Here is a 118,748-nt window from a genome sequence, read left to right as displayed (position 1 = left end):
CAGAGATCTCATTTCCCTTCACCCAGTCGTACCCATTACTTCCAACACCACTATGCCTCTACATATACCACTCTCCCCAAGACGCTGCCAGCTCTCCCTGGGCAATGATTTTATGGGCTTGGCCAATAATTGTTGATGAATCAATAAAAATATTTCCTCCTTGATCATCAGACAATCCTCTGAGGATGGCTGGACAATTATTATTAAGCTAAGAAGGGTGAAGACACCGAGGTTCCCAGAGAAGTCCAGTGCCTTGCACCAGGTCACCAGGAAGTCTCAGACCTCTGGGAATGGACCTGAACTCCCTGACTCCCAGGACAGATGTCTGCTGCCCCATATTTCCACTCTCCCTGTATTTCCCTCTTCTGACCTACATTACCAGGAAGTTAAAAACATCCTTCCCAAAGAACTCCCCCACATATGCATCTTCAAAAGGGGCTCTGTGTTACCGCCAGATGGGCCAGATTTAGACATTCACAGGAGGCCACCACAGAAAAGCCTGGGAAACTCTAGGTACCAGATACAACAGCCCCCTGGATGCAAGGAAAGGAAATATCATCAGGCAAGAGCCTTCAACTAGTGAAGCCTATCCAAGCCCCTCACAAGGAGCCCAAATCCAGGCAGAGGCCCCTGGAAAGCCAGGCTGTGGAGACCCATCACCCTCCCTGGTCAGGCACCAGCCGGTCCCTGGAGTCTGTGGTATTGTGATTCCACTGGTCAAGACAGCCCTTCCTTTCCCATTATTGTCTTCAGAATGAAGCTAAGGGGACTTCCCTGGTGGTCCAGTGGTTGAGATTTTGCCTTCCAATGCACGGAGTGTGGGTTCGATCCCTGTTCGGGAAGCTAAGAGCCTATAAGCCTCACAGCCCAAAAACCAAAACATAAAATAGAAGCGATATTGCAATAAATTCAATAAAAATGTTAAAAAGCGTGCACATCACAAAATTTTTTTAAAAAGAAAGAAGCTAAGACATTTACCCAGCTCCACACGCAACCAGAGAAAAGCAGCACACCTGCCTGAAATATTCAGATATTTAGGAAAACATGGGAGGGACATTTCCCTCGAATTGGTTAAAAGAGGGTTGAGGGAAGACAAGAGTGAGATCTTGTGGACAATGAATCAATGCTCCATTTTGTTTTGCATTATGCCAAAGCACCATGCCACCCTTTGGGCACCTACCAAAGGCACCCAGATGAGGTGATTAATGGGCTCTGACTCCCTGTGGGTTAAACTAGTGCTTGGGCACAGAGCTCCATCCGTCAGGAGGCATTTTGTGAAAATTCTCCCCAAGGCACTCTGCAGGCTAGCACAGCCTGCCCAGAGCTCATGATACAGTCGTACTCAAGAAATGTTTGGCTCGGTTCCCTAGCATCAGATCCTGAGACAGGAATTTCTTAGGAAAGTGTTTCATTAGCAAGTATTCCTAGGAAAAATACTGGTAGGGGAGTGAAGACGTGAGGCCAGAAAGAGAAGCAAGAGCAACAGTGATGCCTGGAGGTCAAAGCGATGCCACTCTACAGTGGATTTCTACAGATTCCAGAAGCCCCAGCAAAGAGGGTCTTCCTCCAACAAAGAGGAGGAGTAGGCAACTGGAAATGAAAACACCTGGGACCCCAGTGTGCAGAAAGGGCTCTGAGGTCGCACTGAGTGACAGTGGAGAGTCCTTGACAGTCCAGGGTTCAGTATCCCTTTCTCCAAGGTTCGCCCAAAGCATGGCCATGATACCGCTGATTCAGTTATTCTGCAGCCTCACGGGGTTCTCATATTTCTTTTGGCTCACCCAAAAAGGACCTGGCTCAAAGACCTTTCAAACCTTCATGGAATGAGCTACAGAGCCTCTTTCAGAATTGTTTCCTGACTCTCTTCTTTCTCCCATGAAGCATTTTCTATCATTACCCAAGGCAATCCAAATATTAAGCTGAAATGTTTTCCTGAAACCCAACAGCCTTTTTTTTTTTTTTTTTGGTTTTTTGATTGCTAGTGCCCCTGCTTCTTGCCACCTTGCCCCTTAAGGATAAGCACAATGCTTGGCTACTATTCTAAATGCCTCATTCGTTGTGTTAGTGACTGTTAGCTCAACACTAGCTTGCAGATCACCACATAAGCAGTAAATGGACTAAGTTCACGGCTCCTAACCCAACCATCAAGGCACAGGATCACCTAATGCCAAGACGATCGACAAGGAAGGACCCAGCTTCAACTTGACAGCTGTCATCTTGGACAAGACAGAAAGTAAAGGAGATGGAGTCCACAGTGGGGGGCAGTGGTGGGGGATGGAAAGATGACTAACTGTTGACAATGAATAACAACTGAGTTCTCGCCACAACTTCTCCTCACCCTCCCCTCTCCCAGCAGGCAGATACCCCGAAAAGGTGTCTCCAGACACCTCTGTCCAGCCCTGTACAGCCTTCTCCCATCTCACAACACCTTGCCCCCAGAGTCAGACAAGGGAAGGCTGTGGAAACGCGGTCCTACATTTGAAATTATTGGTGGTATATTTCACGAATTCATTTTCTTCCCCTTTTTTTTTCTGTTCATGCCCCCAAACGCTTTGCCTGGAGCCTTTTCTCCTATGGTCTTTACTTCTAAGGAAAGTGTGTTTCTTTCCTTCTAAGGAAAACTGCCTTTCCTTTAACCAGGTCACAGAGCTGCAGGAAACCTGGGTTCAAATACCAGCTTGGCTGCTATCAAGCCATATGACCTTGGGAACCTCCGTTTGCTCGTCCGACAAATGGGAATAAATCCACCTTCCTTATAGGTCTGTGGAGACGATGAAATGAGGTCAACTCTAGGTAAAGCACCTGCTACGTCGAGATGCTCAATACAGGCCTGGTTGCTCCCTCGCGGCTCCCCTCTCCTGCAGCCCCACCGCACCTCGCAGGATGTCCCGGCGTTTCCCAGGCCGGCCCCTCTGCACAGCGAGGGACAGGAACCCAGCTCGGGACAGCGTTAACCCCGAGGAGGTGAGTTTCAGCTGGTGTGGACACACACAAGCACACACGCGCGCGCGCATATACACGCGCGTACAAGCACTGCGCGCTTGCTCCGGGCACCCCCGCGGGACCCGCACTGAGGCCCCGCCGCGCGCGGAGCGGGGTCTCCAGTCCCGGAGACAGAAGCGCTCCCCCTATCCCGGCGGCGGCCCCGACCCGGTGGGCGCCCGAGCGCACGGCACTTACCCGGGGCGGGCCGAGTGGGGCAGCCGGGGGCGGGCCGGGCGGGGGGCGGCGGCGGGCGCGGGGCGGGCGCGGCGGCGGGCATGGCTCGGAGGCCCGGACACGGGGCCGCGGCTCGACGGCAGGGCGGGCGCGGCGCGAGCGGCGAGGAGCCTGCGCCGCCTCCTCTGCCCGTTCCCTCCCGCCGCCCGCCTTGTGCTGCGCCGGGCGACAGCCACGGGGAACGTCTCCGGGGGCGCCGGCTTAGCAACCGCGCGCCCGCCCCGCCTCCCTCCCCGCGCCCGCCCCGCCCCGCCCCGCTCCTCGCCCGGCCCTGCAGGCAGGCGGGGCCGCTTTGAACTTGCTCGAGCACCCCTTTCTTCTCCAGAGAGCGCCCGAGGTGGCCCTCGGGGACCCCTCTGGAGCCCCGCCTCTCCCCGCTCGCCGGGCGCGCCCTGAGCTAGGAGCGGTCGGGCTTTGAACCTGAGCCTCGCCCACGTCCTCTGTGGGTGGCGGACCAAAGGCGTTCCCAGGACCCCGGCAGTCCCCGCTCCTCCTGGAGGTTCAGAGACCAGGCTTCCCTCGCCGATCCCTTCCCCCTACCCTCTCCCCACTATGCTCACAGACGGACCCCGCAGTCGCCCTCTGCGTGTCCCCCAGACTCAGAGGCCTGCTTCCGCTCTGTTCACCCCAGTGACCTCAAAGATACAGCTTGCAAACTGCCCTCCAGCCCCATGTCTTCCTGGTACCATCCAACGGCTGCTCAGTGCCCCCTGCATTGTTCTACCCCTTGCAAGCCCACCTGACACATAATTCCCCCCGCCCCCCACTTGCAGAGATTTCCCCATGTCTGCAGTCAAATCCCATCCCCTCAAAGACGGCTCCCAGGCCCCTCCCGGGAGAGATGATTAACGCAGGGAAGACCATGCCGGTGTTGGGGAACAGGATTTGCCACTCCAAATGGTCTCTCTTTGGAATATTATTTTAAGCTGGTTATTTTTTGAGAAACAGCAGACAGGGGAAAAACTCTGAAAACCAAGTAGGAGTTATCCTTGTGTAAGAAACACTTATATTTGTATAGGAAATCTCCGTTTATTAGATGTCTCTTTTACCTGGGAGAGAAGGACCAAATCTCTAAAAATTGCCTTTTCCCCTCCTTTCATTTCTAATTCTTTACTGAGTCTTGTCACATCATTTCTGAGTTTTTCTTTTTTTATTATTATATGAAACATATATCGTTATTCCCCACATTTTTAAAAGGAACTAACTGAAGAAGGCTGAGCGCTGAAGAATTGATGCGTTTGAACTGTGGTGTTGGAGAAGACTCTTGAGAGTCCCTTGGACTGCAAGGAGATCCAACTAGTCCATTCTGAAGGAGATCAACCCTGGGATTTCTTTGGAAGGAATGATGCTAAAGCTGAAACTCCAGTACTTTGGCCACCTCATGCGAAGAGTTGACTCATTGGAAAAGACTCTGATGCTGGGAGGGACTGGGGGCAGGAGGAGAAGGGGACAACAGAGGATGAGATGGCTGGATGGCATCACTGACTCAATAGACATGAATCTGAGTGAACTCCGGGAGTTGGTGATGGACAGGGAAGCCTGGCATGCTGAGATTCATGGGGTCGCAAAGAGTCAGACACGATTGAGCAACTGAACTGAACTGAACATAGAGCAAGCATTATTTTCCAAACGTATTTGAGCACATAGTTATATTAGTATATCACGAACAAATGGTTCTATACAAAGAATAAATGACAGCTCATGTGCAAGACCTAGAGAAAGATATTTAAAGAGAGATGATTTTCGCTTTTTTTGGCTATTTTGTGAGGTTTGTGGGATTTTAGCTAAACCTAGGAACTTGACGTGAATGTACAGAGTCCTAACCACTAGGTCACCAGGGAATTCCCTAAAAATTCTAATCATTGGAGAAAGCAATGACAAATCTGCATCACAACCTTCCCCCTTTATACTGTGCTTTTCCTGGTAACCTCTACACCCTCAAGATCCTCTTTTGTCTTCAGTTGAGGATGGTATTTAAGGCGAGGGCTTTAGCCATGTAGCCCCAGTTTTTCTTGGGCTTTCCCATGTATGTGTGTGTTTTCTCAGTCACATCCAACTCTTTGTGACCCCATGGACTGTAGCCTGTTAGGCTCCTCTGTCCGTGGAATTTTCCAGGCAAGAATACTGGAGTGGGTTGACATTTCCAACTCCAGAGGACGTTCCGGACCCAGGGATCAAATCACCATCTCCTGCGGCTAATGCATTGGCAGGCAGATTCTCTACCACTGCGCCACCTGGGAAGCCCTCTCATGTATACCTGTTGTTAAACTTGATTTTTCTCCTATTAGTCTGTCTCATGTCAATTCTGAGACCAGCCAGAGGACCCTAGAAGGTAAAGGAAAATTTCTTCCTTACCATCACCTACTTCTCCACATGGCCACTGACATGATTAGAGCAATGGTCTTGATTTTCCTTGATGCATCAGGTCACCGAATAGCCTTGTCTGGTGTTGGTGTTCTGTGAGCTTGTTCATGTTGACAACACCAAGGCTGAGGACCAAGCCTGTTCCCAGATGTCAGGGTCTGTCTTTCTCTTCCTCACACATAATAAAAACTCTAGGAGAAGGCTCTAGTACATTGGTTCGGCAGCTCAGAGGTGATCTCAGGACTAAATCTCTTTCCGTGGCATCCTTTAACATATTGCCTTCTCTCCTTAGACTCAGACTGTTGCCTCAGGGTCGTAGAACGGCTGCAACAGCCTCTGGAAGCCACTGTGTGCAAAAGAGCTTTGGCTTCCAGCTCGTTTGATGGCCACAAAATGGTCATCAGGGACCACTTGCTGCAATAGTGAAGAAAATGACAAATGACCTGCCTCCCAGTCACTCCTGTCTTAGTAAGGAGAGGCAGATAATGAAATAGCAAGTATGGTGATAAATGGCAAGGAGTAAACAAACAAGGAGAAGGGAATGGGGGTTGGGGACTGTTGTTATTTTAGGCTGGGCAGACAGGAAGGGCCTCACTGGCAAGATGATGACATTTGAGCAAAAGCCTGAAGGAAGAAGCTATCTTGAAATTTCTCTTGGCGGTAGGTAGCCCCTTGGCTACTTAAATATTTCCTTTTTAGAAGCCACTGCAGCCACTGTTCTTGACTCTATGATTTAGGAGGAAACAAAAGTTTCAAAACCAAAGTTTTAGGGAATTCCCTGGAGGTCCAGTGGTTAGGATTCATGGTCTCATTGCCAAGGTCCCAGGTTCAATCTCTGTTCGGGGAAATAAAATCCCATAAGCCTTGGGCAAAAAAACCCACAAAAACTGAGTTTAGAAAAAGGTTTAACTTTTGTGAAAGAGGATTCAGATGACTTGTGTTTTCTTTCTTGTAAAAGCAACAGCCCAGCAAGGTTTAATTACTGTCTATATAATCATTTATAAATTAATTAGATAAACTCATTAAACACATACAAAGAACAGCTTAGCTCAAGTTATCAGATTACCTCCCAACAGTGAGGGATAAACATGATACATCTCATTGAATACTGGGAGAAACTGTTACCTGCTTGCTAAACATCTATTCTCTTTCTGACTTAGTAACAGATCCCAAGTTTTAGCTGAACACACTGCAGCCTGGAATAAAAACTAGATTTCCTAGCCTCCCTTCGTTACTGTATCAAACTGTGATCGGCTTGCCCACTATGCAGCTAAGTCAGTCTACTGATACCAGGTTGTGATAAAGGAAAGTACAATGTTTATTGTAGGATGCGATGCAAGGAGAACGGGCCTCTCATTATCCAGTGGCTGAACTTGCTAATGTCTTTCAGACAAGTGTTTTTAAAGGCAACATCTGGGGTGAGGGTTGCAGCTCATGGGCTTTCTTCTGATTGGTTGGTGGTGAGGTAACAGGATATTTCAGGGATCTTAATCATCAACATTCTGGTTTTAGCCAATCTGAGATCTGTGTACTTGTGGTCAACATATAGTCACCACCTTCCATTTGGGTGGGGAGGGGGGCCTTAGTTTCTGCAGAACAATGCAAAGATATGCATCAGATTGTTATGTGTGTTCCTTGGGGAGGAATGAGGACTGCTTTGTCACTGAACTACTGCTTAACATATCCTTACTGTTGTTGCTTGACTGCCTTTGCGTCTGCAATGCCTCACTTCCCTAATTAGTAACTGCAAGAGTCTGCTCTTTGGAACTCAGGAAACTCCTAGGAGACTAATGCCTTTTTCAAGGAACAGGGGGCACAGAGGGGCTTTTGTACCCCCACAAGGCCCTGCAAGGGCCTGCTCAGTGTTACCTTCCCCTACCTTTTTGGGCTTTCCTTATAGCTCAATTGGTAAAGAATCTGCCTACCAATGCAGGAGACCTGGGTTCGATTCCTGGGTGGGGAAGATCCCCTGGAGAAGGAAATGGCAACCGACTCCTGTATTCTTACCTGGAGAATCCCATGGACAGAGGAGCCTGGCGGGCTACAGTCCATGGGGTCACAAGAATCGGACATGACTTAGTGACTAAACCACCACCACCACTTTTTCTTTCAGACTCCTCCAGCCTGAGAGGTCTAGGGGAAGGATAAGAAAGGGAATAAAACTTTGGAAAGGGACTTGGCAGGTGAACTCCATCTTAGTGGGGAGTTCAGACAGCTTCACTGTCTACCTCTCAACCCTCACCTCCTGCCAGTTCCCCAGGGAGGCCATAGGCTCCCGCTAGTGCAAATCCCTTGCTTTGTCTTGGCCACCGTCTCTTTCCATCCACTGTTCCATCTGCCCCATGCAGCCCTTACTCAAGCATCATCTCCTAACCCTAAGTAAATTGCAATGCACCTAACAAGTCCTAACTATTCTGTCCTCCCTGTCAGCAGAAGATAGGAAAGTAGGGTGTTGAAATGGCTGCACTGTGATCAATCAGGCTCCCCTTCAGTTATGACAACTGGCGCAGTTAGTGACACCTTCCATCCAGCTGGTGATTCCTATCAACCTTGAAGTCAGCCAGAATGCTTTGGTCGGCTTGGGCAGACTCATCACATGTGACTCAAGCCCACTCTGGTAGACCTCTTTCAACAAGAAAGAAGTCAGGGAATTCCCAGGCAGTCTAGAGGTTGGGGGCTTCCCAGGTGGCACTAGTGGTAAAGAATCCTCCTGCCAATGCAGGAGACTTAAGAGGAGTGGGTTCAATCCCTGGGTTAGGAAGGTCCTCTAGAGGAGGGCACGGCAACCCACTCCAGTGTTCTTGCCTGGAGAGTCCCATGGACAGAGGAGCCTGGCGGGCTACAGTCCATAAGGTTGCAAGAGTCGGACAAAATGAAAGCAGCACGCACAGACACACAGACACACAGACACACAGACAGACAGACAGACAGACACACACACACACACACACACACACACACACACACACACGTGGTTAAGACTCATTGCTTTCACTGCTTTCAGCTGCTGGGGCCCAGGGTTCAATCCCTGGTTGCGGAACTAAGATCCCACAAGCCATGTAGCATGGTAAAAAAAAGTCCAGAAAACAAAAACAACGAAGAATTCAAAACTCTTGCCTAAGATAAAGTGCAGGATTTCCCGTGGAAGATGTTAATGCATATAACCTCTCCACTCTGTTTTAGCTAACTGTGTCAGCTGTGTATAGACGTGATTTCAGGAATACATCTAAAATGCAATACCCCTTTTCCTGGATAGAAGCTCCTGCTTTTTTAAACAAACCCGTTTATTTCCAATGTCTGCTAAACTTGCCATCTGGACCTTCCCGATGCCCAAGAATATGGCACTTGGTGCAGTAAAAACAAGATGCAGATAATTGTTTCTCTATTGTAGCAATAAAAACAAACTCATTTGCAAAACTACTAAATGATTTTCAAATGTGGAATGGTAATAAAAGGCAAGTCCGAAACATTCCCCTGCCCATACGGTATAGTAGCAGATTCAGGGCAAGATTTCAAGCATCACAGGACATGACATTCTCGAAACACTGCCTATAATTAGGTATAAAAGCTAGAAAACAGAACTGGGCTTAAGTCTGAGAGAGACAGACTGAAACACAAAAATACGTGTAATCTCTCTTGAATTACCAAACTTGTCTTCAACAACAACAAAAAAAAGAGAGATAATAAGTAAATAGTAGCCAGTCCTAAGATTCCAGGATAAAACACATTGGGTCACAGGGGACTTCCCTGGCAGTCTAGTTCCAGTACAGAGGGTATAGGTTCGATCCCTGGTGGGAGAGATAAGGTCAGGCATCCAAAAACCAAAACATAAAACAGAAGCAATATTGTAACAAATTCAATAAAAACTTTAAAAAAACCCCACGGAGGCACACAAAATTAAAGCCGTACATATGTACAAGCATATTTGCAAAATGGGATGCATGGTTCATGCCTATATATGGACCCCGCCAAAACTGAGAATGTGATAAGGAAATTCTGAAGTTAGGGGCTCAGATTCTCTTACATAAAACTTAAAAATAAACTTATCAGTGATTCAGTTGGCCTCAAATAAATTCTTCCTGTTCATCTTAATATAAAGGATAGAAGGTGATGAACCCTGGATATGAACGCTGTCCTCAAAGATAAGCAGAGAGAAAGTGGACAGACCTTGCCTGACTCTTGCATTTAACTGAAAGTTGCTGCTCTAAGGCAAGATCTGCAAACTCCATGAATGGCACAGTCAAATCTGGCTCACTGTCAATCTGTATAAATAAAGGTTTATCAGCATACAACCATGCCTATTAATTTACATATTGCCTATGCTATTTTTGAATAGTTGTAACAGAGACCATAGGGCTTCCCAGGTGGCCCAGTGGTAAAGAATCTGCCTGCCAATGCAGGAGGCGTGAGTTTGATTCCTGAATTGGGAGAAGAAAATGGCAACCCACTCCAGTATTCTTGCCTGAAGAATCCCATGAACAGAGGAGCCTGGCGGACTACAGTCCATGGGGTTGCAAAGAATTGGACATGTCTTAGCGACTAAACAACAGACCCACAAAGCCAAAAATATTTATTACCTGGTTCCTTACAAAAAGGGTTTACAGACCCCTGCTATAGTGTCAGCAGCTTTCTGTGTTCTGTCTTTGGAGGAAATGGAGAAGGGCAAGGCACCCAATTTTACTTCTTCACATGTTAAATAATATATAAAGAACTTTTCTAGAAAAAAATTCAAATTTCTCATTCTCAGGTTTGAAATAGACATTTTACTTTAATCTAACCCTTTGGGCTTCCCTACTGGCTCAGACAGTAAAGAATCTGCCTACAATGCAGGAGACCCAGGTTCAGTCTCTGGCTCAGGAAGATGCCCTGGAGAAGGGAATAGCTACCCACTCCAGTATTCTTGCCTGGAGAATCCCATAGACAGAGGAGCCCGGCAGGCGGCAGTCCATGGGGTCACAAAGACTCAGACATGACTGAGCGACCATCACTTTTTTGGTGTTCAACCCACTTGGGAGATTTAGCTCCTTCTCTGAATATTCTCAAAGATCTCTACCAAAGAGGAGAAGCCCAATGCAAGAGGAGAGACAAACATTTTTGAACCATCAATCAGGAGCTTCTGTACAGGGACACCTCTTTTAAGCTCAGAACTCTGTGAAGTAGGGTCATTCTTGCCATTTTTCTGAGGATGTCTCCTGTTCTTAGACACTTGAGAAAGCTGAGAGTCGGAGAGCTTAAAAAACTCACCCGAGGTCACACAATAGCCTAATAAATTGCAGAGGCAGAATTGGAATCTGGGTCTGTCTGATTGCAACACACATCCACCATACCTTGCTGCCTGCTCGATCCAGTGAATAACCACTGAGCACTTCGTGGGTATTTGCTATGTTCAGTCTCTACACCAGAGCCTGAGGACACAGAGACCATGAAAAACAACGAAGAGGGGCTGCCACCAGGGTAAAATACGTTTCCGATAGGATTGATGTGACCTCCTCCAGGTCAGAGTCCCCTGAATTCATAATCTAAGTTTAAAAATTAAGAGTAACCATGTCCTTCTGAAAGACAGTCCCATGATTATATCTTCCTAAAAGATGTAGCACTGACTAATTAGATTGTAACCCTGAAGTGTAAGCGTACGTGGACTGTTGACATCATGTCAGAGAAGTCATCTGACTCATGGATTAAAGCAATTTCTCAAACCAGTTTGGTTCTTTAAAAATCTAGATTACCTTTGAATTTCTATTAACCACCATACCAGACCTAATTCTAGAGTTCTGTTGGTGCAGAACTCACCAGACTGTGATGACATATAAAGTCACTATTTCCTAGTCTCTAACTTGGGTGTCATTATTTTTTCAATGTAGTCTTGAGCTTTTTTTTTTTTAATGCTTAAAAGTTGAAAGTTCATTCTATAATCTTGATAGAGCATCTTTAGTTTCCAACAGCAGCTCTAGTTACTTAAGGGATAATTATATTATTTCTTTCCCTTGAATCTTCATGGCTATATGAAGCCTTTTATAGAATCCTAAAAGTAGTAAAGAAAGTAGTATTATATACATTGCAACTCTAAATGTTTTAAATGTAAATAGTGAAGATTCTAGTAAAAGCAGTAAATGTGAATCTGTCTGTGCTGGAACAAGTGACTAGGATGTCATTTCACACAGTCAGAAAAGTCGTTTGCTTATTTGTTTTAAAAAAGCAAGTAGGAGGGGAATTCTCCAGACGTCCAATGGTTAGTACTCAGCACTTTCACTGCGGAGTGACCAGGTTCAATCCCTAGCTGGGGAACTAAGTTCCTGCAAGCTGCACACGTGGCTCCCCCCACCCCACCACCACCAGAAAACAAAAACAAACACAGAATGAATAAGCAAAATAAATTAAAAAAAAAAAAACAAGTAGGAGGTTTGACAGTGAAGATGTGAAATCTGATCATCATTGCATAAGCAATCTACGGACCCCTAATGCTCAAGAATTGTCTGTTTTGAAACTTTCAAACAGATGGCAGGAAGTCATCTATAACTTTATGATTGTCAAACTAAGCACAGTGACAGAACCACAGTTACAGGTAAACCAAATTCTCCCCACTTGCCCCAGAATAAGTCATATGTTCCAGTGTGAAAATGACCAATTAATTAATGGTTGAAGAAAAGGACTAGGGCTCTAGGGCTTCCCTGGTGGCTCAGACTGTAAAGAATCTGCCTGTAGTGCAGGAGACTCGGGTTCAATCTCTGCGTTGGGAAAATCCCCTGGGGGAGGAAATGGCAACCCACTCCAGTATTCTGGATACAGTATTCCAGTATCCTCTTGCCTGGGAAATCCCATGGACAGAGGAGCCTGGTGGGCTATAGCCCATGGGTCGCAAAGAGTCGGACACAACTGAAGCAACTAACAATTTATCTTCATTTTACACTGGTGCGTGACTCAATTTTGAACTCCTTACACCAGGGACAGAAGTGGTATGGACCTAACAGAAGCAGAAGATATTAAGAAGAGCTGGCAAGAATACACAGAACTATACAAAATGATCTTCATGACCAGATAACCACGATGGTGTGATCACTCACCTAGAGCCAGACATTCTGGAATGTGAAGTCAAGAGGGCCTTAGGAAGCATTACTACAAACAGAGCTAGTGGAGGTGATTGAATTCCAGTGGAGCTATTTCAAATCCTGGAAGATGATGCTGTGAAAGTGCTGCACTCAATATGCCAGCTGCCGGGGTCCAGCCCCAGTGGATCCAGGGTGATTCGAAGTTGGGGACGGTGTCGGCGTCCTTGGAAAAAATACATATTTAATCACAGATATATAGAGAGATTAGAAACGGATAGTGTAGTAGGAAAATTAGTGGAGAAAAAGAGGCTGAATAACTTGGTAATTCAGCCAGAAAAACGGGGAGCAGGAAAGAAACGACATGGGGGAATCAGTCTTTCCAGAAACTGATCCCATTTCTTTATTTTTGCGTTTGCTTATATACCTTTTGTTACACATAGGGATGAATACAGAGTCACTCGGGGGTCAGCAGTCCTGACCTTTATCAAAATCAGGTGCTTCACATAAATGTATAAAAAAAAGGTCTTAGGGATATTACATCATCTTCTGGCCACGAGACTTGCTGACATTTTATGATCCTTTCTTTCTGATAACCAAAAAACTTATTTCTTCCAAGGGTGTTTTTTCTTAAACCAGGCACTACCCTCCAAATAAAGTTGCATTCCTATAGGGTGAGGGTATAGTGAGTTACAATCAAGAAAGGAACTTATTTAACCCAAGGTTAACATGATTAATCTTAAACGTTAATACTTATTTCTCCTATATGCTAATTATATTCATTTTAAGGGCAGGGAACATGGAGATTTAGCAGCAAACATCAACCCAACAAATGAAAATCCTTTCACCAATGTTCCCCTTAATATCTATTTAGTCTTAAGATAATGATAAAGTTACATTTTTACATAGCAAGGACACAGTGATTTATAACAAAGTACAGTGATCTATTACAAAAGAGAAAATTCATTAACTCAAAAGGTCTAGTATTGCTAACCTTAAAAACTACTGTATCTCCTTTTCTATATTCCAAATACATTGATTAATATATTCCGAGGTGCCTAAGGATATGGAGGCCTGGCGGCAATCATTGACTCAACAATGAGAAAAGCCCTATGCTAATCAAGACTCTCAAAATACTCCAAAACTCTCTGTGCTGTTTATGGTTAAGAGGTAGTAAACAATCATGTGCATAGTGGCAGGAGTATGGATAATCCTGTCACACAAGCTAGTCTGTCAGCAGAGAGGTTTGACCTAAGACATCCTTGTCACACCCAGGGCAGGGAATTAGCAGCAATTATTGGCACAACAAATGAAAAACCCTTCACCAATATAATTCCTAACCAACCCACTATACTAATAATTTCCAACTCCCCAAAAGAGTTTGCCTTTAGTAAGTCTAGAACATCTCGTGCCTCTCAGATTGGGAGGCTGTAAACAATCACATGTGGCCGGACGAACCTATACAGATGGGCTAGATAACCTTCAGAGGAGTCCGTAAGCTGAAACACTCTTGTCATACCCAGGAATTTTTATTGACTTGGAGCTGCAAGTTAACTCCTTCTCCGAGAGAAACGGTTATGGGGGAGAGCATAAAACAAACTCTGGTTTTGGGGTAGATGCTCAGGAACAGGGGGTTTCCTGAGGCTTGATCACGCCTTTGCGTATGCCAAGCCTCCTTCCTCATGACCTTGGCCATGGGCGGAGTTCCTCACGCTGGCCCCCAGCAGCCAGCAAATTTGGAAAGCTTAGCAGTGGCCGCAGGACTGGAAAAGGTCAGTTTCCATTCCAATCCCTAAGAAAGGCAATGCCAAAGAATGCTCAAACTACCGCAAAGTTGCACTCATCTCACATGCTAGTAAAGTCATGCTCAAAATTCTCCAAGCCAGGCTTCAACAATATGTGAAAAATGAACTTCCAGATGTTCAAGCTGGATTTAGAAAAGCCAGAGGAACCAGAGATCAAGTTGCCAACATCCATTGGATCATTGAAAAAGCAAGAGAGTTCCAGAAAAACATCTACTTCTGCTTTATTGACTATGCCAAAGCCTTTGACTGTGTGGATCACAACAGACTGTAGAAAATTCTTAAAGTGATGGGAATACCAGGCCACCTGACCTGCCTCTTGAGAAATCTGTATGCAAGTCAGGAAGCAACAGTTAGAACTGGACATGGAACAATAGACTAGTTCCAAATTGGGAAAGGAGTACGCCAAGGCTATATATTGTCACCCTACTTATTTAACTTATATGCAGAGTACATTATGAGAAATGCTGGGCTGGATGAAGCACAAGATGGAATCAAGATTGCCAGGAAAAATATCAATAACCTCAAATATGCAGATGACACCACCCTTATGGCAGAAAGTGAAGAAGAACTAAAGAGCCTCTTGATGAAAGTGAAAGAGGAGAGTGAAAAAGTTGGCTTAAACCTCAACATTCAGAAAACTAAGATCATGGCATCTGGACCCATCACTTCATGGCAAATAGACGGGGAAACAGTGGACGCAGTGTCAGACCCAAAGCATGGCACATTCACAAGGGAGAAGCTCTCAATGACTTTCATGTACCGGGATGAGAGATTGTTTGGGCAGCTCTGTTGTAAACTGGAAAACAAGTGTTGAACCAGGGTTGATGGAACATCAGCCACACATGAAGCAAAAAAGAGCGTATCTGTATAGTTCAGGGCATGTTCCTGCAGGCCAATCCATACACAACTTTATTGGCAGAAGACAGGCAGTGACTGACCATCAGCGTGCCCTCTGGTCGTTGTATCCGGTGGAGGGAGCCAGTGAAAATGGCAAACATGATCAATTCACGGTGACTTAACCTCCACTCTCTCAGCATGCAGTGAGAAGAAAGGGGCAACAAGACTCTGTTTAGCATGGTTTGTATGAATCACATTCAAGTAAGATCACAGTCAAGAAGTGTGCTTCCATTAAATTATGGAAAGGAGGATGAGGTTATAAAAATGTTTTTTTTTCTTGTAACTGATACGTAAAGAAAGACTTCTTTTATCATTCCAAGTGGGCTTCCCAAGTAGCGTTAGTGGTAAAGAAACTGACTGTCAATGTAGGAGGCATAAGAGACTTGGATTCTATCCCTGTATCAGGAAAATTCCCTGGAGAAGGGCATGGCAACCCACTCCAGTATTGTTGCCCAGAGAATCCCATGGACAGTGGACCCTGGCGGGTTACAGTCCATAGGGTTGCACAGAATAAGACACAACTGAAGCAACTTAGCACGTGATTGCAAGTGGCAAATGGCAGTGACATTTTCAATATTTTAGAGATGGTTGAGCTTCTAGCCTCAAAGCTAATGATGTATCACAATCATAAATATCCAAAATAAGATATCAGAGTAATTCCCTGGAGGTCCAGGTGGTTAGCACTCTTCACTTCCACTGCAGGGAGCACAGGTTTTATCCTTGGTTGGAGAACTAAGATCCCACATGCCACATGGTGTGGCAAAAAAAAAAAAAAAAAAAGATATCAGAATTTCACAGGGAGGTTGAACTCTGGTATAAAAGACTTTAATCACCAAGTACGAATTTTTTTCTCAATGTTTATTTTCTTCACTCATCAGAGAAAGAAGTCATTATCATATTATCAATTAGGTTGACAAGTCACATTCAAACACTGCACCAGACCATGAAGAAATTGTCTCAGAGGCCAAGTTAGTCAAGGGCAGGACACGGCTATAGGCAGTGCTCCACTCCAGGTTCAAACATTCACCCTCCTGGGCTCCCCGGGCAGTAAAACCGTTGACCTAGCAGCCTCGAAGGATCCTCTGTTCCTAAAATTATGATTTAGTAGAAGCAAAGAGTTAGAGAAGAAAACAACGAGGGAGTTATGATGGCCTATTATTGAAGCTGACAGTTAGATACGCTGGTGGTGGAAAAAAACCCTCTTCTCCTAGGTGATCTGAAACTATTGTTATTAATCTTGACTTTTTAATGTCATGCTTCGTAACATTTGAAAGTTGTGATGATTTTTTTTTGAACTAAAGTTGGTAAATGGTGTGATCTAAATTCCCATGGGTTGTTGAAATTTAAAAACAGAATAAATTATCAAATAAGCATATTAAAAACAAACAAAAAGAGACGGAAACATAGCTATTTTTGCAGTACGAAAGCAGGGCAGGGCAGTCACGGCCGAGTCTGAAGAGCCATTGTTCTGTGTGGAGTTCTGGTCTTTGTTTTCCACACTTGCACAGAACCTTCTCAGTTTGAAATCTCAAGAATTTTGCAAGCGTTCCATGAATCTTTAGACCATCCCACTTACACTGCGAGTGGGTGGAGAGCAGGAGACCCAGGGAAGTGAAAAAGCCTCTTCTGTGTCAGAGAGGAGAATAAGGATGAAAAAAAAATGTCCTTAACTTTGTTCTGGTTCATTTTTAATCATGTCATTTGTGAAGCATTTCAGCAACAATAAAATCAGAAAGAAAGAAAAAAAAAACAACCCTCCAATCATCCCTAAGTTTCAGAGAAGGTAGAAAATGTAGATTTTGGTAAAGCTATTTTTAGGAAAGCATTTAAAAAGCACAATTATCTAACAAAGCAAAACTGATAATTATATAATTCCACAGTATTTGGCAGCAGGATGACTTTTGTTTCAAGGAACGGGTGGGATTCATTGGATGCCTTCGTGTCTGCAGAGCTTGGTGCCTCAGACTGCTAGAGATCTCTGGTGCAAAACAAGGTTAACATCAATCAAAGGTCTTGCAGGAACAGACACTATTTATCTTCGTCTTTGGGAAAACAAAAGTTGAAAAGTACAAATGGAAATTACTAGTAATGAAAAAGTCAAGATACGGTTGAAAGAATGCTGTCTCTGAAAAACGAAAGCAAATGACATAATCAGCAACAGAAGACTTGACTCCCAGAAAGATGGCACCTCCTACACCTTGAACTTTAAGAAGGGATCAGCAGGTCTTTGGAAGAGGTGTTGAGACAGGAGGATGTGATGGAGAAATGATGAGCACACCAGAGAAACTGAGGCCGCAGGCGTGAAGGAGATGTTCTGTGGGAAACATCAGGAAAGACAAAAGAGACGCAGAAGGCAGAGCTCAGAGGACAGCATTTATTATCCACCCCTGCCCCCGCCAGCCAGCTGTCCAAGCTCCTTCTGCACCAGCAGCATCCTAGTTGACCAGATGACTAAAGACTTCGGTCCCCTTTGCTCAGTCAAAACTTTTATCCCAGGCTCTGCTCTCTGTGGCTTGACAACTGAGGCTAATGGTCCAACCAAATTTCTTCCTTAAGATATTGATGCCTTTGTGCTCTGTGCTCAGCTGCATCTGACTCTTTGCAACCCTTTTGACTGTATCCCACCTGGCTCTTCCATCCATGGGATTCTCCAGGCAAGAATACTGGGGTGGATTGTCATTTCCTCCTCCAGGGGATCTTCCCAGCCCAGGAATCAAACCCATGTTACTTGAACTGGCAGGTGGATTCTTTACCACTAGCGCCACCTGGGTTACCTCTTCTTCAAGAGTTGCTCACAAAGCTATGCCTTAATCCAGTCCTGTGGGCTAAACTGCATCACCCCACCCCTAAATTCATAGGTTAAAATCCTAATTCCTAGTACCTCAAAATGTGACTGTGTTTGGAGATAAGGTCTTTAAAGTGGTGATCAGGTAAAATGAGGTCGTTAGGTTGGACCCTAATCCAGTAGAATCAGTTTCCTTTTAGGAAGTGGAAATTTGGACAGAGTTCCACAGAGGGAAGATCGTGTGTAGACACTGGGAAAAGACAGCCAGGAAGCGAGGCCTCAGGAAAGACCAAACTGCCAACAGCTTCATCTCAGCTGTGGAGCCCCCAGAACCAAGAAAATACACTTTTGTTGTGTAAGCACCCCCAAGCAGACCTGATTATCATTAGTGGGCAGACAGCCCTAGTCACGAAGCCCTCTAGTTCTCCCCTCCTTAAGCCAAACATACTGTCCCCTCCCCGCTACGCAGAACTCTCTCTGCCCCTCCCTGACGACCCCACCCCACTCACCTACTCCCGTCACTGCAGGGTGGAAAAGAAGGAGGTGTAGACCCTTCAGATTGCAGGCTCTCACTTGACTTTTTCAAATATCTCCTATAAAAAGGGCAGACAAAACAATGTTTCTCCCTTGGCAAAGACTGCTTCTCAGATATATTTGCGGAGTGCAGTTCACTTGAACTAAACTGCGGTGGCTTCGTTCCACCTGGACACCTCCAAGCAGCCTGTGCATTTTTTTTCCTTTGAGTTAAACACAAAGAAGGGAGAGAAGGAATGAGAAATTCAGCCACATGCACCTTCTTTCATGTCCTGACTCCTCTACACACACACACACACACATGCACACACACATATGCACACATACACACGTGTATCCTGCCTACTCACAGCTGGGCCTGGGGACAGGCCATGTTTCCGCCTCCAGCAGTCAGCCTGACAGACTAACATTTCCAGAGTCTACTTTTGTTCTAAATAGGATTTCCGCTTCTTTAAAAAATTTATTTGAAAATCCTTGATAGGAGGAAGATTAGAGTTCTTCTGGAAAGTGTTTCTATTACAAACCCAGATCTCCTTGAAAACTCTAACCTGACTTTTGATGAGCTGAGAGGATAAAGTCAGCCATCTCTCAGTTAGTTCTGAGGACTCCGATGTTTGGCATCCGGAACAGAATCTCCAGGAAGACAGACGGCATCTTCTCACTTTGGTCCAGCTGTTCAGCCATCTCACAGCCTCAATGGGGAGTGGGGGGGGGGGGTAGATAAAGTGTTTCCTCCTTACTCTGACCCAGAAGCTCTGCGTAAAAGAGAAAAACGCACCAACCTGGTCTGTTCTGATTCCTCCTCTGTGAAGTCAGGAACATTCCAGGTGAGAGGCTCTTTCCCTCCCTCGGTTGTGACTGACCCTGTATTGTCCCCAGGGGCTCCGCTCCTGGGCCAACGTGACCAGAGCCTTGGTGGGAAAGAAGCCCTGAAGCTATCAGCCAGGAAAAGGGACTTTGTGAGCAGTGATTTAAAACAAAAAACATTTGGGAACGCATGTACACCCGTGGTGGATTCATGTCAATGTATGGCAAAACCAATACAGTATTGTAAATTAAAGTAAAAAAAAAAACCCAACAACAACAAAAAATAAAACAAAAAACAGGTTCTCCCCAACTCCCCACTGCCAAATAACCACCTGCAAAGTGAGCAGTCAAAATAGTCAAAACGATTCCAGAAAACTGGGGACATGCTGACATCTATGTGAAGGAAAACTGAAAGAGGGAGGAAATTGGTGGAATAGAAAATGGAAGAAAAGTGTTTTTTATCCCAAGAGAACTACCACCCTGTCTGTCTTTGTACAACTGAAGCAAACTTACCCGCGATCCCCACAGGCTAGTGCTGGAGAGGTGAGTCCTGAGGGGCGGGGCTACATGGAGCTCTCGCAGCCTCAGTTCTTATCTGCATAATGGGTGTGATCCCGACACCTGCCTCATGGGGTCGCTGTGGGCACTCACTCGCCAGTGTGAGCCGGCAGGGAGGTACTCCATTGGAGCGTCCCTTGTGGCTCAGTTAGTAATCCACTGCAATGTGGGAGACCTGGGTTCGATCCCCGGGTTGGGAAGATCCCCTGGAGAAGGGAAAGGCTATCCACTCCAGTATTCTGGCCTGGAAAATTCCATGAACTGTATAGTCCCTGGGGTCGCAAAGAGTCTGACACGACTAAGCTACTTTCACTTTCACTTTTCAAGCTTCAGAGCTGGATGAGCGTGTCTTCGAAGCTCAGGAAAGAAGGCAGGGAAGGTAGCAGGAAGACGTCATCGGTTGGGAGACTCAAGGGCAAGGATACTCTCCGGAAGTATACCTGCGCGAAGATTACTAAGAGGCCATAGCAGGGTCAGGTAATAAAGTTCAAGGTGTAACTGATGGATACCCTTGGAAGCTGAGGTGCCCTCTTATTACCACTGCCTGTGGATGCACACCAGTTGGACGGGGGTCAGCTGGATAAACAGCACAGGACAGAGCTAGACCTATGGGACCTCAAGGGGTGTCTCCAAGAGGATCCTTTCCTACTGGATTATCATAGCCTCTTTTTTTAAAAGATTTTTTGACATGACATGAACCATTTAAAAAAACTCTTCGTTGAATTTCTTACAGTGTTGCTTCCGTTTTATGTTTTGGTTCTTTGGCCCCAAGACATGTGGGATCTTAGCTCCTCCACCAGGGATGTAACCCACACTCCCTGCACTGGAAGGTGAGGTCTTAACCCCTGGAACGCCAGGGAGATCCCTATCATCACCTCTTAATATCACTTTGTAAGCACATGAGTGGACTGAGCATGCTCCTCTCTGACCACCTCTTTGAGCAACAGATGTGTGCCCTCCTGTTCCTCTCTGTTTTCATCTCCAAAAATATCTTTATTGTTCTTTGTGACCACACATAGACTCCAAACTATTTTTAAAATCCCAGGTCTTACAGAGTACTCAAGATCACCACCAGCAGCAATTTGGAATTCACTTTTATTTTTGTTTGTTTTTACTAAAGTGGATTGAACCATAGAGCCTCCTCTTCAGCATGAGTTTTTGACCCATATTCAAGGTATCCATTTGAAATTTGAGTTGTCTCCAACTCTGCACTTTCCTGGAGGCTCTGGAAGTGGACATTTATCTGGGTACTTCTAGGAATGTTTCTCTAATGGAAAGTCCTAAAAGTAGAAACGCTGATAATATACATACAATGAAATATTCTTTGGCCTTAAAAGGGAGGGAAGGTCTGCAGTATGCTACATGGGTGAACCTCGAGAACCTTATGCTGCGTGAAATAAGCCAGTCACAGAGGGAGAAAAGCTGCAGGAGTCCACTTAATTGAGGTCCCTAGAGTGGTCAAAATCAAAGATGCAGAGTGGAATGGGGGGTGCCAAGGGCTCGGTGGAGGGGAAGTGGGGAGTTGTGCGGTAGGTGCAGTTTCAGTTTTTGCAAGGTAAGAGAATTCTGGAGATGGTTGCACAATAGTGTGGATGTGTTTAACACTGAAAAATAATAAAGATGGTGAATTGCATGTTGTGTGTATTTTACAATTAAAAATGATAGCAAGAAACAAAAAGTAGAAATGCCGAGTCCTTTTTTAAATTTAATACTGTCAGCGTGCCCTCCAGGAAGGCTGTCCTGGTTTTGTTCCTGTGGCTGTGGGTAAGCCCACTTCCCACAGCCTCCTTGGCAGGAGTGTCACCAAACTTTTCTCCACCGTGATTTGGTTTTGGTAAGCAGAATGGCAAAAAAAAAAAAAAAAAAAAGTTGGAAGAGGACAAACACTCTCAACTTGAAGTGTAGCAAGTGTTCCTCTGGAGACTTCACTGACGGTCCAGTGGTTAGGGTTCCACACTTCCACTGCAGGGGGCGCAGGTTCCATCCCTGGTCCAGGAACTAAGATCTCCCATGCCAAGTGGCAAGGCCTCCCCTACCCTGCAGAAAAGGATGTTTATCAGCTTGGTCCCTCCAGAAGCTCCAGAGTAGCCACAAAGAAAATGGGGGCTGCGGCATTCTGCAGGGTAGGGGTAAATCTCCCAACGATGCATCTAGAAACTCAGGAGTTATTCTCGTTGTCTTCCCCCAACCCACTCCCTAACCTTAAAATGATGACTCCAAATATCACAGAGTGGCCTACATACTTGCCTGAAACAGCTGTCCTGCAGAATCATAAAAACGTGGGCTAAAAATAGCTTCAGTCTCTAAAAAGGTTGGGCCCCAGGGAACAAAGCCCTCATAGAAAAATATCTCCACTTGCATCCAGGCCACACAAAGCTGACCCAGCTCTGTCCCCGGCGCTCGTCATCCTTCGTGACCACCTCTCCCTGCCCTGGAAATAGATGCCTGGCATCTTTTTGCCTTCTTGGTTCCTCGAGGGAAGGGAGGCAGGGTAGGAGGGAAGATAATGCAGTTACACCCAAGCTCCAAGCTTGTGTCATTATTTCCATGTTATAAATGCCTGCACGGGCTCAGATTTTAAATAACGTGTCTGAATGCCCACGGCCAGAGTAAGTAGCCAAATTTCAAACTTAGGGCTCCCTTCCAAGATCCTGTGGTGACAGTTCTCCTTTCGGTGCAGCCCATCACCCCAAAGGGTTCTATCAGACACTCAGGTCACATCCCCACTGAGGAGGGTGAGATGCTGTGTCTTAAGCAGAGAACACAGGCTCTGAGTAGGGTAGGATCCTGCAGAACTGGGAGGCAGGTTTCTCAACAACAACCCACCTAAAGAACGCCTGGTACCTTGCTGATGGCTTTTCCTCCCTCTTAGTGAGTGAGGAGACACATTTTTCTGGGTGGCAGGTGGGAGTGTGGCTCAGCTCCGTAGTCATTGGCAGGCCTGCTGTCTCTGCCATTGTAAGGTATGTGGGTCTGTCAAGTTCAACTCAACCTCTATGCTGTTGTGGGGGCTGCTTGATGGGGGGATGCTGCTGGATGGCTCCTGGTGGCCCCCACCTGCCTGCCTTGCACTCTACAGGCACAATCTCTAAAGCACGTTTAGAGGGACAGGCTCGATTGGGTAAAGACAGTCTCAGTGCCGAGGAAAGAGACTTAAGGGGTGAGGGAGAGGGGTTACCTGTCCTTTGAGTCAGGAACTTAAGGACCATCCAGGAGTGCAGATTTCTGACAATCACATAGTATCAATCTGGGGACATGTTGAAGGGATCTCAGACTCTTAGTCAGCTGGAGATAGTCAGGGCGTGTGTATGTGTGTGTGCGAGAGAGAGAAGGAGGTTAGGCACTGAGAAGAAGCTGGTGTTGTGCCTGGAGAACCCATGAATGCCAGATTCCCGTCCTGCAAAGACCCCAAAGAGGCAGATGCATGACAAGAAATGACCAGCACACGTGGCACAAGGCAACGTGCATGTTCAGTCGCGTCGGACTCTGCAACCCCATGGACTGTAGCCCACCAGGCTCCTCTGTCTACGGGATTTCCCAAGCAGGAATACTGGTGTGGGTTACCATTTCCTCCTCCAGGGGGTCTTCTCAACCCAGGGACTGAACTGCATCGGCAGGTGGCTTCTTTACCATGGTGCCACCTGGGAAGCTACTGACACAAGGTTACCTTGTTATTAAATCCTGGGCCCAAAACCTGCCATACCAGATCCCTAGTCTCTAGGGGTTGGTGCCGCATTCCAGCCCTAAGGGCGTGTGGACCGTGTCTGACTAGTCCCAGACTAAATGGCTCCTTGGACAGGACCAGGATTCAAGGCTGGCTCTCCTGTCTCCCAGGGTAATGTTCTTGTCACCTGTTCAGAACCCTGTCTGTGTGGAAATACCCAAAGGGAAAGAATTTACACAGGCAGGCCCTCAAGAGATGGTGCTACCTGCTGTGGGTCTTTGGGCCCCTGGATTTCTCAGTTTCAGAAAACACAGCAAGCTTCTGTCTGGGTCAGTAGCCACCAGCTGACCCAACCCTCCCCCACCTAAGATTTACCAAGTTCTAAGATTTACCCCTTGAGTCTCTAAGTAAAGAGATGAGGAATAAACAAGTGGACAGAAGTATATAAGAGAAATGATTTAATTTTATAAAAATGTGATCATACAGCAAGATTTTTTTTTTCCTTTTTCTTCTGGCGAATGAAGTTTATAAAAACACCTGGAATAAAAAGTAGAACCATAACCTAATAAAAATTAAAACCCTTACATTTCAAGGAAACAGAGTTGTTTCAGAAAGACAATGAAGAGAAAACAAGGAGCAGCCGAAGTGGCAGCGGCACGGGGAGAGGGGAGAAGGCAGGTTCTTGGGTGATAAGGAAGCAGCGACCGACCAACGTGAGCCTGACCTCTGGCACCAGGGTGGGCTCAGGACTGGGGGCAGGGAGGGCAGTGATCGTGAGAGAGGCTGGTGGGCTTCCGGAAAGGGACAGACCAATGGCTCAGTGGGCAGCAGTGGCCTCCTGCAAATAGGCCCACGGTCCCCTCCTCTTCCCGGACCTACAAGCCACGGGGCAGTGACTCACAGCCAAATCCCTATGAATTTGCCCTGGTGGGGAGCTCAGTGCGGGGAAACTCATCGGAATGTCCAGGTCAGCTAGGGCAACTTGCCACAGAGACCCAAGGAAACTAGACAGACAGGGCTACACACAAAACTGTTTGGAATGTCTGCACCAGAGCCAAGAGAGGGTGGAGACAACCCTGGAGAGACAGGCCGGGAACCCACCGCAGCAACATCCCCCAGCCTCTCCTTCCAGGGAGCTGGTCCTGAGGCTGGCTGCTCCCCAAGGAGATGGGGAATTCTTGACTACATCCTGAGGTAGTCTAATCGCCACTTGCACAGGTGGCGGAGAATGACCTCAACAAACGGGGGCAAGGCAGGCTGAAAAGTTTCCACGGAGAGAAAAGGCTAAAGTATGTAACAGAAGGAACTGTGTCACAGGTGGGCTCGGAGAGGACCAGAGTGCAGCCCGGGGTCGGGGGTGGCTGGCAGTGTGAATGGAGATAAGCAGATCTGGGGAGCGCATGGTTCTTATGCCAGGGAAGCGTAACACTGAGGTGAGGGGTGTACCTGCCCCTGCCTGGGGTCATGCTGATGATGAGCCAGAGAACCTGGGGGCCTCAGGGGGTGGAGGGTGGGTCCCAAGGTTTCCTGCAGCTATGACTCTGGTCATTTGAGCTTGTTTTAGGGAGAACCAGTCCTGCTGGACTTGAACTTGGAAAAGCACTTAAGAGGAAGTGCTTCCTTCTCTGAGGAAGCAGTGTACCCTAAGCCACGAAACGATAAGGATGAAAAGCAAAGGTGATGTTAGACCCCTCATCCCACTTTCGATGCTAATATATATTCTTTTCCTCTTCTGCCCCAGCACGTGGGATTCTAAGTCAGGATGGAACGTTCTGAAGGTTTAAGAAGCAGCAGCCATGTGGATGTTAGTGCTTCTTCCGCTTTGCACATTTCCGAGGACGCCTTCTGGGTCGGAGCTCACCGAAGTCTTCCACTTCATTTTCATAAACATCTTCCTGAACGACACCTATTTAAAAAGCAGAAAACAAAAAGCAGAATGGTGATTTTTTTCATTCTACTGTAATATATAATATCCCAGTAACACCAATGTTGAAAAAAAAGAAAAAAAAAAAACAGCCAGAGCTAGAGTAAACATCCTTCTCCAGAACGTTCTTTTACAGACTAGCTCCTCTGCCCTTCTTTTAGAGGCCCTTTAAATGAAAAATAAGTCCAACAAAAACTAAATTCAACCGTACCTTGAGGTGGTATCCCAGTTATGTTCTTCTGTTTGAAGCAATCACAAAGAATTACAGTGTCACCAGAGACTAAAATCTAAAGATTACTGGCAGAGACATCTATGTCAAGTCCTGCCCAGTCTTCCCCAGCTCCAGGGTTTGGATTTTCCAGTAGCATCTGGGTCACGAGAACTCACAGAAGGGCAATGTGGGGCAAGCGAAATACTAGGAGGACAAAGAAGAAAGATCCTGCCAAGCGGGGGAGGTGTTCCGGATCATACGGAATTCAGCAAGAAGATTCTGTTAGGAAAGAAACCCCGGCTCACTCTATACCAGCTTTCAATTCTCTGAAGGAAGACGTATGCCAAGTTTCCCCAAAGATTTTGTTTGTTTCGTTCACAAAGTTGTTTTATATCCCCAAGCCCACAACAGTGCTAATACATTTCAGACGCTCAATATATAAATACTCTCATGGAATTACATGAAGGGCTTGCACAGGCAAATATTTATCAAACGATACACTCCACCCATCCTGGGAGTACAGAGTATGAGTAGTAATAGAGCATCAGTGGTAGCAGCTCATGAGTGGCAAAGATTTTTGGAAAAACAATAAGCTGAGTAACAGCCCTCACAGTCAGATAGGGGAGCACAGTCACTCTGTTGTTACTGATCAGAGTCGCTGGGGGTGGTGCTCCTAGACAGTGAGTGACCACTGCTCACAACATAGGCAGCCCCACAGCAGACTGACCGGGGAGTCAGCAGAACCAAGGACCACAAGACCCAGAGCATCACCCTGGGATGAAGCACTCCTCACCTTCCTCTTGGTGCAGCTCTGTTTTCCTCAGCCACTCCTGTGCATCCCTGACGGATGGGATCAGAATGTTCACCAGCCGAGCCATGACCTCCTCCGCTAGAGAACCAAAGAACAAGGGCTTTGAGTGAAGGGGTGGCTGTAGGGATTAGGACGCTCAGTACTAGCATCAAAGCGCCCACCTCCCAGGCCCTTGTCTCCGCTTCCTCTGAGACAGGCAGTGAAAGGCTGCTGTCTGCCCCCAGGAGCAGAAACTACATGTCCCTGTCTAGAGGTGCTGCCAATAGCAAGCCTTCTGAGGAAGCTTTGCAAACTGTTCTTACTGTCAACTGGACGTCTGAATTCTAGAATGATTTAAAAACATACAATTTCACTAATTTTATACATAACTTCCCTCTTCCCTAGTGGCTCAGTGGTAAAGAATCCACCTTTCAATGCAGGAGATGTGGTTTGAGCCCTGGGTCAGGAAGATCCCCTGGAGAAGAAAATGATGACCCACTCCAGCATCCTTGCCTGGGAAACTCCATGGACAGAGGAGCCTGGCAGGCTCCCATGGGGTTGTAAAAGAGTTAGACATAACTTAGTGACTAAACAACAACATACCTAACTTCTACTCAGCGTTGCTAAGATGTAGCTAATAAGGATGTCAGAGGAAGTCTGATTCACAGATCATGTAAGAATTCTGTTTAGAGGCTCACACTGGTTATGGTGTGAGGACCCTCTTAAAAGGGAAGGACCAGGTTTGGAGGCTAGATCTTAGTCAAGTCAAAGTGTTAGTTGCTCAGTCATTTCCGACTCTTTTAGACACTGTGGACTGCAGCCCACCAGACTCCTCTGTCCATGGAATTCTCCAGGCAACAATACTGGCGTGGGTAGCTATTCCCTTCTCTAGGGGATCTTCCCGACACAGGGATCAAACCCAGGTCTCCTGCATTGCAGGCAGATTCTTTACCGTGTGAGTCACTAGATCGGGTTCAGCCCATAGCAGGTGCTCAAGAAATCCCTGAATGAATGAACCAAGGAAGGTTTAAAGAATTTTCTCAAGACTGGAAGCATTCTCCCTCTATCTTCTCCATAGAATTGGTTAGCAAACCCTTTTCTTATCTGTCATGCCAGGGGAAACCATCCTGCCCTAAGATTATGACACATTGTTTAACTGGGGGAGGGAGGATCCAAAGAAGGGGCTTTGCTGGGACTGGAGAACACGTGGTCCTCACTTGTGTTTCTGCTACTGCCAAGATTTTAGCATCCCCAGGTCAGACCTCACTACAAAGGGGCTCGACTTGGACACAAGTCCTCAAAGCCCAGGTTCCGCCACCATCTGGGCCCACCTTTCGAGGACCCTTACCATCAGCCCAGGCCTTCCGCCTGTAGAGGTCCTCTACCGAGTCGGAGACCTTCTTGATGTTCTCCTGGACCTTCCTCTGTAGTACGCGGCTGTGCTCTTTGGAGCCCAGGTGTCTGTGACCCCACACGCTCTGCTCCATGTCCTGCACCACCAGCTTGCCTTCCTCCACAGCCGGGTCCACCTTCTCACGGAAAAACTCCAAGTACCTCTGGTAGGCCACTTGCTGACTCTGGTGGCTTTCCAGGCGGATGTGCTGCTCGTAGGACTCACTGCTCCTCTCCCAACCTTGCTCATCGTCCAGCTCTGCCCCAGAAAGGGCTACAGCCTCGGGAGCTGCACCCTCAAATGCCTGATCTGGGGTGAAATAGTTCTCAGGCCCGCGGGCGAACTTGACCCCACACAGGTCACACTGGGTCCGGTCCACGTCAGCCTTTTTGAAGTTCCCAGCCGCGGGCTCCCTGCCCTCCTCCCTGAAGTGCTCGGCCTGGCCTCCCGCCCTTCCTCTCCTCCATCTGATGCACAAAGACACCACCAGGCATACCCTCCGCATCTTCCGGAGGATGGAAGCCCTCCGCTGCTTCTGCGAGAGGATGGCGTCTAGGAGGTGGTCCCCCTCCAAGGCCAGCTCCTCTGGCTCGTCCTGGCTGACCTCGTATTCGGGTTCGGCCAAGTAGCCCATGGGATCCACGGAGAACAGGCGGTTCAGCCTGACCTCCTCGTGGTAGAGGCCCCGCACAGCGTTCCCTTTGGCATGCCCGCTGTCCCACTGCCAGTGGCAGTCCATCAGGAACTCTTCATCCCGCTCAAAGAGCAGGTCCTGCAGCGCCTCGGCCACGGACTTCACGTTGACTGCCAGCCGCACTCGCTTCACCACTCTGAGCAGGCGCTCGGGGACCTGGCCCGCCCACTCCGTGTTCAGCAGCTGCAGCTTGGCTTCGAGCTCCTGGAACTGGCTGGACAGGAGAGGCTTGCAGGATGGCTGCAGCACGCCCTCGGTGTTCACCAGCATCACCAAGCACAGCACTAGGGTCCGCTCGGCCTCCCCGGAAACCACGTAGTCGATGTCGCTGAAAGCGTCCAGCAGGACGTTGAAGTTGGCATTCTCGCAGCCGCAGAGCACCTTGACGAGGTAGGACAGGTGGAACCGGAACTCCTGAATGGCCCTGGTCAGGTCCTTGGGTCTGTACTCCTGAATGATGGCGAACACGTCCCCGGGCTCCCGGTCCTTCTTGCTAAACAGGAACTCCCAGTAATGCAAGAGCGCGATGTAGCTCTTCGGGAGGCACAAGACGGCATTCTTGGAGAGGCGGGCCAGGACCGCCCCGCAGTGGACGAACTGAGACTCCAGCAAGGCCACCGTGTTCCCGATGCTGGGGATCAGCGGCTCTTTGCACCTCTTGACCAGGACATTCATGAAGCGGAAAAAGCGCCTCTTGTAGTCTTCTGGGCTCCTGCACACATAGAACTGGTGGATGGAGTCCTGCAGCAGTCGGATGAAGCACAGGTGGGGCTTCTCCGCGCTCCCGTCATTCTTGTTGGGCGCCAGCATGCCAAATTTCCCTTCTATCCCTTTCATCCTGCTGCCTCTGTCCCTCCCCCTCTTCTCTTGCTCAGACTGCAGGGCTTTGAGTTCCCGGTTGTACTGGTCCTCCTCCTGGTGCAGCAGCTTGTCGAGCTCATCGGGGTAGCTGGAAGAGAGAAGAAAAGCCTGCATGGCACTCAGCCACAGGTCCGTGGACTCCCGGCGGCTTCGGGCCCGTTCATTTTGAAACAGGACGTGGATGTATTCTTTCAGGGCAGACCTGTAGGATCGGAAGGATTTGTAATGTGGCTTGAAGACTTCTTTGCACGCCATGGGGTTTTCTGACAACACTCGCTGGTGGAAATGCTTAGGGAAGACGACATTCAGCAAAGATTTGCAAAGGCCGTGCTTGTCCAGAGACAAAATGTAATCGATCTCTTCAAGTCCTTCAGCTAAGACTTTAGGGAATACTCTTTTGGCTTCCAACAGTAACCCCTTGATGGCCACCAGGTGTATTTTTGATTGGACCAAACACTTGGCCTCGTGACGCCGCAAAGGCCTGTGGAAGTCTTCACAGCGTCCATCCTCGCATTTTAAGCCTACGAGAAATTTCATGCAGACACCCGGGTAGGTCTTTGCAAGCAGGCTCTCTGTGATCTGACATAGTCTTCTGAGAAGGTGTTTGTTTAGGGCTAATTTCACCTGATCCATCATTATCAAGAAATGGTCTTTTGTTTTCTTCTCTTTCAAGTTCAAATCCAGGTCAGAAATGATGCGTAATATGGGTCCAGGGTCGTTCTGAGCTATCTGACAGTACTTGGCATCCACCTGCGAGATCCCAAAAAACTCGAAGCAAGACTTGACCATCTCCTTCTCAGCGTTGGTAGTCACCTTTCTGAGGGCCCTGACCAGATCGAGGAGGACCCCGAGGCCCCCCGGAGCCAGAGCTAGGACTTCCTCGGGCTGGACCTCGCAGAGGCTGGTGGCTTCGTAGAGCGCCTCCACTGCCCCTGCCGAGTGGTTGAGGGTGTCAAACCTCAGAAAAGCGTCCTTGAGCTTCAGGAAATCTCTCATGATCACCCCCTGCAGGAAATGGGCCTCGGCGATGCCAGACACCTGGTTGGTCTGATGGCAGAGGTCCAGGGCTTCTCTGAGGATGGCCTTGGTAAGGTCAACGTCAGAATCCCTGGCTACGTTGAGACGGGCGGCCGCTAGCAGACACGAGGCCTGGAAGTCCTTGTCAGCAGTGAGCCTGGCAGCCTCCAAGAGGCAGCCGTGCTGCTTCATCAGCAGCGCAGCCTCTTCCCTCCGACCTTCCCTGTTGAGCAGGTCAGCGGCCTCCGCCAGCCGCTTCCGAGATGTCAGGAACACCAGCTGGTCTTCAGTGTCGAGCTTTGAGAGCACAGCCATCATCTCCTTCGTTTTATTCATGCTCAGGTACTTGGCTGCAGCTTCCAAGTAAAACTGACTGGCAGAATAGGAGAGCTTGGAGACAGGAAGGGCCTTGGCCCTTAGCATTTCTTCATACCTGCAAAGACAGACAATACCGATGTCAACTTGGCATCACACATATAAAATTTATAAAGTGCAGAACAGAGCAACTTATATAAAATGCCACTTGTAGATAGGACCTGCCAAACTGGACCTGAAGTTAGCCAGCAAGTTTATCAAGACTGCATTTTATACTATAAAATTAATTCTTTATTCCCCAAAGGAACCCAGCATCAGTATGTTTAATTAATGAAATACAGTGGTATTGCACAAAAAGAAAAAAATAGTTAAAAAAGGAAAAAGAAACAAACCCAAACAAAACTGAAAAAGAATAAATTTTTTTTTTTAATTTGCAAAAAACAATATAATGGAGTTGCATCCTAGGCAAGTGACAGTTACATTAGAAGTCAACCTGAAGGGCATAAAGTATGCATAGTCAAAATTATTCTTGAGGGGGGAAAAAAATCCCTTAAATTTGTATAAGAGCTTGCTAATCATTTTGGGTATACAGTCTATGGAGGCTGATAGCTGATAAAGGAAAAAGTGTGGAGATGGGGGCTGCAGACATACCAGCCATTACGTCAGTCTTCCTCTTATTATCCAACTTGTCACTTTTCTCTTTTTACCAAGAATGCATGTGATTGATTTAGTGTGAGATGAATGAAGCCTTGAAGTCAAGTTCCCTTTGACACTGTGGATCCAAGTGAGTATATCCCACATACCAATTTTCAAGGCACCAGGCCAATCCAGTGAAACATGGCTACTTTTGAACTCTTGCAGGGGACAAAACATATTTTCTCACAGCCAGAGATCCCCAGGAACCTCCTGCTGCCCTGGGGTCATCTTACAAACATCAGATCCCCTCTTATAACAGGACCTCTCTGAATGGGTGTGACTGAGGATGAGCTCCTCTCATAAGCTTTGGCTGATAGAATAGAGGGTATTTATAGCACATTTAAGGAACTAGCCAGGTATTTGGTTTTCAGATCTAAAATCTTCTCATTACATGTTAAGTCAGGCCAGCTAGCAGTTGAATTCTATATCCAGTAGGTAGAGCATTCAAAAGACTCAGATAAATCAAGTGCTAGGCTCCAATTAGTACTGATGACACTTAGATCCCAACTCAACATATCAATAAAGAGTAGGTTGAATATCTCAGGAAAGCTGATAAAGATAAACAAAATAATGAGAGACTCCAAAAAATGTTTCTGGGGAAAAGGCAATGATTATTCAATGCTATCATGGCAAAGTGACAACAGAAGATTAAAATAATTGAAAGTACAAAAAAAAACCCCAAAACCCTCTCAATTGCTTTCATCATATGGCTTCACAAGGAAACTGTCCTGGTCAATTACTCAGAGTACATAGCACCCTGACAATTGGGTACACAATCAATGCCAGAGCCGGCATCCTGTTATGGACTGATGGTTTGTGACCCCTACAATTCCTATGTTGAAATCCTCACCCCTAGTGTGACTGTATTTGGAGATTAGGCCTCTAAGGGAGTAATTAGGGTTAATTGAGGTTATAAGGGTGGAGTCCTGATCTAATAGGATTAGTGTCCTTGTAAGAACTGACACCAGATAGGGAAGAAAGAGAGCTCCACCAGTAGCCCAATTGACTGGATCGTGAACTTCTAGCCTCCAAAACTATGAGAAAATAAATTTGTGTTCTTTAAGCCACCCAATCTATGGCATTTCATTATGGCAGCCTGAGCTGACTAATATATACATGCTGTGTGTATCTTATGCATAATAGCACCAAGTGAAAGTGAAGTCGCTCAGTCATGTCCGACTCTTTGTGACCCCATGGACTGTAGCCAGCTAGGCTCCTCTGTCCATGGGATTCTCCAGGCAAGAATACTGGAGTGGGTTGCCATTTCCTTCTCCAATAGCACCAAAGACCTGGATAAAGAAATATGTTCGTTTACTAACTGTGACACTAGACACTTACTGTTCCATTTCTAAACATAAAACTCAATTTCTTTATCTAAGTGCTGGTTATACAAGTGTGGACTTCGCTGGTGGCTCAGACTGTAAAGCGTCTGCCTACAACACAGGAGACCCGGGTTCGATCCCTGGGTCGGGAAGATCCCCTGGCGAAGGAAACAGCAACCCACTCCAGTGCTCTTGCCTGGAAAATCTCATAGATGGAGGAGGGTGGTAGGCTACAGTCCATGGGGTTGCAAAGAGTCGGACACGACTAAGTGACTTCACTTTCTTTCTTTCTTTATACAAGTGTAATTATCATGTGCTTTTTAAAAATATATGATATACTTTAATAAATGCTAACTTAAAAATATAAAGTTTGAACACCTGGTCAATCCCGTTCATTTTGTCACATGTATAATTTGGTAGAAAGCAAAGAAAATATGGAACCAAGCTACAGCTTAATTTTCCAGGAGCTGCTGAGCAGAAATGCAGAACAGCAGCCTCTGCAATTCTAGCTGTCTCCTTCCACCTGGAAGACCTCCTACCACCTGGAAGACCTCCTACCAGGAGGCATCAGGAGGTCTGATGTTTTCTAGAGTCCTTATCAGCTGTTAACCCCATCTGTCTCCACTTCATCTTTGGACCATCAGTTAGGCTGAAGGCTCAAGGAGGCTCCTCTAGGTCATGTATGAAACTTGTGTGTCCTACAGCTACGGGCATGTGGACATACATGTGATATACACAAGTATCAGTGCCTGGCTGGGTGTCTGCCGGTAGATCACAATGAACCACCACCCTGACTGCCCACTAGTGCTCTGACCTCTATCCGTCCACATCAGTGAAACTGTCAACTCAGCTGGTAAAGGTGGAGAGGTCAGAACCATCAACAGGCAACTGCTGGGCATGTGATATACATACTTGCAATACATCCTTCAATCCTTCATCTTCTTCTGCCCCTTCTCCTCATGACACTGTGTTCAAGGAACTCTTGACTCAGCACCAAGGCCACCACTCAAGTGTAAGGAGGGTGACTGGTCAAGCCACTTCAGAAGAGATAGGGACTTCCCTGGTGGACCAGTGGTTACGACTTGGTGCTTCCACCACAGGGAGCACGGGTTTGATCCCTGGTCAGGGAAGTAAGATCCTACAAGCCTCATGGTCAGGGATAAAAACAAAAAAAAGAGCAAGATAACACCTCCCCAAGGAGCAATGGAAAGGTAGGGCTTGGGGATGGGGAAAAGGAAGGAAGAGAATAAAACCACCTACTTTTCCACTGCCAGAGCAGCTTCTTCAAACAGCTCCTCTTGGCAGTACATTTTGAGGGCTAGATCAAATTCCTGAATCTGCTCAAAGCATCGGGAAGCATCTTTGTAACACTGACTTCGCTTATAGAAATAGGCGGCATCTCTTACCTAGGACAGAGTAAAATTTTGTTCAGAATATTTATAACAATTTTTCATCTTAAAAGGAAACCAAAACCATAAATAATAAAGAGGATGTTAGTATGTCTGGAACCTGTTAGAATCCAGTGGAAAACACTCAAACCTAGGTAATTTAGGAAAACTAATTCTTTTCATGAAGAAAAATAAAGTGAAATTCCAACCTCACACCATACACAAATAGAAGCTCCGGGTGGTTACAGGTCTAAGTGAGAAAGCTATTGGAGGAGTGTGTGTGTGCGTGTGTGTGTGTTAGTCGCCAAGTCTTATCTAACTCTTTAGTATCCCATGGACTTCCAGGCTCTCTGTCCATGGAATTTTCTAGGCAAGAATCCTGGAGTGGGTTGCTGTTTCCTCCTCCAGGGGATCTTCCTGACCCAGGGATCGAACCCAAGTCTCCTGCATTGCAGTCAAAATCTTAACTGTCTCAGCCACCAGGAAAGCTACATTGGAGGAGAATGTATGAGAATATCGCTGACTTTGAGGTCAAGAGAGTCTTCAACAAAACTCAAAACACACAAACTTTGGGGGAGATATTGATGGATTTGATTACAGTTGACAACACAGATTTGACCTTCATGGGTTCACTTAGACACAGATTCTCTTTTTCAGTATTAAGTACTACAGTGCTACATGGTCTTCAGTTGGTTGAATTCCTGCTGTGGAAGTGAGGACACAGGCACCTCAGATACGGAGGGACAAGTGTAAATTACACATGGACTTTCAGCTGTGTGGAGGGTCAGAGCAACACCAACACTGTTTAAGGGTCAACAGCACATCTAAACTGTTCAACTAAGGGTGTATGAAACGAAGTTAACAGAGAGAATGGAAACATTATATCTAGACCAGCACTGTCAGAGGGAGTCTTTTGTGAAGATGGAAATGTTCTACATCTGTTTATCCATCTATCTGTCCAATTCTGTATCCACTAGACACATGTGGAGGCTTCCCTGGTGGCTCAGATGGGGCACCTGCAATGGGGGAGACCTGGGTTCGATTCCTGGGTTGGGAAGATCCCCTGCAGAAGATCACTCACTCCAGTATTCTTGCCTGGAGAATTCCACGGACAGAGGAGGCTACAGTCCATGGGGTCGCAAAGAGTCAGACACGACTGAGCAACTAGGCACACATGTGAACAGTGGGCACGGGGAATGTGTGAACAGTGCAAACAAGGGACTGAATTTTTAAGTTTCATTTAGTTAATTTTAATATAAATTGCCACATGTGGCCACTGGTTACTATGCAAGAGTAGGCAGGTCTAGAACATAAGATAGATTCCTGCAAACATAAGAAAAAGACATTCGAGAAAACTAGACAAAGGGCATGAACTGGCAATTTGCAGTGGGGGAATCTTGAATCCCATTGACTTGGCTCTCCCAACATTTCTTGGACTGGACAGGACTTCTCAGCACCTGCACCACCGGGAGGCAATCCAAGCTAAAACATCAGCCTAAGCCACTACTCGACCCTCCTAACTAGTCTTTCTGCTTCTGCTCTCACTGCCTACTGAGCTCTCTTATTCCAATAAGTTGTTTCACATCATTCCTCCAATCAGTACTTTCACTGGCTCCCCCTCAGGCCCGAACAAATCCAGTCCCTATCATGGACCTGCAATCTACCCTAGTATTCTTGCCTGGAGGATCCCATGGACAGAGGAGCCCGGTGGGCTACAGTCCTTAGGGTCGCATGGAGTCAGACAAGACTGACACGACTGAAGTCACCTAGCAAGCATTCATACCATGGACTGGGGATTCCCATGTGGCGCCAACGCAGGACACGGAAGAGACGCAGCTTGATCCCTGGGTCGGAGAGGTCCCCCTGGTGGAGGAAGCGGCAACCCTCTCCAGCATCCTTGCCTGGGAAATTCCATGCAGAGAAGCCTCAAGGGCTCCCCAGACCCTGGATGCAACTGAGCACACCATGAACCACGAGATCCTATCTGATTTGTTCTAGCCATCCTCTCTGGCTCATTTTGCCATCTTGACCCCACTCCCTCTGCTCTGGTCAAACTGGCTTCCTTGCTGTTTTTCAAACTCGACCACACTCTCCCACCTCGGGGGCTTTTGTCCACAACGCCCCCCAGCTATCGTGATCTCTGTGCAAAAGTCAGCTCCCTGACGCTGCCTCCATCTCAAACAGCAACACCATGAGACTTCTCTGGGGGTCCAATGGTTAAGACTTCGTCTTCCAATGCAAGCGGGGGGTGGGGGCGGGTTCTATCCCTGGTTGGGGAGCTAAGACCTCACATGCTTCAAAGCCAAAAAAACCCAAACATAAAACAGAAACGATGTTGTAACAAATTCAATATAGATTTTAAAAGCGGTCCACATTTTTAAAAAGATTCTTTAAAAAAACACCAACGAACACTTGACATCCTCTGTCCCCTCTGCCAGCCCTCACCCCTGCAGACATCTTCTGTACTACACTGCTGGCTCTGGCATCTCCCTCCCACACTAGAAAGGGAGACTACAAAGGCAGAGGCCCCTGCTCTGCTGCCTGCTGGTCGCCAAGCACCCACAGTACCGGGCACACCCCCGGGAGGGAGCGGGGGGTCTACTTATTTGTTGAATATTTCATTTCCTAACTTGACTGGCTGCATCTGTGTTCCAAAGAGAAAACAGAAGCAACCTGGGACCAAAAAATGCAATATGCGAGACCCTCTAATAAACCTCAGCTGGGTTTTATTTAATAAGAGAAGCGACACAGAATGCCAAAATATGAACAAGATTCAGGTGTGCATTTTTGCTACATCCAGAGACCTCACAGACCAGGGAACTCCCAGACCCATCTTCATAATCTCCATGATCATAACCTCTAGCCACCTTTTCCTCTCCTCAACAAGGCTGACTACTCAGAAGGAAACCCCTGGGGTGAACACAGGCGCCGTTAGGTGCAAGCGTGCACCCAAGTGGACCGAGAGAGAGGAGGGCTGACTGTTTTAAGCAGGCCCCCAAGTGGGTCTCTGGGCTCCAGCACCCAGAGCAAGGGCCCTGAGCAGTTTCCAGGGAAACCGTGTTGCTCTTTAGAGAGGCAGCAAGCAGGCAAGGCAGAGGAATCCCTAAAAGGAAACCTGCCCCCATGGCCCTCCGCACACACCCTCTCCCCAGGATCAGCACGTGTTTGGGGGCAGGGAACAGACAGGCCGTTTGGCCTAGGGATTTTGCAAAAGATGGTCAATTTGTATCACGCTGGCTAGCTTGCTGGATGACCACAAGAGGTCTCATGCTGGCTGAGGGCTGAACAAACATCCTTCCAGGGAGGGGCTTGAGCAAAGAAAGGGACCAGACTCTTCCCCGGATGGGGCTCCGAGATGCTGGAATGTGCTAGAGAGAGAAGGCAGAAGGAGGTGGCCCCAGTGGTCAACCATGGGGACACGAGGAAGGTGGGCATGCGTGTCTCCAGGAACAGGGTGGCCTCCACATCTTGAAGGGACTGAGGTCGTAGAATGGGACACGGGCTGGACATCTGCCCTCCTGGACCCCATCTCATTTTCAGAGGCGGAGCTTGGCAGCCTTGGGGAGGCAAGATGAGCAGACAAGGATGGGGTCTCTGGCTCAGCCTGCACAGGTGCTGCCAGGCAAACAGGGAAAAGTGACAGGTTCAGGCCTGTCCCTTGCAGCTGTCACCACTTAGGGCCCAAGGGGGTGCTGTGGAGATTGGAGGCTGGGAGACAAAGGAAGATGGAGAGTTTGGAAACCATCTGGCTCCTGGAATCTTACTATTCAAACTTCCTACCCACACTGAAGTCCCCGTTCCACCCCCTTCTCCCACATCCTAATGAGTCACATACCATAGTACACATGGGGCGAGCCGTGGAAGGGGGGAGCATCTTACCTTTTCTGACACTGACTGGGGGCCACACTTCAAACTTCCCAGTAGGTACCATCCCCACCCCGCCCAAAGCCTTGGTTCAGGAGTTCCTCCAATTCACATACAGACACGGACACTCTGTTCCCTACTAGAGGGTATAATGCTCAATGCAGGCAGAAATACATCTGGTAAGGACCAGATGGCTGCACATCCAACCCACCACAACAGGTACAGTAAAACGAACTGCTTCGTATTATTTACAGTAGCCAAGATATGGGAACCACCTAAGTGTCCATCCACAGATGACTGAATAAAGATATGGTACATACACACAGTGGAATACTATTCAACCATAAAAAAAAACAGAGAAATTCTGCCACTGGCAGAAACATGGATGGACTTGGGGACACTATGTTAAGTGAAACAAAAGTCAGAAAAATACTGTATGATATCACTTACACGTGGAATCTAAAAAAGTATAACACACCGGGGAAAAAACATAAAAGGAGACTCACAGATATGGTGAACAAAGGAGTGGTTACCAGTGTGGGGGGAGGGGCAAGAGAGAAGTAGAGTGTTAAGAGGTATAAAATAAGCCACAGGATATTTTGTACAATATGGGGGATAGAGCTAGTACTTTATAATGACTATAAATAGAGTATAACCTTTAAAAATCGTGAATCACTACACTGAGCACTGTCAACATTAATATCACTGTACTTCAGCTATACGTCAATAAAACGTTCTTAATTTGAAACGAACTGCTCCATGTACAGGATTTGATTAGTTAATAATATTGCATTGTATATTTGAAAGTTGATGACAGGGTAGATCTTAAAGAAATTTTTTAATTGTAATATAGTTTATTTACAATATTATATTAGCTTCAGGTGTAAATACCTGAATTTGATATTTGTACAGATTACACTCCATACATAGCTACTATTAAGTATTGGCTATACTCCCTGGGTTGTACATTGTATCTTGTAACTTACTGATTTTATACCTGGTAGTTTGTGCCTCTTAATCCTCTTCAACTATTTTCCCACTCCTCTCTGGCAACCACTGGTTTGTTCTCCATATCTGCGATTCTGTTCCTGTTTCGTCATATTTGTTCATTTGTTTTTCAGCTCCCACATACAAACGAAGGTGATCTTAGATTTTTCTCGTCATAAGAAAAACAGACTGTCACTGTGCGTGGTGACGGACATTAACTAAACTTACTGCCATGATCATTGTGTAATGTATCTTTGAGTCGAATCATTACTGCTGTACAATTAAAACCAATATAATGATACACATCAATTATATCTCAATAAAAAAGGAGGACAGATGAATCTCTAAGAAAATCATCACCACTCGGATGTCAGAGCAATGCCAAATGGCCACAAAACTCTCTCGCCCTGGGAGTTCATCTCATTACAGACAACAGCAGTCTGTGCTGTGCATGGCTGACCAGGCTTTCAGTCCTGTGTCCTGGACACCAGATCTCTCCACTGGTGCTTCTAGAATGACGGACATGTTCCATCACAGCATGCAATGAATGTGGCTTGGGAGACTTCGGAACTGAATTTTTGAGTTTATTACACTTTAATTAACTTAAATGTTTCATTAGGTAGCCACTTGTGGCTAGCAGCTGCCAGACTGGTCCCTGCAGACCTAGAGTAAGTGCTGGGACACAGAGAAACCACCATGTATGAGCCAGACCGTCCACCCAGGCTGACTCCAGACTGAACACAGAAAAAGAGAAGGCAGGACTCTTTGAAAACCCGTTTTCCCTTATGTGAACATGTGGCCTTCCTGTGGTTAACAACGGGTCACAAATGTTCGCAGAGACATGGACACACGAACACACACGCACACAGTCCTTGGAACCATCTAAATCTTTGAGCAAATGGAGAGAGAAGGGCCAGCCACAGAGTCAACACGGCCAACCTCTCTCTCTTGGGAGGACAGGAGCCCTCCCTGATAGAGGAGGAGGGAGGCTGGGGTCCCCCCTCCACTTGCCCAGTGGAGCCCAGTTCTCCCAGGAGAAGCTGTGGGCCGGGCGTACCTTTCCCAGCCGCTCGCAGAGCTGGGCACACAGCTGGAACTCCTTGGCGTAGCTCAGACACTTAAGGCACAGCTTTGGCTCCTTGCACTCCAAATAGGTCTTAGCCAGCTCCAAATACTCCACCTGCTTTTCTCTGGGAAGGGGAAACAGAACAGGGTTTCATGGCACCACCATGGAACAGGGTTTCATTGGCACGACACCAATAAACTGAACTGGCGGCTTCCATCAGAGCAAGCCTGAAATGACCCCTGAGACTCTTTGTTTTAAAATTTTATTTATTTTTAATTGAAGGATAATTGCTTTACAATATTGGTAAATTCATCAACATGAATTAGCCATAGATGAGCATATGTCTCCTCCCTCTCACGCTTGCCTCCCACATCCCAACTTTCCCCGTCACTTTGGGTTACAGACCCCCCGTTTGAGCTCCCTGAGTCATACAGCAAATTTCCATTGGCTGTTTTACATATGGTGGTGTATGTTTCCATGCTGCTCTCTCCATCTCACCCCTCTTTCTTCCCCTGCCCTTGTCCGTAAGCCTGTTCTCTATGTCTGCGTGTCTACTCCTGCCCTGCAAATAGGTTCATCAGTACCATCTTTCTAGCTTCTGTATATAGGTGTTGACATGTGGTATTTGCTTTTCTCTTTCTGACTTACTTCACTCTGTCTAACAGGTTCTAGGTTCACCCACCTCACTAGGGCTTCCCTCATAGCTCAGTTGGTAAAAAATCTGCCTGCAGTGCAGGAGACCCCTGTTTGATTCCTGGGTCAGGAAGATTCCTTGGAGAAGAGAAAGGCTACCCACTCCAGTATTCTTGGGCTTCCCTTATGGCTCAGCCAACAAAGAATCTGCCTGTAAGGCGGGAGACCTGGGTTCGATCTCTGGGTTGGGAAGATTCCCTGGAGAAGGGAAAGGCTACCCATTCCAGTATTCTGGCCTAAAGAATTCCATGGACTGTATATCCATGGGCTTGCAATGAGTCGCACACAACTAAGCAACTTTCACTTTTCATCCACCTCATTAGAACTAACTCAAAGGCGTTCCTTTTTATGGCTGAGTAGTATCCAGTGTATATGGACAACAGCTTCTTTAGCCATTCAGCTGTTAATGAACATCTAGGGACCATTGTTAAAGGCTTTATTGAATCTGTTACAGTATTCGCTTCTGTTTTATGTTTTGGCTTTTGGCCTCAAGGCATGTGGGATCAGACCTGTACAACCTGCATTGGAAGGCAGAGTCTTAACCACTGGACCACCAGGGAAGTACCCCCTTCCCTCCAGGACTCTTACTTGAGGCTGACTTTCTTGGATTTCATGTTCAGGGCAGTGTTGTGGGCCAGAGCCAGCTTCTCCTTCTCAAGTGCCCCTCCCTTCTGGTAACATTTGGCAGCAACCTGGAATAGACCAAAGGTTTCTATTCCCAGCAAGGTCATGGAGAGGACACAGGAATAAGAGTTAGAGCGTGCATTGTTCCATGTTGGCACAAAGCCCTGGGCCTCACTGCAGCCGAATTCAAGAGGAGGGGCAAGGTGCTGAGATGTTGACGAAAACAGCCAGAGAGGATAAAGCCCAACAGAGTTCACGGTTAACACTTCAGACTCAAAGCTTCTTTTTGGTAACACCCAGAAGCCATGGAAAAGGCACTTCAGACATGTTTTTACAGGTCACCGTAACAACACTCTCATCTCATCTTCAACAGCCATGCAGGAGACGTTTCATCCTTCTCACTGTATTTGATAGCATCCTCAGGTCACGGACATGAACAAACTGGCCCAAGGTCACCCAGCGGCTTTTCTGGGTGCAACACAGGTCCCCTCTAGTCGGTAACAACCAAGGCTAGTGGGCAGGATTGGTGGGGCAGGGGTAGAAATGGGGACAGAGCTGCTGTGCCAACACACATCCCAGATGACTGACCAGAATTTTGCCACATGCAGACCTGAGTGGAGCAAACAGAAAGTGGCAGATCTCTGTCCCAGGGGAGTCGGCCTGTGTCCCGCTGGCAGAAAGCTGCTGACATCATGTCTCCAAGGCAGAAGTTCACGTTCTGCCCAGCATGTAGAGATTAGGTCTCAGGGTGGGGAAGGGAAGGATTAAGTGGAACTTACTGATGTCCTGGAGAGGACATCATCTCTCCCCCTACCCCCACCCCAGACTCTCTGTCCCAGACTCCCCAGTCCTGTGGGCCTCCTCTCATTGCTGACCCGTGCCATGCTCCTTTCTGCTGCAGGGCCTTTGCACACATTCTTCCCTCTGATTGAAATGCTCTTCCATCCCTCCTCTGCCTGGTTAACTTCATGTGTCCTACAGGTCCCAGCCCAAGGCTCCCCTCAAAGCAGCCTTCCCTGGCTTCTCCATGCACGACAGGTGGCTCTGAAGGCAGCTGGTCATTCATCTATGACACAGGGGACAGCCAGCACCGTGCCCTCTTCTGTACATCTGTCATGCCTACCGTCACAGCCCCCCGACCTAAACACAATGCAGGGCTCACTGCTCAACAGGAATATGCTCAGTGAACGAATCTGAAGGGGTTTCCATTTGTACGGTGGTTCTGGGACACTCACTGACATGCAGCCAAAATCAGTACGCCTCCTGAGTCCCAAAGCCTTTGTGCAGAGCCAAAATAAACTCAGGTGAGCAGGAGGCTTTTTATAACAGTCTCATCCGTGCTGCTCCCCTCGAAATATTTTAGAGGTAAACATTCAAAAGGTATTTTCAAAGGGATAAAGCATTGGAAATCCATGGCAACATGTATAACACCAGCTGTGTTCTGCAGGGAGTAAGGGAAAGAGTGAATATGGTTTTCCTATTTCATACCCAATACCCACTGCTCACACAGTCCCTCCATATCCCCTCTCTGAAAAAAAAAAAAGAAAAAAGTCTTGGTTTTATAACAACAGCCAGGTGCTTAATGTTCCTTGCCGATTACAAGAAGGATGGGCAGTGAACACAGCTAGGGGCTCAGTCAACTTTTGCAGCTGCAGGTTTATGGAAATCCTATCCTGACACAGCCAGACACACAACAGTGCAACCTGCCTTCTCCTCCCTCACGCCTGACGGCAGGGGTGGCCACAGGCTTTCACGCTTCCCATTCCCCTTAGGGAGCAGCTCTACAGCTTCCCCCCTGGGGAGTGCAGCCTGTTCCCCGTCCCTCCTGATAGAAGGACTCCTCAGCAGGCAGAGGCCGGGACCCTCCCTCCTCCTGTAATCATCTGCTGGCACTTGGTCAAAATGAAAGGCTGTCCTGACTGTACAGGGGGAGGAGGAGGACAGGGAGCTTTCTGCACGGCGGGTGACCTGATGTTACAGAAGCAAGAGCAGCACCAGCAACATGACCCATGACCCCCTCGTTCCAGTGACAAATGTAGGGATGAGAGACTGGCTGGTGAGGCCCAATGAGGCCCCAGGACACGCAGACGCACCACTTACCTTCCAGCACTGGTGTTTAGCGTAGTAATCTCCTTGTGCGATCCACTCCTCAGGGGTCGAGGTCTTAACAAACATGCTATCATCAAGGTCTAAAAGGAAAGAGAAACGTGGGTTTGCCTCTCTGCAGATTCCTTCACTGAAACCTGTTGTTAATGGCTCGATTTTGTTGTGACAAATTTCAAGCGTTGAAGCCCTCAACTTTGTCACTTGGAGTTTGACTATATTTGGAGACAGAGTCTTTAAAGAGGTGGTTAAGGTCTTTTCCAGTGAGTCAGTTCTTCACATCAGGTGGCTGAAGGATTGGAGTTTCAGCATCAGTCCTTCCAATGGATATTCAGGAGTGATTTCCTTTAGTATTGCCTGGTTTGATCTCCTTGCAGTCCAAGGGACTCTCAAGAGTCTTCTCCAACACCACAGTTCAAAAGCATCAATTCTTCAGTTCTCAGTTTTCTTTATGGTCCAAATCTCACATCCATACATGACTACTGGAAAAACCATAGCTTTGACTAGATGGACCTTTGTCAACAAAGTAATGTCTCTGCTTTTGAATATGCTGTCTAAGTTGGTCATGGTTTTTCTTCCAAGGAGCAAGCATCTTTTAATTTCATGGCTGCAGTCAAGCTACAGCCCAAGAAAATAAAGGCTACGGTCCAAAGGGTCGCAAACTGAAGTGTGACATGGAAACCAAACCAGTGACTAAGCATAAGAAGGGAATCCTTATAGAGACTTCCCTGCCAATCTAGTGGTAAAGACTCTGAGCTTCCACTGCAGTGGGCACGGGTCTGGTCCCTGGCCGGGGAACTAAGATCCTGCATGCCGTGTGGTGTGGCCAAAAAATAGGAAAGAAAAGAGAGATTAACACATACAAAGAGACACCAGGAGCTGACACAGAGGAAGGACAGTATGCAAGCAAGAAGAGAGGCCTCAGAAGAAACCAAACCACTAACAGCTTGATTGATCTTAGACTTCTAGCCTCCAGAACTGAGATAATAATTTCTGCTGTGTAAGCCACCCAGTCTGTGGTACTTTGTTGGGACAGCTGGAACAGATGAACACCTGTGCTGTCTGTCTAGCAGTCATGTAACACAGAGTTTAGCTTACCAAGCCAGGTCATGGAGGGTTTGGGGAGAAGAAGGTGGGGGTGAGAAAGGACACTCTTTGTTTTTCGAACTGTGTTACCTTCCTTTCCTGTGGCCATGAATTAGAAGACAGACAGTAATTTCTAATTCCTTCTTGAAAACCCAAAGCCACATTGCTCTTGGCAAACTCCCATGCTGGGCTTTAGCAAGGGACAAGGTGACGGGATGTGACAGTATTTCCAAATGTGCACTTTGCCCTCGTCACAGGAAGCAACCCGACACATTCTTTTTTTCTTTTTCCTGGCCACACACCTTATGGGATCTTAATTCCCTGACCAGGGATGGAACCTGGACCCTCAGCAGTGAAAGCGCAGAGTCCTAACCGCCGGACCACCCAGGGATTCCCACAGTCTGACACATTCTTGTTGGTGGATACAGACTACTGCATCCACCTCATGTGGGTCCCGTCTATGAGCCTCAGCAGCTGGTGGTGACTGTACTGGGCCTTCCCTTTTGACGACCCCCGAGCATCGTCAGCCGGGGGTCGACACTCCCTGGGGGTTCCGAGCCACAGCTTCACGAAACACAAGAAAGGCTGACTCTCTGGCAAATGCCACAGCCAAATCTGAGCCTGAACGATCTGAGACCCCCGGGGCAATGGCTGTCAACCAAAGGAGCCAGGCAGACAGGCCAGCTCTCTAGAAGGCACACGAGCACATGCTAACCCTTGCAGCCTGATCCTCCGTGGTGCCATGCACTGTGTGCAAAGCTGACTGTGCAGCATCTGGCTGTGACACCGTGTGCACTGAGTGCCCGGGTGACATCTTATTCCCACAGCAAAGCCCTGTGGGATCTCTGCATCTGGCCAGTGACCTCTGCCGGTGTGCAGTGAAGAAGCCCCCCAACTGCAAGGTCACCACACTCATCCCCAGTTCCCCGCATGGTAGAAACAGCTGTCCTCAAAGACTACCACGTGCAGCTCACAACTCACAACGAACGCTGGATTTCTTGTATGCTTCACGCAGCCAAGAGATAAATAGCAATCTTGGATTTCATTTTGAATTTTTTAAATTAAAAAAAAATTGCTATTTTTGAAATAACCAATAAGGACCTGTTGTAAGTCACAGGGAACTGTATTATTACTCAACGACCTAAATGGAAAAAAGGAGTTGAAAAAGAATAGAGACGTGTACATGTAAAATGGAATCACTTTGCTCTACATCTGAAACTAACATAACACAGTTTATCACATATACTCCAATATAAAATAAAAATAATTTTAAAGATGTCCTATCTTGATGATCTCCTATGATGGGTGCCAAATTGTGAGCATAAAAGTGACTATGAGCTGCCGGAAAGAATAAAAACCACCATGGTAGGCCAACCCACTCATTTTGCTTTTATTAATAGTTGAGGAAGTGGAGGCCAAGGAGAGAAAGTAGGAGCTAAATTAAACCCTGCGGCTATACAGGTGGAGAGTTCTAACGAGAAGGCAGCTTACCCTCAAATCTTCGACTTTTCCCTTTACAGCACCATGCTCAGGTCCCAAAAACAGAGCGTCTAACCCCAGTCCCCGACTGATCCTTTGGCTGGAACGGGAAACAGTCTCCATAAAACTGGCTTACTGGTTTGTTGTGGAGCCTGGGACTTTCCTCCCATCTTTAGAGGAATTCACCCTGGCTTGGAGGAGCCAGCCTCCCCCCAAGAAAGAGAACAGTTTTCTTCTTCATGAGAGTTGATTATTTCTCTCCTAGTTATCCCATCAGGAGAACTTGATTTCATTTTTTAATTAGTTAGCTTTTGTAAATTATGAAAACAATACATGATAATGTTGGTCTTAAAAAAAAAAACCAAAATACTTCAAAAAGCACAGAAGGGTATGATGGTGAAAAGTTTAAGAGGTTCGTATCTAATTAACAACCTCACACCCACCAGTCCAACACCAGAGGAACCACTGGGAACAGTTTCACGTTCAAGGACACTTAAGTCGTATCTAGTTTCTTATAATTACCAGTGGGGCTGTAATGGTGCACGTATTGTTATCTTGGAGATTTTATACAAGAGTATCTCTGGATGGATCCCTAGAAGTGGAATCACTGGGTTAAAAGGTACATGCTTTCTTTATCTTAATAGATATTGCCAATCAGCTGCCCAAAAGCCCACAGAAATTTTTCTTCCAATAAAGCCTATTTTCTCTAACTTTTGCCCGTAACTCTCACCTTTAAAGGACAAATAAAAGTTCTTCCTGAAGGAGTCAACGCTCCCAATCTCATTACAACCCCACTCTCCCATGAACTTCAGCAATAAAGAGGAACACTCATTTCTCAGAAGAATACGGAAAAAAAGTGCTTTCCAAAAACTATACCCTTTACATCTGGCCATAGAGCAGCTGAAGAGTAACATGCTTTCTCGCCAACAGCCAGAATATTTTGAGTGCTCACCTTTGTTTTCATCCGTTTTCACAACTTCGACAAATTTCCTCTTCATGAAATATTTGAATGCAGGAGCCCGCTTCTCTGGGTTTTCATCAAAGATCCAGAGGTTGACCCGAGCCCGGGTGATGGCCGTGTACAGCTGCTTCAGCTCCCCGTTGAGGAGCTAAAGACAAGATCGATGCAAAGACTTGAGTCTTCAGGCTACAGTACAGGGTGTCTCCCTTCAACGGGCTTACTCCCATTTTGGAGAAATATTCAAATAGTAAGTTTCACAAAGTACAGCTCAGACTTGAGCACATGTGGGGAACTCCCCAAGGTCACAGTACAGGGAAGCTCTAGCAAGGGGTACCCATAGTACCGACTCACCCTTGCACCTGCTGTGCTTGTCCATTTTGAAATAATTACAGATTCATAAGAAGTTACAAAGATACTACAGAGAGGTCCCATGCATTTTTCACTCAGTTTACCCCAATGCTTACATCCTACACAATGACTGTAACTTACTTTTCAAAATGTCTTTTCTTATTTGACTGCACTTGGTGTTTGTAGTAGCACGTGGTACCTTTAGTTGCAGCTTGTGAGATCTAGTTCCTGACCAGGGATCAAACCCGCGCCCCCTGCATTGGGAGCAGAATCTTAGCCACTGAACCACCCGGGAAGTTCCTATTGTAACTTACTTTAAAAATCGGAGCAGTGAGAATTCCCTGGTAGTCTAGTGGTTAGGAGGCTTCTCTCGTGGTTCAGGGGTAAAGAACCTGCCTGCCAACGCAGGAGACTTGGGTTTGATCACTTGGTCAGGAAGATCCCGTGGAGAAGGAAATGGCAGCCTACTCCAGTATCCTTGCCTGGGACATCCCATGGACAGAGGAGCCTGGCAGGCTATAGAGTCGGACACAACTGAGCGATGAACTCTGAACTCTCAGTCCCAAGGGTATGTGTTCAATCCCTCGCTGCAGAACTAAGATCCTGCTAAAACAACAGTGGATTTGTGCCCACCCAGAGGCTTGTAAAGCTTGGCAGTAACTTAACAACTATGCGCAGAGCCTTCCAGGTATTTACAGGAACAGCTGGATAACTGCTCCTGTGTTTGTTTTCTAGTTTGTAGGAGACATAAAACTAAGCTAGTATCAATAGTTTCTCCCAAAGCTTTCAGTCTGGCAGGTTCGGTTTTCTGTAGTGTTGCCTTCACCCTTGACGCCTCTCAAGATCTCTGCAGAGCTTCTCATCTCTGGCCTCCTTCCGAGTGATGGAACTGGGATGCTCAGGGAAGCAGGGTCCCTTCACAACAAGGCTGGAAGACAGCAGCCTCCACTGACTACAGTCGTGGACTTCACTTCTGAGTTCCCCATTTCTGAACAGAGACGAGTTCCAGAGGTGAACAGAAGGTACTACCCTCTGTGGTCCCTCCCATCAAGCCTGGCTGGCTGTTGAGAAGCGGGGCTCACCAGCGCTGAGACGGCCTCCATTCCTTTTCTGTCCTCCATGCCCTGCAGCTGACAGTCAGGAAGACCTGCAGCACAGGCTCCACCTCTAACCCCATCTTCTCAGCCGAGCCCTGCTCACTGCTGCTGCTGCTGCTAAGTCGCTTCAGTCGTGTCCGACCCCGTGTGACCCCATAGATGGCAGCCCACCAGGCTCTGCCGTCCTTGGGATTCTCCAGGCAAGAACACTGGGGTGGGTTGCCATTTCCTTCTCCAATACATGAAAGTGAAAAGTGAAAGTGAAGTTGCTCAGTCGTGTCCAACTCTTTGCAACCCCATGGACTGCAGCCTACCAGGCTCCCCCACCCATGGGATTTTCCAGGCAAGAGTGCTGGAGTGGGGTGCCCCATTGCCTTCTCTGGCCCTGCTTCCTGGCTCCCCATCAAACCAGAGTGTGGACCCCTGGCTGATACTCACCTTGTACATTTCCGGATTCATGGTGGCAGCCCGGCCCTGGGAGGAGCTGCAATTTTCCAAGGGCACCTCAATCATCGGCCGGCTTTCCTCTCTGCACCCGGAGGGTGAAGGAGCAAATGAAGAAATGATCTTCCATTCCTTGTAAGCCTGAACAACGAAGACAAATGCAAGACCAGCAGAAAACGCTTCCGTAGCATACACCCATCCTCCCTGGGGCTCACGGAGAACTCAGCCCCTTTGCCTGGCATAGGGGCCAGGCCTTCAGCACCATCTGGGAGGACAGGGCTTTTGTACAGCCCCAGTGGGGGTCCTAGCCCAGGTGGCCCAGCCAGGGACCAGGGAAGTTACCGCAAAGACCCCAAGATGCTTGGCCCGGACAGCCAAGAAGCAAATACAACTGCTCACTTCCAGGAGAAATGTTAGGGCCTGGAGCTTCCTGTTGTTGAAAGCGTGCCACACACAATGGAGAGAGGAAACCTGCGTCCTCACCTCTATTCACAATGTGTTTAAGAAATTCCACTTAGGTTCGGTTGTTAAGACACATGTGACGCTTAGGGTGGTACCCTCAGGGTCCATCCATGTTGTCACAAATGGCAAGCTATCAACTGTATAGTGACAAGTGGAAACTAAGTTTTTTAAGGTTCATTTTATTTTTTATTTTTCAGCCATGCCCTCAGGGCATGTGGGCTCTTAGTTCCCCTACCAGGAATTGAACCCACACCCCCTGCATCGGAGGCACAGAGTCTTAATCACTACTTGTGCCAAGAAAGTCCCAGAAACTAAATTTTTGGTGGTCAGTATGCTGTACAGTATGTATTAATAGAAGTAGACATACGACTTTGTACATAAGCAACTTATAAGCCAATGTTGCCTCAATAAAAAATGTCTAAAAATATAAACACAAACAACTTTGTGTTAAGCTCTGGGTTTCATATGGCTAAGAATCACAAATAACAAAGATTAATCACAAATAACAAATTAATAAAAATTTAATTACTGCTGTTACATGTGAATAGTTACCAATATTCAGATGAATAACAGAATACAAATTTATTAATTCATAAATTATTTTTACATCTATTTTATAAAATATATAGTCTTGCCTTTACGTCAGCAAAATTACTAGTTGTGTTTTAACTGGGGCGGGAGCGGGGATGGCTTCCCAGGTGGCAATAGTGGTAAAGAACCCACCTGCCAATGCAGGAGACATAGGGAAACAGGTTTGGTCCCTGAGTTGGGAAGATCCCCTGGAAGAGGGCATGGCAACCCACTCCAGTATTCTTGCCTGGAGAAGCCCATGAACCGAGGAGCCTGAGAGGCTACAGTCTATAGGGTTGCAAAGAGTCACAACTAAAGTGACTTAGCATGCTGTTATAATGGACTTTTCACATAATTGTGCTTCAATAAATGACCAGGATTAAGAGATGTAATTGCATCCAAAGTGTAAATAATTTGAAATATTTTCACTGTAAGTATGAATGATAGGAAATGTAGGAATAAAAAATTAAAATTATTTTCTTATGATTTAGAAAAAAAAAAAAGACACATGCGACAAGATTCCCTAACCAAGTGATTCAATCAAGGAAGGAACAAAGGAATTCCCTGGCAGTCCAGCGGTTAAGACTCAGTTGGACACGACTGAAGCGACTTAGCAGCAGCAGCAATACCATAAAATGGTATCTTTTGACACTAAAATTGAACTTAACACAATTTTCACGTGCCACGGAATATTTCATTTTTTTCCTAACCATTTAAAAATGTAAAAATCTTTTTTAGCTGGGTTTGGCCCCCAGGCCATGGTTTGCGGACCTGGGAGAGGCAAACCTGACTGGATTACTCGCAGTATTTACAGCTGGGAATTCCCATGCAACTTCAGATTTCCTACTTTACTGTGTCTGTAGGGAGTCGGTACTCAACTCTCCCATCCTTCAGTTTTTTATAAAATGGTGATACCTGCCACCTATGTATCTTTTCAAGGATGATGGAGACGTAGAGGCATACAGTGCCTCACCTCCCTTCGGCTCCTCTGTAATGAACTCCATACATACTAAGCTAAATGCTTTAAACACTATTACATAAGAGTGGTTATGCTACTAACCGACTAGGGAATTAATCACCACGTTCTGAGAAGAGATGCGAATCATGTAATCATTTAAGTAACTGGAAGCTGAAAAAAATTCTCCAAGACACATCTGTGAAATGTTTTCATCTTTGTAAAGCTGTTTACCCAACTTGTTTGCCAGAGGAAGCAGGCCCAGACCCACGTGCTGACATCTGAGGGGGTCTGGCAGCCGGCAGAGGTGCAGGCTGGCTGAACCTGGAAAGGCCAGAGGAGCACCTGTATTTCAAAACTGCTCGGAGGAGGAGCAGAAGCTGCTCACACAGCACACGATTAAGCTGCTGCCAGGAATAAACCACATCTCACTCTCAAGACAGAGCCTCCGAGGAAGGAGCACGTGTACGGATGGCAAGAATGCAGGCTGGCAGCGACTTTGGCAATAACAAGAAGAAGCATTTAGAAGTCTTCCAGCTTCTTCTCTGGGGATTAATAATTGTGAAGGAAGAAGGCTTAGAATCTGCCAGCAAGGCTTCCTTTGTGGGGCTTGTTCTCTAGGTTGGTTCAGCAACCCTTCCAAGTTGTGGTTTTGAAAGTCCCTTCGGTCTTAGTTAGACATGAGTGGGGAGGAAGGGGCTCCCCGCCGGCGCAGAGTGTCAATGACAAGCACCCCTCAAAGTCCTCACAGGAGGAGAATTTGGGGGTGGCTGGGAGGATGACTGCCCCTCCCAGTGAGGCAGCAATCTTACAAGAGAAGGCCTTGACCTAACCATTCCTCGGTTCCTTTCTCATCTCAGAAGATAGTCCTAATGTCCACGTGGTTGAACAGGTAACAGCCGAATTCTCTGAAGAGAAGAATCACAAGCCAGGGCAACAAGAAGCCCCCTACACACACACACACAGGGTGTCTGCCAGACACACACTTCAGGGATGGAGATGGGAGTCCTCCCCTGTGTCAAACAACAAATACCCTTTAGCAGCCTTCTTTCTTCAAAAAAAACCCCATGTGAGCAGCCAGACCATGGACATGTGGGGACTTATGTGACTTCTGTCTTTCCTCCCTTTTGACTGAAGCATCTCCTCTCATTTGCTGACCGGCACCTTTTGGTCTTGTGGTTGTAAATGATAAACTAAAGGTGACCTCTGTGCTGGGAGTGCATGATTCCATTCTCTGGTATTTGGGAAGCAACATACCAGAAGTCTTTCTAGAATTCTCATTCTGTTGTGGGATGAAGTGGTGTTACCACAGGTTTTAGTTTGTGATTGTTTTAATTTCATGCAACTCACTGAGCCACTGGTGGGAGTTTGGGGTTAAGGTATCCAGGATTTTGCCATTCCAAGATCAAGGTGAGAGACATAGAGTGGACCACAAATTATGAGCCAGAAGCCCAGATCTCGTGGAGCGTCTTACTAGCACAAGCATACAACTGGCACTTAATAAAGGACAGGAACAACAAAGTCTTACCCCTTCCTCTTTTAGAAGAGCCTCGGTCCAACCATGACCAATGGATGTATTATGAGAGAAAAAAGTTAGTCCTCAGAGATTAAAAGTGGTTCTAGGGTTAATGAGAGTGCACTGATTTTATTAGCAAAAGTCAATAGAAAAGGAACGCACTTGAGCTACCACAATGATATGTTCATTGTGGAAGATTCTGGAAGCTGATTTGCTTTGCATGCGGGGCATCAAAAGGAAAGGAGTACAGTGGAAATATCATGAGATTTGGAACTCAAAGCATCTGAGTTCATCTCCGAGCTCTGCCACCTATATTAGGAATTCAGGCAACTTAACTTCCATGACCCTCGGTCTTACATGTAGAATGAAGGTCATAGATATACATACACCCTCAGAGGGTTGGTGGAGGATAAAGTGAGATGATGCATTCAAAAAGCACTTTATAAACCGTAAAGCACCCATAGCAATATTAGTCATAATTATCGTCAAGGCAAATGTGACATTTAAAAAAAAGACGAGGAACAAAACCCAAAGGACCCTTTTTAAAGGGTTGTTTCTGGGGCAGACTTTAAGGAGTCGAAGCTAACAGTGCTCTTGATTTGAGTATGAAAACAGCCCCTTAAACCATGCGCCATGTGCGATGGGAAATCTGCCAGGGGTACCGGGGTGCAGCCAGCAAAGTCCCCCCAGGAGACCCAACAGCATGGTCAGCAGCCAGCCTGAGCTCCCATCAGAGACAGCGGTGAAGAGCAAGCAGTGGCTGCAAAACTCAGAACCATTGAGTTGGTGGCTCTATCCACAATGTACTGAGCTCGGGAAGAAAAACCATCACAAGGACTCAGGAGCCAAGTCAAAACAACCGGGCCAGCAGAGAGGTTACTGGGGGTCAGTCCACGGACTCTTTCACTGCCATCGTGGGCAAGGGCAGCAAGCAGTTGGTGGCAAAGCCATGCCAGAAGGGCGCTCAGGCAGGGCGGCTGTTCTCGTCCCCTGCATCACCTGATCCTGTGGCAGGAACCAAAGCTCCTGTGCCTTCCCAGAGTTGTCTCTCTATGAATGACCTTGCCCAGTTCTGTCCTCAGAGGGCAGACACCGCTAACCTTGCCTTCATTTGTCAGGCTCTCCTTAGACCTTGCTCCAACTTGAGCATCCTTGGCAGTCAAGGATAACAGCAGCTAATGAAACACAGAAGCTGGTACTTGGGTACCAGGCATTCAGAAAAGATGAATCCAAGAAAGCAGGGAAGGGCAGGGCACGGGGAGAGCCAGCCCAGAACACACTATGAACCAATCCACAGCCACTGTCAAAACGCACATCCAAACTCAGAAAACCTCACACCACATGGATGATGCTCCAAAACGGAAATGGTCACCTGCGGCAAACTCTTCTATTCAGCTCCAAACGCTTTTTCCTGGAGTGGAAGTGAAGTTCAGACATACACATGCTGTGCAAAAAAAGAATTCAGGATGGCATACCTCAGAGTCAGTAAAAAAGTTGTAAAGGAGGACATCATCGAATTCTAAGCCTTTGGCTTCGTAAACTGTTAACACAAGTGCTAATCCCAGCTCTTCTGGAATCTTCTCCTTTGCCATTTCATTAGCTACAAGGATTACCTTGGGGGAGAAAAAAAAAGGATTGGAGAGAAAAAACTTCAAATTGTATAAACAGAAATCTAATGAAGCTGAGTCTATTCTTCTGGGAGGCAGGTAATGTCTCCAAAGAGGAGTGGCTGGCGTGGACTAGGTCAGCCAGACTGGTGGGAATATTAATAACAGTCACTCACTCATTTTTGAAACCTCCTCATCCTAGGACAGGAACTACTGAATTCTACCTTGTGGAAGAGCTCAGCTTCTCAAACCTTTTCTCAATTGCAAACTGCCTTTTGTTTTAAAACATACAGTCTCAAGAAACTCACCTGGTGGGCTCCAAATTCAATGGGCTGGGTTTTTCTTTTGTTGCCTCGAAGCAATATTGCCAGGTCACTCACACTACAGGACTCCAGGACAATCGGCCGGGGACCATCGAAAAGGCCAGAATCCCTTGGGAGGCGGTCGAAAGACTCGGGGAAATAGAACTGAAGTAAATCTACCACACCAGATGCCAGACTGAGGATTCCTGGGATAAGACAAGGAAAAAAAAAAAGTCAGATGTTACGCAACAGGCCAACATGGCTGGACTTTTTTTTTTTTTGGTCACACTGAGCAGGTTGTGGGATCTCAGTTCCCCAGCCAGGGGTTGAACCTAGGCCCTTGGCAGTTAAAGCCCAGAATCCTAACCAGTAGGCCACCAGGGAACTCCCATGTATTCTGTTTTCTTATTTTAGTTTGCTTTTTTCCCCCGAGAAGCGGTATTGGTCCTGAGAGTACATCTAATTGTGGACAATTTTCAGGTCCAGTTAGATTTTATCACTTTGGCTCTGGGCTGTATTACTCTGGGTACAGCGGACAAAGGCAGGGATGTGTTTACTGTCCTAAGAAGGTTTTGTAGAATCTCATTCCTGGACTACGTTCATGTTAGAGAAAATGACCTCATGAAGAAGAGTCAAGGCAGAAATGTAATCTAAACACTTAGGGCTGTTAGAATGCTAACACCAAGGGCTAATATACAGTGCAAAAAAACCAAGAATTATCACGTCCTCTGTCATTGGCACTTAGAGCTCTGGAAACAAGGTTACACGGTAAGAGCCGGATTTTTTTTTTTTTTTTCTACACTGGGTCTGCATTGCTGTGCATGGACTTTCTCCTGTTGCAGGGGTGGGGGCTACTCTCTAGTTGTCATGGGTGGGCTTCTCTTGTTGTGGAGCACATGCTCTAAGCAAGCGAGCTTCACTGGCTGTAGCGCATGGGCTTAGTTGGCCCACGGATTGTGGAATCTTCCCAGCCTAGGGATCGAACCCGCGTCTCCTACGTTGGCAGACAGATTCTTAACCACTGTACCCCCAGGGAAGTCCTAAGAGCTGGATGTTAGCTGGGACAGCAGCCTTGGCTTGCATCTCCCTTTTACACTATGTTTATACCCAGGGGAGAGAACACTATACTAAGAAAAATTGTCAGTGCTAGATGAAGGATTTTCCAAAGAGCTTTCTCCCTGGGTCCCGTTTCTAAGTGCTGAAGTAACAGTGACGGTGAGGCTTACTATACAACAGGTTCCTTCATAACAATTCTCCTGTTTAATCCTCACAGGAGCCTGGTAAGACAGACCAGACTACCCTACTTTTACAACCAGGGACTCTGAGGTCCGAGAGCTTCAAGAGTCATGAGCTGGACTGAATACAGATCATCCTAGGTCTCCTACCGTTCTTAGGGGCAGTGCGCTCTTTGCCCGACACCAGATGGAATTCTATGAAATGGGCATAGGTGTCCTCATTACTATTACCAAATAGTGAAGGTAAATTTTACTATTCAATGCTACTATTATTAAAAGCATGCAATATAAAGAAATCAAGAATACAAGTGGAAACTTGAGTTTAAGCACATCAGCTGCCACAGTGGTTCAGAGATGTACATTAACAAGAGGACTAGAAAAAGGCATGGAAGTGTTCATTGCAGCGAAAAACTGGAATCCACTTAAATGCCTTTCTAGGCAACTAGACGAACATTTTTTTAGATGAAACTATTTTATATGAACATAATCAAAGAATGGGCTTCCCACATGGCTCAGTGGTAAAGAATCCACCTGCCAAAGCAGGAGATGCAGGAGACACAGGTTTAAACCCCGGGTTGGGAAGATCCCCTGGAAAAGGAAATGGCAACCCACTCCAGTATTCTTGCCGGGATAATCTCATGGACAGAGCAACCTGGTGGCCTACAGTCCATGGGGGTCACAAAAGAGTGAGACACAACCTAGCAACTAAACAAAAAAATCAAAGAACAGACAATGGTTCAACCATAAAAAGCAGTGAAGTACTGAAACATGCTACAGTGTGGAAGAACCTCGAAAACACTGTGCTAAATGAAAGATGTCAGACACAAAAGGTCACATATTGTGTGATTCTATTAATATGAAATGTCCAGAATAGGCAAACCTACAGACACAGAAAGTAGACTGGTAATTCACAGGGGTGGCGGGGGCCAGGGGTCGGGGAGGGGGACGAGGAGTAACTGCTAGTGTTCATGGGGGTTTTTAATCACCCTTTGGGGGTGATTAAAATGTCCTGGAATTAGTAATAATAATTGCACAACCTTATGAATATATTAAAAAAAAATGACTAAATTGCCCATTTTAAACAGGTGAATGTTATGCTATGTAAACGAGGACCTCAATTTTAAAAAAGAATAAATGATGAGGAGAAATATTCACTGAACATATATTCACTACCTAATCAATAAATATATGTGATAAATGCATATATGCATATGGGAAAAAGATCAGAAGGAAATGAAACAAAACGTGAGCAGTGAGCAGCTTTACAGGTGGCTTGAAATTTTTTTTAATACTTTATGTGTTTTCTAAAGTCTCTCAACTCTAATACATATTATTGGGGTTTTTTCTGGTTCTATACACAGGAACATTTACACACAGTCTTCCCTCCATCCTGAGAGGAGGTGGAAGATGGGGCTTAAGCAGTGATCATCTGGGTGGGTTGCTGAGTATATTAAAAAAAAAAAAAAAAAAAAAACACTGTTCACAGGAACAGTTCCCTCTGTCTGTGGAAAAACTTTAGCCAAGGAAAAAGTTTAATCAGAGAAGTGAGACAATGTAGAAGCAAAGAAAAGCAATCCAACAAGACTAAATAATAAACGTTTAGTCATTAAGCAAAGTCAAGGACCTTTAGCTCCTCCTCAAGGATCAGAGGTATTCTGAACCATATCCTCTGAGCAGTCTAAGAGATAATGAAACCCCACCAGCTGGAAGACGTTAACCACAATGAAAAGACTATGGTAAGGACATGCTGCCACAATTCTAAGAACTGGCCTCAAGCAATATGGGAACAAACTGGCCCTGGAACTGAAGAATGACTGTACTTAAAACAATCAGAATGGCACTGATCAGACCACCACACGACCAATTTCAAGATAATGGTGAGAGCTGACTATACTGTTTTTGCACGTGCCCCGTCTATAAAATCACTTGTCCGCTGATAGGGCAGTCGGAGGGCAGGGTAGCCGACCTTTGAACCATCTGCCTGCCTCAGAAATAAAGCAAACATTCCTTTCCACCAACCCTGCTTCTTTATTAGCTTTTGAGCAGTGAGCATCTGGACCACTTGCCCTAAGGTCTGGGCACACAATGGGAGGCCGCACTCTCGCGACATCTGGCTCCCGCGGTTTTCTGGAGCGCAGCCGCTGCCATGACACCGTGCAGGGAAGGCTTTGAGGAACCTGCTGCTCGTGGCTTGCTGGCCCTGAGAAGGGGGCCTGGGGAGATGTCCTAGCAGCTGCTGAAACCATTTGTTTTGAGGATCCTCCCTGTTTCTCCGCTGTTCGGCACTGGCTGCCAAAATACTTTCCCTTGGAGGAGTGGAGACACAAATCTGGAAGAGCTGAGGCGCTCCAAGACCCAGTAAGTCCACTGGTGGTGCACTCAGCTAACTTCTCTTTTGAGCATGAAGCGCTCTTTGGGCATTTTGTCAGTTCCGACGTCTGTCTGCCATTGAGGACTGTTTGGAAGCAAGAGTGTCATTTGGGCATTTTTGCCACTTGGTTCTGATAGGTGTCAACCACTGAGGACCATTCATGTCGGGGAGGTGTTTGGGACTCCATATGGGTCATCTTCTCAGTGGATCTGTGACCATTCTATCTTCTAATGTGTGAGTTTATATATATATATATATATAATTTATATTTATATTCCATTTGTGTGATTGGTATTTTTGCTGCCTTTTGTAAAATGGGAAATTCAGATTCAATTCATTAAGAAAAATTTATCTATGAACCTCTAAGAAAAAAAGAAAGATAATCTTTTTTTTTAAAACACTGTGGGGCCAATGGCATTCTTCAGACTCCAGAGAAAATTGGTTAAGATGAAATTGGTTCTTTTTGCAATAGGCAGTTAGAGAAAGGTGGCTTTATAAAATGCTGTTTTCAAAATTCTGACCCCAAGAGAATAAAAATATACCTAGAAGAAAGCTTGAAGTTAACTCTTATCAAGTCCTTGAAATAAAAGCACAGCTCATTCCCTGCAGTTTCACCCCTGGATTAATTAGTAGAACTTCAAAAGATATTTGGGTTCATTAAACACTTATCCTGTGCCACAGTAAAGAGAAACTGTGCTGTGAGAAAAATGTATGTTTTTAAAGATTATGGCATATGTTAAGTTTGCAAATCAGAAAATGCTGACATAACAAATAGTTCATTTACTTGTTTCTTGGTTTTACTATCATCTTTTAAAAGTTAAAAACTCTAAATATGTAAAAATGATAAGGGAAGCATTTCAGGAAGTAAAGCAAGTAGGAGATGTGTTGTCAATAAGGTATAAAATATGAAAATATTTTTGCTGAAGGATAAAAGAATAATAATTTTGTCTGGAACGTGGAAAACAAAATGTGCAACAGTCATAAACTAGATACTAACAGCACTGAGAAACGCATGAACTGCAGCTCTGTATTAACATGCAGAAATCCCAAAACATTGTTATAAGCAAAAAAACAAAGTTGTAGAAAGGTACATCTGACATGAGTCCATTAAACGAAATTTTCAAACATGTAAAATAACACTCTGTGTTGTCTGTGGTCATAGAGGACATCGATGGTGAATTGGTGAGCAGTCTAAAAACCACACAGGAAGTATTCTCTGCGCCTCAGTTACCTCCTTTGTAAAATGGGAGAGATGCCTTCTTTATAAGGTTGTTGTGAGGATTAAAAACAGATACCCATGGGAGTTCCCTGGTGGTCTAGTGGTTAGGATTCTGGACTTACATCACCATGGCCCAGGCTCAATCCCTTGTCAGAGAACTGAGATTCCACAAGCCATATAGCACAGCAAAAAAAAAAAAAGCAGATACTTTATGCCAACTGCTTGGCATCATGCCTGGCACAGGGAAGAGGAATATGTGAAGCACAAATTAAAATCACCTGAGTTTGCATTATCTCCCACCACCTCCTACCACCCTACTTTTCTTGCTTCTTCTGAAAGAAAAGCTGCTTTCTTTCAGGATTAATGACTTGTAATTGGTGTATCATTATACATTACAGAAGCATGTGCTTCCAAAGTGCTTTAACAAAAGTTCTCAAGCAGTTGTTTACATGTTCCCCTGAAATGTTTCCATGTCATGGCGAACACCTTAAACTGATATTACCTAGAGGTTTATTTCCATTCAACCACAGCTTAAATCATCAACCTAAGAATGAGTAGTGGCATCTACTTAATTTATGGTTACTAAAAGGGGGAAAGCAGGGAAAATAGGAGTTTGGGATTAACATGTACACACTACTATACATATAATAGATAACCAACAAGGACATACTGTATAGGCACAGGGAACTATGCTCAGTATCCTGTAATAATCTATAAGGGAAAAGAATCTGGAAAATTCTGTATAACTGAATCACTTTGCTAGATACCTGAAACTAACACAACACTGTATATCAACTATACTTCAATTTTAAAAAAAAGAAAAAAAGGGGGATTCCCTGGCGGTCCAGTGGTTAGGACTCCCTGCTCTCAGGGTGGAGGGCTCAGTTCAATTCCTGGTCTGGGAACTAAGATCCCATAAGCCACATGCCACCCCACCCCAAAAGAGAGACAGAAAAGAAAAAAAAAAAAGCAGTGGCAAAAATCCTAAGATCTCTTGTTCATAAGGGTATTTACTAGCAAACGCCAAAATACTGAAGTTGGCTCAGCTACAAGAGCCCAGCAAAACTAAGTCACAGCTTTCAAACCAGCCCAAGGTCAGTGCCAAGCACCTCCCCCATAAGGCAAGCCCAAGGCCTGGACGTACCGGAGTGGGACCTGTAGTTCTGGTACAGCTGGTGGATCTTCTTGGGCTTGCGCACTGCGCACTGCTTGTCCACAGCGTTCCTGCTGGCATAGTGGAACAGGGAGCGCAGGTCGCTGAAGCGGAAGGCCACGCCCTTCATGATGCTCTGGGCCGTGTCCCCCGTGAGGAACATGGCGTTGGGGTCGTTGATGCATTTCATCAGCAGCGCCAGCTCGGCTTGGGTGAAGTCCTGGATCTCATCACCATAGAGCTCGTGGATGGACCACGGGAGGACCTTGAGCTTCGACAGCCTCTCGGACAGGTTGTACAGAACATCCTCATCATCAAAGTACCCTTTCTGAGACCTAATCTGCTGATACAGGGAGAAGAGGCCATAGATTTCGCTCCGGTCTTCCTTGAAATTGGGGCACCGCTTCCGCCCTAATTGCTTATATGCTTCTTCCGTGAGTCTCCCCCCGGGGCAACTGAGGGCCTCAAAAGACCCCTTCAGAAAAGATTTTATTTCTTTCCAGATCAGGGCAGGGTTGTGGGAGGTTTTCCCTTTAATCATTTTGGGCCATATCTCATTGACGAACACCTCAAATGTCACATACACCCGGGGGTCGCTGTCGCTCGGGCGCGTTTCCACAGTTTTTTCCTCCTCGCAGTAGTCCCCATCAGCCTCAGCCTCCTCCTCCTCCTCCTGCCAGTTGGTGATGGTCAGCTCTTCCTGCGTGGACCAGCCTACGATGGATCTTTTCAAGCTGCCATCTTCGTTTCTCTGAAAAAACGGTTTGGGCAGAGAAGCATCAAGCAGGAGGAGCAGCTGCTTGGAGGTGACAAACAGGGGAAAGTTCTCATCCCTGAGATCCTGGAGCTTGTGGACATTGGGTTCCAGCGGTTTGTAGTGACTGGTGGCCTTGGTAGACTTGGAAAGCTCCACGAAATTCCTCTGCACCTCCTGGCACAGGACGTGGTTCTTGGTCACGAAGATCTGATGTAAGTGCTCCAACTCGGGGGGCTCTTGTGGGGCAAGTTCTTCCTCCCCTTGGCCGGGCCCTCCTGGCTCCCCACTGGCTCCCTCTGCGCAAGCTTCACTTTCCTGCTCCTCCTCTAGGCAGCCCACTGTTCCCACCTCCACGGATCCTCCCTCCTCTTCCTCCTCCCCTTCTTCCTCTTCCTCTTCTTCCTCCCCACCCAGACCCTCCTTTCTGGGTTCCAGTTCCAACCTTCGCTTCAGCCAGATCTGCTTTGCCAGCAGCGGGCTCTCCGCCTGCTGGGCTTTCTCCCAGTAGCCGTGGAATTTCTTCCACAGCCTGTAGAGGCAGCAGGTGGTCTTGCCCGTGCCGCTGCGCCCGATGAGGATAATGGGTTCCAGCGGCCTGGGGTTGAGGCCGATCACGGCGTACTCGAGCTCGCCCACCCGGAACGGGTACTCCACCGTGGCCGTGGTGTCGTTGAGGATGTTGGAGGCCATGTTGGTGCTGAAGCTGTGGAACTTCATGATGTTATATTCCGTCTCCACCGCGCTGGCTGGGGGGAAGTACTCGGGCTCGGCGCGGGCCCCGCCCTTCTCGGCCTCCGTGTCCTCCACGTAGCAGCGGGGGATCCGCTTTTGGATTTTCATACTGGCGGACACCTGGCCCTTGTTGATGCCCTTCAGCTTCTTGCGCAGGATGCAGGACAAGCCCCGGTTGTAGGCGCCGCAGATGGCCTGGATGGAGCAGGACAGCTTGTTGTGGTCTAAGACGATGTCCCAGATCCGTATGATTTCCGTGTAGACCCGCCCGGACTTCTCGGTGGGGTGCGTGCTGCGCTCCGCAGCCATGATCTTCTCGGGGTTCTCGCTGCACCGCGGGGAGAAGTCAATCGCTAGCTCCCACAGCATCCGGGCCGCCTTGTCCAGCTTGGCCTCGAAGAGCTGGATGCTTCCTTTCAGGTTCCTCAGCCGCTTCCGCAGGCCGGGAGTCCACTCACCATTGCCCAGCTTCTGGATGGCGAGGATGATTTTCTTCTTCATGACCTTGGTCATGACCTTGCTAGACAGCTTCTTTAGCATTTCTGAAGTGCACTCAATCTCCCACGTCATGTTCTCAAAGTCCAGGAGGCAGATGTCCATCTCTGACACGCTCCAGTCCTCTTGGTCATCACTGCCCTCTGCCTCCCTGCTACCCTCGGGAAGGAGCCCCGGGGCCGAGGGGCCTGCCTGCACACGTCCCTCCGCAGCCTCCAGGGCTCCGGGGTTGTTCCCGCTGCAGTCAGAGCTCTCCGCTCCCGGGGCACCCTGCAGCTCTTCTTTCTCTCCTTCTGTGACAGCTCCTGTCTCTAGAGTCTTGAGGCCCTGGGGACAGTCCTCCGGGAGGGATGAATTCAATTCCAGCTGCTGAATCAAAGCCGTGATGTCCTGCACGAGGCAGTCTCTCCGAGAGCAGGGCCTGGCAGCCTCAGGCTCCGGCCTCGTGGCCTGGGCATCGGGAAGGGTCTCCCAGCTGTCAGGGACCCTGGCTTCTTTGGGTGGGGCTCGCACAGCACCCAGCAGCAGCTTGGAGGAGCCCTTGACCTGAGCAGTGTGAGCAGGGGCTGCCGGGCGTGGGGGCTTCCCGGGGTGGGCGGTGGTGTCCTGCCGGCCCCGGCGCCTGCTCTCCGTCAGGGCTTTGTTCCAGGCCAAGAGCAGTGGGTCGTTCTTCTTCACGCGGTGCCGCGCGTCTTTGCCTTCCTTGTTCTTCAGGTTGAGGTTGATGTCAAACTTCGCCAGCAGACCTACCAGCTTTCCCGTGCGTTTGAGCATGCCTTTCTGGAAGAGGATATGCATCAGTGTGTTCCCGTTGCTGTCCTGCACATTGGGGTTGAGGTAGGAAAACTCCTCTGGCTTGGACCAGAACAGATCCAGCAGGTGGCTGAGGAAGTTAAAACCGATGTCAGCTGAAAGACACAAAAACCCTGTGAGTGTTAGACAGCTATTCTGGGGAGCAGAGATGCCAGCTGGGGAGGGGAGGGGTCTTAGAACACAGAACTTCCCCAAGCATTTCATAACCCAGTGGTTCTCAACTGGGGCCAATTTGCTCCCCAATGGACATGACACTGTGTCTGGAGACACTTTTGATTGTCACAGTTTAGGAGGTGCTTCTGGCATCTAGTGGGTGGACATCCCACAAATGCACGGCATAGCCCCAAAACAATGAATTATCCTGCCCAACTGTCGGTAGTGCCAAGGCAGAAAAACCCAGAAATCATCTTAACATTCCAATAAGATCTTTTACGTCAGGACCCTTGAAATGATGTAAACAAATGAAAAGTACGTGCAGCTATGGATGGCCGACTTTGAAACATAAGAATCTTCTTCATCAGCGCACACTGACCATTCACAGTGATGGTCACTCCTTCCCATTGAGCTATGGGTGAGGGGCCAAGAGACAGGGGCTTGGCCAAGAGATAGGGTTTTTCCAGATCGCTGGCTTTCCCAGTAGGAAAGACCAAAGGCCACAGCATCCTTTCTAATATCCAGTTTCGTCCTCAAGAAAAAGACTGCTGACAGAATGAAGCCTACCTTTGACATCTAGAAAGATGTGGAGCGCAGCATGCAAGGGAGTGTCACCTTCCGTGAGAGAAATACTTCGGGGCTCTGCACCCTTGGTCAAGAGGAGGAAGGCCAGGTCGAAGTCCTCATGCTTCATGCACACAGCGAGCGGCGTCTCCTGGCTGCCCTGGAGACCCTCCAGCAAGGCTGGGGGAGGCAGACAGGACACAGTGAGCCACATCCCAGGGGTGGGACCATTTCTGCCCTTTAGTCTAAAGTAAGAAGGGGTGCTGATCCTGCTTCCAACGCCCTCCTGGCCTCGTCTCCTTCCCCGTCTCTCCAGCTCCCTCTCCCACGCTGCAGCAGGACCATTGTCAGCGCTGCCCTGGAGTAGGGCCGGTGTGAGCGACTGAACTCCCGGTGTCTGTCCAACCCTCGCCGTGACCCACACTCAGTGACCAGGATGTGATCAAGCTTTCCACTTCCTCTGCTACTGTGAAGCTTCTCCCCGAGAATGCCCATCGGCCCTCATTTATCATGTTCCCTGACATGTCCCCATGCGCACATCACCTTCTTTTTAGCTCAGTCGTTTCCCCTCTGCACTGCAGGCTCCCCGACCTCCACCCTCTTTGGACCTGCAGCCTTCCTGCACTGCTTGCTAGCAGCCATGAGTTCACTCTCCATCCTTGGGCCCTGGCACCTGACCCCAGGGAGGCCTTCGATAAGTGCTTGCTTCATCAGGAACAAAACAGGAATTCCACAACTGCCATGGTTTTTGGTCAAAGATAGTAAGAGTCCACGTCAGGAATGGGTTTGAAGACATTAATAGGCAACCTTCCATCTATCTCCTGAAATCCATGGGTAAGGCCAACACTGGAAAGCTTTGTAAGGCTCCCTGAGAGCTGGGACCAGTATGGCATCACTTCCTCTGAAGGTGATTTCCCTTAAACTGCGAGGCGGGTGGAAAACCATGAAGCCAAGGCGCTCTGCCCAGATCCTGCATCCATGAACACATGGAATATTCAAAACAGCCCTGAGAAAGGGGGACTATTGTCACTCCCATTTTATAAATGAGGAGATGGAGGCCAGTTCGTAGTGGCCTTAGGAAGGGGTTTTGGAGGGGTGGAGGTGTAGGGAGAGGAGGCTGGTGTTTCCAGATTAGCTTTAAATAAAACCGGATCCAGCAAGCTGTCTGCACGCTCCAGACACACATCCAGCCAAGTGTGACTGTGCTGATGAAAGTGGCAGATGTTTCCACCCACCCATTACCTGGCCGTTTCTTTAAAAACAAGCATCACAAATCCCCATCATGGATCAGGAAAGAACACCGCCGAGTTTGACAAGGACCCACGCAGCGTATCAAGTGCAAGGAATGGTCCAGCTGAAGGTCAGGAGGAAAGGACCACTGTGGCTGCACCAGGGCTGACGCCCCTCCACAATCCTGACGTTTCTCACACAGAATACAAAGGGAAGGGAAGAATTCACAAAAGTGCCTTGACCTGATCACTGCTTCCAGTGAGAAGATATGGAGGAGAAAGAGAATGAGGCGGAAGGAGAATCCGAGGGACCTCCCTGGTGGTCCAGGAGTTAAGACTCCATGCGCCCAATGCAAGGGGTGTGGGTTTGATCCCTGGTCAGGGAAAGCCCCACGGCAAGGCCAAAAAATAAATACATTTTTTCAAAATTAAAAAGGAGCGTCTGAAATCAAGTGAAAGCGCCGTAACCTGCGGCACTTGGACTCCCCAGGCTTGACGCCGAGGCTGACTCAGCATCTGGGACTCACCTCCATGGTCTATCAGGCGGTCCAGGAGCACAGTCCTCCGCTGGTCCCAGGCCCTGAGGTGGGGGAGGATGGCACAGAGGTCGAGGGTCGAGAGGTCGCAGTCTTTGATGAGACAGTCCCCGAGCGGCGGCTGCCCGCTCACCTTTCGGGTCAGCAGCAAAAGCACTTCGGGCCATTTCTGTTTTTCCAGTAAAAGCTTGAGGAAGGTGTTGGCACAGTCGCGGTCAATGTCATAGACCAGGTCAGAAGGGATTTCTTTCAAAAACAAGAACACACCACACTTGGAAAAAAGGTTCCTGTGATTTCTGTCCCCAGCCACAACCCTAAAGAGAGGGACATCACTGCCCCAAGTTACAGGAAACCATAGACAAGTTCTTAGTTATTTCGGCCGTGCTACTCAATCACAGCCGCAGTGACGGCACTCGCCAGTGAGCTTCTTGAGAAGGCTGGAAATACCCAAGGAGTGTACAGTCTTAGCCAACAGAAAAGAGAAACATCTGTGGTATTTTAAGATAGGGACTTCCCTGGAGGCCCAGCGGTTCAGAGTCCACCTGCCCACGCAGGACACATGGGTTCGATCCCTGGTTCAGGAAGACCCACATGCCAAGGGGCAACTAAGCCCATCTGCTACAACTACTGAGTCCATGTTCCACAAGAGAAGCCTCCGCAAGAAAAAGGCTGTGCACACCAACTAGACAGAAGCCCCCGCTTGCCCCAACTGGAGAAAACCAGAGTTCAGCAAAGAAAATTCAGCACAAGCAAATGTTTAGTTGTTTAAACACTCGTTTAAATAAAGTTTACAAAAAATGAAGAAATAAAAAAATGTAAATGGATCACATATGCAAATTCCAGGAGGATGCATGAGAAACCAATAACAGAGGTTGCCCTAGGGAAGAGATTTAAAGACGGAAGTTCAAGAGGTGGATGATCCACTTTTCACTGGAGAATGTTCTGTGTTGTTTGAGTCTTCTCCATGTAGATCATGACATTTATTTTTTAATCAATTCTTAAACAGGACGGTAGAAAAGAGTATTAAGGTGCATAGAGCATCTTTGAACACAATTGAAGGTTGTCAAAAACCTTACCTTGCAAAGAAGAAAGGAGGCGCAAGAACCTCTGAACCAGTTCATGCTTCCAAAAGTTTTTCTCCAACAAGTGACTTCCTGAGTTCATGTTTGTCACCAGCTGCTTGCAGACGTTCCGGAAAATGTCCCCCTCGTTAGCTGGTCCCTCACCAATGCTCAGTTCTGCAAAACACCCCCAGATGCTTCTTGTGACTTCAGAGATCACACAGGCATAGATTGCAAAGACGATCACACCTCTCCACCCCTCCATGTAGCCAGGCAACTGCAGAGCACCTGTTCCCCCCTTCCACCACTCTAGCCTAGCTTCATGACCTGCTATGACAAGGAGAATGTAGTGATTGTGAGTTTTGTGCCAGTGTTGAGCCTGAGCCTCAAGAAGCCTTGTTTAGTTCCATTCAGGTCCAGGCTAGGTAAGAAAGATCATAAAACAAAGATGAATCAACCCAGTGGTCCAGACTGAGGCACCACAGATATGAAAGAGCCCAGTCAAGATCAGCAAGAGGCAGACACTTGAAGAAGTTCTGTTACAGCTATGAGAATAGCCCAGCCTCAGTGGCTGAGCTGTAGGATCATGAACTAAATAAGTGCTTGTTGCTTTAAATCCCTAGGTTTGAGGGCTGTTTCTTAAGTAGCAATGGATAACTGATACAACAGTTCAACGATATAACAGCAGGAGGGTAGCTTACTGCAGCAGTAACATCCAACTACACACCAGCCACCCACAGATCTAATTGGAAAGTGGAAAAAGCCAGGAGTAAGGAGCCAGCTCTCCAGCCAAGAGGGAAGACACTAACTGCTCAGTTCAATTTACTGAGAAAGTAGTTATGATTAGAAATCATCCAATAAAGGAAGTCTGAAAAGGGGCAAATGCTTTATTTGGTATCAGATTATACACTCAAAAAGCCCTTCTGGTTAACATGGAATCTTACTAAACAGATCAATCAGATGTGGGCTTTTCACACCTGGCTTAAGTACTATCATGTGGTGAAGAGGTGAATGCATGTTCAATGTCATGTTCTAACAGAAGCAGGGACACTTTAAAGGAGATGGAAAAATAAAAGCATCCCATCAGTAGTCAGACCCCACAGCAGACCCCAAGCCAAAGATTTGTGTGCAAGCGGTTCAAGAAAGAAGAAACCAGTGAGGGTGGGGAGGAAGCAGGCAGGCTGTCCGCCCCACGGTTCCCTGGGGGATCTGGAGTGAATCATCAGAGCTGCGCTGTCCAAGGCAAGGGGAATGGGCTTTCAGATTCTCGCCTCTCTCTGCCACAGTCCACAGCCTGCCTTGAGTGAGTGAGTGAAAGTCGCTCAGTTGTGTTGACTCTTTGTGACCCCGTGGACTATACAGTCCATGGAATTCTCCAGGCCAGAATACTGGAGTGCCTTTCCCTTCTCCAGGGGATCTTCCCAACCCAGAGATCAAACCTAGGTCTCCCGCGTTGCAGGCAGATTCTTTACCAGCTGAGCCACAAGGGAAGCCCAAGAACACTGGAGTGGGTAGCCTATCCCTTCTCCAGCGGATCTTCCTGACCCAGGTATCAAACTGGGGTCTCCTACATTGTAGGTGGATTCTTTACCAACTGAGCTATCAAGGAAGCCCTCAGTTCAGTTCAGTTCAGTCGTTCAGTCGTGTCCAACTCTTTGCGACCCCATGAATCACAGCACAACAGGCCTCCCTGTCCATCACCAACTCCTGGAGTTCACTCAGATTCACATCCATCGAGTCAGTGATGCCATCCAGCCATCTCATCCTGTCGTCCCCTTCTCCTCCTGCCCCCAATCCCTCTCAGCATCAGAGTCTTCTCCAATGAGTCAACTCTTCGCATCAGGTGGCCAAAGTACTGGAGTTTCAGCTTCAGCATCATTCCTTCCAAAGAAATCCCAGGGCTGATCTCCTTCAGAATGGACTGGTTGGATCTCCTTGCAGTCCAAGGGACTCTCAAGAGTCTTCTCCAGCACCACAGTTCAAAAGCATCAATTCTTCAGCGCTCAGCCTTCTTCACAGTCCAACTCTCACATCCATACATGACTACTGGAAAAACCATAGCCTTGACTAGACAGACCTTAGTCAGCAAAGTAATGTCTCTGCTTTTGAATATGCTATCTAGGTTGGTCATAATTTTCCTTCTAAGGAGTAAGCGTCTTTTAATTTCATGGCTGTAGTCACCATCTGCAGTGATTTTGGAGCCCCAAAAAATAAAGTCTGACACTGTGTCCACTGTTTCCCCATCTATTTCCCATGAAGTGTTGGGACCGGATGCTGATCTTTGTTTTCTGAATGTTGAGCTTTAAGCCAACTTTTTCACTCTCCTCTTTCACTTTCATCAAGAGGCTTTTTAGTTCCTCTTCACTTTCTGCCATAAGGGTGGTATCATCTGCATATCTGAGGTTATTGATATTTCTCTCGGTAATCTTGATTCCAACTTGTGTTTCTTCCAGTCCAGCGTTTCTCATGATGTACTCTGCATAGAAGTTAAATAAGCAGGGTGACAATATACAGCCTTGATGTACTCATTTTCCTATTTGGAACCAGTCTGTTGTTCCATGTCCAGTTCTAACTGTTGCTTCCTGACCTGCATACAGATTTCTCAAGAGGCAGGTCAGGTGGTCTGTATTCCCATCTCTCTCAGAATTTTCCACAGTTTATTGTGATCCATACAGTCAAAGGCTGTGGCATAGTCAATAAAGCAGAAATAGATGTTTTCCTGGAACTCTCTTGCTTTATCCATGATCCAGCGGATGTTGGCAATTTGATCTCTGGTTCCTCTGCCTTTTCTAAAACCAGCTTGAACATCAGGAAGTTCATGGTTCACATATTGCTGAAGCCTGGCTTGGAGAATTTTGAGCATGACTTTACTAGCATGTGAGATGAGTGCAATTGTGCGGTAGTTTGAGCATTCTCTGGCATTGCCTTTCTTTGGGATTGGAATGAAAACTGACCTTTTCCAGTCCTGTGGCCACTGCTGAGTTTTTCAAATTTGCTGGCATAGTGAGTGTAGCACTTTCACAGCATCATCTTTTAGGATTTGACATAGCTCAACTGGAATTCCATCACCTCCACTAGCTTTGTTCGTAGTGATGCTTTCCAAGGCCCACTTGACTTCACATTCCAGGATGTCTGGCTCTAGATGAGTGATCACACCATCATGATTATCCGGGTCGTGAAGATCTTTTTTGTACAGTTCTTCTGTGCATTCTTGCTACCTCTTAATATCTTCTGTTTCTGTTAGGTCCCTACCATTTCTGTCCTTTATTGAGCCCATCTTTGCATGAAATGTTCCCTTGGTATCTCTGATTTTCTTGAAGAGATCTCTAGTCTTTCCCATTCTGTTCTTTTCCTCTATTTCTTTGCATTGTTCACTGAAGAAGGCTTTCTTATCTCTTCTTGCTATTCTTTGGAATTCTGCATTTAGATGCTTATATCTTTCCTTTTCTCCTTTGCTTTTCGCCTCTCTTCTTTTCACAGCTATTTGTAAGGCCTCCCCAGACAGCCATTTTGCTTTTTAGCATTTCTTTTCCATGGGGATGGTCTTGATCCCTGTCTCCTGTACAATGTCACCAACCTCCTAGAGGCTATGAATCTCAGGCACTTCTGGTTTGAAGGAGCCTGAGCAAAGCAGGCTCCATAAGCCCTTAGGTTGTTCTCCTTGAGAACAAGCCTTAGTGTGGGCTGTGCGGAGTGAACCCCATCAGGGAGCACACAGCAGTGGGAGGGACCCAAGCAGAGCTCCGACACCACCTGCTGTGCCTTCTGATACACACCTCGCTCGCCTCTCAAAAGGCTGGGTCAGAGAGCCAGAAACGCGCGCACACACACAGCCACTTCCCGGGCAAATCCCCGCTGCCTTCTAATCAAGAGACTTTCCAGTGCCAGAGAGAAGCAAGAGCACTCTGGCACTAACCTCTAGAAAAAAGGAAGTGGAAATCCTTGGCACGGGAAGACCCACTTCACCTAAGCAAGCAGCCGGCTCTGAGGCAGAGAACATGAACCATGTGGTGTAACAGTGACTGAACAATACCGCTGGGCCTGGCATCCCACCTTCATCCTAGAATGCCTCTGAAGACACAGAAAACTGTGATAACGCACAATCAGGATGGAAACCTGGCCACTTGACCCCTGCCTCCTGCCTCAGGGCATCATTCTTCCACCAGGGCAGTTAGTTTAGTATAAAAGTCATTTGAAACTGAACAGAAAGACTACCAAGCTTGACAGCAGAGGCAGTTAGATGCAGTTGTATAGTAATGCTTGGCTGTGTGGTTCAGGATAAGTAAGAAGGTGGTTATAGACCAGAGAAAGGTACAGAAATCAGGCAAGAAACTAGAGAGTGATACCAGCCACACAGAAGAGCATAAAAGGAAATGTGCTGAAACACTGACAGTGGTAGCTGTGTGTCGGCATCTCTGGGTAGGTACACGTGATTTATCACTCTGAACTTGTCTACTTTTTCCTGAATTTTCTATAAGCTTAAGAGAGAGAAGAAACTTTAGGTTATAAGGTTGTTCATACATTACAATCACAGGTTTTTTTAAAAAAGATGACTATGTAAGTAATGAACAACCAAAAGACTAGATAAAAATATGCCAAAGTATAATTACAATAAAGTTTTGTTTTTATTTTTATTTATTTAAAAAATGTATTTATTTTTCTCTTTTTTGGCTGCTTCCTAAGACATGTGGGATCTTAGTTCCCCGACTAGGGATCGAACGTGTGCCCCTTGCAGTGTAAGTGTGGAATCCTAACCAAGTCCCTCTGTGCTTATATAAAATGATATTTTTACAAATTTTCTACAATGGTCATATTTAATAGATATATACAAGCAGATTCAAAATTAAAAATTAAAAGAGATCTTTTAAAGCTGCAATAGTGCTCAGCTGTAATAGTTCTTGTTGTGTATGTTAGTTGCTCAGGTGTGTCTGACTCTTTGTGACCACACAGATTGTAGCCCATTAGGCTCCTCTGTCCATGGGATTTTCCAGGGAAGAATACTGGAGTGGGTGCCATTTCCTCCTCCAGAGGATCTTCCTGACCCAGGGATCAAACCCACATCTCCTATGTCTCCTGCATTACAGGCAGATTCTTCTTGTTAAAAAACCAGAAATATATCATTTCAAAAGGAGACTTTGCTTTCGTAAGAAATCTTCCTTTCGAGTTAAAAAAGATGAAACTGACAAGCTTTATTACAAACACTTTATCAAGTGAAATTTATGTAGCCATCCCATTTTCATAAAAGAAAATTAAAATATATCAGTGTAAATGCATGGAATAAGAGTAAATGACTAAATCACAACTATATTAATGTTTCCAGGCAGGTGGGCTTATGAAGAATATTTTCTTTTTTTAAAAAAGAATCTATTGATTTTATAATAAATAAAAAGTATCATCAATATCGCATGCCTTCATTTACTGAAAAAGAGGGCATTTTGTGGTGCTAAGCAACTCGAGGTTGACACACCATGGCCTCTGAGTCACAGGCTCCATCTATGGGGGAAACGCACACAGAGAAGGTCAGAATCCTCTTAGTCCTGGGCACGAGGCACCTTCACAGAGCAGAAAGCAGCTGGTGCCTCGGGGAGGACCAGAGAGAAAGGCTTCAGATGCCTGGATTTATTCTCTGAAAAGCCATGCACCAGTGAATCAAAGGAAAAGTCACCACCAACCGAGAACAATGACAATAGACGCGCCAGTCTCCTAGGTCCTGACAGCAGTCCAGCTGCTCGAGAAGGTGGACATGCCGCCATCTAGTGGTTGTCCTGAGAGGCAGGGAAAGACAGGACCCCGACCTCGCAGGTTCACCCCGCCCCCAACCTCCCTACCGCCCCGTGGGCCCTGCCTTCCGCTGGCAGCTAGTGAGAAAGGCCCTGCCCTGAATCTGCTGAATCAAAATCTGCATTTAAAAGGCTCCCAAAGGATTCACGTGCACGTTAATGGAAGTTCTTATTTAAAGAACAGCAGAAATCTTCACCAAGACCCTATATTTCTCAGGCTTTCTCACCTACATGCAAAAGCCACCCAAAGATAACCATCTCCATTTTCATCAGAATGGGGCACAGTAATAGCCAGAAAGAGCCAAAGGTGAGAACATCTTTTATCCTAGCCTATATCCTAGCTTGTTCATCTGGGCACACAAGCTAGTGTCCTAAAGATGCTTTACTCAGGACCACAGATGTGAAAAACGAAACCCATCAAGTGGACTTCCCTGGTGGTACAGTGGACAAGAATCTGCCTGCCAATGCAGCGGACATGGGCTCAATCTCTGGTCCAGAAAGATTCCACATTCCTCGGAGCAGCTAAAGCCCCTGCACCACCACTACTGAGCTCGTGCTCTAGAGCCTGCGAGCCCGCAGGTCTCACCGCCTGAAGCCCCTTCGCCTAGCGCCTATGCTCTGCAACAAGAGAAGTCACCACAATGAGAGGCTTGTGCACAGCAGTGAAGCCCCAGCACAGTCAAAAACAAACAAACTGTTGTTGTGGTTTAGTTGCAAAGTTGTGTCTGACTTATTTGTGACCCCATGGACTGTAGCCTACCAGGTGCCTTGTCCATGGGATTTCCCAAGCAAGAATACTGGAGTGGGTTGCCATTTCCTTCTCCAGGCCATCTTGACAACCCAGAGATACAAACTCACATCTCCTGCATTGGCAAGTGGGTTCTTTACCACTGAACCACAGGGGAAGCCCTAAATATAAATAAATGAATTTTTAAAAAACCCCCCATCAAGTTAAACTTAGGTCAGGAACAAGGGTACCAACCCCTAGGGAGCATCTCTTCCTAAAAATAATGCCTTCCATTGTGCCCACTAACGTGTGAATGGGGAGAGATTAAAATCCATACAATCTTCATTTTTATGAAGAGCTACCTTCATTCCCATGGCCCCAGGCCCTCCTTCTGCCCTTCCCCCCTCACTATCTTCTCAACTACTACTCTGCACAGAAAACCATTCTGGGTTAAAGTCTAAAGTGACCCTGTCCAATACAGAGGCCCACTAACTTAATTACATAAAAATAAAGTTAATTAAATAAAATTTCAGTTCTTCAGTTGCTTGTTGTTGTCGTTGCTAAGTCGCTCAGCCATGTCCGACTTTTTGCAGCCCCATGGACTGCAGCACACCAGGCTTCCCTGTATTTCACTATCTCCCAGAATTTGCTCAAACTCATGTCCACTGAGTCGGTGATGCCATGCAACCATCTCATCCTCTGTCGCGCCCCCTTTCCCTCCTGCCTTCAATCTTTCCCAGCATCATGGTCTTTTCCAATGAGTTGGCCTTTTCACATCAGGTGGCCAAACTATTAGAGTTTCAGCTTCAGCATCAGTCCTTCCAAGGAATATTTAGGACTGATTTCCTTTAGGATTGACTGGTTTGATCTCCTTGCTGTACTAGGGACTCTCAAGAGCGTTCTCCAACACCACAGATCAAAAGCATCAATCTTTGCTGCTCAGGTTTCTTCACAGTCCAACTCTCACATCCATACATGACCACTGGAAAAACCATAGCTTTGACTAGACAGACAAAGCTTTGTTGGCAAATGATGTCTCTGCTTTTTAATATGCTGTCTAGGTTTGTCATAGCTTTTTTCCCAAGGAGCAAGCATCCTGTAATTTCATGGCTGCAATCACCATCTGCAGTGATTTTGGAGCCCAAGAAAATAAAGTCTGTCACTGTTTCCACTGTTTTCCCATCTATTTGCCATGAAGTAATGGGACCAGATGCCATGATCTTAGTTTTCTGAATGTCGAGTGAGTGGGTGAAGGAATCCTGTCTGTGTGTATGTTGAGGGTGGAGGGGTCAATTTTCCAGGAGGTGGTGATGAAAACAAACCCCACTGTGGCCAGGTGGAAGACAGCCTATTCAAAATGACCTAAGCACCCAAAATGACTTAGACATGGTCCAGACATCATGGATGTTCGTGCCCCCCGCCCAGAGAGGAACTGGGACTCTAGCACTCATCTTTTCCAAGCTCTTCTGACCTTTGCTCTCCCTCCTTTCACCTGAAAGATTTCTTTTTCCCCGCACCTGAAAGCTTGCCTGATCATTGCTGGGGAAATTAAATCCCAGGAGATAAGAGGCAAAATAGTCTTCCAGACTCAGGGGAAAACAATAAAAACAATTGCCCCTTCATGTTATGTTTCTGTGTCTAAGAACTGCCAACAGGCACATCCTCTTTTAGGGCCCCCTTCCCAATAGTACAGCTGCTTTTCTAGACGGCCTCTATGTGCTCAAAGCAATAGGAAAAGACTAGGTCTCACCACTTCTCTGACCGTCTCTTTGTTTTCTTAGGAGGGCTCGACTGCCATGTCATGTCGAACTTCAAAAAAATGCATGCGTGTGCGTTTCTCCTTCCTTGTAAATCTAACATATGGAAGATCCACTTAAAAATCCAAAGGAGGATAACAAAGGGAGGGAGGGCTGGGTAAAGGAATCCTCGTGGATGCCTATCATCCCACAGCCAGCAGAGCCCCACTGATTTCTATCTCGACGTCTGAAAGATGCTCAGTCCTCATTTTATCCACTTGATGATGATTCCCCTTCTGTAAGTCTGCACATCTCCTCACTGAAAAACTTAATGGAGTTGGTACTCAGCAGAGCAAGAGAGAAATCTAGACAGACAGCATGAGCCACAAGTGCTGCATATGAGTGCAAGAACTAAAGAAAGCATATGTGTGCTGGGGCTACAGTCTAATTAAGAGTCTAAACAAACCTAAAATCATTTGTGTGTACTGATACATCTGTACACACACACACATACAATGATGTGTTTGTATGCTTCACCAAACTAGGATGCTTAGAGAGTATCATATTTCGAGAGCAAAGTTTTCAGGGCATTTAATGATTCTTCTCATTGGGTGCAATATGCGACTAGTTGTAGAAATCATACTTCCATATACAGGCAATTTAATGTTTTTTCAATTTTTAGACTCAGTCTATAGGTGAAGCACAGAAAATCCAGAATTAAGGAACAGAATGTAAATGGCACAGATCACTTTACTAGGCAAAATTCAACAACAAGGGCTGACTTGCTGTGTTTTATCTTTATAGCAGTTAGTCCATAGATGCTATCCAAATTGACAGATTAAGAAACAGAATTACAAATGTACTTTTAATTGTTGTCTGTGGTTGTTTCTCAGAAGTGGGCTTGATTTTTGTTATCTCCTGTTCTGATTTTTTTCTTTTTTACTATGTGCATGCATGGAAAAGAAAAAAGTCACGCTTACTGCCCAAGGGTAGACTTGGCCAAGTTCCTAGAATGTAGTAGACACTTTTTAAATAACAGTTGTCTCATTCTGTCTTTCAAAAAAAGCACGCAAGCTTTCCAAAGACTGGGAGGTCTCACTTTCATCTTCATGTGCTAAGACAAGATATACTGATTTGTACCTAATTTCACAGGACCAGTTTTGCCCCCTCGAAAAAGTTAATTCCCCGGAAGCTGTACCTGAGAGGTCCTTAGAACACGCTGCCAGCTTTTCCAAGTGGCTGTTGATTTTGTCAATGGCTCTGAAGTTCTTGTTCCTCTTCAGCACATCCACAGCAGACCGGGACTGTCGATCCACCAGGGTGGGGTCAGCCCCAAAGCCCAGGAGCATCTGTACATCCTCTGTTTGCCCTAGAGCAGGCCAAAGTGAGAAGTGGGGGTTGTCACGGTTTCTTCCATAAGGAGATGTCCCCATGAGCACACGTCCGCCCGGTTCCCAGCCTGAGCTGGGGCAAGGGGACCAGAGTCCCTCTGTTTACAGAAGCTGAACTGCTGGCCTTGGGCAATCCAGCCGAGTCCCCGGAGCCAGGAGTCCTATGTGGAGTGGGAAGGACAATAGCTTTTAAGAGGTTCAGAAGTGCACTCCTCTCTACCTTTCTCCCATCTCCTTGGCAACAAGCAAGGAGAGGGGGACTCTTGTTACTAGGCAACAGTTACAGCTGTAAGGATGACAGCAAGCTGTGCCTTCAGATTTCTTTATTCCTTAGAGAGGAAACAGAACATACTTCCAAAAAAAAAAAAAAAAAAACAGTCTGGGGACAAGAGAAGAAAGTGGCAACTGCTTTTGCACCAGGGTTTTCTTCACTGTTTGAACCTTCGTTAACCCCACCTCTGGCTGCTGGCTCCATTTGCTGCTGTAACATTTATTTGCCAAGCATCAAGGGGTCTCTGTGATCACAGATGCAACTGTTTTCAGAATGTATATTCCTGGAGGTACGAAGACTTATGTGACCACCGAGAGTTACAAGAATTAGTGCCTGATTCCCAGCTTCCAAACACTTGCTTTCTGACAATTAACCACCTTGACAGAGCACCTCTACACCAGGTACCATCCTGCTTGTGATGCTGTCCTTTCCCATCTCCCCACTCACAACTGCTCGCCTCTCATTTTACAAAAATAAGGCAAAATTTAAAGAGTCATACTTCTCACCCATCAAGTATCGCACTGTGAAAGGCAAAATTCTCAGATCCTGAGACTCTCAACCCCTGGTATACACACACCTTCTCCCAGTTATCAGTTTAATATTAATCTAAACTCTGCTGTGATGAGACTTTGCAAATGTATTTAACTTCCCAAAGCAGTTGACCTTAAGATGGGGAGATTAACCTGGCCTGATCACCTGAGCCCTAAAGGTCAAAGGTCTAGAGGTCAGAGATGGAAGAGCCCAGAGATTCAGAGTATGAGGGATCTGATGCACAAGAAGTTCTCCCCTGCTGCTTTGAAGACAGAGGAGGCCGTTAGACAAAGAATGCGTGTGGTCTATGGAGACTGACAGCAGCCTCTGGCCGACAGCCAGCAAGAAAACGGGGCCCTCGGTCCTACAACCCCTTCATGGATCACAGCCTTGTCGTGGAGAACAGGCTTGCATAACTCAGTGAAGCTATAAGCCATTCTGTGCAGGGCTGCCCAGGACATATGGGTCACAGTGGAGAGTTCTGATAAAACGTGGTTCACGGGAGAAGGGAATGGCAAACCACTCCACTATTTTTGCCACAAGAAACTCGTGAGCAGTGTGAAAAGGCAAAAAGATATGATACCAGAAGATGAGCCCCCCCAGGGCGGAAGGTATCCAATATGCTACTAGGGAAGTAGGGTAGGCAATTACTAATAGCTCCAGAAAGAATGATGAGGCTGGACCAACGAGGAAATGATGCCCAGCTGTGGATGAGATCACCACCTCAAACGTGGTGGTGAAAGTAAAGTCCAATGCTATAAAGAACAATGTTGCATAGGAACCTAGAACGTTAGGTCCATGAATCAAGGTAAATTGGAAGTGGTCAAGCAGGAGATGGCAAGAGTGAACATCAGTATCTCAGGAATCAGTGAACTAAAATGGACAGGAATGGGCGAATTTAATTCAGAGGACCATTGTATCTACTACCGTGGACAAGAATCTCTTTGCAGATATGGAGTAACTCTCATATTCAACAAAAGAGTCCGAAATGCAGTACTTGGGTGCAATCTCAAAAATTACAGAATGATCTCTGTTCATTTCCAAGGCAAACCATTCAGTATCACAGTAATCCAAGTCTAGGTCCCAACCAATAATGCCAAAGAAGCTGAAGTTGAACAGTTTTATGAACACCTGCAAGACCTTCTAGAACTAACACCAAAAAAAGATGTCCTTTTCATCATAGAGAATTGGAATGCCAAAGTAGGAAGTCAAGAGATACCTGGAGTAATAGGCAAGTTTGGCCCTGGAATAAAAATGAAGCAGGGAAAAGGCTGACAGTTTTGCCAAGAGAACACACTGGTCATAGCAAACACTCTCTTCCAATAACACAAGAGATTGACTCTACACATGGACATCACCAGATGGTCAATACCAAAATCAGACTGATTATATTCTTTGCAACAAAAAATGGAGAAGCCCTATACAGTCAGCAAAAACAAGACTGTGGCTTAGATCATAAGCTCCTTATTGCAAAAATCAGGCTTAAATTGAAGAAAGTAGGGAAAACCACTAGACCATTCAGGTATGACCTAAATCAAATCTCTTATGATTATACAGTGGAGCTTATGAATATATTCAAGGTATTAGATTTGGTAGACAGAGTACCTGAAGAACTATGGACAGAGGTTTGTAACATTGTACAGGAGGTGGTGACCAAAACCATCCCAAAGCAAAAGAAATGCAAGAAGGCAAAGTGGTTGTCTGAGGAGGCTTTACAAGTAGCTGAGAAAAGAAGAGAAGCGAAAGGCAGTTGAGAAAGGGAAAGATATACCCAACTGAATGCAGAGTTCAAGAGAACAGAGAGATAAGAAAGCCTTCTTAAGTGAAGAATGGAAAGAAATAGAGGAAAACAACAGAACTGGAAAGACTAGAGATGTCTTCAAGGAAATTGGAGATATCAAGAGAACATTTCATACAAGGATGGATATGATAAAGGACAGAAATGGTAAGGACCTAACTGAAGCAGAAGAGATTAAGAAGAGGTGGCAAGAATACACTGAAGAACAATACAAAAAACATCTTAATGACCCAGATAATCATGACGGTGTGGTCACTCACCTAGAGCCAGACATCCTGGAGTATTAAGTCAAGTGGGCCTTAGGAAGCATTACTACGAACAAAGCTAGTAGAAGTGACGGAATTCCAGCTGAGCTATTTCAAATCCTAAAAGATGATGCTGTGAAAGTGCTACACTCAATATGCCAGCAAATTTGGAAAACTCAGCAGTGGCCACAGGACTAGAAAAAGGCCAGTTTTCATTCCAATCCCAAAAAAGGGCAATGCCAAAGCATGTTCAAACTACCACACAATTGCACTCATTTCACATGCTAGCTAGGTAATGCTCAAAATCCTTCAAGTTAGGCTCCAGCAGTGTGTGAACCAAGAAATTCCAGATGTTCAAGCTGGGTTTAGAAAAGGCACAAGAACCAGAGATCAAACTGCCAACATTTGTTGGATCATAGAAAAAGCAAAGGAATTCCAGAAAAACATCTACTTCCGCTTCTAAAGCCTTTGACTGTACGGATCACAACAAACTGGAAAATCTTTAAAGAGATGGTAATACGAGACCACCTGACCTGCCTCCTGAGAAACCTGTATGCAGGTCAAGAAGCAACAGTTAGAACCAGACATGAAACAACAAACTGATTCAAAATTGGGAAATGAGTACAACAAGGCTGATGTTGTCACTCTGCTTATTTAACTTATATGCAGAGTACATCATGCAAAATGCTGGGGTGGATGAATCACAGGCTGAAATCAAGATAGCCAGGAGAAATATCAACAACCTCTGTTATGCAGATGATACGACTCTAACTGCAGAGAGATGAAAACTAAAAAGCCTCTTAAGGAGGCTGAAGGAGAGTGAAAAAGTTGGCTTAAAACTCAACAATCAAAACACAAAGATCATGGCATCTGGTCCCATCCCTTCATGGGAAATTGATGGGGAAAAAGCGGAAATAGGGACAGATTTTATTTTATTGGGCTCCAAAATCACTTGAGGACAGTGACTATAGCCATGAAATTAAAAGACACTTGCTCCTAGACAACATATTAAAAAGCAGAGACATCACTTTGCCAACAAAAGCCTGTCTAGTCGAAGCTATGGCTTTTCTAGTAGTCACGTATGGATGTGAGAGTTGGACTGTGAAGAAAGCTGAGCGTCGAAGAATTGATGCTTTTGAACTGTGGTGATGGAGAAGGCTCTTAAGAGTCCCTAGTACAGCAAGGAGATCCAACCAGTCAACCCTAAAGGAAACAACCCTGAATATTCATTGGAAGGACTGATGCTGAAGCTGAAGCTCCAATGCTTTGGCTACCTGATGTGAAGAGCTGACTCGTTGGAAAAGACCCTGACGTTTGGAAAGATTGAGGGCAGGAGGAGAAGGGGGTGGCAGAGGATGAGATGGTTGGCTGGCATCACTGACTCAATGGACATGAGTTTGAGCAAGCTCCGGGAGACAGTGAAGGACAGGGAAGCCTGGCACGCTGCAGTCCAGGGGGTCACAAAGGGTCAGACGTGTCTTAGCGCCTGAACAATAGTCCTACAAACACAAGGAACCAGATTCTGCCACAATCATGGGGGCAGGAAGGCCCAGAACTCCAGATGAGAATGCAGCCCCAGTCAATACCTTGATTTCAGCCGGGAGAGATTCCGAGCAAAACAGTCAGATCACACTGGACTAGTGACCTATAAAGTAGTGAGCTAATAAATGAGTGTCACTTTAAGTCATTAAGTTTATGATGATCTGTTACACAGTAGAGAGAACCAATGCAATTACCAAAGTTGCCCCAAAGGTGGTGAACATGCCTGATTTCCAGAGTACCAGCCTGAGGGAAGATTAAGTAGCTGGCAAGCCCCTTTGAGAAGGCATCACGACCCACGATCCTCCTATCTTCTTCCGCCAATTTTTTTTTTTTATCTTTCATAACTACTTACAGAAAATTTAATATACTTAGGTTGTTTTAGTGTTCTCTGAAGTAATAATAATTTTGTAATAATTAAATCCAGAAAAAAATTAATACTTAGTCTGGAGTCACAGAATTTTTTTTAATTTAAATCTATGTAAGTAATTTTTCTCCAGAAGAGTTATCACTAGGTAAGACTTTCAAGCACAAAACATATCAGAAAAAACTTTTTTCTGAAAAGCAAACTGAAAATAAAAAAAAAGGGGGGGCGCATAATTTGATATTTTTGATTATTAAAGCCCGTCACGGGATGGAATAGGTACAGTGGTCAGTCGTGTGGGTTCCCTACCCCTGAGTCTGAAAGGTGCTGCCACTTACGCTTGGTGAGGTACCCTGGGGAGTGGGCGGCAACCACGTGGAGGACAGTGCAGCCATCCTCATCCTTCTGGTTGATGTGATCTTTCAACTCGGGCTTGTAGTCCATTAACCACCTGAAAAGATGGCTTTCCCCTGAAGGAATGAATGACTGGTGTTATTTCCAACAGACCAGAAAGCAGCAAAGCAAACCGCGGTGCACACCAAGGGAGTCCAAGGGGGCATCCAGTGTTCACTGTCCCTGGCCACACACAGGCGTGGAGACAAGAGTTTGTGTGTCGGTGTTTTTTCTTTTTCTATTTTAAAAACCTGTGGCCACACCACGCAGCATGTGGGATCTTAGTTCCCGGACCAGGGATCAAATCTGTGACCCCCTGCATTGGAAGTACAGAGTCGTAATCACTGGACTGCCAGGGAAGTCCCAAAATGTGTGTCTTGAAAGCACAAGTCACAGGAAGTTATTCACAGAAAACTTAAGTTAATTCCCTAGAAGTAGAGCTGTGCTTACTTGCTCCGTCGTATCCAGCTCTTTGCGACCCTTTGGACTGTAGCCCACCAGGCTCCTATGTCCATGGGATTTCTCAGGCAAGAATACTGGAGTGGGTTGCCATTTCCTCCTCCAGGGGAATCTTCCCGAACCAAGGGGTCAAACCCATGTCTCCTATGTCTCCTACGTTGCGGGCAGTTTTTACCCACCGAGCTACTGGGGAAGCCCCACTTCCTAGAAGCACAGCCTGTGACAAGGATTCTCGTATGTGTGATTTATTGGCAGAGGGAGCTGGGGAGAAAGAGAGGAAGGAAGCAAGCAGAGACGCGGCCTCAGCTGAGCGGCCTTCAGCCTCCACCCACAGGGAGCTTGTGGATCAGGAACTGCACCACAGCACTGACCCACCTTGAGGCAGGTGCTCTCCTTCTGTACCCCAGTGGCAGTCAGTCGAGAGCTACAGACCCAGCCCCAGGGAGGGAGGGGGTGCCTACTGGCAAACAGCAGCTCACTGGCGAACAAGGCAGCTGTGGTGCAGCCGGAGACGGGGGCACTGGTCACAGAGGACCAGGGCAGGGCACCCACAGCTCCCCACTGCATGTCTATAGATAGGACAGAGATTTCAAAGCCCTCTCCTAGATTCCTTCCAGTGGGTTCTGAAAAAGCCGCACAGTTCTGCCAACTCTGTGGACACCATTTGTCACCATGTCAGAGGTTTCCTCTGAGAAGAGAATCAGGCCTAAATGCGAAGACTTGATCTTTTCCACACCTGCCTGTAACCACAGGAACAAACTTAAAAAGTAGACACAGAGAGGGACTGTGACTGTCATACCCAGAGACACTCCTAATTTGAAACTGGGAGCATTGGATTAGATTGCTTTTATTCAGACTTTATACTTTTAAATAATTTAGTCACCAAAATGTGTGAAAGTAAATGCTCGTATGGATTCTCCAGTAGAGAAAATGCATAATAACAGGGTAAATCTGGCTAAAGCAAAGACGGTGGCTTAGGTCTTTAAGCCCCTGGCCATGCCAGTACTATCCTGAGAAGATGCTACAGCCTAGAAAGGGAAGACAGTGTAGACAAGTCCTCTTGGTTCCTTCTGGCTCTAAGATTGTTTGGGTCAGTGTCCAACACTGATGCTTTGAAGACAAATAATAACAGGTTTCTATCTAAGGTATAAATGTGGATATTGTATGTGTGTGTGTTTTAATGATAAAAAATATTTTAAAATTGAAATCCTACAGCCAGGTGATAAAGAGTAAAAATGCAAGAAAGTTCATATATATATATATATATATGAAAACAAGATTACTTAAAAAAAAAGCAAAAAACAAAAAAAAACCAACAAGCCAACTGTATCAGCAATAGTCAATTTTTACCTTGGGATTCCCCCCACATACACATTAGTTGGTCCTCTGGTTGAGAGGGAAAAATGAACTCGGAAAAAGACCACAGCTGACTTAGCCAGCAGGAAGAAATTCCACAGCTCCCCTGAGAGCTCTGTCCAGCAAAGGCTGTCTGTCCCAAGGCCCATTTCTGAATCCCAGGGCCCCAGTCTGCTGCCAGCATCTGTCTGAGAACACAGAATCCTCTCAGTGTGGGCCTCCTGTAGCTGTGAGGTCCCAGGAGAAAGGAAAAGTGGTACCATTTCCTTTCTGCCTTCATATATTTGAATAATCCAATCGCTGACTATTCAGATCATCTGAATATTCCACATTTATGTGGCCACATTCTGGTTTCACTGGGTTAAGCGCAGTCCCCGAGGTCTGAGCTGGAGGGCAGCGTGGAGGGGCAAGAACTCTGTTTTCCCTGTTTTCCACTGGGAAAGAACTCACCGGCTTGGATGCAGAGGCGCATGAGGGTGTGCAGAGGGTACGGTCCTATGCTCTCCACATTTGCACCCAGGCAGATGAGCCACTGCACTAACCTGGGCACCTGTTCCACTTTCTCATAATGTCCGATGAAGACATATTTCTAGGGGAAAAAACACACACAGAAGAATTATGGCAGCTGCCACATCAATATGAAACTTCAGACTCTCCTTCCCCATAAAGTCTGGGGTTCTTCCCTTCAAGTTTTATTGATATATAATACACATAAGGAGCTGTACACATTTAAGGTGTATAGCATAATAATTTGACTTAGGTACATTGTGAAATGATTATTACAAGTTTAGTGAATATCCTTCATCTCATAGAGATAAAAATTAAATTTTAAAAAATGTTTTTGTGATGATAACTCAGGATTTACTCTCTTAACAACTTTCATACATAACACATAGCAGTGTAAATTATATTTATCAAGCTGTACTTATTTATCATCCCTAATACTTATTTATCATATAACTGGAAGCTGGTGCCTTTTGATTGCCTTCATCCAATTCCTCCTCATCCCAGCCCCCACCCATAGAATTTAGAATCAGTAAAGTCCTGATTCGCTGTGGCCACAGCCTACAATCATCATAAACAACAAATCTGCAGTGAGGCAGCTGAAGGGGAGAGTCCCAGTCACCATAAGTGGGAAAAGGTCTGACTTGAAACCGTGCATGTCAAGAAGCTACCTTACCTCAAAGAGACTTTTCAGTGATAAATCTGGGACCTGGAGATTTCTCGGAAGCCGGTCTTTCTTCACTGACAGAAGCAGAAATGACTGATGAAAGGGGAGAAACAGAAAAAGCTGGAACAATTATGTTCTCCACATGGGTGATTAAAACAAAAGTAATCTTAAACTTTAGGAACTCAGAAACAAAAGACAAAACCGGACAGCTTCTAGCCCTGGTTCTTTTTTTAAGCCACCTGCCAAACTCTTTGGCCTTAACCATGATAATCCAAGTGTCTCTAGTGAAATTCCTATTTGTGCTGAGATATGGGTTTTCTCCACCTTTCCTCAAAGCCTGCTGAAGACAGGAGCAGCTGACGGCAGTCAGCACTGGGAGAGCCCAGGGGCAGATAGGTAAAGAAGTAATCTCCTGCAACGTTCTTAAAGCTTAGCAAGCAGAAGAAACACATCCTTTTGAAATAACCCATCCCAATTGATTCTTCAGCACCTTAGTGGTATTTGGGGTCCATGAGATCCTACTAAGGGCTGTGTTGGAGCAGCTCCTATCAGAGAGGGAGCTGACTGTGCACATCTCTTCCCAAATCCGAGCCCTGCTGTTGACTTAGCAGCTTGAGATTGGACATGGAAATCGAGAGCATTTACACTATCAGTCAGTCAGTTCAGTCGCTGAGTCATGTTCGACTCTGCGACCCCATGAACCGCAGCATGCCAGGCCTCCCTGTCCATCACCAACTCCCGGAGTTTACCCAAACTCATGTCCATTGAATCGGTGATGCCATCTAACCATCTCATCCTCTGTCATCCCCTTCTCCTCCCGCCTTCAATCTTTCCCAGCATCAGTCTTTTCAAATGAGTCAGCTTTTCCCATCAGGTGGCCAAAATACTGGAGTTTCAGCTTCAACATTAGTCCTTCCAATGAACACCCAGGACTGATTTCCTTTAGGATAGACTGGCTGGATCTCCTTGAAGTCCAAGGGACTCTCAAGAGTTTTCTCCAACACCACAGTTCAAAAGCATCAATTCTTCAGCACTCAGCTTTCTTCACAGTCCAACTCTCACATCCATACGTGACCACTGGAAAAACCATAGCCTTGACTAGATGGACCTTTGTTGACAAAGTAATGTCTCTGCTTTTTAATATGCTGTCTAGGTTGGTCATAACTTTTCTTTCAAGGAGTAAGTGTCTTTTAATTTCATGGCTGTAGTCACCATCTGCAGTGATTTTGGAGCCCAGAAAAACAAAGTCAGCTACTGTTTCCACTGTTTCCCCATCTATTTCCCATGAAGTGATGGGACTGGATACTGATCTTTGTTTTCTGAACGTTGAGCTTTAAGCCAACTTTTTCACTCTCCTCTTTCAGTTCCTCTTCACTTTCCGCCATAAGAGTGGTGTCATCTGCATATCTGAGGTTATCGATATTTCTCCCAGCAATCTTGATTCCAACTTGTGCTTCCTCCATCCCAGTGTTTCTCATGATGTACTCTGCATAGAAGTTAAATAAGCAGGGTGATGATATACAGCCTTGATGTACTCCTTTTCCTATTTGGAAGCAGTCTGTTGTTCCATGCGCAGTTCTAACTGTTGCTTCCTGACCTGCAAACAGGTTTCTCAAGAGGCAGATCAGGTGGTCTGGTATTCCCATCTCTTTCAGAATTTTCCACAGTTTATTGTGATCCACACAGTCAAAGGCTTTGGCATAGTCAATAAAGCAGAAATAGATGTTTTTCTGGAATTCTCTTGCTTTTCTGATGATCCAGAGAATGTAGGCAATTTGATCTCTGGTTCCTCTGCCTTTTCTAAAACCATCTTGAACATCTGGAAGTTCACGGTTCAGGTATTGCTGAAGCCTGGCTTGGAGAATGTTGAGCATTACTCTACTAGCGTGTGAGATGAGTGCAACTATGTGGTAGTTTGAGCATTCTCTGGCATTGCCTTTCTTGAAGTGGAAAATGCCACAAATCAGGATTTTTTTTTTCCCTTTTTTTTCCCTCGAAAACCCTGTTGTTAAATCACTGACCCTAAGCTAAATCTGAGAGAAGTTAAGCAAGTTTTCCTTTTCAAACACTTAGCACATCCTGAGAGGTCCCTACTGGGATCATCCAGGTATGCTGGCTGGTCCAGGAATTCTAGGCTCGGCTAGAATCACCTTGACTGGTGATCCAGACTCAGGATCCACTTCCCTCATGTATGCTCTTGCAAGTGGGCATGGGGCCACAGGAACTCAGCGTGTGGCTACATCTTGCTTCCAACTTCTTTCAGTTTGATACTCACATTTTTATTTTCTTTTTAATTTTTAAAATGTATTTATTTGGCTGCACCAGGTCTTAGCTGTGGTGTGCGGGATTTTCCATCTTTGTTGCCGCACGCAGAAACTTTAGTTGTGGCATGCAAATCCTTAGGTGTGGCATGTGGGGTCTAGTTTCCTGACCAGGGATCCAACCCCAGCCCCCTGCATCAGGAGCTCAAGTCTTAGCCCTTAGACCACCAGCGGGTGATGCCCACTCCTAACTACTCACCATAAGCAGGCCCCACAGCCTAGACTCACCCAGATGATAGGTTCAGAGCTCTGACAATCCTGCTGGCTGGCTTGGTTTTTATAAGATGTCTCTGCCTGCAGTGTTTGGAAATGGCCTGGGCCCCACTGCTGGTAGGATATGGGGCCACCATTTGGGCTGGATTCCTGGGCCTCCTTGGCTGGCTAGGTGGCAGCCTGCCAGGAGCTGCTGGGCTCCCACTCCCTCCCTTCCCACCCAGGGTCCGGAGCTCTATCCGTGTTCATCCCACATGGGGAACAGGGGACATAAAATGTTCTTTTCCGGGGGCTGTAGACAGAACTACTTTCCTGCTAATGATGCCGGAGCTTCCCACTTACAGATCTGCCCTAAATCACTGAATTTCAGAACTTACAGTAATAAAGCTAGAAAGAGTTCTTAGTTTACCCATCTTATCAGAAAAGAGACCCTAGATCTCTTGTTACCAGGGCCCTGGATTTCTGATTCCTGATTTCCCAAGAGTCTAGCCTGCTTTCCTCCCCATCATTGCCTCATTCTCTAGACTGTAATATGGGGGTGAGCTTCTGGGAGCCTGTGGCTGGACTTTAGGGAGTTCCTATGACCTCCCTGAAGCTACACGCATAATTGTGTATTTGTGTGTGCCTGTGTGCATGAGCACACACGAAAAGAGAGTCCCGTTGATCTCATTAGATTCCCAGCAGCATCCATGACCTTCTAAAAAACTGAAGAATCCTGTATCCTAAAGTCACCCAACCTTCCTGGGTCCAGAGTCCTTTCAGGCTGCTCTTGCTTTTGTGATTTTTCTGGTCTGCGTTGCTTTAAAAAGCCTGCAGGCCTTTTCTAACCAAACTCCCTCTCTGGGCCAGCCCACTCTCAGGAGTGATTATAGGCCTCCTATAATTGTCATTATGGTCAATGACAGCCGCTGCTCCTTGGACACTGAGCACACAGGTGCCAGGTGTTACAAAACCCCTGGGGCTCAGCGTCTGGCACACTGCAGGCCCTCAGTGAACATTATTATCACCAAGGGCTTACCATGATAAGAATGATAAAATAATATAATGATATTATTATCAGGTGCTATTGGTCCCTTATTTCTAATCCTCCCCCACAACCAGGAGGGAATAGGTTTATATCCTGCAACTTACAAGTGAGGAAGTGAGGCCCAGAGAGGAAAGAATTAGCTCAGAACAGACGGTGGAGGACTCGGATTCAGGGAGGCACCTGTGGGGCAGGGAAGCCACTGGGCTCCTTCATCCTATGGATTCCTGGCTGTGGGTTCAGGTCCTGCAATCTCTCTGCTACCCGAGGATAACAGTCTCTTGATGTCATACAGAAACCCTTTGAGAAGCACAAGCAGGTCATCATGCCCCAGCTAGCACATGCTGCCGTATAAAGAAGATTATAAAGATGAACAATTACTTATTTTCCTCATTCCACGTCACCATTAGCATCTGGACTTTACACTTCCTTGATGGCAATCGAGACAGAGAGCACAGAGTGAGGTTGCCACAAACTGTTTTCCAAGCTTAAAAAACAGAAACTGGTGAACTAATATTATCTCAGTGGCTTTTCATCTTTCATGATGTGACAATGAAAAAGTTACTTTGGCATCAAGATAAACAAGTACTGAGTTATAATTCCCCAGTGCCAGCAGAGAGAAATAAATTTAATCAAATTAAAGAAATGCAATTTGCCTTTCCTCACAAGAGAGCTATCTCCGTTTACTTACATGCCATAAGCCTTTCTTTGCCAACTTTTCTATTACAGATTGCCACACTTCATTGGAGAAGCCAGTAGTGAAAATACGATCAAAGCAGGGCAAGAAACTCTGCAAAACAATGGGGTCACCTGAAAGAAAGTTCCAGAGTTTAGAAATTTTAACTTGGAGCAAGTCTAGAACATCTAGGAAAAGGTCCTCCAATTAAGAGCACACATAGACAAATGATAAATTTAAAAATATCAGAAAGAAAAGAGAGCAACTTCCCTGGTAGTTCAGTGGTTAAGATTCTGAGCGTTCAATGCAGGAGGCATGGGTTCCATCTCAAGCAGCCAAAAAAAAAAAGAGGGGCCATAGAGGATTATGGGAGTGGGCGGCATGAACAAGTGGATATAAGACAGACTCAAGGATGTTTTGTACAACATGGGGAATACAGTCATTTTGTAATGACTATTAATGGAAAGTAACCTGCAAAAAGGGCATAAAAATTTTAAAAATTAAAATAAGAAAGAAGGGCCTTTTCAAACCATAATGTCCTATATAATTGAAGTGGCAATCATTTTAAGTTCAGGTTAAAGTCAGTCCCTTAAGGCAGTTTATTGTGAGCTATAACATAATAGCTTCTCTATTTGCTGAGCCCAGTGATATATGCTGTATTGATCCCTCGGACCAACTAATAAGGCAGTGCCTGTTAGTTCCATTTACGGAGGAGGAAGTGGGTACTTGAGGGAAATTATTAAACTCACTTCCTTTAAGAAAAATGTGACACATATTATTTTCATTCAACAGTGAGAAGCTGTGACAAATGAGGTCAAGCTTTGTGGCTTATCATGCAGCTAGTTCATGACAAAACCAAGACGGAATCCAGATGGAGCAGTTCTTTTAGTCAGTTTGTGTTCTTTCAACCTAGAGGCCCATCAACATTTTGCCTCTCATGACCCTGCAAACTTGTGGATGACAATATCCAAGTGGGACAGGTCAGGGGCCAGTATAACAGGACCCCTCTTCTAAGGTTATCAATTTCCACAAATGAGTAGCCAAATAGCAAAACAAACATACAGTGTACAAACAGGATACACAATTTTCATAAATATAGTTTCAAAATTTAGAAATTGGGCGATGGGCAAACAGTCATCCTCCAAACAAGTAGAAAAGTCAGGATTACACTGTCCTAAGAAGTCCTGTTAACTGCCCCCCTCAGGATCCAGATTTCTTAGAGGGGCAGCCACACCAGAGAGTCAGTTGTCTGGAATTCCCAAACTCTGGACTGGCTTCTGACAGAGCAGTGCTGTTAGTTTTTCTTAACCATTGGATTGTACACTTTTTTTATTTTCTGGCCGTGCCACACAGCGTGTAGGATCTTAGTTCCCCAACCAGGGATCCAGCCTGCACCCGCTGTGCTGGAAGTGCAGAGTCTTAACTAGTGGACTGCCACAGAAGCCCCAGAACAGCGGCTTTTAAAAGACACAAAGGGAGGACTTCCCTGGTGGTACAGCGGATGGGAATCCGGCTGCCAGTGCAGGGGACATGGGTTTGATTCCTGGTCCGGGAAGATTCCACATCCTGCAGAGCAACTAAGCCCGAATGCCGTAACTACTGTGCCCTGTGCTGCAACTACTGAAGCCTGCTCACCTGGACCCTGTGCTCGGCAACAAGAGAAGCCACCACCGTGAGAAGCCCGGGCCCCGCAACGAGAAGCAGCCCCCGCTCGGCGAAGCGAGAAAAAGCCCGCATGCAGCATCGAAGACCCAGCGCAACCACAATAAACAAATAAATTAAGTTTAAAAAAAAAGACATAGAGAACAATGAGGACATGTCGGGAATGGGACAAACCAACAGGCTCAGAAGAAAGGGAAGCAGGCTTTAGTCACCGTCAGCAAAAGGCAGATGGGAGAGCTGTGATTCATTAGCACCTGTCTGGACACTGACGTCTCTGCTGGGAGACACGGCTAAGCCCACCTCTAACTACTTCCCACCTACCACCCGACACTGCTCTCACCCCCTCTCTGTGCCAAACTTGCCAAAGTCTGTAGGATCCCTTCCACAGATCACAGAAGTTGCTTTCCCACAATCGGAATGGGAACGGTTGGATCCGTGTCAGTCAAATGTATCATCAGCAGTAATTTACCTGTTTCTGAAATCTGGGACCATTTTCCAGCAATTCTAACATATGCCATTGCTCACATTCTACCATCTCTAGAATCGAGACGTGTGTTGCCCTTGATGCTGTCTCAACAGCAGAACATAAATTAGTGGCACAGGGATGTCCCTGGCAATCCAGGGATTAAGACCCCCTCCCCAATTCCCCCTCCACTGCAAGGAGCACAGGTTCAATCCCTGGTTGGGGAACTAAGATACCACCTGCTGTGTGGTGTGGCCAAAAGATAAAATCATAACGATAAAATTTAAAAATAGTGGCACATCTTAAATTAGTGCAATCTTAAATTTGATCAAAAACAGTACTGGAAAACAACAGCCTGGCCGTTGGTAGAACTTTAGACCATGCTGTGATACCCAGGGAAAGAACGCCTTTGTCCCTGGCAGGGAACCTTTCATATTATGTTTCATACTTGTCTGTTTTTGCCAACTTAAGGACACGGATAAAGCCATATCACAGGCCAGGTCGTCAGACTAATAACCTAATGGTCCATGCAATTCACCACCTCCCCCAACATGCCCACCCCTACCCGGGTGTGTTCCTAGCAGACTGTCAGCTTCCGGAGGACCCTCCCTCAGTCCCTTCAAATTATTTTCATGGCAAACAGGAACCCTTTCTTGACATACTGGAGAAATACATGCAAAAATCAGGTAAAACATGTAGTATAAGTAGGGACAGGCCTATGGATAGCAACATAGAAAGCTTAAGAAGTCTGCAACAAAACTGGAAAACTGGGACAGCTTTAAGTGATTTGTGCAAAAAGATGAAGTTGTTTCCGCAAAGGCCTGGGCCATCAAAGCTTTCCATGTGTTTTCCACTGTCAAGTTTCATTCAAACTGCATATAGAAGCCACAAAGAAAAACACCCTGTAATTATCTCCCCAGAAACCAGAGTCCCCAAGGAGCCATTCAAAGACAATCACAAGACCTTTAAAAGAAAGAAAGAGGGCAGGCCTCCCCCAGTCCCGACTTACTGCCCATCGTGGTGAAGACTGCCACCAAGAAATCAGCAATCTGGGTCTTGTCCTGGCTGCTCCTCACGAGCCACAGACCCTCAAAAAACATGCGAGCGGCTTCATAAGGCTGGCGCAACCTCAGCAAGGAATAACCAGCTCGGTAGTATCCCTGCAACAAGAAAAAACAGAAGTGTTAACATGCCCATCTCTTCCAAACTGCTGCTGAAGGCAAGGCAAGATTGAGGATCAGAGGCAACAGACTACAGGTAAACACTGATTTCCAAGTAAACACAGATTTCTAACGAGCTCTGGATATAGGCTTTCCACATCGGATTCCATGCCACAATGCTCCTATCAAGTGGTAACTGGCGAGAAAAGAATCCCTTTCAAGTCCATGACACATACAGCATCTAACATTGGAGTCAGCTGGTGTCCTCTGTTCCCAGGTGACTCAGTGATAAAGAATCGCCTACCAATGCAGGAGACACAGAAGAGACGCAGGTTCGATCCCTGGGTGGGGAAGATCCTCTGGAGGAGAAAATGGCAACCCACTCCAGTATTCTTGCCTGAGAAATCCCATGGACAGAGGAGCCTGGTGGGCTATGGTCCACGGTACCGCAGTCAGACATGACTAACCGGCTGAGCACACAGCGTAAGAATCAGAGAGAAAGGAGTGGGCCTGGTTCCAATGACGTATGTGGTTTATGTATCTGTGCCTTAAAACACAGCCTGAGCAAGAAGGGAGAAATGAAACCATGTAGTCCTACAGCTACAGTGTTCTAGAAAAGAATGAGATTGTCATGTCAACACAGGAGCTGTTCCCTGCTCCTTTCAATCCAAGTAAACACGATTTTCAATGGAAATGGCAAGCACTGAGGGTCACTCAGCTCCATATTACAAGCAATATACACCAGAGGCCAAAAATTTTTCGGTTTCTGTAGGGAGAGGAAACTTACAATGATTAATAGAGGAAAATGGTCTAGTTTTGCCTGTATGCAAACTGTTAGGCTCCTGAGAAGGAACAAAATGATCCATATTGCCTTCCCCACTTTGACCACTGAAATGAATCAGTATCAAGGGCTACCAAAACAATGTTCTGTCTAAAATAATACAAGGTGTTCACCAACTGGGTTCATAAGAAAAAAGCAAGCGCCTGTGACGTCCCTGATGGTCCACTGGTTAAGAACCTGCCTTGTAATGCAGGAGAAGCAGTTCAATCCCTAGGCAGAGAACTAAGGTCCCACATGCCACAGGGCAACTAAGCTCTTCCACTCCAACTAGGAAGTCTGTGTGCTGCCACGAAAGATCCTGTATGATGCGAGGATGATCCCAAGTGCTACAACGAAGACCCAAGGCAGTCAAATAAATAAACACTTAAAAAAGAAAAAGAAGCAAGCACCTGAAATTCAACTTAAATTTTGATGAAATTCAACTTCACCAAACTTCTGATTATTTACTGATTTGTTTGCATTTTAAAAAGTCTAAAACCTTAGTTGACAGTCAGAGGAAGCAAGCAGCCAAGTAAGCTGGTACAGAATTTCCCATTTCTTTGCCTTTCTCAGGTCTAAGTTTCACCTTTTATTTTGGAGGGAGGTGAAGGGGATCAGAATATATCACCCCAAAATGTGATATTTTGGCAGAAGGATTCTTTTGAGATGAAGGCATCTGAGATTCAACAGATGCAGAAAGAAGCCTTCCTGAAGCCTCCCTTCTTTGATTAGAAGCAGAAACTCCAAGAAGTAAGGATCGCCATAAAATCCCTCTTGCGGGGAATTCTTATGACCAGGAAGGAGAAAAAACTGAAACTTGCAAACAGCAAAGAACACGCAGAGACTATGACTTTGGGTGTAAATACATCAGAACAAAATAAGCTCCGAGACCACCACTGGACTGAATCCACCTTAGGCCTGGCTCCACTCTCCCCTGCAACCGTCTTTCAACACTTGGCCACCATCCTTCCTACTCGCCTCCAGATGCTGTGCACATCTGTCTACAGTGCAAGGAGAGCTGAATGAGAGGCACTCCTAAAAACACAGAGACTTCCCTGGCAATCCGCCTTAGGGCGCCCAGCTCTCGATGCAAGGAGTGTGGGTTCGATTCCTTGTCGCCCAGCTCTCAATGCAAGGAGTGCGGGTTCGATTCCTTGTCGGGGAACCAAGGTCCCACATGGACCTCACAGCCAACAACAAAAAAAATAAACATGAGAGATGGAAGAATAAAGACAAAACAAACACCAAGGAAGGGAAGGAGGCAGCAACTGCAGCGTCCACAGTCAGCCTACCTTTATGTAGGTCGGATCCCACTGGAGACACTCCTTGGCAGCCACGTAGGCCTCATTCCATTTCCCAAGGCTGTAAAACGCATTGGATTTGTTGCACAGCAGCACAGCCAAGTCCCTGGGGGGAACCCTGTGGGAAAGGACCAACCGGTAGGCGGTAAATAGCTGTATTGTCCTGCAAATACAGAACCCAGTCCTTGAAGGCCACAGTTGTGATACTTATTATTTTTGCCGTGGTGATGGGGTTTCAGCAGGAAATGTCCCAATTATACCTATGACATCTGACCCTCACAGCCTACAAAGGCGAGGTCATTTGCAATGTCCCAGGTGCCCTTCCTCACTCCCAAATCCTCTCCTCCCACTTTTTCATGACAAATGTTCTCAGCACCTCGAGTCCACCTCCTTTTGATCTCCACAGGACTTTTATCCCTTAGAGTCCACTGGTGAAGATGCTGTAAAACGGACAACTGGTCCTCAGGGTGGAGAGGTTGGGAGTTCTCACTGAGCCTTCACAAAGTCCAGACACCGTGGGGGCCACCGCACATACACGTGCATGCTGAATGGAGGCAGAGCTCCTCAAAACATGTGACCACACGGTCCCCATGGAGCCTGTGAAAGATGCTGGATGAGCACTGTTCTAGTACATAGGCAGGGCCACCCAAATGGGAGGGGACCCAGGGCCAGAGTGCAAAAGGAGGCACCTACGTCATGCGACCAATCTTCCCTGTCCGATACAGTGGCCACAGACCACATACAGCCATGTAAATTTAAATTAATTAAATCAGAAAGGCAAGCTTCAAATTTAGAACTACAGGCATTCTTTCAGGGCCAGGTGAGCCAGGCTGGTGCCCCTCACCACTCCTTCTCTTTCCAGCTCAGCCTTCATCCTGCATGGCAGGAGATGTGATGTCCAAGCTCAGTCCTCACTCCTAACCTTGGAAAGCACTCTGAAAACTGTCTGCAGGTAAGAGGCCCGTGCAGATGCTAGGAGCAGGGGCCATAGACAGGAATTCTGGGGTCCTGGTGGAAGGAAGCAAGGCTCTGAGTGGGTAAAGCCTCTGCCCCAGACTCCCTCCATAGCGAGGGTACAGCTGGATTAAGGCAAAATCGGGCCTCAAAAGCACAGCAGGTCAGGGCCTCTCCTGCCTGGTTCTTTGTTGTTCAGTCAATAAGTCATGTCTGACTCTTTGTGACTCCATGAACTCCAGCATGACAGACTCCGCTGTCCTTCACTATCTCTCAGAGTTTGCTCAGATTCATGCCCATTGAGTCAGTGATGCTATCTAACCATCTCATCCCTTCTGCCGCCTTCTCCTCTTGCCCTCAATCTTTTCCAACATCAGGGTCTTATCCAATGAGTCAGCTTTTCACATCAGGTGGTCAAAGTACTGGCCTGGGTCTAGGGGTCATACTGCTGCAAGGTTATTGCTGAAACCAAATTGGAAGAAGCAAAACACAAAATATACCATAAAAAGTCAACGGAAGTCCAAGTGCTGTTTAATTCAAGACACACAAAGTGGAAAAGCAAGGCTTATACTTCCTTTCTTTGAACTACTTGCATTATAAAAATAATACAAACAGAAAAGTTAGGTAATACAGATACCCACAAAAATATAAAGCAAAGTAAAAATCTCCTCTACTATGTCCCCACCCGCAGGGCTTTCTGTATCTAGTTTTTTCCGTAAAGTATGAGGGCCCAGAAGCTCAGGAGAGGTGGTGAGTCTGTCAGAGGGTAACTGACAAGGGAGCTTTGACCACAGTGTAGTAGACACCAAGTGTCCAGCCCAGAAACCCTGGCCAGTGCAGCCAATCCTAGCAGGAATGAGTGTGGGCCGCAGCTAGGGTCTCCTTGAGCCCCATTTATCCTCAGCCTAATGGGAGCTGCCTTCTCCCCAGGAAATTATACCCTGGTTATGGACTGTGTTTCCACCAAATTCATTTGTTGAATCCCCAACCCCTAGAGTGATGGTATTTGGAGCGGGGGCCTTCAGGAAGGTGATTAGGTTTAAATGAAGTCAGGAGATCGGCGCCCTCATGACAGGATTAGTGCCCTTATAAGCAGAGACACCAGAGTGTTCCTGTTCTCTCCACCATGGGAGGACACAGTGAGAATGAGGCCATCTGCAAACCAGGAAGGGGGCACTTACCAGGAACTGAACTGGCCGCCACCCGGACCTTGGACTTCCCAGTCTCCAGAACTGTGAGGAACAAATTCCTGTTGTTTATTCCACCCTGTCAATGGCAGTTTGTTATTGCAGCCTGAGCTGACTAATCGCCCCACTCCCTTGGACAATTCCTGGGGGCCAGACAGCCTACCTACCAGCTGGTGATTGACTGACACAGGTATCAGAAAGGTCAGCCTCCTTGTCTTAAAGAGAGACAGTTCTGCAGTACAACTCAGGGTCCAGAGCTGACTCCAGTGGAGACACCATCCCTACCCGATCCTGCTTCCCTCCATCCCCTTCTCCCCAGGACACCTGCTCGTGGACCACAAGCCCTGTGTCAGCTGGCAGCAGCAGGAAGGCAGGTGACAGGTGATGGGCACCGGGAACTGTATCAGGAAGGTCCCATGAAAGGCAATACATGAGGGTGCAGGCAGGAGTCCCTTTAGCTGTCACGCATCTGCTAAGTGGCGGCGTTGAGATGTGAGTACTCATCATGTGGTCAGTACTCCACCACCATGTGGTGGTACTCCCACCACAATCTGACACTACCTTTTTCTTTGCAAGACAGAAGGGGAAGTCAACGTTTCCCCCGATGAATGAGGCACTCTAGGCCCAGCTCTGACACAGCTCTGATCTGAACCACGAGGGGGCAGAATGACAGAACTACAAGCCCAGGTCAGTTACAGTCAGTTCCAATCCAGCGCAGACACAGGAGATAGGAGGGAGGAGGTGGGAGCCATGTGTCAGGAACTCAGCTCAGTGCCACTTCGAGGTACAAGTTTACGCTGCATACGCCCTACAAATGCCAACGTCTGCTTCCTCTATTACAGCTGTCCCCAAAGAATGATGTGGTAACCTCTGGGGGTGCCCAAGACCACTTCAGGTGGTCCCCAAGGTCAAAATAGCTTCACAACTGCAGTTAGCTGAATAATGGTTTCCAAATAATGTTTTCTTTTATGGCAAAAGGAACTTGGGAGATGGGATTAATTTAGGATCTTGAGATTAGGATCTGGAATAGCATACGATCACAGATGTCCTTGTAAGTGGGAGACTGAGAGAGTCGGCCACAGGCAGAGGAGGAGATGTGATGACAGAAGCAGCGACTGGAACGATGTGCTTTGAGGAGGATGCACGAAGGGACCCCAAGCCAAGGATACAGGCAGCCACTCAAGGGTGAAAGAGACAAGGAAATGGAGGCTCCTCCCCAAGGAACCGGGCTTTCCTGGTGGCTCAGACGGTAAAGCGTCTGCCTACAATGCGGGAGACTGGGGTTCAATCCCCGGGTTGGGAAGGTCTCCTGGAGAAGGAAATGGCAACCCACTCAAATATTCTTGCCGGAAAAATCCCATGGATGGAGAAGCCTGGTAGGCTACAGTCCATGGGGTCGCAGAGTCGGATACGACTGAGTGACTTCACTTTCACTTTCCCCAAGGAACCAGCCCTGCCACCACCTTGCTTTTTAGCCTCACAAGACTCATTTTGGACCCCTGACCTCCAGAAACACAAGATCATAAATGTGTATTGTTTTAATCCACGAAGTCGGTGGTCATTTCTTACAGCAGCAACAGGAAACTAATACAATAATGCCGAGACAGCAGGTGCCTTTTTCACAGTCCTCCTCTCACATGTGGATGGGGGATTTTCCAGAGGCTACCTGGAGTGTGATGTCACAACAGACTCAGTGCAGAAACAGATGTGAGAAGCCAGATGTCTTCCACTGAGACAGACATTAAAGAGACTTGCAAATACATAAAATGTGAAACTCTTCTCACTAAATGTTTGGTTTTGAAAAGTAATTCCTCATAAAAACACTGCTTGTGTCAGCATGTCATGGGTTTATTACTGACATTTTAAAATAAGGAATAAATACATATTTTAAATGTTTCTCAGTTTTGAGTTCTAATGCAGGCTTTATTGATAACTACACCAACAAAAGCTCTCTGGGGTCCTCCATAATTTGTAAGCAGGCCGTGATCCTGAAATGTTTGGGAACAGGTCTGCTAGAAGCGGAACGGGGCAGAGGAAGAGGTGAGCCTTAGTTCCTGGTGGCTTGCCCTGTAGCCAGGCCAGTGGGTTGATAGCACAGATAAACAAGATCAAATGAATGACAAGCCCAGAGGCTTGGAGACAGAGTCAGTCATCCCAGGAACTCTGTTGGAACCAGACAAAAGGGCAAGTTTTGCAAGGTTTATCAACAGTCCCCCGCGTTTCACTTTCTGTTTCCTGAATTCCTCTAGCTTCACTGAGACTGACACTGCAGAGAAGATAAACAGAAAGTGGGAGGAGAAAGGAAACTGAAACTAGCTGGTGTGATAAAAGGTGAGAAAAAAACAAAAGCAAGAGTGCGTGCCCTTCCATACATAAGAAAAAGAGGCAGGGAGAAAATCCGAACACTTACCCCCACTGGTACAACTGCAGGAGAATCTGGATGGCTTCATCGTACTTTCTGATGGCCAAAGAGAAGTTCCCACTCTTAAAGCCCTGGTTGCCAGACTCTTTCAGCCGCTCAGCGTAAGCTGTGGGGTCCATCCTGTGAGGAGAGGAGGGAAGGCTGGCGGCGCGGTTTCCGTCCTCTCCACATCTGCAGCGCTCGGAGTCTGAAGGGGCAGGTTGTTCATCCTGGCCCCTCCCACCAGCTGAAGGCACACCCTGCCCACACCCCTCCCCACCCAGGGACCAGACGGAGTGTCTGATCGGAGACGGTTTCTTTCTCAGTTCTTTTCTGACCTCTGGAGCAGCGGCCAGAACGATTCCATTTATTCTGTATTAATGACCAGGCAGGCTGTAAGGAAGGAGGCAGCTTCCATGCACGAGACGATCTGAAGGACCTCCCTGGTCCAGTGGTTAAGAATCCGCCTGCCAACGCAGGGGACGTGGGTTCGATCCCTGGTCCAGGAAGATTCCACAAGCTGTGGGGCAACTAAGCCCATGCACCACAACTACTGAAGCCCAAGTGTCTATAGCCCACGCGCTGTGCAGAGAAAAAAGGCCTTGCAGTGGGGAACCCGTGCGCCGCAACCAGAGCAGCGGCCCCCACCCCGCATGCGCAGCAGTGAAGCCCCAGTGCAGCAACGAAGACCCAAGGCAGCCAAAATAAAGAATAAACAAAATCTTTTTAAAAAGACGACATGAAGCTGGCAGGCGGTGTGCACTAGATAAGTGGCAGCTCTTCCCACAACCGCAACAAGCGTTACTCTCATTTACCCATCACAGCAGCTCAGAAGGAGGCACCATTTTCACTGTTCAGATGAGGAAAACTCAGGCTCAAGAAGTTCAACTCACTTGCTTAAGTATGGGCTGATGGGTGTCCCCAGTTCCGACCCCAGTTCCAAGTTTCTGCCCTTGACCCTGTACTGCATTGCCTACTCATCCAAGGAGTTGAGAGTCCTTCCACTGTCTCCAAAGGTCCTAAAAGCCTCGAAGTATTTTGTCCCTGAGATTGCTATTGCCCACTTACCTGTCTGCGTCCCCTGGGAAGCCCTTACCTCTTTCCTGACTCCTGTTTCATTCATTTGGTGGCCCTAGCACAGAATGGGTACTTAAATATTTGCTGTGTAATGAATTAGAATGCCAGTCCCAGAGAGGCTGCTTGTTACCGATTCTCTCTGGTGTGGCCTGGAGCCCTGCCCACCTGATGAGGCTTCAGGAAGTGTTTGCTACACCAAGGTAGTGGACAGGAGAGGCCTCACAGAGCCTCGAGAAGCAGCTGCCAAGGAGGCAGGGGAAAGGGAGGGGTCAGGGACTTCCTTGGCGGTCCAGTGGTTAAGACTGCTTCCCCTGCAGGAGGCATGGGTTTGATCCCTGTTCAGGGAACTAAGATCCTGCATGCCACACGCTATGGCCAAAAGAAAAGTGGGGATCAGAAGAGATGTCCCTTAGAATTTTCTCTTCTCAAGATGGCAGCAGGAAAAGGAAGGCAGTGGGAAAAGTCTTAAAAAATGAGGACACTTCAGGTGGCTGCATAGGCCCTGCACCTGTGGGGTAGTACAATCTATCAAAAGCCTTCTTGACCAGCACAATCATTGTACAGAGAATAATCCCTGTTGGTTTGTATCATTTCAAACCTTGGCAAAGGGTTTGGGGGCTAGGGAAGCCAACCCAAGCAGACAGAAGGGGTGGCTTATTTTACTTTTAAAATATTTATTTGTCTGTGCTAGGTCTCAGTTGTGTCGTGTGGGATCTAGTATCTCCAGCCAGGGATCAAAACCGGGCCCGCTGCATTGGGAGCACAGAGTCCTCGCCACTGGACCACCAGGGAAGGGGAAGTCCCGGTGGCTTATTTTAAGCCCATGAGCTAACTGGACTTTTGAACTGCATTCCTCACTCACCATGCAGAGCTATTCCAGAATGAGGCATGTTATTGCTAAACAAGTCACAATTAAAAATTCCACCTAGACTTTGCATTAAATAATTCTATAACTCACATTTATACAGAGATGACAGAGGAGACCGTGAGAAAAAGTTTATATAATTGATTAGAGACTAAAAACATGTGTTTCTCCTTCAAATACTGCCAGCCAGGTGTCAAATAAATAATTTTAAAGTGGCCATTTTTGGACAACTGGAAACAGGAAATGTCTGTAACAACTGACAAAGGGTTAATATCTCTCCCCCTCTTTTTTTTTCCTTTTGGCCGCACCATGTAGCTTGTGGGATCTTAGTTCCTCAACTATGGATTGAACCCAGGCCCACGGCCACGAAAGCACAGGGTTTTAGCCACTGGACCACTAGGGAATTTCTGGTACCCCTCTTTTATAAATACCTTTTCACTGCAAGAAAGGGTCAATCTGATCAAAATGTGTAAGGCCACAGACAGAAAACTCACAAAGGAATACAAGTATCCAGGATCACCATCGCAAGTAGGCAAAAGGATGAAGAATTAAAATAGTAAAGGGTCACTAGGAAATATTTAAGAGTGACCCCAAATGGTGGGAGCTGTCATATACGGCTTACAGGAGAAATATATTAGATCGCTGATATACTTAGCCTCATAGATGTTCACCACAGTGAAAAACCAGAAATAACCCTAAATATTCCATAATGTGTAACGGATTTGAATCAGTCATAAAACTCCCATATAGTGGAACACCACACGGTTATTTTTAAAGTCATGTTGTAAAAGAACATTTAATGATAGGCTACGTTACTAAATGAAAGATACAGGCTACATAAAAAGGCACATAATCCCAAATTAAATTTTAAACACACCTAATGTACTGAAGACATGTCAGAATGTTAACAGCCTCACCACTGGAATTAGGTAGGGTTTTAATTTCCCTCCTTGAGCTCTTCTGACTTTCCAATTGCCAGAAAATGTGCCACCTTCATAATCAGACCATAAATGTTATTAAAATGAGACTCTTCAAGGGCTTAACTTAAGAATTCAAACACAAAACGTTTCCACTGTACTTACAAATACAATAAAAACGATTCACATCTGATTTTTCTCTAGAAATTAAGTGAGCTCTAAATGTTATGAGTAGACATCCAGTGTTTTCATCATCTTACATCTTGGCTTTTTCTTGGTACGGTCATGCAACAAGGGAAAGGGGGATTGCCAACCACAAAGAAAGTCTTTTGCTTCTCAACAGGATTTATTGACAGTTACACCTTCATTACAGGGAAGAATGCTTTATATCGCTGCCTTAGAATGCTTAGAGCTCTGCTGTCGAGTCTTTTTTTTTAAAACAAGTGAGCAGTCTATATAAATAGATGAAACTGTTAAACACAGTGGTAATAATGTACTGTAATGACAGTACTCCTGAGAACAAATCTGTAATGAGCACCTACTATGTGTTTTACATCATCATGTCATTTCCTTCTTACCAGAAGCCCCAGGAGGTAGGCTTGATTGTGTCCCCATTTGACAAATAGGGAAACTGAGGCAAGGAGAGCTAAGGGCCTTGCCATAGTCCCAGGGACAGGGGCGGTGCTGGAATCCAAACCTAGGTGGACTGGCTTCGGGGGCGAGACTCCACTCTGAAGAAACCAGGCGGAGGCTAAACAGTCAGCGGCGCTGGCAGGCCTGGATCCATCACAGTCTGTACTTTCAGCTTTTCTGTTTGTTTTGATGCGGACCGTTTTTTAAAGTTTTTATTGAATTTGTGACAATACTGCTTTTGGTTTAAGTTTTGTTTTTGGCTGGGAAGCATGCTTAGTCCTGTCCAACCCTTTGCTATGCTATGGACCATAAACCTCCAGGCTCCTCTATGAGACTTCCCAAGTGAGACTACTGGAGTGGGTTGCCATTTCCTCCTCCAGGGGATCTTCCCGGACCCGGGATCGAACCTGCATCTCTTACTTCTCCTGCATTGGCAGGCAGATTCTTTACCACTAGTACCCCCTTGCTCCCTGACCAGGGATCAAACCAGCACTCCCTACACTGGAAGGTGAAGTCAACCACTGGACTGCCGGGAAAGGCTCCTGCACTTTCAGTTTTGTCAGCAGGGCTAACGCTAAAAGATCAGAAGGTAAAGACAGTTTCACAGGGGCAGAGTCTGCTTTTGCTCAGTTTCACTGTATCCATAGGAGGAGTCAAGGTCCAGTTGCTGGGAGGTGGCCAGGGCTGCTTGGCAACAACAGAGGAAGCAGACGTAAGAAAAATGCAAATGTGCTGGCGAGGTTCTGAAACCAGCAAGTTGAAAACAAGGCAGACACTGGTTGCTGTCATTTTGCGTGTGCGTGTGTCTTTATTCGGCTTTGTCTTGGAGGATAGTTGATCGTTACAGTGCTGTGTTAGTTTCAGGTATACTGCAGAGTGATTCGGTTATACATGTATATATCTATATTCTTTAAAAAAAAAAAATTCTTCTCCATTATAGTTGCATTGTGTGTATACACATGAAGAGTTCTATAACTGACTTACAGGAGCCAGACCGCAAACAGGGTGGGCTCTGGGCAGCTGAAAGGGGCAGAGAGAGAGGCTTTTCCTCTGTCCCTTATCTGGGTACAACATAACAACTTAACAGCAAATTTGTTTACTTTTTTTGTTTCTTGGTGGTAGGTTTTGTTTGTTTGTTTGTTTGTTTTTGTTTTTTAATTGAAATCCTTTCAAAACATCCTCAAAGTAGTGAACAATCCAAGATCAACTCTGGAAAGCTGGGGATACAGACAACTGCAAAAACGGAGGGCAGAGACAGCGATTTTTAAAACCGACTCCTTCCTGTTCCCACAGGAAGGTGGGCACAGACAGCATGGGCTAAGAATCCAAAGTCAGAACTCAATCTCAACTGACTTTGAGGACTACGATTTGCTTACTACTAACAACACCTGTGCGTGTTCAGTCGCTCAGTCGTGTCTGACTCTTTGTGACCCCGTGAACTGTAGCCCACCAGGCTCCTCTGTCCATGGGATTTTCCAGGCAAGAACACTGGAGCGGGTTGTCACTTCCTTCTCCAGAGAAGCCCTTATCTAGGTGAGCCCAATCTAATTATATTAACCCTCTAAAGCAGAAAACTTATCTGGCTAGAGTCAGAAAGATGCTGGAGAAGCAGAAGGCAAGGGAGATGCAGAAGCAGACGTGAAACCTGAAAAAGACTAACCCCGTCGGTTCGTGCCTCAAAGATGGAGGGGGAGCAAAGGGGAGGAACGTAGGTGGCCTTGGAAAGAGAGAGAGGCTCCTGGGTGACAGTCGGGTAACAGGAACCTCAGCCCTACAGCTGCAAGCAACTGGATCTTGCCAACAACACGAATGAGCTTAGAAAAGGATTCTGGGCAGACCCTCCTAGCCAGGCAACATCTTGATTTCAACCTAGTGAAACCTGCCACGGGCACCAGACTTCTCACCAACAAACTGTGAGATGATCAGTCTGCATGGTTTTAAGCCACTAAGTTTGTGGACATTTGTTACGGCAGCTATAGAAGACGAATACACATCATACACCAGAATTCCTTCTAAGTCAATGGAAAAAAAAAAAAATGCTAGTGTCAAAAAGACACCAGGGCAGTGAAAAGCAACTGCTGGCACACACAGCAATGGAAAGAACCTCAAGAACATTATACTAAGCAAGAGAAGCCAGACTCAGAAGACTACAGACTGTGGGATTCTATTTGGCTGATGCTCTAGAACTGGCAAATCTGAGAAAGCAGAAGAGCGGTTACCCGGGAAGGAGGGAGGGTTACCGAGTGGAAAGAGGGATAAGAGCACTTTCTGAGAGATGGAATGTTCTCTACGGTGATTGGGGTGGGGTCACATAGGCATATACACTCATCAAAACTCACTGAACAGGATCCTTAAAGTCTGTGCCTTCGCTTAGATGCAAATCTCTCATTTTTTAAAAAGCGTTGAGGAAAAAAAAAAAAAACCCTAAGAGAAAATATAGCCACAGGTTTCAAATCATCTTCAACTGCTCTAGGAGGAAACTTGGTCAGATCTAATCAAGTGCCACACACACAGGGCCTTTGCCCCAGTAGTTCCACTTCTGGGAATCAACGTTGCAAACTGATTGTACACACAGGAAATGGTATGACATTATTCACTGTCTAATTGTTTATAATAATAAAAGACTGGGACCAGCTTGAATGGCCATCAACAGAGGACTGGTTTAATAAATTATAGTGCAGCTGCCCCCACAATGAAGTAGGCACTTTCTTTAAAAAGAAAGAAAAAAAAAAGGGTGAAGATGCTTTGTATTTACTGATCTGGGTTAACCTGCAAAATATATTTGCACAAAGCAAGTGCAGGATAGTGTATACATTACACTCCATTTTGTGCAAAATTTTAAAAGACAGAGGGGAGAGCTAAATAAGAATATATATATTTGCATTTGCTTATATATGAATAAAGAAATTCTGGAAGGATGCATGAGAAATAAAATTACCTTTTTTGGGGTACAGTGGAGGAGGGAGACCTAATCCACCTTTTCATTGTAACCTTTCTGTATTTTTGATTCTCAAATTACATAAATTTGAAGAGGCTTTAATGCAATAAAACATTGTAAGTAATCTTCACATTTGAGAAGGCCATTCTAATGATACCAAAAGCAGAAACCACACAGTGATAGCCATGAATTCATTCACTCAACGTTTAAAACTTCTGTACATCAAAAACCCCAGAAAGTAGTTTAATAACACCCTATGCAGCAAGATTATGGATGGAGAATCACTCTCACACACAGCTGATGACAAGACTTAAGTGGTACAGCTTCTCTCTACAGAAATACCCTAGCTTTTCACACAGCTGCTCGGAATTTATTCTACAGACATATTTCATTCAAGGACATGAGGATATTAATTGCCACATTGTCTGTCAAAGCAAAAAGGATACAAATCCAAGAGCCCAACAAGTGGAGACATTTATATAAAGAATGTACCACTCAGAATAGAACACTATCATTGTGAAGAATAAATAGGGCAGATCCAAAGGAAGAGATGTCAAAATATGCAACGAAGGTGAATAAAGCCAGTTGGAGAACAATTTGTAGAACTTGGAGGGTCTGAGGACAGGTTAGTGTACGTGTATATATTTGATTTGATCTATTGGAAGAAGACATTAGAGAGACACCTAAGAGGGGATTAAGTGGAGATCTCTGGGGAAATCTGAAAAAAATGGGGAGAATGCTCCCAAACCATGGGAGAATAGCTTTCGGTTAAATCACCCAGTTTTCGGTCATACAATTTCTTACTGCAGACCTAGGAACGTAATACAATACCTCTCTGAATATGTTCTCAGAATTACTAAAATAGAAAGGATTTCAGAAAGGGAGATGGTTGGGCTAAAATTTTCAGAGCAAGGGAAATGTTCTAAGCCAAATCTCCCTAGGCTCAGAGATTTGAGGGGCCTGGCCACGGTCACACCGGGGTGAGTACCAGGGGTGAGATCCAGGCTGATTCCTGCCTCCACCCAGCATCCCGGTCTACAGCACCTGTGGGTGGGCAGGGAAGCCAGGGCTAGAACCCACTGTTGCCAGAAATCCAGGAAGGTTCAGGTTAGTGGTACAGGCCATGGCGATCTCCATTATTTCTGTGTGATCCTTGTAACATTTACAGAACCTTTGCTTTGTTTACCCAGCAAAGAGAAAATATTTTGTTAAAAAACACAGCCCTGAGGTTATACAGAGTGAAGTAAGTCAGACATAGAAGCACAAATATTGTATGGTGTCCTTACATGTGGAATTTTTAAAAAGGTACAAATTAGTTTATTTACAAAACAGAAACAGAGTTACAGATGTAGAAAACAATCTTACGGTTACGGGGGGGTGGGTAGGGAGGGAGAGGGATAAATTGGGAGATTGGGATTAACATATACAGACTACTATACATAAAATAGTAGTGACTGGAAAAGCTCAGTTTTCATTCCAATCCCAAAGAAAGGCAATGCCAAAGAATGCTCAAACTACCGCACAGTTGCACTCATCTCACACGCTGGCAAAATAATGCTCAAAATTCTCCAAGCCAGGCTTCAGCAATATGTGAACCATGAACTTCCAGATGTTCAAGCTCGTTTTAGAAAAGGCAGAGGAACCAGAGATCAAATTGCCAACATCCCTGGATCATGGAAAAAGCAAGAGAGTTCCAGAAAAACATCTATTTCTGCTTTACTGACTATGCCAAAGCCTTTGACTGTGTGGATCACAATAAACTGTGGAAAATTCTGAAAGAGATGGGAATACCAGACCACCTGACCTGCCTCTTGAGAAACCTATATGCAGGTCAGGAAGCAACAGTTAGAACTGGACATGGAACAACAGACTGGTTCCAAATAGGAAAAGGAGTACGTCAAGGCTGTATATTGTCACCCTGCTTATTTAACTTATATGCAGAGTACATCATGAGAAATGCTGGGCTGGAGGAAGCACAAGTTGGAATCAAGATTGCCGGGAGAAATATCAATAACCTCAGATATGCAGATGACACCACCCTTATGGCAGAAAGTGAAGAGGAACTAAAAGCCTCTTGATGAAAGTGAAAGTGGAGAGTGAAAAAATTGGCTTAAAGCTCAAAATTCAGAAAACTAAGATCATGGCATCTGGTCCCATCACTTCATGGGAAATAGATGGGGAAACAGTGGACGCAGTGTCAGACTTTATTTTTGGGGGCTCCAAAATCACTGCAGATGGTGACTACAGCCATGAAATTAAAAGACACTTACTCCTTGGAAGGAAAGTCTAGTCAAGGCTATGGTTTTTCCTGTGGTCATGTATGGATGTGAGAGTTGGACTGTGAAGAAAGCTGAGTGCCAAAGAATTGATGCTTTTGAACTGTGGTGTTGGAGAAGACTCTTGAGAGTCCCTTGGACTGCAAGGAGATCCAACCAGTCCATTCTGAAGGAGATCAGCCCTGGGATTTCTTTGGAAGGAATGATGCTAAAGCTGAAACTCCAGTACTTTGGCCACCTCATGCGAAGAGTTGACTCATTGGAAAAGACTCTGATGCTGGGAGGGATTGGGGGCAGGAGGAGAAGGGGACGACAGAGGATGCTATGGCTGGATGGCATCACTGACTCGATGGACGTGAGTCTGAGTGAACTCCGGGAGATGGTGACGGACAGGGAGGCCTGGCGTGCTGCGATTCATGGGGTCGCAGAGTCGGACACGACTGAGCGACTGAACTGAACTGATACATAAAATGGGGCTTCCCCAGTGGCTTATCGATAAAGAATCCACCTGCAATGCAGGAGACTCAGGAGACCTGGGTTTGATCTCTGGGTCGGGAAGATCCCTTGGAGGAGGGCACGGCAACCCACTCCAGTATTCTTGCCTTAGAATTTATCCTACAGACATATTTCATTCAAGGACATGAGGATATTAATTGCCTTAATTGCATCCCACGGACAGAGGAGCCTGGCGGGCTACAGTCCACAGGGCCCACAGAGTTGGACACGGCTGAAGTGACTGAGCACGCACACGCACATGAAACAGATAACTAATGATGACCTTCCGTACAGCACGGGGAACTCCACCCAACACACTGTAATGACGATACGGGAAAAGACTAAAAAAAAGAGTGGATACGTGTATGTGTATAACTGATTCACTATGCTGTACACCAAAAACTAACAATATTATGCATCAACTATACGCCAATAAGAATTTAAAAAAAAAATCTCTGAGGGGAGGGAGGAAAAGACCATAGCCCTTCGATCTGTCTGTTTTCACAGGGGTTCTCTGAAATTACCAGTCAGTTAAGCAGCTGAGAAAAATCTGTGAATGAAGGCCTTGAATGAAGAGTGCAAGGGGTCAGTGCTGTCAAGTATTGAAATGGACCCAAATCCTTCTCTCCTGCAATTGTTCCTTTGAGTGGAAGGCCAAGGTGCATGCAGCGGGGTCCAGGATCTCGCATGGGCTCTGGGTGTCAGACCTGCAGGCCCGAGAGTCCCCCTCCCCAGGGGTTTTGGACTGGAACTTTGGGAAAGGTTCCCCGCTCAGGTAGGCAGCTCCAGAGGGGCGCAGCCTTACCCCCTACCCCAACCCTGAGAAGAAAATCCTCTTGGTGAGAGATGACAGTACCTTCACCCAGAGAAAGGAGGGGCAGAAGGAGGGCCTTCTGGTGCCCTACAATGCCACATTTCCCTGCCTGAGGCCCACAAGCTCCTTGCCCCTTCCCTGGTTGCCAAAGACAGTAGCAGCCTTCCAGAATCTTCCACTTTTTGCCCAAGTCCTTGGCAATTTTTCTTTCATTGACTAGAAATGAAGGAAGTAAGAGGACTTGCCTATTTCACCCCTCTCTACAACTTCACATTAGACACAGGTCCCTATCAGGGGTTCTGCCTCCCCCGACCCACCCATCCAACCCTCTGATCACAGTATTCCTTCCTGCATGGCCTGATGAGGCTTCAGAATCCCTTCTGCATCATGCTTTCTAGGTGGCCACACATTCACACCCCAGATGAGTCCTGTGTGCCATTCCCAGTTTGCATAACAAAGACTTGAGCCAGAATGAATTTGTGCATCCAAGCATGAACACTTAAAGTGCCCTACAGCAGCCCGATGCAAGCCACCTGTTCCCCACCTCACCCTCAGCTCTGTCTCCCCTAAGAGGCATGCAGGCCCCACAACAGCCATCCCCAAGCTGGGTTCACACCCCCTCTGGACGCATCCTCCCCATCTTTGTTATTAGCTCTCCCTGCCCCAGACTAAGGGGCTTCCCAGGTGGAGCAGTGGTAAAGAATCCACTTGCTGATGCAGGAGACGCAGGAGGACGAGATTCAATCCCTGGGTCAGAAAGATCCCCTGGAAAAGGCAATGGCAACCCACTCCAGTACTCTTGCCTGGGAAATCCCATGGACGGAGGAGCCTAGCGGGCTACACCCTATGGGGTCGCAAAAGAGCTGGACACGACTGAGTGACTGAGCGCGCACACACACACCTCAGAGTCACCCAGCTCCTGCTCAACTTCTGTATCACCATCAGTGAGACATCCCTGGATCCATCAGATCACAGGCTGTGCCCAGGTCACAAAAGCCCTCCAGGGTCCTGAGGCCCCACCCCCACCTCCTCTCAAGCACAATTTCCATAAAAGTTCCAAAGGAACCTGTGGTCCTCCTCCCCCACAGACACTCTGAACCCCAGCAAACCTGTCACCTGCCGTGCTCACCCCAGCTAAAGTCAAGGCTGCTGTTGTGAACATTTCTGCCCAGGCCCTGTGTGTGTAGCTTTTAAAACCGCTTAGGGCCCTGAGTTAGGACCTAACCAGTTTCAACATATTAAATATATTTCCCCCATAGTCCCAGTATTTCAGGCCCTGTGCTAGGTCTCAAAAGCTCCATGCTAGACACTTTTTCTGCTTTTCCTTGTAGACTGAACTCTTAAAGTACAAACTGAATTTTACAACAGTGGTTCCTTTGGACACAAATGTTAAGAAAAGCCAGCCACATAAAGTACAAATCAAAAACAACCAAGATCGTACTGCCAAAGCTGCTGGTTATTGGGGAAAACCAAGGAGAGAGATGTTGACCCAGATTTATAAGCACCTGTTGAAAATCCAAAAGTCAGCAAACAGGGCCACATGTCACCTGTGATATGACAGTGCCAGGGATTGACAAATGCTAACAGCAAACAATAATCCTATAAATCAGTGACTCCTAGATTATTTTTTTTTGACAAACAGTAACCTTTGCACACACACGAAAGAAATCAAAGGGAGCCTAAATAAGGTTGCCAACTCCTTGATTTGCCAAATCAGAATTTTTTCTTAAGTGTACCATCTTAAAAAATAAATAAATGTGTACCATCTGCTGTCTGCACAATTTCACAAGAGATGGAATCTTTTAACTCAAAAAAAAAAACAGACAAGAAAGAATGTAAACTCAGATTAAAGAACTTCATTCTCTAAGGAAGGACAAGCTAAGAGCTTTTGGGCACATTTTAGTCTTGGACAGTATGCAGGTGGTTTGGACCCTGAAACGCAAATGTTCCAAGTTTCTAAAACCACCAGGGCCCTGGAAGATGCTCAAGAAATACTGCTGAAGGGCCGAGAAGGATACATCTCAACTCCTGGCTCAGAAGTGGAGTCTTAATCACTTGACCCCCAAAGAGGAAGGCCATAAGGAGACCCCCCACCCCTCCCCGTGGTGGCCAGAGGTGGGCACAATTTCTCCTGTGTGTGCCACAGACTGGCCTGTTCGCACTGTACTATCTGAATGAGAGCAGTCCTGGGTAGCTGCATGATAACAGGTAAAATTCACCATGCACTTACTACATGCCAGGCCCTGTGCTAAGCCCCTCTCAGACATTTTATCATCAAATTGTTCTGAACAGTGCCAGAGAGGGAGGTGTAATTATGATCCCAGTTTTACAGATCCAGAAACAGGTTTAATCAAAGAAAAGTGACTTCTCTAAACAAGGCACAAACCTAAGTCTGATAACAAAATCTGTGTTCAAAACACCCTGAGAGGTGAAGTGAAGAAAGGATCGGGGGACTGGGGCAAACAGAAAGGGTGGCCTTGAAAATGAAAATCAAACGCCCAAAACAGTGACTCTGAAAAGTTGGCATTCCAGACTCTGCCTGTAGACAAATGAGGACGTTCCAGAGGGGCGCACACAGGCTGCTCAGAAGTCTTGATTCAGCACCTGTGCTAAATCCAGGCGGCCCAACTACTGCCACAGTCCCTGTATTTAGGCTTCCCACTCTCCCTCAGAGCACCTGGGAGCTATAGATGGTTGTGAAGTGGGAGCAGCCCCAAGGAGGGCACAGCCCCACCTCCACCCCATGACAGCCCAAGGACAAAGGTGCTTTCTCACCTAGCGCAGAACTCGAGTTGGGTAACAGCCGCCCAAGCGGGCTCGGCTCCTCATCCCTTCCCACGCCCCTCTGTAATATCTTGCTGCTGCTGCTCTTCATTTGCTAAGTTGTGTCCAATTTTTGCAACCCCCTGGACTGTCGCCCTCCACGTCACTCTGTCTGTGGAATTTCCCGACCCAAGGATCAAACCCACGTCTCCTCCGCGGTAGGTGGATTCTTTACCGCTGAGCCATCTGAAAAGACCCTGTAATATTTCAGATGCAGATTAACGGCCTCTGTTCCTCCTCCCACCCTTAAGACCACAGCAGTTTTTCTTCCCCATGTCTGAAAAGCAAGACAAACCCACTGGAGAGCCTGAAACACCATCCACTGGGGCCTGGGAAGGGTCCAGAGGTGCCCAGGAGCTCCCCTAAATAAGAGTCTCACCCAGACAGGGTCCCTGAAAGGCACCTCCTCAAAGGGAGGTACCTTAGCAATGCTGGGAAGATCTGAGTCCCTCTGAAGTTCTGGTACCAGCTGACAGTTTTCTGAAACACAGGGCTTTGCACTTGGTCTTGAAAAAAGTGTGAACTTTGGCCAGGCTGAATAGACAGCCATCCACTTTCCCAGCCTTCTAAATAAAATACAAAGCTATTTAAACACAAACACACATCCTTCAACTTTCCTTTTCAGCCTTCTCCCTGTTGTAACCACATGATCCCAAATTCATCTGGCCCCTTCCCTGTCACTCACCTTTGCAGTCACAAGGCTGGGGCCAGCCCCACAGGGAGGACAAGCGTGCCTCCTCCTTGCAAAAGACCAAGTCCACAAACCTAGGGATCCAGTCCCACTGAGCTTATTCCAGGCCTGGGGTCAGGCTCAGTTTCCTTAATGCTAAACAGGGTCAGAGTCACCTCTATGACTGGACTTCCTCTTTCCTCAGCCAGTCAGCAAGTATTGAGGACCTTCTGTGTGCCAGGCCCTCTGCTAGATGCCAGGACATGTGCATCAAGAATGACCCAAATCTCTGCTGCCCTCATGAAGCTCACATTCAAGGGCAGAGAGACCTGTAAAACGGGAATTGCTTACAGTATTTCTCTGAGGAATAAATACATGAAATGCATTTAACATAGAGCCAGGCTCAACTAATGGAAGCATGCATGAGGGCTAAGTCGCTTCAGTCGTGTCCAACTCTTTGCGACCCTACAGACTGTGGCTTGCCAGGCTCCTCTGTCCTTGGGATTCCCCAGGCAAGAATACTGGAGTGGGTTACCATGCCCTCCTCCAAGGGATCTTCCCAACAAAGGGATTGAACTCGCGTCTCCTGCATCTCCAGCACTGCAGGTAGGTTCTTCACTCACTGAGCCCCATGGGAAGCCCATATTGGTAGCATACGAGGTAGCATATTATACTGGTTTAGCATACAAGACTTTTTGCTCACCATTTTTCTTTTTTCCTTTTTTATAAAACAATATTGTTTAAATATAATTGATGCATAACCTTTTGTAAGTTTAAGGTGTGCATCGTGTTGATTTTTTTTTTTAAGTGTTTTTACTCTTTTGGCTTAGCCTCGCTGCATGTGGGAATCTTACCTCCCCAACCAAGGATCAAACCCACATCCCCTGCATTGGAAGCCGGAGTCCCAACCACTGGACCACCAGGGAAGTCCCCAAGGTGTTGAATTTATATTTATCTGTTTCAATATGCTTGCCACCATAGCATTAGCTGATACCTCTACGATGACAGACAAGTATAATTTCTTTTTTGGAATGGGAAAAATTAAGATCTAGTCTCTTGGCAACATTGCGGTTTATAATACGATGTTGTTGGCTATTATCATTATGCTGCGCGTTAACTAGATCTCTAAAACTTATTTATCTGGGAGTTGCTAAAAAAGACATTTGCCCACCTCCTTCCTCATGGCCTCCTGCACATGTCCAGTCCAAGAGGACCATTCCAGGTGGGGTGAACCAGCGGCTACGCTCACCTAGAAGAACCTCTACACACGTCCTCGTGGCGTGTTTGTATATAAGGAAATGGTGCTCGTCATTATTCTTCATAACACGCTGCCCCCTTTACCTGGAATGACCCTCTCTTCTCCGGTGCCCCTCAGTCCCGCCTGCTGGAAGTACCCTCCATCCGTCTGGGTGTAGCACAAAGCTTACCTCCCAGACTTTGTCCAGGGGCAGAGGATTCAGGAGCTGGGAACCCTTCTGGAAGGCTTGTCTGCATGTCCACTCACCCTTTCTCCCTGGGCTGCCTGGCACCAACTCTGTTCTGGCCCTGTTAGCAGTGCCTAGGTCTCACGTGCTTAAATCCTCCATCGGCCAGTATATGAGGTATACTGGCCCTCAGGTATGTGAGCAGCACAACTGCCTTGGAAAGCGAAAAAGCAGGTAAGACGCTGACGGGAGAACAAAGGGTATATTAGAGACAAAATCTGAGTCCGTATTACGGAGACCCTTAGTACCTGATTCCAGACGCCCGTGAGCCTTCGAAGTTACCAATTTTTGAGCCTCGAGGTAGTGGACCCTGATGGACAATGGATGAGGTGATCCAAGGGTGACCATAGGCGAGAACCCCGGGGACTGCAGCTGGACACAAAGCTCACCCCAGTTGACACTTGTGATCCAAGTATTTTCCACAGTAAATAAACTACTCAGTAGTGTGTTTAATTCTCTATATTTTCTGTTGTGCAGCTTCCCCCCACATGGCCTGGTTTCCTCTGAACATGCTACCCTGTAATGTGCCACTCTGGCATAGTGATTATTATTTTGTATCAAAGGTATTTGAGAAACAGCTGGTGCAAAAAGGACACTCTGACCCTCCTTCCCCCTCTGAAAGCAAAAAATAAAATTTCCCATGGGAAAGGCACCCTCTCTGTACCAGAAGGGTAAGAGGCATCCTTATCAGCAGAGATAGGGAATTTAGGGTGAGAGAGCTGTGTAAACAAACCTTGTTATTTTTTCACCAGTTTATTACCCCAAGCCCAAGCCCCTTTGTCAATGGTCGTTTCTTTGCCTAAAAGGCAGGCATAAAAGCTTCCTGTATCAGTTAGACTTCTTTGAGTCTCATATTTTTACGGCGCACCCATATGCAGGAAATTAAATTTGCTTTTCTCCTGTTAATCCCTTGTGTCAATTTAATTAATAGAGCCAGCCAAAGAACATAAAAGGAAAGAAGGGAACACTTTTCTACCCCTGTACCTTCAAAAGGTGATCACTGTTTTCTAAGGTTAGCAATCTTTCTTTTCATTGACAGAAGGACTCAGCACTTACAAGATGAAAACATCTCAATCTAGATGTCATCAGAACTTCAAGCAGAAATAGCTAAATCCAGACTCGGCTTGTCTCCGACCAACACACAGGAGGTCCTACCAGCTCACCAGGCTCAAAGAAGCCAAGACAATGTGCTGTGGGGATGCAGGTGGGCACTGATGCTGATGTTCAACGACCAGGCAAAAGACGGAATTGATTCAGATAAACTGGGTCAGGGGGTTACAGGTAAGGCTCAGTCACACTTTCAGATTTTCCACAAAATCAAGGAAACAAAGCAATGCTTACTTAGGAGATCTGAGACAAAGAAAAATGTCTGATCAGGCAAAATGGACAACCTTAGTGACCAAAGGGAAGATTACTAATCTTGGTTTGGGCACTGTGACATTTTGGGGTTTGAAAGATGTCTGTTTACCTGCTTCAATACCTTTCTTTACAGTTTCTTATTTTGCCTTTTTTAAATTTTGTATTGAGATATAGCCAATGAACAGTGTTGGAACAGTTTCAGGTGAACAGCAAAGGGACTCAGCGATCCACATTGCTTCTCCCCCAAACTCCCCTCCCATCCAGGCTGCCACATAACATTGAGCAGAGTTCCTTGTCCTTGCTGGTTATCCATTTTCACTATAGCAGTGTGTAGTTCCCCAGGGGACCACTGGTTAGGACTCTATATGCTTTCACTGCTGAGGGTGCAGGTTCATTTCCTGGTCAGGGAGCTAAGACCCTGCAAGTGGCACGGTGAAGCCAAAAATTAAAAAAAAATAAAGTTTAAAACCAAATGTTCTCTCCACCCTTGCCACTGTCCCACCATAGATCTCAGTGGTAACATAAAGAGTCATCTTTGCTAAAGAGACTGTCCATTTCCCCCTAGTTCTTCCTTCTTATAAAGATTTGTCCAAACAAAGATTTCTGGGCCTTAAGAAACTCAGGATACACTTCAAGGAAACTTGTTACAAAAGTCATGAGACACGGTCAGCTGTGTCAGTGACTGGAAACCCAGAGGCAGGGTGCCAATCGGTCAGCTCGACTTTTCTGTCTGGAAAGGCAATGAAATTGTTCTTGGAGGCCAAGGAAAGCACTACCACACCCATGAAAATGACCAGAGGCCCACAACCCAACCCCGCTTCAGTTTTTAAGAGCATCTTCAGGGTCACTTACCTTTCCCACCTAGACAGAGGCTCGCATGCTCTATTTTGCCCACTAACAGAATCTTCATCCCAAGAAGCAAAAATAAAATACTAAGAGGGTACACAGCATAGCAATGGGCCTTTGGTAGCAAGTGTAGGAAAAAAGAACAGATCAACAAAGAGACGTTGAAGAATTCCATCAAGTCTCTTCGGTTCCTGAGAGAGTGGGTGTCTAAGGCCAGATCTACTAATTAGCTGTAATGACTACCAGGTGATGAGCCTCAGCTTCTTCATCTATAAAATGTTCACTGCCCTGCTGCTGACCCGGCTATGAAATTCTGTGCAGAGACTTACAAGAGTCCCCTTTGGAATGTATGAATACAGAACTCCTGGCAGCCTTTCAGCATTCTCCTTCCTGCTTACTCAAACAAAAAAAAAAACGACAATGGCAAGAAGCCATTACTCTGCTACCTCCCCAGCACTCACAGGAGGCCCCACCCATTCACTGGGCTCCTGGCAGGCAGGCAGCCTGGTGGGGCCAGACAGATGGAACCAGAGGAACCAGAAGCATCCTTCAGCCTGCCTTTGCAGCCACAACCTCTAGTACTCTCTTTACTCAAGTTTGAATCTCAGCTTCCTTCATGTCTCCTAAACCCATTCATCCCTTCCAGAGTTAGTTCCCAGGGAAATATGAATACTCTCCTCCATCTCTCTGGGGGTGCCCCAAAGAAAGCTTGCACTTGCCACCTTGGACTGATTAGTCAGTGATCAAACCAAGTTAACGGATTATGACTAGGTTTAAAAAAAAAAAAAGAATATGGAATAGAACAGAAAATATCACTGTCCTCACTCGGTAGAGTGTAAATATCCTGTGAGGCTCTTCTTGGGGGCTTCCCAGATGGCACTAGTGGTAAAATAAGAGACTCGGTTGGATCCCTGAGTGGGCAAAATCCCCTGGAGAAGGGCATGGCAACCTACTCCAGCCAGTATTCTTGCCTGGAAAATCCCATGGTCAGAGGACCCTGGCAGGCTACAGTCCATAGGTTCACAGAGAGTCCCACATGAGTAAATCGACTTAGCATTCATGGCGCTCTTCTTGCAGTTTTATACTGATATATGTATGTGCCTGAGTGTGGGTCTCTATTGTGGATCTTGGTCAGGAAAAGACAGAAAGAAGCTGGAAGCAGTGGGATCTGACCCTGGGGACAGATGCCCCCACACACCCATCCCCGCCTCCATCTCCTGTGGAGGATACAAAGGCCGGCACAGGGTACTCAGAGCTCATGCATCCATCCTGCAATTGTACAAAACACAGATGACTGCAAAACAATTGAAACAAACTTCTGACTCTCCTCCAGGGTAGTACTTCCTATAAAGCACAAAACAGGATAATCCACAGAAGACCAAGCGATCCGGGTAACAGTCTTGCCTCAGAAAAATGCCTGGCACTTGGGAAGCTCAGCGCCAGGCAGGGGCAGAACCTGGGTGCTGAAGGCCATGGGCTCCCTGCTTTCCTCCCACGTAAGGACTGATTAGGTCAACAACAACTGGACTGGGGACTAGAAACCTCAGAGCCCACCCCTTTCTCGCTCCTCTTAAAAAAAATTTTTTTTTTTTTGCAAATTGTACATCTCCCGATAAATTTTGCCTAGTATGAACCAAAGCTTGCAGCCTCCTAGAATCGCCCCTAGCCGGGAATCCGGCTGAAGAAAGGCAGTTTCAGCCAGGTGGCTAATGCTCCGGGCTCCCAGTAGGCGTGCGGCGAGGGAGCGGAGTGCATCTCCCAGGCTCCAGGCTCCGAGCCCGCTTTTGCAAACGCTCGAAAGCAGAAGCCTGGGTTTTTGGGACTCCGCCTCTGAACCCCGGGCCCTTAGTGCTATCCCCTCCTCCCGACTCTTCTGGCCGAGGACGGTGGGCCTGAGGCAAGCCCAGCTCACGATCGGGCGGGCTGGGGAAGAGGCCTGCTCGGCGATGGATTCGCCAACCTCCTCCAGCCAGGAAGCGGCCAGCACTCCCCTAAATTCCCGGCAAATCCAGCCCCGCGCCCGGGCGCCTGCCAGTCCAAGGAGTGCCCCGCGGGCGCGTCCTCTGGTCTTAACATTCGCGGCCCCGGGGTCTACCCGAGGAGGCGGGAGGCGGGCCCCGGAGCCGCAGATTTGGTGCCGGGGTGGGGACGTGGCAGGCCGCGCGCCGCCGCAGTCCTGTCGCAACGCGCGCCCCTTCCCCAGGCGCCAGAACCCCGGAGCCGCCCCCCACCCCCACCCCGCGCCGGACCCCGCGCAACAGGCCCGCGCCTGCACCTAGATGAGCGCAGGGACCGCCTGCCCCAGCGCGCGGCCGCCTCCCCTCCGCCGGGGAGAGGCACGGCTGAAGGCCGGAGGCGCCCCCCGCGCATCCTGCGCCTCTACGCACCTAGTTACCCGTGCGTCCCACATGGCCTGCGCCGCCGCTGCCGCCTCGGGAGCCGCTTCCCCGGGGACAGACTCAGCGGGCGGGGTCGCCTGCTCGCGGTAGCTCGGCGCCCTCCGCCGCGACGAGCGGGGCGGGGGCGCGGAGACCCCGGCGCGCGGCTGTATGCAGCCGCAGACCTATTCCAAGTTTCCACGTAGTTGCGAGGGCCCGAAAACTGTCACGTGCACGTCGCCGCTGGGTGGGAGGGGGTGTTTGTCACCGTGTGTTTTAAAGAGGCGTTTCGATGTCTCCCATCTCGCGGACGAGCGCTCCAGTGGGATGGCTCTCGGCCACCTTTGGAACGAGTGCTTCGAGCCGTGCACCTCGAGGGACCGGGCGCACGCACACCCCCCTCCGACAGGTTTTGGTCTCGGTGACTTCTCACAGGAAATGGTCAGCCAATGGCCTTGAGC

At 46.7% G+C, this 118,748-nt stretch overlaps 1 protein-coding gene across 4 annotated transcripts; it reads right to left on the bottom strand.

Moving 5' to 3' along the window:
• Window positions 1-24,117: 24,117 nt before the first annotated feature.
• On the bottom strand, window positions 24,118-118,495 carry TRANK1 (tetratricopeptide repeat and ankyrin repeat containing 1). Of its 4 annotated transcripts, none has more exons than XM_060402077.1 (25): window positions 118,297-118,495; window positions 98,722-98,853; window positions 96,306-96,390; window positions 94,162-94,288; window positions 91,899-92,049; window positions 88,780-88,898; window positions 84,540-84,623; window positions 83,810-83,948; window positions 81,490-81,621; window positions 76,211-76,381; window positions 66,785-66,946; window positions 65,700-65,954; window positions 63,947-64,123; window positions 60,421-63,321; window positions 54,458-54,657; window positions 54,018-54,155; window positions 49,034-49,180; window positions 47,142-47,298; window positions 43,622-43,710; window positions 41,486-41,589; window positions 40,196-40,328; window positions 34,160-34,305; window positions 27,950-30,999; window positions 26,605-26,700; window positions 24,118-25,582 (listed from the first exon to the last, which is right to left on the bottom strand). In XM_060402077.1, exons 2-25 carry the CDS (start codon window positions 98,759-98,761, stop codon window positions 25,482-25,484), a joined length of 8,904 nt encoding a protein of 2,967 aa, XP_060258060.1. In that variant the 5' UTR covers window positions 98,762-98,853; window positions 118,297-118,495; the 3' UTR covers window positions 24,118-25,481. The 4 variants fall into 4 exon arrangements, with proteins under 4 accessions (XP_060258060.1, XP_014957729.2, XP_027813812.1 ...); XM_015102243.4 differs by having other exon boundaries at window positions 96,306-96,356; XM_027958011.3 differs by lacking the exon at window positions 96,306-96,390.
• Window positions 118,496-118,748: the final 253 nt, after the last annotated feature.

The sequence above is a fragment of the Ovis aries genome, chromosome 19, assembly GCF_016772045.2.
Source record: "Ovis aries strain OAR_USU_Benz2616 breed Rambouillet chromosome 19, ARS-UI_Ramb_v3.0, whole genome shotgun sequence".
NCBI lineage: Eukaryota > Metazoa > Chordata > Mammalia > Artiodactyla > Bovidae > Ovis > Ovis aries.
The sequence above is the reverse complement of the archived record's forward strand: the minus strand, read 5'-3'. Positions and strand labels throughout refer to the sequence as shown.

What these genes read in the sequence shown, in the direction of transcription:
- TRANK1 (XM_015102243.4), bottom strand. Translation starts at nt 118,319, where the DNA reads ATGTGGGACGCACGGGTAACTAG. An exon ending in CCCAGGGTACCTCACCAAGC is followed by an intron (nt 76,382 to 81,489) that starts GTAAGTGGCAGC and finishes GGCCTGCTCTAG; the next exon opens with GGCAAACAGAGGATGTACAG. An exon ending in GCGGAAGGCCTGGGCTGATG is followed by an intron (nt 26,701 to 27,949) that starts GTAAGGGTCCTC and finishes TTGGTTCTCTAG; the next exon opens with CGGAGGAGGTCATGGCTCGG.